The sequence below is a fragment of the Mixophyes fleayi genome, chromosome 12 (assembly GCF_038048845.1).
Source record: "Mixophyes fleayi isolate aMixFle1 chromosome 12, aMixFle1.hap1, whole genome shotgun sequence".
NCBI classification, from domain to species: Eukaryota; Metazoa; Chordata; class Amphibia; order Anura; family Limnodynastidae; genus Mixophyes; species Mixophyes fleayi.
Window position 1 is genome coordinate 18,470,365 of NC_134413.1, and position 144,179 is coordinate 18,614,543.

Here is a 144,179-nt window from a genome sequence, read left to right on the forward strand (position 1 = left end):
CATCCGCTGCCATCTACGCTGCCTCCTGGCCTGCCGCTACGGTTTTGTATTACAAACTTACACTACATCTGGAGTTAAGTCCTGGGGGCATCGGAGTACTGGTGAGCGTATAAAGCTCTATGGGAAAGGCGGCTGCTAAAGGTGAAGACCTCCGCCAACTAGTTCTGTGAGTTTGTGAAAAGACCGTCAGCGTAACAATCGTGTGGGCATATATCTAGTCCTATTCCTGGTTTTATGCATCTAGCCAGCATAGAACAACAAATGCACTGATCTGCCCAGATCTTCCTAAAAGGAAAAAGGAAAGAAATGCTTAGGTTGGCCATCAATTCCCTACGGTGCCCTTGCACATATATTGGGCCAAATGGCACAAGTATAGCGGGAGGTGAAGTTTGGTTTTGATGGAATTATTTTATTAGATGGTCCATTCCTCTAGTTTTCCGACAAACTGGAGTTAAATTGCAGCATGTACAGGCCCAATACACCCAGCCGACTCAAACATCTGATTGGGATAAACCTGATGTCAATCAGCCAATCACTGCACTCTTCCAGAGTGTGAGGTCACCAGCCCCAAGTGTCCAATTTGGACACTTAATTTTAAATTATCCCCCTGTAGAGGTTCTGAGCAAGGTCAGGGGGCCGTGTCTGCCACCTTGCGCCTGCTCTCTATTTTCAGTCCTTTCCAGGCCTGACAACATCTGATAGGGAAGTGGAACAGCAATATATTGCTCTGGTTACTATGTATCAACACATTTCCAACAATTATAATAGCAGACAACACAGATAAGGTTGCTCCAGGTTGAATAAAATATAATATGTCAGGTTTAAGCACAGGATTTGAGAAGTTAAAGGATGACTCCACTTGAAAGGTAATATCTTGCTTTAGGTACTGCTAACTAAGATATAAGATACATAGTTTCAAGAACTTAGGTGTGGAATTACCCCAATCCAGGGGGTCCCTCTGAAACTTCCAGTGGTCCGGGAATGCACTCTTCTACTATGTTAGGACTATTTTAAATACAGAGTCAAGAATACAAGGACCTGTGCAGTGTTAGAAACTGTAGTAAAAGTAAAGCTTACCTTCGTGTTTTAAAAAATCTCCCCCTCCTCCTCAGCACTTGGCTATGACTCATACCCAGTCTCTGATATTAGCTAAAGCCCTCAGTCCCCATAGTTATTTACATCAGTCCCTGCCCCATTGAAGCTTACAGTCTAAATTCCCTAACAAATACAAACAGACATAGAGGGAGACTAGGGTCAATTTAATAACAGCCAATTAACCTACCAGTATGTTTTTGGAATGTGGGAGGAAACCGGAGCACCCGGAGGAAACCCACGCAAACACGGGGAGAACATACAAACTTCACACAGATAAGACCATGGTCAGGAATGAAACCCATGACCCCAGTGCTGTGAGGCAGAAGTGCTAACCACTGAGCCACCGTGCTGCTCATACTATAGCAGAATGCCAATCAGTTCTCAAACTGGGGACAGGGAACATAGTCTATACATAGCCAGAAGGCGGCGAGTTCTGAATGAATATAGGTGACAAGTACAAATAAAGTTGTAATCCTAGGTAAGGTGTCCAAGGGTAAGGTCCATAAATTAGTAAACATGCTACAGTCAGGATCCCGAAAATCAGGGCAGGAGCACAAAATCATTGCAGCACCACTATCTAAACAGATACCATATGCGGTGCCAGACAAGGGGTCTATTGTGTACATAAAAGAGGGCCTACAATACCTTTAGATGAACTAAGAGCACCAACATTTTGAGGGCACCTATAACACTGAATTAGAGATATCATATTACTAGCGCCTGATTCATTAAAGAAACAAAGCGTTTTGTTTTGAATTTTAAATGGTCAGAAAATGCAAGCTGGTACTCCCTATATGTAAAATATACATTTAGGATCTTATTAATGTCTACTGTACATAAAATAAATTTTACAGTTGCTCCTGATTACAAACACATGTTCTAGCATGTATATGTGTCCGTCATCACTATCACTCGGCTCTTACACCTGACCTGGAAAGGTTGGCAAGTATGGGGTAGAGGCCCCTAGTACACGCTCATGCTCCCAGATTAGAGCCTTGTAAAATTATCTTAAGACTGTCTGCAGACATTTACAGATATCTTATTACTTATTTTACACCTACTGGCTGAAAAATAGTGGGTATATATGGTCCATGTCCGCTGTTTATAAAATATTATCTTTAACATGGACACTGAGCACAAATACCTCAAAAGGTATCCTGTATCCTGGAGAATTATTTCATTTCTAATCTCTGTTCACTTGATTTAATCTCTAGAAAAACAACCCTACAACAAACTAGGCATCGTCATCATTCAACAGGAAGAGATAATGCAATTGTAATATTCATAGTGGCCTGCAGGTGGTGCCAAAATAAAAGCAAACTAATGACAATGAATAAATTGAATGAATGGAAAATTCATGTCTAATACATGAATATAATATATTTAATTGTGTAATACATAATACAATACAATAGTAATATTAATATATACATATTAATATATGGTTGCTTCAGAAAGTTCTTTTACTCCACAATAGATTAAATGTCGGGCAGTTAGCTGTCATTATAAATAAACATAAAAGAATAATAATAATAATAATAATAATAATAATAATAATAAAATACATAGACCAATATTGTAATGCAAGGACATTTTGGAAACAGTGCTCTTTATGAGCCTGATTCATTACGGGATGCATACCGAGTGCAATGTGCGTTTGATTTAAAACGTTCGTAAATCGGGTATACGTGCGCCCAAACATGCATCTGGTGACAAATACGGGTGTAGGTCTGTTCTGCTCTACTAGTCAGACACATACAATATATATGTGGAATATAATCTCACAAAAGAACGCACAGAATATTTAAAATAACTATTCAATTAATGTTCTATGTTAATAAGATAGTCATTAATGAAGTATTTATTACAGTTGCTTCTGATTCAAACACATGTTATAGCATGCATACACAGCCATCATCAGGGGTGGGCTGGGCCGGGGGGCAGAGGGGCATCGGTCCCCCGGGCCGCTAAGTCTGACCAGTGTTGGGGCTCCCCCCCCCCCACCGACGTGGATACACTTTTTCTTTAAAAAAAATCGTGCATATTAACTGCGGCCGCATCACAAAACAAGCGATGCGGCCGCATGACAAAACAAGCGATGCGGCCGCGTTAGCGCACAGGCGGCCGCATCACATCACAGGCGTGTCATGTGAAGCGGCCACCTGTGCGCCCCCGGGCTGAGATTTGCCAGCACGCGCCTGGCCGTCATCACTAGTAATCGGCACTTACACCCGACCTGTAGCTGGAGCAAGAAACACGGCTGGCTTTACCCATCTCAAAGTACTTTTGAGACGCCCAGAGCTTGAATCGGATGCTGCTGCGTGCTCTCGACATTGGCACGAACCGTACTTTACAGTGACTACGGGCAAAAGTCCCTTCTGTGCCCCGTTCCCTCCCAGAAATCGTAGGCTGTTGTAAGAGTCCTTTGCATTTGAAAGTCAGTTCGACGTTGCTGTGTTCTGTGGCGTATGGTCCAGTTCTGTGTCGTATGGTCCAGTTCTGTGGCGTATGCTCCAGTTCTGTGGAGTACAGTCCAGTTTGTGGCGTACGGTCCAGTTCTGTGGCTTACGGTCCAGTTCTGCGAATTATGGTCCAGTTCTGCGGCGTATGGTCCAGTTCTGTGGCGTATGGTCCAGTTCTGTGGCGTATAGTCCAGTTCTGTGGAGTATGGTCCAGTTCTGTGGAGTATGGTCCAGTTCTGTGGCGTACGGTCCAGTTCTGTGTCTGCACAGAGTGATTTTACAAATTGTATGCACAAAATCGTTGTTTACATCCCTTAATGAATCCAGCCCTATTTCTCTAAATTACTTATGTAAAATTTGAACTACTGTTGATCCTACTAACTTAAAGTTGTTTATTAGTGATGAATGGTGGGTAGATATCCCATTATATCTTAGATTCCTGACCCTGTTGCAACCAGGGCAATATCCTTATTGGAATAACCCATTTATTGGAATGTTTAAATCATATCCTGTAGATCTTTTTCAAAGTCAACATCAGAGCTTGTGATGTGATAAAGTCTAAGGAGATGGGGGTAAAGGTAGAGCCTTTGTAAGGGCTGGTGGGTAAGGGCTAACGTAAAGGAGAGAAGCATTAAAGTCAGGTTCTAAACAGAGATGTAGTGATCAGTTATTTATTTATTTTTTGCAGATGTTTTTATTATTTCTCTCTTATTTTTTATCTTTAACTTTTCATTTTGAGTTTCGTTCTTATTTTTATTCCTTGTTTAAATTTTTATCTCAATTATTATTTAATTATTTTCTTTTCAGAATTTATTCATTAATTATCATTTTTATTATTATTTTGCCTCACATCCTTTCTACTGCCATCCTATTATATACACTGCTGCATATTCTTTATGCTTCTTATAAATTAACTACTGTATGCTTAACCCATATCTATACTATCTCGCCTCCTTTACCCTCTGGTTCGGTTCATCTACCACACCCTCCTGAACAATGAGAACAAGTAGATCTCAAATCACGCAACTCTGCACACAAAGTATTTTTCTAGCTCTACTAGGTGAAGGATTATTGTGTTTGTAACGCACTCAATAACTACAATTAGCAAATCGTATAGGAGATCCCAGTAGTACAGTAATCAATGTGATGCCCCGTCTGCCACCGATGTATCTTCCCTGGGTCTAGAAAGTCCACACCAGCTCCATCCAGCATCTGAGACCACCCAGGAGAGGGTGAACACAGACACACAGCTCTCAGCATGTCATGTGATGGCAGAGGGGGAGAAGCAGGAAGTCACTGTGCAGACAGAGCTCAGGGGGGTGTTCCAAAGCTTCATGTGACTGTGGTTGCCATGGTAGTCCAGAATCATAAATCAATTACAGCAGCCTGAAGACAAGAAACAAGGAAAAATGTAAATACAAATATTCTTCTTATAGCCTGTCACTGTGGTGATGTGTTTTTTATTTCATGGGATTGCTGCTTTAAGTGCTTTTATTTATTATGTTTTTTTACTAGCCTGCTCTGCTGCTGCCTCTAGCAGTATTATAATGTCCTCACTGGGTGTGGGCAGACCTGTAATGACAGTCTCACCTATTCCTCTGGAGTCTCAATTGTTTTGAAGTAGAAGTGATTCAGAATGATTTTTGCACAAAGTATTGTGCGCTGTAATTATCTCACCAAACAAGAGCTGGGCAGTCATGCATTAAGGACTAGTTTTATTTTGCATTACACATTTGCTTTTTTTGCTTTCACTTTTGCTACTGACCTATTTAACATCACAAGAAAAAAACACTGAAAAAATATTTTCATTCTGTGTTTTAAAGGACTTTTTGGTAGGACTTTTAGTGACCTAGATCATCTATTTTGAAATGGTTGGTTTGATAACATTCTCTAACAGAGTGTATCTAACTGGTACCTTCAGCCATAGTTGCCTATCCTAGTGGACTATTGCATTAGGAGAAGACTTCCAAAACACCAGGATGAATTTTCCTGCAATAGAGCTTACTTGCTTGTAAAGTGAAGGGGGTTGTGCTGTGTCTTCTGCATGTGAGTCTTGGCTAAACCCTACGGGGGAAACTTCACTGCCAATGAGATGCAATAACTAACTACCCACAGCTCCATTTAAACAGAAGCCACAAACGATAGCAGGGTAACGGTTACTTAGCTAAGCAAAGAAAGTGGGTTCTGATTTAATAGAAAATGAATACTGCATTTTTGAGGCACAATATTGGAACACTAGACATCGATTTCTATAGGGTACTATGTCCAGTAAAAACAAATATATATCTGTTCAAACTAACATTGATGCCAGGAGGGGAGGGGAGCAGATGAGAAGTATTGGGGGGGGGGATGCCTGTGTAGTGGGAGGAGCCATCAACCTGTTGTGGACAGTCCCGCCCCCCTTGGTGGCTATGGAAGGGACCCCAAGAAGTTTCAGTGTTGGGGCCCGAAATTCCTCTGGCGGCCCTGATTGGCAGAAGCACAGATACCCAGCAGTTGCTATCAAGGTTCAAGGTTTCCCATGATGTTGCGCACTTTTCTCCATTCATCTGTTGTATTGTGGATTATTGTATTCACATGATCATTTTCTTCTCTTATAGCTCCTGACTTTTTGCAACTTTTCCTGTTTGCTTCTATAAATGGAGCTGAAATGTGAATTTTCCGATGTGGATGTTTCCCCATCTCAAATGTTCCAGCAAGCAAATTGTTAAAAGTTTTATAGCGCAGCCAACATATTGTTGTCACGCTGTAATAATTAAAAAAAATATATATAGATACTTGTTATGCATAGTTCTATATCAAAACAATCTCCCATAACGGTAATGTAAAAAATATTACCAAATGTCCGCTACAAATTTTACAAAGACATACTCAACCAATTCTGTCTGCCCTTTTATAACTTCCATATTCACTTTTCATTGTACATTTCTTAGGTTTGTTGTCCATATACAAATAACGGAGGTAACAAATCCATTTTTTCATCCCTCAGAATATACCAGTTACCTATTATACATTGTTTTACCCCTTCTGATTCTACCCCATATCCAAGAAATAAAATAATATGATTCTCCACCTGATCTTTCTTGATTTAAAATGAAAATAGCTGTTTGTCTCAAGCTTTTTATTCAGAATTGCTAACCTTTGTCATTACCAATGTGTCCTTTCTATAACCTCTTTACTTTCCTCGGATTATCTCTACCTCTAGTAACTTGTGTATACTCTGCACTTAGGAATCATGAAAGATGTTGTATGCACTACAAGCACCGTGTCCTCCACCTACACTATAAAGAGATAATAATTAGCCATTTGTTACCATCAAAGCGCCGGGTAGATTCACTTATATCGGGATGACCTAGATTTGGGTGTCCGGAGGGGTGTGGAACATGACCTCAGGAGCCGGCGGTGGTGGATGAATAGAGGAGCAGAATGATGAAGAATAATTGTGTCAATTACTAGCATAATAGGATAATTATCATAAGATACAATTATTATAGTAAGTATTTATAGACTAGATGGTAGGTGAGAGAGGGATATAGATAGAGTATATTGTAGAGAAGGAAATAGTAAGGTGGAAAGTAGAACATCATTTTGATGATGATGCATGAGTAAGAGATGATTATTATTTATTAATATTATAATTACCGTTTATTTATATAGCGCCACTAATTCCGCAGCGCTGTACAGAGAACTCGCTCACATCAGTCCCTGCCCCATTGGGGCTTACAGTCTAAATTCCCTTCCATACACACACACACACAGACAGACACACAGACTAGGGTCAATTTTGTTAGCAGCCAATTAACCTAATAGTATGTTTTTGGAGTGTGGGAGGAAACCGGAGCACCCGGAGGAAACCCGCGCAAACACGGGTAGAACATACAAACTCCTCACAGATAAGGCCATGGTCGGGAATTGAACTCATGACCCCAGTGCTGTGAGGCAGAGGTGCTAACCACTGAGCCACCGTGCTGCCCGTGGTGGCTAAGTGGTTAGTGGATGATCTAGATGAGAAATAGTGGAGTAGTGTGTGTATACTTGTGTGCGATGTAGTATTCCCACATTATAGAAAATCTTTATTGGTGCAAATAGTCGCTTTATACAATCAGATACCAGAGAAGGGATGAAGGAAAGTAGAGCCCTGTGTGCAGACACTTTGTATCCGTCTCTCTCTGTCGTTCCCTTGTGAAAAACAGGATGAAGGGAGGACAAAAATAAAAACATGTGTGCACATGGCCACCCATGAGAGATCATTACACTGTTATGCATGACATCACTTCCCACATGACTGATTAATGATAGGCTTCCAGGTCAGCCACCATAGCTTCAAACAGTAAGGGAGCGTGTGCCAAGCAACATAGGATTTACATTGATGGCCTCCTAAGTGTGGAACTGGCTCCTATGTGGGTGGCAGGGAGAGAGTTAAACCCACACAATTCTCTTGTAGTAAGCATCAAGTTAAAGAACCTCCACCTATGTAACACTAGGAACTGTGTTTAGACTAGAGGTGATCATCAGTTCCTTATTCCATCTATTGTGATATGCATTTATTAATTATTTACTGTATTAATACTACAACTTTTAAACCTATGGAATAAAAAATGACTGTGTAATTCAACCTTTAAACAGATATGTACATTTTATAGAAAACATCAAAGCATACTCTATATGTGTGCTCTTGACAGTTGATCAACCTTTGAACATGCTATAAGCATGTGTGCATCTACATGTGCACTTCATACATGGACAGAGACCCTCTCCCTGTGTTGTGAGCTCCCAGCATCTTCCAGGGAATTGTGCAAATATGTAATAAGATAAAAATAATATGATGTTATGGTCATGAGTTATGCTGTTCCCTGGTCCGTGTTCTACGTAGGACTGAAAACCTCCATCAATCTTTCACCAGGGGTCCCCTAACCAATACTTTATACTCTTTAAAGATGAGGCAGGTGCTTTATACCCCACTCCCAAACATTTTTGTTTTTTCTGAGATGGTCCCAATCCTCCTTCTCTTTGTAGCTATAGCTCTTTACTTCTTAATTTTTCTTTGGGTGTTTTTTTTGGCTTCTCCGACCTCTTGACTCTTCTCCCTACCACTGCCTGTCCCCCCTGTCTACTCCTTGCCCCACTGTTGGCCTTGGTATCCTCATAACTCCTCATTCCATTGCTTGGATGGAAACACCTGTCCAATGATCCTCATGACTCGTCATCCCACCACCATTAAACATGGTAGCCATGCTCTCAATGTCTCCTTGACTCCTCACCCCACCAGCACTAGCCTTGGCACACCTGAACCCATGACTCCTCATCCCACCAGCACTAGCCTTGGCACACCTGTACCCATGACTCCATACCCGACCACTTTACTTCATACCCCTTACACTCTCCTCTCCTGCACACCCCATCCTACCACTATGCTCGACACCTGGATGTCTTTATGATTGCTCACCCCATCACTGGCCTGGACACTCCTACCCTCTACATTGTTCTTCCAAATGTTTGCCTGGACACCCTGTCACACTCTCCTCATTCATCTCCTTTTTATGTCCCCCTCTCTTAGTGTGTCTGTCCTCATTTCTAATATGGTTTCCACTAACTCGTACTGTGGTAGTTCTGTCCCTTATTATCACTTCTAGAATTGTGCCAAAGGCAAATGCAAATCACTTTTATCCAATTTGGTGAATCAAAGCACAGGAGCCGATAGGTAACTAGATGTGGGCAGCAGAGGCAACGGAAGAGAGGAGTGAAACTTCCAAAACTGTTCTGTGAAATGTTTGCCCCACTCTGTATTTGGCCATGATATTTGTTTCCACACAGGAGATTAAATTGATTTTCCCTAGTCCAATCCAGGAAAAATGAGTGACAGATCATCATCTATTTATATAGCACCACTAATTCTGCAGCGCTGTACAGAGAACTCATTCACATCAGTCCCTGCTCCAATGGAGCTAACAGACAAAGACCAAGAGAGACTAAGGTCAATTTGATAGCAGCCAATTAACCTACTAGTATGTTTTTGGAGTGTGGGAGGAAACCGAAGCACTCGGAGGAAACCCACGCAAACACGGGGAGAACATACAAACTCCACACAGATAAGGCCATGGTCGGGAATCAAACTCATGACCCCAGTGCTGTGAAGCAGAAGTGCTAACCACTTAGCCACTGGCACAACATACGCAGCTCTGGTTTACGGAGTAATTTGGAGAACATGGATGAGAAAAGTGAATGGAATTTGATACCAAATGTATATATGTATCTGTGTACCACAGTGATCTATTTTAGAACTTTTTTGAACTTACCACTGGTCTTGGACTCGGACATTTTTTAGGACATTGGTATTGCTCAATTCTTTTTATTGACTTTTTAATTTATTCTATTTACTGTTACATTTGGTTTTAGAATATGCATTATATAGAAGCATTATATGAAGGTGACTACGTACTGTATATGTTAGCGGTTGTGCGCTCTTTTTTCAAGAATATACGTATTTATAGAGGGATCTATATTGGGCAGCACCCTCATACATATATTGCATTGACTTACAAAGATATTAGTCTCCCAGTGTGTATTTAATTGATGCAGTGATTATTTTTCTGTTTATTACAAGAGGCGCTGCCAAAATTATGCAATTTGCTGTGCCAAGCTCCACCTGTACTTGTAATTTAACTTCTCCTTAAGGATCTCCTGCTGGTAACACTGAAAATGACAAAATTGTCAGAACACGTTTAGGTCTCACACACTGAAGAGGTAAATGTATCAAGCTGCGAGCTTATGGTGGGTTTGAAAAGTGGAGATGTTGCCTATAGCAACCAATCAGATTCTAGCTGTCATTTTGTACAATGTACTACATAGTAACATAGTAACATAGTTGATGAGGTTGAAAAAAAGACACCAGTCCATCAAGTTCAACCTATTTTGGATACTAAATAAATGATAACTAGAATCAGATTGGTTGCTATAGGCAACATCTCCACTTTTGATACATTTACCCCCAAATGAGCATGTTTATGGCTAGAATATGAGAAATAATAGTGGTATAATCCCTTTTACTAGTACAGTTGTGATTTAATTTCCTCGTGACACATGGAATTTTTCACGAGGGCACAAATAGGGAAGTATTCTGCAGTCATAATGCTGTATGTGCGAAGTTCTAGACTCATGCAGCTGTGTGATTTACTAGAGAGACTCTGTGTTGCTGGAAATATTTGCTGACTTCATATTTTAAAATGCCTGTGTAAGACTTGTTACCATGAATGCTGCAATTACCTGCTAGTCACACAGGAACATGATGTCAGTAACAGAGGCATTAATTAAGAATCCCACCATTATAACGTGAGAATACATCTGCTGCTTATGCAACCAATATTGGCACAGCTGTTAATTTATGAATCAGAGAATTCTCCCCTAAATGAAAGTGCACTTGTCACCAATAAGCAGCTGTTTTGTTCACCGATATAATATTAATGAGATTGCAACAGTGTAACACCCCCAGCGGCCTTTGAGTGAGTGTCGTTTGATGTGGGAGAGGCGGGATCCAGATCTCAGTGTGTGGAGGAAGAACGTAGTTTGGATCAGGGAGTAAGACATGCTCTGAGCTCCATGGGAGAATTACGTTTGTATATTTTGTGCTTAAGCTTAAGGGATCCATTTATTTATCTGTTTTTACAGCAAAATGCACCAAAAACAGGTCAGCACGGTGGCTAAGTGGTTAGCACTTCTGTCTCACATCGCTGGGGTCATGAATTAAATTCCCGACCATGGCCTTATCTGTGTGGAGTTTGTATGTTCTACCCGTGTTTGCATGGGTTTTCTCCGGGTGTTCCGGTTTCCTCCCACGCTCCAAAAAAAACATACTAGTTGGTTAATTGGCTGCTATCAAAAATGACCCTAGTCTCTCTCTGTCTGTGTGTGTGTGTGTGTGTGTGTGTGTTAGGGAATTTAGACTGTAAGCTCCAATGGGGCAGGGACTGATGTGAGTGAGTTCTCTGTACAGCGCTGCGGAATCAGTGGCGCTATATAAATAAATGGTGATAATGATGATGAAAAACAGACGTATTTTAAAGTAAAGTTGAAATTTATTAAGAGGGCATCACAGCAAATATCAAAGATTTCCAGAACTTGTGCACGATGACTAAATTGAAGCCTATGGATAGAGCATTGCGGTAGATGGATCTTCGGATCTCTCCCCTTCGGTCACAATCGCCAAGGTGCCCACTTTGCGACAGTCACCGCAGAGGACGTAGGAGACAGGTCTACGCAGGAACAGCAGTTTATCGTGAGTCCTGTTCCTGGTGAAAATTTTTAACAAACAATCACGATATTTCAATCCTTATCTTTGCCTTAAGGATTGAAATTAATCATGGCTAAAATGTGGTGGGTAATAAATATTCCTTCATTAGAGAGGGTACGAGTGATAGGAACAAGTAAACGCTCAATCCCGAGATAGTGAATGAAAGATAAATGAAACCAAGAGATGAAGGCAGAGCAGGTGGCGACTATGAACTAAGGATAGCGCAGAGTAAACTGAGAGAGAGTCAGATGCCAAGAGTGTGTGGGCATGAAGTAAGGAATCCATGCCACCTTAATCAGCCAATCAACCAGGTGCGTTCTGCAAGTGGAGTTATGAGAACACTAAAAAGCTACAGAGGAGGAATATAAGAGATAAAGGGGCCTATTTATCAAAGGGAGAAAAGCTCTATCTCTGGTGAAAACAGTTTTTTTTCACCAGAGATAAAGTTTCACCCGGTCTATCAAGGGGATAACACCAGCAATAGCACTTCTATCGTTGCAGGTAAACCATTTAGACGATCAGATTCCCTGGCTTTCTCTAGCGATAGCCAATTTAACAAGGACCACAATCCTCCTTTTACTATCACCATCTCAGGATGGCGACATCAGCAGATAATGAATGGGAAAATTATTTAAATAAAGCATTGTTTCCAGTAGGAAGTATTTTAAAATATAAATTTTTCATACATTTTTATTATAATGCTAAGTGTATCTTAAAGACCAAGCCTGGGTGAACCGGCTAATTAGGTCACACATATGCCCTGAGACTGTCACAACGCAGCGGTAAGTGGGCATTTCCTGTCCTACATTTCCGGCCAGCTGAGTATCACTCTGCAGCTCTGGTGATATTTTAATTATAAATTGCAGCAATAACAGATTTTCTATCGCTGTGGTAAGCTAGGATAGAAACTAATTGTTATTGCTGCAGTTAAATAAATAGGAGCTAATGAGTGGCAGCCCCATCATAAGTTCATGTCAGCTCTTCAGCCAAGAGAACATGTTTTCTCCCAAAAAGCCTACTAATGTCTGGATTATTATTATTATAATTACTATTAGCCTTTTTTTTTATAGGATTCCACAAGACGTCTGCAGGGCTGTACAGATTACAAACAATAAGACCGTACAAGGTATAATGGTACAGTACAATAAATGAGTAACACTATGGGGTATATTTACTAAACTGCGGGTTTGAAAAAGTGGAGATGTTGCCTATAGCAACCAATCAGATTCTAGTTATCATTTATTTAGTACATTCTACAAAATGACAGCTAGAATCTGATTGGTTGCTATAGGCAACATCTCCACTTGTTCAAAGTTTAGTAAATATACCATTATAACGCTTCAAGCTCTCAGCACAGCTAGTAGTATCCAGCTACAGAAAGACTGGAACGGGAAGGGGTTGCAGGGTATATTCGGCACAAGCTCTGAACCTGTGCTGAAAAGTATGCATGCAGCAAACTAGGACAACATTTGACCCAGACACACCCCACTGTAAAGCACTGCATATTCTCAGACTTTACAATCTCCAATACACCTAAAAAACAAATACATCCCTTGTACAATATCCCAGTCTACAGCAAACAGTGGAGCAGATTAGGACAGGATGGAAAAGAGAATAGTATGTCTGCAGTCTGCTTTCTATCCTAATTCATGTGTTCATTGGGAGCAATGACTCATTACAGAAAATTATTGTTTAATTACTATTTACCTAAATAAGTAGTAATTCTGCATTTGTACTTTAGTTAGAATGAGTGTCTGTTTTCCCTAGAAATAAGGAAGCATAAACTATATACAGCAAATCATTTCTACCTACCCAGATACACGTTGTACCTTATTAAACAGGTAAATTGCTGTCTATATCTTTCACACATGATATTTCTCCAAAGATTCTACAACAGGAGCATCTATAGTCTTAATGAATGTACTTCCAAATACTAGCTATGAAAGGCAATCAAAGCTCTGAACGAATACAAAATTCAAGTTCTTTTGCAAAGTTTAAATGTCCGGATGCCCCCACAGTGCAAGCAGTTCCCCTTAAAATGTCCCCTTTTCCCCGCTTTATATTGTTTCAATAATCTTGCTCTAGAAAATGAAATCTTGTTTCTGCTCCCCAGAATAAAGAGCACCACTACTTAACTCGGAACCTTCATTAACTCCAACTCTTCCCCTTTGACTATGAAAACTTCCGCTCTTCCGCGAATTCACCTATCACAAACCAGTGTGCCCAGCAAAATCTATTTTTTTTATTTTTAAAAGGAGATTAACGAAAAAGATCAATTATATAAAAGTTTTGTAGCTTGTTTCCAACTGTACGGAGAACAAAACAGAAGACAATGCACCAGAGGTAAAGCCCATGGGCGTTAGGTTGTAAAATAAAATAAGAAAGGCAATTTTCTGCATAACTAAACTGATAAGGCGCAGCTAGCAAGAGAGAATAGCAAACATACTTCACAGAAAAGATGATCGTTATACAGTGATTCATTCTTTCCTCTCACCCAAATCAATCAGTAGAAATAGCCACCTATTAAATACCGGCCACCTGTGTTAAAAAAGTGTTTCTCAAACCCAGTCCTTAGTAGCCCTAACTCTGCAGGTTCTCCAGGTGTCAGGGGAAATAATTAGGACCACCTGTGGATCTGTTACAATGTGTCAGTCAGTAATGATTACACCTGTGCTAAAGCAAGGAGATATGGAAAACATGCAATGTTAGGGATCCTGAGGAGCAGGTTGAAGAAACACTGTGTTAAAGCAGATCAATGATCCCTATGAAAAAAAGAAAAAATATTATACTGTGGCCAAAATATGTAAAGTCTTGTGTAGCGTCAACGCACTCACATCTATGTACAAAATAATTTTATATTATATTATATTATTATTGTACTATGTATACACGGGAGAGGATCACCAACATGAGCAATACCAGTTAATATGAGCAGCTCACCAGCCTGGGCATGCAGATTAGAAATGATTTCTCTCCATTATTTAAATGATAATTATATCCTGCTCAGTTACCAGTGCAGATTACATGCATACATCACTCAGTGAATATATGTGTCTGTAGATGTACAAGCAGTGACAGGTCCTTATTACATATACACCACAACACTTGGTAACACATGCTGGAGATGTTTCCTCCAAACCCCAAATGTTGTCTTCCATCAACACCAAACCACAGATAATAACAAGCAGAAAGGGAACCTTTCTGTGACCTCTAGGCTAAGGAGAAGGCAACAAAAAAACATTAGTGCTAAGAAGTCAACTTCAAAGGCTAATGCAGTAAAAGTCAATGTTGTTCTCTTTCCATCTCTGTACTCCAAGAGTGTCTCCTACTGCGACCCACCCTGTAACGACTTCCCTGTTTTTCTAGTCAACAACTAACCTGATTTTAACTGGGAGGAGTGGGCGTTGGTGACCTTCCCTCTTTCCATCTGGAGAGTTAAATTTAGTAGATTTTATTTTAATAACGTATATATCTATATATATAAATGTCTAGTGGCGTGTGTTAGTCTGTCTGTGTGTGTGTGTGTGTGTGTGGAAAAAATAAAACCAAGCTGCAGCGCCACCTGCTGGGCGGAGTTATACACTGACCTACTAAATTCTTAGTGTGTGTGGAAAAAAAAATTCAGAAAGGGCTGAAATTTGGTATACTAAGATGTTTTTAATTTGTTAATTTAATTTGTTAATTGTTAAAAGTGTTTATAAAGATTTAAAAAAATATATATATATTTCTTGAAGGAGAAGTGACAGTTGGGAGTGGTTGGTGGTTGCCGGGGGTGACAGTGGGGGAGTGGTTGGTGGTTGCCGGGGGTGACAGTGGGGAGTGGTTGGTGGTTGAGGCCTGGGCTATGGCCCAAATGCATGACAAGAACCTTTTTAACACCTTAAGTAGCTTGATTTGACTAGAATGCATGAGTATCATGCACGGGTTAACTTGTGTATATATATATATATATATATATATATATATATATATATATATATATACACACATACACGTTGTAACGTATCATTTCTGGTGAGCATTGATCACACACAAATTGGTGTAGATCCAGCCCTTTGGTGCATAAGTTGAATGGGCAGATCACTTTCGGCACACATTGGGGCCTGTTACCATGGTAGATGACCGTACACACAGGCCAATAGCAGCCAATAAAAATCTTCTAACTACATTTATTAATATTCAGAATGATTGACATGACTCACTTATTAACAGAGTATAAGACCCCCGTTCCACACAAAGTAAGAGGCAGGGGCAAGGGTAACGTCTGAGTGGGTGGTGGTGTCCAAAGTGGGCGAGTGGCGTAATGCATCCAAGGGCACTTCAGTAAGCCCAGACCACAGTTCCATCACTTTTCTCTACTCCTTGTTAAGGAAGATCTTGGGTCATACTTACTAAACTGCAGGTTTTAAAAAGTGAAGATGTTGCCTATAGCAACCAATCAGATTCTAGCTGTCATTTTGTAGAATGTACGAAATAAACGACAACTAGAATCTGTTTGGTTGCTATAGGCAACATCTCCACTTTTTTCAAACCCGCAGTTTAGTAAATCTTGCCCCTTGTCTCTTTAAAACCTGTCATTGTGTCAGAGATCTGAGAGTCTGATGGCGTAACAAGTATAAAACTGAATATATAGTCCTTCTTATTCTGATCTAATGTGATTAGAGTTGGGCACATTATTTGAAAGGCTATAATTTCTCTTTAAATAGAAACCGTGCACTAGTTGTAACTATAGCAACATTGTCATTCTTACATAATATGAACAGGCAGCCACTGTTTTAACATCTCTTTCTGAATTCCCAATTCTCTGTATATCTGGCCCAGTAATGCACAATGGAAGTCTGTTCTTCCAGACAGAAAAGGTAGTGTCTTATAGCAAGCTTCTATATTATCCGTATCCAGGAGTAGAGTTTTATTGTGTCAGTGCAATGTATAGCTCAGTATTACCATACGACAAGGACGTCTAACTGGTATCGAGCAATTTCCTTTGTGATCTATTTACTGGCTATCATCTGGAGTAGAAGCTGGATGGATTCTAATTGTGGCCCATTACTGCTAAACAGTCCTAAGTCGGGAAAAGATTATTAAAATGCACTATTACAACACAAGCTGAATCCACCTTCGAACTGTAAAAGGTGTGTCCACCAGGAGACAACTTTGTCTTACTTGTTTGTAGCTTCCCCAACTTTAACTATGTTAATATTTTTTTTATCTATACTTTTTAGGCTTATATATATGTCATGAGGTGGGGTTGCTTATATCTGCTGCCATTGGATATGACACAGTCCTGCTGTGTTCTCTACCTTGGATACAATTGTAGTCGGAGAGCAGCTATATGTTGTATACCGGGGGGGAATGTAAGCAAGTCTGCATGCTCATATAAAAACACTGGATAAAAAGCACAGACAGATATGAGAATAATAAAGCAGAGTGTTTAGTAAATGTTGCAAGATATACAAGTCAATAAAGTAATATCGCACAAAGGTTGAAAATGAAACTTCATTATGGAGAAAAAAAACATAAACACAATTTCATTTAAAGTCTGTGTGTATAAAATATATTTTTGTTAATGATTAACAGAGGTAAATTATGTACTGATTCACTTAAATTGTGATGCAAGTTTGTAAATCGCAATGTAGGTCACAATTTAATTCTGATTGCAACTGGTCCCACTGGCCAGCAGGTAAATCTGTAGAACGAGGTCTGTGAGAGAGGTTTTTACCTATAGCCATAGAGAGCGATATTGTCACAGTTACTCGGATGCCCATAGGACTTAAGCTCAGCGTGCTAGATTTATCTCTTTGCAGTAACACAGCTGACCGCATGAACGGCTGAAGAAGTTTCCCGGCTGCTAGCCATGGGCAAGCGGGGCTGGGGGGCAGGGGCCATCTGCCCCCGGGCCGGTCCCATAGTGGGCTATCTTGGGCTGGGTCACTGGGCCACCTGCATTTCTTTTTCTTTAAAATAGGCTGCTGAGTGGAGTCTTGCCCCCCAGGCTAAAATTTGCCAGCCCTCCCCTGCTGCTAGCCAATCAGCTGGGACATGCAGAGTGGAAGCCAGAGGAACAGTGTAGCAGCCACCTAGTAACAGCCGAAACGGAAGATTCAGAGTGAGCCATCGCAATTACCGCAGCACTTTTTAATACTGATTTGCCGGCCTGCATAGGGGAATCATAATTTGCCTCAACAAGTATCTATAATTCAAGTGTTTTTGCTGAGTGGAAATGGCTGAGTGCCTTCCATAAAGCAAGGAGCGCCGCTAAAATACTCTGCAAATAACACTCCGCAAAAAATACTTCGAATAAAAAAAAGAAATGTTTTTGTATGGATTCGCAAAATGAGGCACAGTCCATATTTAGCAAGGAACGGCCAGCTCCTCAGGCGGTAATAAGTCCACTATCTTTTACTGCAAACCCATGCATTTTGGCAGATCGAGGCACATGATTTATAGCTTTGCAACAAAAATTTGTATTTGCATTTTAATACTTTATGGCAGAGGTGCTGAAATTCTGTCCCCAAGAGCTACCAACAGTTCATGTTTTCAGTATTTCTTTAATCATGCACTGGGAAGTTCATCTATTTTCCTGGGTCAGTAATTATCCCATCTGTTTCTACAGAAAGAAATACTGAAAACATGTCCTGTTGGTAGCTCTTAAGGAACGTAATCTAGTCTTTACATGTTGCTGAATATTATGTGGAACATTAGTCTGAATTATATATACTGTATTTTTTATCCTCAATATTTTCCAAATCATATAACTGTCTGGATATATACATTTTGAAGCTATATTTAGTCTGTTCTTTAGGACACATGTTTTCCTCTGGATCAGGGCCCCATGTTCTGCCCCAATGGTAGTGGTAAGGACCGCTATGGCTAAAACTACACCCTTGGTCAACAGACTAGTCCCATCAAACTAGATTTTTTTGGGGTTGTTTAATATACTTTCACTTTCCCTAGTGGGAACTTCTGGTGACAGTTTGCTGAATTTCACCATTACATCTGCTGTGATACAGGTTTCCTCTGTCGTTTTCTTGTTGTAAGAATGCAAGTCAGTTTTTTTTGGCATTGTGCAAGGCTTGATTCCCTTTCACAAGAGGCAAAACAAAAACTTGACCATTTCCAGTAATTTAACAAACTTATCAGTTGATATCACAATGAATAACCTGTGTGTTTACACCTAGATAGCAAATCCCTCTAAAGACAAGTTCAGAAAACAATTGTTTTGTGAGGGTCCATTTGTTGTAGGGTAAATTGTGTAAGTACAGAAAAGGGGAGAGGACACATAGTTGGCAAACTTTCCAGTTTGGCCTCCCGAAGTCTCGTGGGGGGAGGTGGGCAGGGCTCAGTGAATCGCATCATTTTGGCCCCGCCCCGTGATGTAATGATGCAAATGCATCATTTTACCACGGAGTCCGGGCCAAAATAATGAGATTCCCGGAGAATCGCATCATTGGGGCTCAAAATCTGACAATTAGCAATGGAACAATGGAGCTCTCCTCTTTGTATGTTACCTATATAACACAGTACAATGTGACTGCAGATTTCGAAGACCAAGCCTGCCAGACCTATTATTTCTATTTCAGCAATGACAATTTGCAATGGAGCAATGGAGCTCTCCTGAATGTCACTGGAGACTTTGAAGAACACTGCTACCCCTCCTGTTTCTATTCTACCTATGACGCTGCCCAACTGCACCAGAGACTGCCAAGACCTGTGCTACCCCTTCTGTGTCCCTCTGTGAAATGGCGCTGGATCGCCGTGGAGGGAGGTACTTATAGAATCCAAAGCTCCCGAGATCTGAGATTCGACGACATAACAATGACGTTTTGCCTTGTTTTTAATTCCGAGGGCTCGTGAAAGTACTGAGCCGGCTCGGTTTGGGTGTATTCGGGTCTCGGGGAACTGAGCCTGAGCATTTCTAGATTCTAGTTTGATGGAGTACAGAGGAAAGTGGCTTAATGAAGCTCAAATCTTATGGTTTGCACTTGTTTCTGATAAAGAGAAATCCAATCCACTAACTTAGTCGCCATGATTCTGACTACGAGGACGCCATGTGTTCCAAGCAAAATATAGAGCAAAAGTTTGACATTTTAGTTTGAAATTAGTAAAGAAATTATATATTTAAGGTAACAACCAACAAAAAAAAAATTACTAAATCAAATCTGTTATCTATTGAAATGTCCATACTTTCTAGACCATATTGTCTTGCTACACTAAAATACTTAATTTATTTAATGAGGCAGTGCAATAATATATTAATTGCCATTGTTTGTACAGATTGTTGATTTTGGATTCCAAGTAGGTTTTTGCTTTTGATTTTTAACTTGCCCTATTATATACTTTAGCAAGGTCGGAGAGATCCAGGGGGAGAGGCAGGAAGCTAGAAAGTGAGAGTTACTCATATTATAATTTCCTCACACAAGTGTACTTTATTAATAATCTTACTGTTAATACTGTTAATACTGTGAGAGAGAGAGGCAGAGAGATCAGCACAAGGGCATTAATCAGAGAAGCTTCACACAGCCGGAATAATGAAAACAAAGATTGTACTTTATTGGAGAAACTTTAAATGCACCAGAAATCCAGACAGTTCTTCAATGTTACACCCAGTCGGTTTTCACCTACACCAGTGAGCTTTGTCCGAGGACCCTACACCGGCCGGGTGATGTGTATTGGAGGGTCCTGCAGTAATTTCTACCTGGTCTCAATTATTTTTCTCGCTTCATTTTCAGATGGTTACTAGGAGTGTTTCCAGTTTAGATCCGAATCCACTCTTTATGTCTGCTGCCCTTTACCACGTATACCCCTGAGCCTCAGCGGTGGACAATGAGTAACTTCTGTTCACTTGGATGGCAGTATGCCAGCACTATACCAGATGCATCAAATCCCCAAAAATATGGTGCTCAAGAAGAATCAGAGGGGGTATCGAACACATTATATAGTCATTACAGAGACTTAATTTGAAGACGCTTTGTTATACAATGCCTATTCAAATAATGTTTGTCAGGGGCTTCACATGTCCCTTTGTCCCACAAACAGTGTATTCTCCCTGTTTACAAATGCCCCCCTGTACTGCTTTGGCATAGGAGTAGCTGAATCGGGAAGTGCAGTGTTTCTCAAACCCAGTCCTCAGGACCCCTAACAGTGCATGTTCTCCCGGTGATGAGGGAAATAATTACACCACTTGTGGATCTGTTACAATGTATCAGTCAGTAATTAATACACATGTGTTAAAGCTAGGAGATATGGAAAACATGCACTGTTAGGGGTCCTGGGGACTGGGTTTAAGAAACACTGCCCTATGCAACCCCTCTCTTTTTCCTCTCATACCACATAACTCCTCCACTGCACTCTGCACCACTCCATATATACATTAATCCACTCTTCTGCTACTTAGCTCCACATCCCATCTCCAATATCTTAGCTCAACTGCTTTCTTCATTACTTACTCACACTGCCACCTTCGCAATGCTCTGCTTTCTGCAACTGCCTCTCGCGCTGTCCTACACAAGCTGGAAGAACCCTCATGTCCACATATCGCTACGCTTGGTTCTCTTTCTTACCCACCTCCTTCTTCTGGTTGTTGGCGCCATCTACCCCAACCCTGGGCTCAAAGCAATCCCCACTCTTCGCTCATGCTCCTCCTTCAATCACAATGTTTCCTACCCATCAAGTACCTTCAACCCTTCCAAACTTGTTTTCTTTGCTCCCTCCCCTTTTCCAGCACACTCCGGAACGCTAGATCTGGCTGCACAAATTCCCATCCATTCATGATAATTTCCTCTCGGATTCCTTCAGTTTCATTGTCATTACTGAACTTGTGTCTCACCTCTGACACTGCATCTCTTTTCAATAGAGGTCTCTCCCCCACCAACAGTCCTCAACCCTCTCACTCTCCTTTTTCAAGGTCCATATCACCCGTCTCTTCTCTGTGCTCCACCTTCACATCTCAGTCACCCATTGCCTCCCAAACCCAGTTTCCTGAGTATTTGACTGCTTTGCAGCCTGGCTCCCTTAATTCCTATCCACTGACCTATCCTGCAACTGTTGGTGGGGAAATCGTGTGTGGATACTGTAAGGCAGAAGCATTATCAGCCACCAATAATAAAGCAGCCATTGAATATTGGTGTCTCGGTGCAGCTGCCGGTGCTGTAGAATGGTTGGAAGGAAGAGAAAAAGTGGAAGATGGACACATGAAAGATGAATCACTGTAGATGTGTCAAGTCAGTCAGCTGCTGGTAACCATGAGTGTCCTTCACCATTCATCTCAACTGAGCCATCTTCTTCTTCTGGAAAAGTTTTTTGTGGTCATGTTGCCTGGATACTTCTGTGGTGCTACCTTGGAGTAGCTGTGTGTTCTATATTTTTCTTTGGCATGTTTGGTACCAAGATCACTGCTGGACTCAGAGCCAAAACACTTGTTTTTTGGCAGCAGCTAATACCTCCACTACCTCCTCTATGCAGATGACACAGAAATCTACCTCTCCTACTCCAACTCTCTTCCCCATCTCCACTTTGATGTCCCAATGCTACTTAAAGCTCAACATGTCCAAAACTGAGCTCATCATCTTCTTTCCTGCCAGTGTCATTGACCCTCATCTTTTCTCCCTCATGACTGACAACATCACGCTCACCCCAGTCCTCAAACCTGCTGCCTTGGTGTCATCCTTAGTTCTACACTCATTTTCACTCCCCACATCCAGTCCTTTGCACTGCTTTGTTGGCTTCTCCTTCAGAGCAGTGAAAGAATATGCCCTTTTCTCACTCAGGACGTAACCAAAACCTTTATAATTTATCCCATTATCTCCCAACTTGACTAACGCAACCTCCTATTTGGCCTTCCCCTCGATCCGTCTATCCCTGTTATAATTCATCCTAAATTCTGTGGCAAGACTGATCTTCCTCTCTAGACATTCCACATTCACTGCCCCACTCGGCTCCCCAAAACCTCCACAATCCGATTCAAGCTACTCATCCTACCCTTCAGGCAGAGCTGTCTTAACAGCATTATAGGCCCCCGGGCAAAGCAGTGCAGTGGGGCCCTATCTAAAACCAAAATAAAGCTACTATTGCGTCATAGTCTTTAAACTTCATTACGCTCTGTTCAATTTCTTTCATTATTTACGTTTAGTAGGTAGCCGGGGAAGGCAACTGACATGGACTGTTAGTACGTGTATGTTGTTTTCATCGTCAAGATATGTATTCACAACAGCAAGATCACATGTACAGATAACAGCTGATACTGAGGTGATTAGTCCACTTAAACGTTCTAATAAAGAAGGTTTGAAGGTGCTGAATAAATCTCCTGGAATAATATACTGAAAAGTTGGCAAGCCTATGGGGCCCCTCTGCTTGTGGGGCCCCGGGCAACTGCCCAGCGTGCCCATGTGTTAAGACAGCTCTGCCTTCAGGGTGGAGTACGTTTTTCCGAAGACAATAATGGCTACAATAGTTAGACCGACGTAAAAATAGCAATTACTGTAAGGGCAACATTGAGGAAATATAGACTTCATCATCATCACCATTTATTTATATAGCGCCACTGATTCCGCAGCGCTGTACAGAGAACTCATTCACATCAGTCCCTGCCCCAATGGAGCTTACAGTCTAAATTCCCTAACATACACACAGGCAGAGAGAGACTAGGGTAAGTTTTGATAGCAGCCAATTAACCTACTAGTATGTTTTTGGAGTGTGGGAGGAAACCGAAGCACCCGGAGGAAACCCACGCAAACACGGGGAGAACATGCAAACTCCACACAGATAAGACTTACCATAATTTAGATAGACAGTATGTCAGACACGCATTATAAAAGGCTCCTACAATTGCGACTGGACAAAATGCGTGGAGTGGTATTATCGTCACTTACAATGGCCAGAGTTAGATTGGCGGCTTTAAGACGGCAATGCCACGACCTGCCACGTGTATAATGTATATATTCCCCTAGATTGTAAGGGCTCACAAGCAGCGCTTTCTCTACCCTATGTCTCATGTCTGAACCTTCTCCTTGTATGTCCTTGTTTTGTATCTATGTATCATTTTCTTTTGTATGATTTTATTATACCAACTGTCTGGTGCTGCAGAGTTCATGGACTCTTTATAAATAAATGATGATGAAATTACTAGCAGCATTGCCGGTCTACCTCTGGGACATTTGATTACAAAAACATATCTAAAAAAAATCTTGAGTTACATTTTTAAACATATTTACTGTGTGGTTTTCTCCCAAGTAGCTCAATAGAAAAACTGCAGCTGAAAAAATCTAAAGTCTGAATGTGCTGTTGTTCCTGATTTCTTTATTTGTACTGTAAGTCACTATGTTCACTACACTGAAAAATACAAAAATGTTTACAAACATACAAGCACTATATTATTATTATTGTTATTATTATTGGTATTATCACCATTAATATCACTTCTCTTTACATAGCATAATCATTTTATGTAAAACAGTACAAGTTATGCTTTGTAACAGATCTATACAAATGCAAAAGGTACCATAGATGGGAAGGTCGAGTGCAATGTCCTTTTTGTCTCTCGGTTAATTTCCAGAGTTGTTTTTTGTTTTTTACTGTGTTTTTCCCCAATTATTGCAGAGTGTGAAAATAAGAAATAGAATAATAAAAAAAAACGTGTCTTATTCTAGATGAGCAAGCATCAAATACACAAATACAGGCATGCACATTAATGCAGCTGTCTGTGAGGGGAGAAGTTTGTTTTGGGTAACAACTAGCTGTGGAATTTGTAATATCTCACCCTGCTTCTATCCACAGCTTATATCAGGCCAATCCCAAGAGGAAAAGGGGGGACGAACCAAGAGGGGAACAGTCAGGGGGGCTGGTTTGGGCGGAACTCTTCAGTCTGCTGACATAGCAGTGTGTGATTCACTCTCACACCCACAGTGCAATACATTCCTCAGGCTCTCTGCATTACAGTCTGCACCGGAACACTCTCCTATCACTTGTTGATCTGAAGGCTGGATAGACTGAAAGGCATTTCTCCCAATACAATAGGACTTTCTTCTTTTGGATTACTTCACTAACAAGAGCTCACATTGAAGATAATGTTGGACATTATTGGGAAGGATTCATAAATTGTTACCAACAATTATGGAGAAGACAGACAGTGAATCAGTGGTAAGCAGGTTTGATTGAGCAATGTAATGCAACAGTTAAAAATATATGTAGCTCGACTTCTGAAATATTTTTGTACATAACGTTCTGGGAGACAAAAGAATGTTTAATTCACCGTGATCATTTATTGCATGGCATTGTTTTGCAAAGTAGAAAGGTAGGTACATAGAACTGCTATGTGCTGAACGAAATGGGAAAAAAGTGTAGTTAGATTTCAGTAAAATGTGAGTTTAGAAGGAGAAAATAGACTCAAGTTTAAAGGCCGATAAGGCATAATACTTGTGGTTGGCTTAATGGAAATGGTGCATGTACTACTCAGGAATGATAAGAATGGCAGATTTAGGCTGGCAAGCTCTTATTAATTTAAAACACATGTTTTATAAAACGGATACATCTCTGGGCATCAATTAGACTCAGCTCAGAACTTTACAGTTGTGATGAAGTTTGAAGCAGTTCAAAAACTTTTAGGTAATATTTATTTGTTGGTAAAAACTTGATTTTTTTTAAGTCGAAATATTGTGCAATTTCTTGTTTAGCTAAATAAATCAGTGCCTAGTCCTTATCTTCTCCCAAACTGCTAAGAACAGGGTCCTATCCTGTATCCATCTTCCAAGGGACAATAAACCCAATTTTAACCAATGAAGAGGAATGTAATTTCAGATATTTTATTTTTTTATTTTTTTATTTTTTCTTTGATCAGCTCTACCTTTAAAAATTGTTTTTCCAAAGATCAGTTTTACATACCATTTTTTCCAGTTAAATTGGTTTATAAATACAGATTTATAGAACATAAATAGGATGAAAGAATAGTGTAGGATCTACAACTATTGTACATATCTGCCCAAAATTGAACATCATTATCAGCTATTTATATAGCGCTACTAATTCCACAGCGCTGTACAGAGAACTCACTCACATCAGTCCCTGCCCCATTGGGGCTTACAGTCTAAATTGCCTAACATATACAGACAGACAGACAGAGACTAGGGTCAATTTTGATAGCAGCCAATTAACCTACTAGTATGTTTTTGGAATGTGGGAGGAAACCAGAACACCTGGAGGAAACCCACACAAACACAGGGAGAACATACAGACTCCACACAGATAAGGCCATGGCCGGGAATCGAACTCATGACCCCAGTGCTGTGAGGCAGAAGTGGTAACCACTGAGCCACTATGCTGCCGTGCTGGATTTCACATGTGTGTCGATAAGATAACAATTTGATAAGCATTGTGGCCCTGATTCATTAACGCATGAACATATTTTTTTTTTATTTTTTTTTTAAACGCACATACTTCAGGCATACGCACGTCCGTATTCAAGTACAAGCGGATCTGAAGAAACTTCACTGGTTGAATATGGGTCTAGGTACGCTCTGCATATACGGCACTTGCCGTATTGAGTTAGACACAACACACTACGCACAATATGTTCAATCTAAGGACCCATCAGAAAAGAAATGTATTCAATTATCGTCATCTGTTAATAATAGTCATTTATGAAAACTTTTTTCTGCCATAAAAAACATTTCTGTTATAAATATCTAATTAATTTTTACAGTTGCTCTTGATTGCAAACACATGTCCTAGCATGCATACGTGTCCGTCATCACTATCACTCAGCACTTACACCGGATCTGTAGCTGGGTGCAAGTGATACTACAGAAAACCACATAGTTTAGAGATGTCCAAAGCTTGAATCGGATGCTGCTGTGGGCGCTCAAGCTCGGCACGCCCTCACTGCAAATTGACTACGTGCTTACGCTCTTTCCCCTCCCTGTCCGTCCGCAAAATCGTAAGAGTCCTTTGCGCTGGAAGATGAATTGCATACACTTACTTATCTGGCGTATAGGCTGTTTCTGGTTATGTGCACAGCAAATTAACACAAAATATGGCACATATCTGAATTTACTTTCTATTTAAGTGTGTGTGTGTGTGTGTGTTTGTGTGTGTGTGTGTGTGTGTGTGTGTGCAAATATGTGGTATTATACTGTATAATGCCTGACAAACAGACCTACAGAGTCTTGATAACTTGCAGTTTAAAACTAGTTAGCAAAATAAATAAAAGGAATCAATTTAATTACTTCATGTTATATAGCTGTAAGCTATTTATTAGAGGAGTGAGTATTATTCACATGGTCTTATGTTATAAAATAACAAGCTGCAAAACCAACACATGATAATAACTTTTTACTTACAGAATTGTGAGAGATGCAAATAGTTCCTTATACGCATGTCAGGATTTGCATTTTCGGACACTCTTGTCCGTTTCTGTTGTGCCCCCCATCCCTCCCCAATTATCACAAAAATCCATGACCCTCCAATATCCATCATCATCTGTTCTTACCTAATGCTCCGTGTTCCAATATATCATACTAGAACCATAAGTTCATATGCAGTCTTAAGCGGGGTACACACTACAGAAAATTTCTTCCAATGAGATAGCTGCAACGATTTTACCAACAATTGAAAGTCCCGATGAGCATGCCGATTCATGTGTACAGACTATACACATTTTACAAGATTTACCTTCAGATCTGTGCTCCTCATCTGTCATAACCATCAGCTGAAAAGATCATGACTGTAAACTCTATGGAGATCTGCCCACACTGCAGGTCCTGAGTGCATACACACTGCAGAATTTGCCCGAGATCATATAAAATCAACTGAAACAATACGATGTGTTTTGGTAAGATAAAAGATGATTGTGGGAGTGCACACTAAGGCAAGGTACACACTGAAGAAATTTCAACCAACTTTTTAAGCCGAGCGATTTTACATGCGATCGATGGTCCGATCGCTCGGTCCATGGACTGCATACACACTAGCCTTGTTTAGGACGATAAAGGGAAGAGCGGACGTTCCTTTAGCGACTTTTTACAGCCATGTTGTCGTGAGCAATGACTGTAATTTCATACTCACTGTTGTGGATCGGTCGGAAGTTTATACACACTACACAGCGGAAACGAGATTGGAACGAAAATATTAAACGGTACGACCAACCAAATGAGGCGACAATCCTCCATTTGGGCAGACTTTCGACCATCGTGTCACTGCACACACTGACCCGACTTTTGAACGAGCAGTCGTATGTCGGCTGATTTAGCCGATTATTGGATGAAAACTGTGTAGTGTGTACTTAGCTTAAGGCCAGGTACACACTGAAGAATTTTCCAACCGACGTGTTATCTCAAAAAATTGTACCTATGACTGAAAGTCTGATCAGTCTGATGATTCATACACACTGACACAATCTACCTTCAGGTCTGTGCTCTTCATCTGGTCCTTCCTCTGGTCATCTAGTCTTCAGAGAATGACAGCACAATATTCATTAATTCTTTATTATCACACTGATTAAAACCGGCCTTGTTATAGCTATCCACATGTCCTAACGAATTTCTTTAGCTTCTGTGACTCTGAAACGAAACATTCTGTCTCAGAACGAACAAATGAATTATTCCTTCTACAGCACTCTCTACATTTATTCACTGGAACATTCATCGCTAGCATCGGCTGAAAAGAGCCCGACTCTGGAAACTCTATGGAGATCGTGAACATGAGTGCATACACACTGCATGATCGGTCCGTGATTGGTCAGAAAATATTAAACGGTACGACCAACCAAATGAGCCAACAATGGACACTTTGGAGCGACTTTCGACCATCGTGTCACTATATACACTAGCCCGACTTCCGACCGACCGTCGGATGTTGGCTGATTTGCCCAATTATTGGCCGAAAACGCTCCAGTGTGTACCAAGCTTAATGCAATATCGGACCTAACAGTCGTTTAACATGTGATTGGCACGATAATCGTGTGAAAAACCTGCAGTGTGTACCCAGCTTTACAAGGTCTTCTGAAGTAAATTTGACGTCTTTATTGCAATCACATCAGATGTGAAAACTTCTCAAGCAGAGAGAAGTGTGTCCTTGTACAGACAAGTACAAGCTTTTATGCCTTTTAACATCTGTTATGCAGTGTAATGATATTTACTCTTATTTAAAGTTTCCTAATAAGGTAAAAAATAAGTCTCTAATTAACATTGGCTACCTTGAGATAAAAATCAACATACATCAACATTCTTTAAATAATATGTGGAGGCATTGCAAATCTCATTTCACATTAATTTGCTTGACCTTTCTCATTGACCTTCCTTAAGCCTAAAGGTAAACATGTTTTTCCAGTTTTCACTAAGAATCTGTTCAGACAATGTCACCTTTTGACCTCTTCCAACTGAATTCTGAAGAGAACAGAATTGGACACGCTCATTTACCTTTCTAAAATATAAGTATATTGTATTGCTTAATTGATACACTATTAACCATAAACAATCAATATTGTGTCAGTTAGGTTGGCTTCCACATCACTAGCTTCTGCGATCACCGTGAATAATAAGGCAATTGTAGCATTCTGGCATAGTCTGTTAGACCAATTATATGATGAACTTACAGGAAGAGATCTTCCAAGCAGCTAAAAAAATTGGACAAGTGTTGTTGAACTAAAAATCCTGCAGAAGAAAATATGGTTTATGTTTGTACTGGGCTCCCCATGGGGACTTTGTTTTATTTTGTACTTGTTCTCAATAACTGGGTATATTCTCTAGTTTTGGTGGTACAGAATAGCTCTCAAAAAATCTATGGATTCCTTAAAAGTAACTTTTTCAGTCTTTTTTTTTTATTCTCCAGAAAATCCTGGTTTGTTTCTGTTTTGTGTGGATACCAAAGAAGCAGGGAATTTAATAAGTGTTAGGACTCAGGACTAGGTCTTCATTCTGAATTAGGCATGCAGTACCTCTGTGCTACCAGAGGTGCCACTGTTGTATCTGGACAGTTTCTCCTTGCCTGCAAAGGGTTAAGCCATTATTATCCGAGCTGGATCGTGTTCACCTGTTTCTAGCCTTTATTAGACTGCCTTTTCCTACAGACTGATGCCAGTTTGTCTTTGCTGCTGCTGGTATCTCTGTGAAACTCCTGTTTGGATCCTAATTTCTCCCAGGCTTATGAATCCTGCTTTGTTCCATTGTTCTGCACCGTTTCTAGTGACCCAGACCCCGGCTATGTTTGACCTCGCTCCTGCATACTCTCTGGTATATTGTGGATCTTCCAGCTTCTGACCCCTGGATTGCCCGACCCTCATTTTGCCAGATTCTCCCGTGGATCATCCAGTCTTTTATTCCTCCTGATTAAACCTGGTAACCTGAATATTAACTTCATCATTTGTGCCTGGTAATCCAGTGTCTCCTGCTTCATCTGTAATACCTGGATGTCCGTCTTTCCTGCTTTAGCTTCTCAGCTAACCTGGTTACTCTGACACCTGTATCTGCATTTTCACCATTGACTGCACCAATTTATGGCTTTTATAATTCTTGTATATAATAACACTGTTTTCAAGCACAACTATTATCCATGGCCTTCATGCTGGGAATTTAACAAAAAGACTTATTGCTCTTGCCACTGGAATTTAATTTGGCTTTATGAGCCTAATGGTGCAAGCCTTATTATAAATGTATTAATTTCTTGTTGGTCTGTGCCTTTTTAATTTGAAATAGCTGCAATGCATTCATAGTATGTCTAATTTTTGTCCCTAAAGCTTAGTAGCCCCTTTCTATTAGGTTTTCCTTGGATTCAGGAACATATTTGGAGTTCTGGACAGAATTTGGTTCATGGTTTTTCTTGAGTTAATAAATTAATTCCAGTGAAGCCTTTACGACATTTACAGCTCTGAAAACCATCAGATCCTTCCTCCACGTTAGTCCTAATGATATGATGTTTTCAGTAAGAAAAAATCTGAAACTCTACCACCTCATTGACCAATCGATTGCCCTATTGACCTTATTCCTGTATCCTAATCACCTTGTGGTAGGGTATATCTTCTCTCTCTCTCTCTCTAACACAATGGAAAACAAGGAATGTTCCTTTAAACCCTACACTTATTATTACAGCCTCAATAGAATCATCATAAAATATCATTATCCTCTCTCACATATATCTGAGTTATTTGGTATAATTAAAGGAGCTTCCATCTTCACCAAGCTGGATCTTCATGGTGCTTATAATCTCATGATATATAGGAAGGAGATGAATGGAAAACGGCATCCGTACACATTGATTCTTTCTTAGCTCAAGTAGTTTTTCAAAACTTCATAAACAACATTGGCTGAGATCTTCTTAAAAAGAATATATTTATCTTTCTTGAATACATTTTTATTTTTGTACTGAAACAGACTCTCTTATCGTCTGTATGTAAAATCAGTCCTTTTAATGTTTATGCCTAAGGTGTTTATGTCAAGTTGTAAAAATGTGTAATTCATACTTGCCAACTCTCCCTGAATGTCACGGAGACTCCCTGAATTAGGGGTGATCTCCCTCACTCCCTGAAGAGTCTGGCATTCTCCCTGATGCTGAGCCAGTACAAGACGTGGTTGGCTTCACCATCTGTGGCATGATGACACAGATCAGAAATTGTGTCCTATGTCCATGTATTGATGCCTATGGAGGTGGCCATTTTCATGGAGACCAAGATTTAATCAAAGACTGACAGGTAAGACAACAGGACTTCAGTAATGGAGACAGAAATGTAAAAGACACTTCAGTCTCTAGAGATTCATTAGCTGCTTTTCTTTAACGCATAGTTGCCTACTCTCCAGGAATGTCCGGGAGACTCCCGCATTTCTGGGAGACCTCCTGTGAGAGCATGGCAACCTCCCAGTTCTCGCCCCCGCAATAGATAAGGTTTCTTCAAATTACTATTGCGAGTATTTGTCCATTGCCAGAATTTATCCCTTGTAGCATCATAGCCAAACACAGGGGTTGTCCTCGAAAATTGGCCAGAAAACTTCATTACTGATCTTACCAAACCATATTTACTTATAGGTGATTGGATGACGGGGTGGGTACAGTACTTTTTAAAAAACAAAATTCTGGCAAGCTTAATCCTTAAAATATTTTATCTCACTCTGAGATTGGCAATAAATTTAGCCCTTTAAATTGTTCCAGCTACTGGAAAGTGCAGTCTTTACTGTATCCATCTACTCCAGTGCTCCTAACATTTTTGGCAGCCCCCCTCTGTTTCACAACATATGTTCTCGTATCCCCTTGAAAATAGGTTCAGATTTTTTTTATATCAGGAAAACATAAATTTATTGCAAAATACTTTTGCATACATGTTTATTCTAACTAAAATGTAAACATACACTCAATTCTCAATGACTGTTTTGCTGTTTCTTATTATTGATAATAATAATATCCTCCTCACTCGCATGTAGGCGGTTTCAGGCCTTTGTTTTTAGTTCAGAAGTGATGACAATCCCATCTCACATATGTAGGTGTTGGGAAATGGTATTGGTATCTCCAACGCCACCTTTGTCAGTTGAGGAAATGATAATAACTGAGCTCAGTAGAATTGTTCCAAGTCTGTGTATACAAACTATTTGAATGCATTCATTAAAAATTATTTTCTTAAAAATGTAGCATGACTAACTGGCTCACCCAGAAATGTTGTCTGGCATCCCCAGGCTTGTACGCACCCCTGGTTAAGAACCACTGGTTTACATTGACCAAAAAAATCTGCAATGTCTTCGGATATTAACCCATGACGTACACTTCGGTCATTGTTCTTCTTCATATTCAATTCCATTCTAGATTACAAATCTGACTCCTGGAACACTTGAGTAGATGATTTCTCTTTTATTCCTTTGATTCTTGTGTTCTTGTATCCAGAGACCATTATTAATTTCCGCTTATAGTTTAGCCTTTACTTCAACGTCTGTCATCAACACCCATCTGGGAAAAACGTTCATCTCTCAAAAACTTAGGTACAAAGTAGATTCCTTGGCCTCTTCCTCCACAGCCATCGGTCACTCTGAAATTAAAAAGACATTATTATCCATAGGAATTTCTGGTTGCCTGAATTAAGGACTGCTATGGGAGATTTTGTTCATGCTTGTCTCATTTGCGCAGAAAAAAATAAATCATCCATCTATCGACTACAGGACAATTGGTTCTGTCGGTGCCATCGATACCTTTAATGCACGATTCAGTGGACTTCCGTACATACTTATCACCCTCTAAAGGACATTAATTCTGTCACCTGGCTTGTAGAGCCGCAGTGCTCTCAATGGTGGATCTTGTTTTATTAAAGATATTTTTCATCTGCGCAGCACACGCTTGTTGAAACTGTTTCTGATCGTCCAATTTGTCTCAAAATTACGGAAGGTATTCTGACATAAAGGGCTAGATTTACTAAGCTGCGGGTTTGAAAAAGTGGGGATGTTGCCTATAGCAACCAATCAGATTCTAGCTTTCATTTTGTAGAAGGTACTAAATAAATGAAAGCTAGAATCTGATTGGTTGCTATAGGCAACATCTCCACTTTTTCAAACCCGCAGTTTGGTAAATCTAGCCCAAAGTGTTTCTCTTCAGCTTATCTTCTTCAATTCATTGGACAACCAAAAGGGTGAACAGTATCTCCGAAACTATATATCTAGTCATCATTACTAATAAAATGATTATTATTAAGGGTCACTGTATAGTATTATTATTATTAAAATAATAATACTTTATAGTAATAATAAAGGCATGTGCAATGCTCAGATGTGGCTACTGTTCTGCTATTCCGAGACCTTGGCGGGGCTCCGTGATGTTGGCACGGCATTGCCCCACCTCCTCACATCCAGGCATCGTAGCTGCCACACCCTTAAGATGTTTTTTTTAAAAAAACTGCTGGCTTTAAAGACAACAATGATTACAGACCAGGGGCCTGGGCTGGATGGTTCTCATTGTGTGTTTATAACCAGCCGTTAAATCTGTCATGTTCCACCGCAATGTTCCCTCTAATTATTAAAGAAAAATGTTTTGTAGATGTTTTCTTAACCAACACTGAAATATGTGCCCACTCCTTACAGAGAACATAGTTACACACGGATGAGCAAAAAGTTTGCAAGATTCAGATAGTTTAAATTGGGTGACCGTCAACATTTTTTCCCCATATGAGTCAGTTTTCCACTTGGCAGATTGAAAGACTGGGAGGAAAAAAAGATTTCTTAAAGGGACAGCATACTGGTAAAATCACTTATTACAAAAGCAATATGTATGTTGTAAGTATTATACCATTATCATGGCGATTTTAACAACTGTACTCTTATCAATATTTAATTTTATCTTTGCAATGTATTTAATACAAAATAGAGATAAATATGCAGAATCTAAGTTCAGTATAATTTACACCTAATTATATGATTTACTAAGGATTTTAGAAAGAAAAAGTGAAGACTAATTTTAGTTCTAAATTGAATATATTTCGACTTTAAAAGGAAGTTTTTTTAATAAAATGTAAACTATTCAATAGGAAGTGTGACAACGGGAGTGGTTTCCCACAGGCCAGTGAGAGAAAAGTTATGTATTCAGCTGACAGTCTGCAGGGCAAGTCTGCAAATAGGGTTACACATTTGTACAGCAGTACACTTAGTTTGAAGATATACAAATGGAGTACATATGTGTGACAAAATAATAGCATAGAGTGTGATTTAACTTACATATTTTTAAGTGGTTTAGAGGTATCTTTTTCCACAGCTAACAGCAGCTGACAGTCTGCGGTGAGACTAATCAAGCAGAGCACCTGAAGAGAACTCCTCTATAAAGACCAGGTGGGAGTGTCATCTGTTCATCAAGCTAGAGCTATGGGAGGAGTGTAAAGTATTTAAGCCTGAGTTGTTCATTATGCAGGGAGACCAATGCTGAACAAGTTGTCTCTGGAGTTTGTCTCTGTTTAATTTGGCATCAGGGCTAAAAGAAAGCGTGTGGAATTTTGTGTTATGAGTTACTTTGTCAGCTTGACAATACAGGTACAAGCAAGAAGTTGTCACGTGTGCATCACCAGAAGGGTGCTCGTGTCACCGAAACTATAGTTCTACAAACATTCACATACTTTATACAACATTTAAAGGGTCATTGAATAACCACATAAAGGGTAGACTTAAAGCACATATCAGTATGTGCAAGTGTGTCAGCTTGTCCACCTTGTACATACATAGGTTCCGACCCACCGCTTCCCTGCTGTTCATAGGAATCTTACTTACGGATTTACTGCTGGCGAGTGCCAGGAGCAGTTCAGGGCTTAATATAAAGCTATAGCAGGTTTACTGTAAATTAGTGGTACTCAAGCCTGTCCTCAATAGCCCCCAATAGTACATGCTTTCCAGCTCTCCTATTGGAAAAAAAGTAAGTAAAATATTAACAAAACTTTTAAAGTTAACTTCAATGTGTACAAGGCCTGAAGAGGATCCTATAGATTGTAATTTTGGGAGCAGGGCCCTTTTACCTCTCTATCTATCTGTAATAACCAGTGTTGCTATCACACGACGGACCCGCAGACCAACTGTCTGGGGACTGCCCATCTTAATTCCAGGTCTGCGCATGCGCATGCGCAGACCAGATCTTTTCTCACCTCCTCCTCCCAGCTATTGGAAGCCCAGTCATGGGTGCAGGATATTTAAGGCAGCTGTTCTGTTTCAACATTATGGTGCCTGTTCTTTGAGTCAGATTTCCTGACTGAATTTACTTTTTCGTGGGCCAGAATGACACGATTCCCCACGAATCGCATCATTGAGTCTCAGAGTTGGCAGGATGTGGGAGAATTGCTTGTTCTCCTGGGAGTCCGGAAGACCTACCCGGAATTCGGGAGAGCTGTAAGTGTGGATTTCCATTGTCTTGGAAAACTGAGACATGTAAAACCTATAATAACAAGATGGAGGAATTCAGCTTTTTGCCTTTATTGTAGCTTTTCTTCAAGTGCAAATGTTTCTACCAATCTTTATGAAAGTCAACAGAAACAAACACTATTTACTTTGTATATTCAATGTAAATGTAACAATCATGAAAAGCAGGTCTTACTGCACAACACACAATTACCATAACTGGCAATCATGTAACGTCTATTCAGAGGCATATGACAGGAAGTAGGCGTAGGCACACAGGGACTCTGCAGCTGCTGTGTAACATGTTGTCAGGGCATTGTGGGACTTGTGGTTCCACCCCAGCTGCAGAATCACAGGTTACCCACATTTAATTGTTTTTTCCCCCAGACAATGGGCACAATTATAGCTTTTGTGTGTAAAGCAACTTGCTTTGTAGAATCGTTTTTGATTTAAGCCTTTTATTTTACTTGAAATAATATTTTTTTCTTCTGTAATTATGAGCATACACTGGGATCAGAGTGTCCTGTACCTACGGGGCAGTACTGATGTCGTATTAAGCTCCATGGGCTGCGTTCTAGAGTTTTCATTTTTGTTTTTAAATAAATGACAATCATGACCTCATCACTCAGGGCCTGATCAACCAATGCAGCCTAGGGTGCAGGATCTTCACACTTTTTCTTCTGTTAATTATTATTTTTGTTTGGGCTGGACGCATCAGGGCAGCCTTAGACTAAAGAGGGAAGCCCTGCAATCACCAGGGAGAGGCATTAAATGGCTGGTGACACATAGTAGCATATTTAAATTAAATAAGTGTTTCATTAATTTGCTTCTGAATACGAACGGGAACATTGGTGGGTGGGGCTATGGGTGTATTAGCCTAGAGCTGGCGGAACCCTTAATCAGGCTCTGCCATCACTGCATTGTGTAGGCTGGTAGTGGGGCACTATTACCAGTAGCAACCTCACCTATGCAATCATGGGGTCAGACAGGTCGCTCCTGTGGCTGCCCGTTGGTGCAGTTACAGTCACAATGAATTGGTGCAGTGGTGCAGGCCAGCCATGCAACATAACAGTGCTATGTGATGGCATGCAGCAGCTGGCACAAGAGGCATCCAAGCATTGCTGGGTAAATGCATCTCTGTTGGCTCCAGGTCATACTTGCCAACTCTCCCGGAATGTCCGGGAGACTCCTGCATTTTGCGAGAGTCTCACGGACTCCCGGGAGAGTGTGGCAATCTCCCGAATTCTGCCCACTTCCTAGTGAAGTGGGCAGAATTAGGTCCCAAACGCCTCGATTCCCGGTGAATCACGGCATTTGGCCCCGCCTCCCGCTGTCAAATGGTTGCGTCATTACATCACAGGGCAGCTCCGCGCATTTTGGAGCCCCGCCCACCTCCCCTGGCCGGCTCCCGAAAACCAACTTTCTAAAGTTGGTAAGTATGCTCCAGGTAGATGACACGTAGGGATGTTCTATGTCACCAACTGTTAGAAGTGAGAATTTAACTGCTTCTAATTGTTTTAATCATTACTGTTTAATGCAGTCTTTGGTGTATGATCACTATGTTCTGTTTGAGTGGATTTTGAGCACATACTATTTGACACAGTGCACTCACCATTCTAAATAAACCTGCTAGAACTGCACAATGACAAAAGTCACTTTTTTTTAAACTACTAGAATATCTACTGGATCTGTCCTCCATCATTTTCTAGCAGCTCCATCCCCCCCATATACCCCTGATAATAAGGGGTATGAGAACGTATATTTTTCACATTATAAAACACACAAATCTGACAATAGGAAACAGGAAGACACGCAGTTGAATAATTAATTGTCCTTTTGTAATCTGCTGTAGAAAACATACGATTTGGGAAACTACAGGTTAATTTTTCTGCACAATAAAATTTTGCTGGTTAAAGTTGACTGGGAGGGGCTCATATGCACTTAGCAGTAGTCAGGATACACAAACACTGAGAATAGTCTCATAAGGGATGGCCCACAGATAACTTCCTATTTAAATGTTATTGTCATCCGCTGAATTTCCTCCTGCAGGCAATAACAGCCTGCACACTAAGGGCCTGAGTCATTAAGGAAAGTAAGGGAAAAGAAGGAGTAAATGTTCTCCAGGACAAACCATATTACAATGCAAGGGGTGCAAATTAGTTTATTATTTTGCACATAAGTTAAATACTGGCTGTTTTTTCATAAAGCACACAAATACTTGATAGCTTTATTTTTACACTGACATTTAAAGTTGATCTAGGTCTAGGACATGCCCTACCCCAACTATAAATCTGTACCCACATTTTAAATTTACTTCACCATCCAATGCAACATGGTTTTGCCCAGGTGCAAAGTTACTCCTTTTTTTATGCTTTGTTCTCCTTAATGACTCAGGCCCTAAGTGTATTAGGATATAATGACCGGGTACACAGAAAACATCTGACACAAGTGGAATACAAATGACACACAAACACTAGTCATTTTGCTACTTAAAGTGGTTCTTCCGTTACATGAAAAATCTACCCCACTTCCACCCCTAAATGATATCCATTGTATGTGACTCGCCTGCCTGCTTCCAGCCTACATAGTGGTGGATTTGGGTAGTTAATAGAAACGTATTTGCATGTAGATCAGCTGACTGTCTAATGCTGGCTACACAAGATGTGATCTCTCAGACATTTGGCCTGACAAAAAAAAAAATACTATTATGTCAATAATAATAAAATCTAAATCAATTGAATCATTGCTGATAGTCGTCAGATGAATACTACGTTTATGGTGGGACAAAGCAAAGGGCGCTAGTCATAGAGATCAGCCAGACGCTCAGCCCAAGCGGTAGAACCACCAGATGTGGCCACCACGTGTGGACAAATTGGACATTAATCCTGTCTCCAAGGTCGAACACCAAAACCAGCCCTTGTGTGTCCAGGTAAATACATTATAATGGGCTAAGTGTGAGATAACAGCATAATGCGGTATGTGGTGAGTGTGGCCAAGCGGATTGTGTCATTAGGTCCCGGCCTGCACTGCTCCAATGCCGCAATTCGCTAATTCAGCCGGGAGTGGGGCTAGGATGACGCGATTCGATGTGAATCGCGCCATTACACCACGCCCCTGCCCACTTTACAAGAGAAGCGGGCAGATGCGGGATGTATCAAGACAGAAGTGGAAGTTTCTCAATCAATTTATATGTTCACAGCAGGTGCATGAAAGGGTGGGGTTATCCAGAAAGGAAAACAATAGAGAAAAATCCCCCAGCAACTCTGCTATGAACTAATAAAGTAGTAGTAAGCCACCTGCCTCGTCAAGGCGCTTCTGCTAATAGGGTGGTCCTAATGCTAAACAATGAGAATCCCTATTTTTGGGTCATATATGTTTTTAAATTGAGAGCTAACTTACTAAGAGGTACCCCAAAAAGCTTCCAAAGACAATGCAGCACCAGCACTCCCCATTAGCTACTGATACCAGCATACCTCTCAAACAAACAACACAGAAGTGGAAGTTGCTCAATAAATTTATAGGTTCAGAGCAGGTGCTTGTAAGGGTGGGGTTATCCTGAAAGGAACAAACACAGAGAAACATCCCCAGCACACTGCTATAGCCAGTTAAGGACCTGCTAGTTCTACGTGTATATGAAAATGCAGAATTCTCAGTTGCACACATTTGCAAGATAAGATGCGGAATGTAACACTGCTCTCTCAGGAGTCTGGGAGAACTCCTACAATTTCGGGGGTCTCCCGGATATTCCGAGAAAGCAGGCAACTATGCATAAAGCACATTAGATTAGAGATCACTACTAGACATCTGTATAGTAACAGAATTACTGATCCATCAGATTTGTTTCCATGAGGTCTGTAATCACGTGCTCTCTTGAGTTCAGTGACACTGAGGCATCTCCAAAGTAATAAAAGTTTATTATATCAAGTTGGTAGAGGAGACATTTATATAAACAACATATGAACAAAGTTATATACAAAGTCCCTTCTGAGGGTCCTGTTTGATTCTTATACCCACACCTCCCCTCGCAGGCTGGGTACACACTACATACATTTTAACAACATCTGTTACACTATGTAATGATATTTACTCTTATTTACAGTTTCCTAATATGGTAATGAATTTTCTAAAAAACATTGAATACCTTGAGATAAAGAAACAACAGACATCAGCATTGTTATAAGTGGTGGCATCGTAAATCTCACTTCATTTTATTTAGCATGACCTTTCTCATTGTCCTTTAAACCTAAAGGTAAATACATTTGTCCTTCTGCCACTTAATCTAGGTACACACTACAGAAATTTTCCACCAACTTTTTATGCCGAGCGATTTTACATGCGATTGATGGTCCGATCGCTCGGTCCATGGACTGCATACACACTGGCCTTGTTTAGGACGATAAAGGGAAGAGCAGACGTCCCTTTAGCGACTTTTTACAGCCATGTTGTCGTGAGCAATGACTGTAATTTCGTACTCACTGTTGTGGATCGGTCGGAAGTTTATACACACTGCACAGCGGAAACGAGATTGGAACGAAAATATTAAACTGTACGACCAACCAAATGAGGCGACAATCCTCCATTTGGGCAGACTTTCGACCATCGTGTCACTGCACACACTGACCCGACTTTTGAACGAGCGGTCGTATGTCGGCTGATTTAGACGATTTGTCATAACTCTCGCCTGAAAAGATCATGACTCTGTAAACTCTATGGATATCCTGATTGTGAATGAATACACACTGCAGGATTGGAACAAGATTTATAGTTCTGATGAACAATCAAATGAAACGACGATCGGTACTTTGGAACTACTATCGTTCATCATTTTAGTATACACACTAATGCGATATTGGCCCGAACAGTCGTTTATCACGTGATTGACCCAATAGTCGGTTGAAAAACCTGTAGTGTGTACCCAACCTTAGACAGTACAACACTTAATACTAATTAACGAAGAAAAGGGGGAAGTTTATAGCCAAAATAGTGACGTCAGCATGTATTGCAGGGGTCACAAGAATATTCAATGATTTGAGTGTGCTATTATCTCTACAGTTGTGAACGCTCGTTAAAAGTTATCGCTTAGCCTTTTGTGCTAGTTACAGCTAGGTCTACAAACATTACATTCAACAGATCCCATTAACATTCTTTTCCCTCCTGAGTCCTTATTTAATATACAAACTATCCAATCTAACAATACAACTTAAAGGTTTTCGGGTTATAAAGTAGAACCAATTCTGTTCCACATGTATGTATAACCATCAACAACAGTGGTGTAGCCTGGAAAATGTAGTTCTGTGCCAATCTCTAATAGCAACTCACAAATATAGAGATGTGTGTGCATACGTTTCCCTGTCATCTTGTGGTTCTACAGAAACGTTATCTGGTCACACCATGAGTTTTTACTGTTTATGTTCTATCCATTTAAAAGGAAAGATTACATTGTCACAAGTCCTATTAATTGCAAACAAACAATGGTCTAATTTTAACAGCATAATAGTTGTAAAAAAAAAAAAAACAACTGAAAATTTTATGGGTGCCCACAGGGCCTCCCCTATCGCGAAACAATATACAAACGCAATAAAGTTATTGTCCAGGTTGGAGTCAAACCCATGGTCCTAGTGCGGTGAGCAAAAGCTGGCTGAACACTGAGAGATTATGTTGGGAATTTAGGGGGTGTATTTATGACCCATCGCATATCCGTCATGTTAATTATCATTTCTTATCGCAATGATAAGGAATTAAGTAATGTGGCAGTTGAGGAAAACTGAGGATCCGATCGGAGTCTGTCCTGGTGAATAATCTATATTACAAGCAGTGGCGGACCTACCATTGGTGCCGCAGGTGCAGTGCACCGGGGCCTGTGAAGATAATGGGGCCCGCTGCATGGCAGATGCAGAGGGTCGGGGCCCCGAGTTCCCTCCACCCCGCATCGGGGCCCACAGCGCACGAGCTACGCCTCTTAGTACAAGGTTTTATGCCCCTGCACAATTTGCGATAGGGAGGAGCACAAAGCCTTCTGGGAAGGGATCCAAAGATTCCTCTACTGCAAAACTCTCCATAGGATAGAATGGCTAACTCTGTCAGGGTCAAGCTCCAAATTAAATAGGGCATTTTCGCAGACACCTATGGGGACTGCATTTGTGAGTGTAGAGACTATGGGGTATATTTACTAAACTGCGGGTTTGAAAAGTGGAGATGTTGTCTATAGCAACCAATCAGATTCTAGTTATCATGTATTTAGCACACTCTACAAAATGACAGCTATAATCTCATTGGTTGCTATAGGCAACATCTCCACTTTTTCAAACCCGCAGTTTAGTAAATCTAGCCCTATGACTGCAGCAGCTATAGCTGACATCTGCTAATAATAAATAGTATCTTTACTTTAAAATGCGATAATCCCGCAGTCTTCAGGAGATGTACTGTGATAAAAACCTCTTCAGAGGTTCATAACTAGGCCCATTAGTTTGCTATGACAAAATTGCCAGACAGTGCGCCATAATGTGAGCCCAAAACAACTGGTAAAGAATGGACTTTAATTGAGAATCCCAGAAAATCCAGGCGGGCGAAGACCAAAGTGTATATGGGGGACCATTCGAGCCAAACAGAGAACATATCATTACTCAAATATTGTCAAGTGGATAGCATCAGGCAGCATCTGATTGGACAGATGCTGTGGCCAATCATGTGTCACCTGGATTTAGATATTCAGTTGACAACTTTTAAATAGCAGTATGTGCGCTCTATGGTTCGTGCAGTCCTCCTAAGCTTGGGTCTGTGGAAATCAATGGGGATATAGATGTAATGGTGATGTACCTGGTGAGGTTCCCTCACCTATCTACCACATGTGTGGGAAGTCATGTCTAAGAGCTGTGCACCTCCATCCGTGCGTGCAAAGGAAATGTCGTACAGTTGGTGAAAAATAGTTCACTGACTCGAGCAGTATTTGTCTGAGATTGCTGACAAGCTCTCTGTAATGTTGTACTGGCACAGACAGAAGAAATCTAATTAAAGCAGAGCAGCAGATGCAAGATGTAATTTAATGTACTGTTCAAGATTGGGCTTGTTTTATGAGCATGTGGGATGTACTAGTACTAAATGATATAAAAAACAAAATCGCAGGTATTAAAAAAATATATATATATGTTGAAAGTTTCCATTTGCCCAAGAGTTCTTTTTAAATAAAATATATATCAAGAAAATCTTAAATATATGTAAACCAAGAGAAAACTGGGCGAGTGTCACTGAGATGCCAACAGTAGGAAGTACTACAGTATCAATGTGGTAGTTGTTATCTGGAATAGACTTCCAACAGAGGTTGTAGACATTGTATTATAAATCATTATTCATAACACTGGGACAGATATTACTGCATTGTCACCTGTTGGTTTGATTGACAGGTATTGTGAGACTGCAAAATAACATCCAACAGTTGCCTATTTTTAGGATGTAAAGTCTGTGGAGCTCTTCAGTCTGGGTATGTGGAAGCTGTAATTATGGGCATGGCGTGTGTAGATCTGGGAGTGGTTTGTGCCTGGTCAGTCTTGGCCCAATTGTAGTTTATTTTGCCTCTAGATACATAAATTCTACAACTAGATCATACATTCCAGTCTTATCAGAATGTTAATACAGGACACACCCAACATAAATATTTCATTACCGCAGAATATCAGACCAGGTATAAAGTCCCAACTCCCCGCACATCAAAGCAATTCATTTCAGACACAATATTGGGGCTAAAGCACATTTGAACTAATACTATTTTATTTATTTGCTAGGACTTCCTACTAGTAATCTACCATGATATAAAAAAGCAGTGGCAGGCAGCCTGTGGACCTCTAGCTGCTGTGGAACTACAGGTCTCAGCATGTCCTGCCTAACATCATAATCTTCTTGCTCATGGTAGCAGACTTTTGAGAATACTGTTCAGAATAGCAGGACATTGGCAATATTATTTACTTGTAGCTGGAATAGTCCAAATGATATCTGCAACATTTGTCAGTGTTCAGTATACGGACATATCTGTAGCTACCAGCGGGTGTTATAATGGGCCCTTATAACATGTTTGATACAAGGGCAACAGAGGAACGGTTACTTGGATAGCACATCATGAAACAAATATGGCCATATCCTAGGTAATGGTATATTTATGGCACAACATATCGGATATATATATATATTATTTTTTTTAACTTAAATTCAACTTTAACCTTGCATAATATATTTTAAAAAATTATCTAATTACATCTTAGTCTTGATAATAATGAATATAACATTGCATTAAAGTGCACAGTTCCTGTACAATGACAATAGACCATGACATTCACAGAATGCACCTCCCTTGTTATTCAGGGCTCTTTAAATAAATGCTGCTTTTAGTTACATCCTCTAGTCCTGTGGTATTGATTTGTCCAGGACACCTGGGTGGCTGTGAATGAATGCAGATTGCAGGATATTCAGGTTGTCTTCCTTCCTTTCTTAATCTACAGCACTATTAGATTTTCTGTACGGGGCTGGCGCTATGTGATAGAAACTAGTAAGGTGAGTTGTATGTAACTTTTTTCCCCCAAAGACATTTTGCACACAAATCTGTTGTTGTCAACTGTTTTTGAAAATGATTTGAACATCTGATGTTCTAATTTTTACCCTAGGGATGGTTTACGGCAGATCCTGTTCCTCCTGTGTAAACAAACTCTGAGGACAAAGTTTTCATTAAGCTAAATGTAATTTCATGTTAGACCCATCTACCTGAAGGATGTGGCTAGGGCCAGGGTTTCCCAAACCCACTCCTCAGGGCTCCCCAACAGTGCAGGTTTTCCAGATCACATGTGACATAATTAGGACCACCTGTGGATCTGTTACAATGTGTCAGTTAGTAATGAATACACCTGTGCTCCAGCAAGGAGATATGGAAAACCTGCACTGTTAGGGAGCCCTGAGGACTGGGTTTGGGAAAACCTGGGCTAGGCAATGAGTCTGTTAATTAGAGAGAGGCTGAATTGAATCGTTGTCCAGGAGATTTTCATTTCTTAATCACATGTTAATCCCTGATGTTTGCATTACACATTCTGCTATTCTGTTTATTCCGGTGGAGAGATGGAAAATCAGGGTTGGATAAAACTCAGACTATGCACACAGTGCTTTTATTATTGATTTTTTTTTTATTTTTGTTTTGGAGAGGGGTAGGCTGTATATGAGTGTGAAAAACATTTTCTGACTGACAATGTCACAGAACTTTACTGACAACTAGCACTTACTTACTGACACATTATTATGCTACATTACAATGTGCCCAGAACGGAAAGTAGAAACAGTATCTACAAAAATGGGACTTAAGGATTTTAGGTAAAGGATTCATAACATAACACAATCTCAAAGCCATTGCAAAGTCATTCTTGTATTACAGTGTCAGGAAGAGGTCTGATTTTCACTGACATCTACTTTTTTCTAATTGGCAAAGAGAAATGTATTTTTTCTAGTCAGCAAATTTACTGATAACTGACAGTACTAAGTAGACATTCTGCTGAATATATCCTACTGTAAAATGGAAATGACTCTGAAAAAATTTTATTTGTTCCGCTCTCAGGTACTTTCATGTCTGCCACACCCTTACTTCAAAAGTAATTGTTTGGTAAAGCTGAACACTTCTGCCGTTTTTATAATGATTTGGACACTAAGGGCTAGATATACTAAACTGCGGGTTTGAAAAAGTGGAGATGTTGCCTATAGCAACCAATCAGATTCTAGCTGTCCTTTATTTAGTGCACTCTACAAAATGATAGCTAGAATCTGATTGGTTGCTATAGGCAACATCTCCACTTTTTCAAACCCGCAGTTTAGTAAATATACCCCTTACAGCGTTACAGTGGGGGTGGATCGAGGAGGAGGGGGACAGGCAGAGAGTGGCAACGGGGATCCAGCAGGAGGGTACATGCAGAGATTGTCAGCGGGGATCCAGGAGGAGAGGGACAGGCAGCGAGAATCCAGCAGGTGGGGGACAGGCAGAGTGGCAGCAGGGATCCAGGAGGAGGGGGACAGAGGCACAGTGGCAGCAGGGGGGGCGCGATTGCAGGGAGAGTGTGCTGCCCGGCTGCTCTGATCACAATCAGAGCAGCCGGCCCTTACACTCTCCCTGCCTTTTTTGACAGCTACTGTAATATTTTTTTTTTCAAATTTTGGGGCCAAAATTACGGTGCGTCTTATACATGGGAGCGCCTTATACATGGTGAAATACAGTATATTATAATTATTATTATGCTCTATATAGCGTCAACATATTATACAGCGGTTTAAAATGAATGTTCATTCATGAAACAAACTTATCTAATGGAGGTTACTTTCACTTGTTCTATTTTATTCTTAAACAAATAATGTTACTTTAAAGGGGAAATCCATATTCAGTGAATGCTATTGTCTGTGCATATTTGGTTATTTTAGTTTTTATGGCGAAGACAGATCTGCGGACTAGATACATTTGTATCCAACTTTCAGACTTGAGGTTCCATTTTTGTTGCATCCAAAGGCAAATTAAAAACTAAATCTGCATGTACCGTAGATTTCTCCGGAGGTGGAGTGCCCCTTTAACTGTACAGATCAGTGAGTGGAGATTTCCTGATTTGGAAAGGATCCAGTTACTAAGTTTTATGATCACTCTGTAGAATCGCTGTAAGAAAGTCTGATTGTTTTATTGCAGTCACTCAGATAGTTGTGTATAATGTTATATTTAATAACACAGATTAATTGCTAATACATATTCCATTGCCAAATAATAAAATCAAAGGTTGGAACATGACAAAGGTCTCCGCCTAAGCTGGTAAAACGTGTCTGTGCCACCTGATATTTATTGCATTCCTTCACTGGAAATGTAATTGTCAAGTTCTTGTGAACACACTATTATGAATTTGTATTTAAAAGGGCAGCTACCTGAGCATGTAGTAATTATAATCATTACAGTTGTCTGCAGTGAAAAAAAACAGATGTTGATTGCTATTGGTGGTCGTTTTGGGCCCATTCATGCAGTGATGTGTTGTCTGTTCTGTTTAAAGTGAATATACAAATCTGTGAGTGGATGGGCAGCTTTACTCATTATCCTGCATTCAAATATGTTGTCTGCTGATTGTCACAATACTTGACCACACTCTCGAATTCTGGGTAGACCTCCCAGACTCCTGGGAGAGCAGGTCGTCATCATCATCAACATTTATTTATATAGCGCCAGCAGATTCCGTATCTCTCGCATCCCGCCGGAAGGGGTTTCGATGTTGTGATCCACCACAAATCACGTTATTTTGGCACACCCCTCCACAGCGAAATGACGTGATTGCAGCACTGCATGCCGATGGGGCCAAAATAACATGATTTGTGACCCCTCACCCCCCTCTGCTCTTCCAATTTACCTCTCCTCCAGATTACCCGAAAGGTAGAAATATAAAGTTTGCAAGTTTGATCATCACCCAGCGATTAATCTCCAGCCTCAATACTTCTTGCACATAAATTCCCCCTTCTTCCACTCCACCCATCGTTTGGAGAGGGGGGGAGGTTATGTTAAAAGAAAAATTAGAGAGGAGATTTGAGATTTCCTTTAAGTAGCCCAGCTGAGCAGTAAACACAAGTCCAGGTTTTGCAGTCTGTACTTTTTTTTTTCGGCCAGTTCCATCCTGCAGAGCTGACTCAGTGATGACATCAAGTGACTAATATCTAACAAACCCTCTGTGCGGAAACTAATCAGACTTTCCTTCCTCTCTCCGACTTCAAGATCTAAATGTAATGTTTGACAATGACAACGCATGTTTTTGGTCAAATGGTGCAAATATAATATATAAATATATAATACAACTGTGGTCAAAACATAACTTACTAACCACCATTTAATTTGAAAACCATTTTCATCTTACAGGCATGTTGATGTCTTGTATAATCATACCTATGTTTGGGTGGGGGTGTGACTGGTGGTCTCGGGAGCAGAACAGTAGCTGTCAAGAGAAACTCCTATGTCTACCTCCTTAGAATTTATTTTTAACAACCGTAACCATTTTTACTCACTAATAAAGCATTATTCAACTGCCTAGAAAGCATGTCACAGTATCAAAACATTAAGTGTAATCTAAATATTTTTTTTCCTCTAATTACATATTAAATATTTTGCAAGGTGCAATGATATTTCATTGCACACAATATACAGAAGCTGTATTTGGATTAAAGTCCTTTAAGTCTTTAGTAGTTGTGATTTCTATCTCAGGGCTTGGTGCCAAGTTTATTTTAAGTGCTCTGTGCAACAGCTGGATGATTTGTCTGTTTCGAAACAGACGTATATCTGTCTGCTGCAACAAATGGCATGGAAGTAGACGATTTGTTACAGGACAATGTACTTACTGTGCACTTGTTTGTGTTCAGATCGGAATCAACTGGAAATAGCAGGTCTTATACATAATGCTTCAGCAGGTTAGAGATAAAGTCTTTGTCGTGCTTCCCGACACAGGTTTCCCACGGTTGGGTAAAGAAACTGAGTGCAAGTAATTGAAAAGGTATCATGGAACATGAATCTGCCACATAAGGGAATCTGTTATTTATAAGCGGTGCGTCTTTTTGTGCACATTTTTGTATCCCATATATAGTGAGCAGGACCAGGCCAAGGGGTCGAAAGAAGAGGCAGCTACGTTTAGTCCAACAAGACTTGGGGGTACAAGGCCAGCACTAACTTCAAGCATACTTAATTATTTTTTAAACATCCACTCCGGTATCTCCCAGAGGTCCAAGGGGCAAGTGCAGGGCCTGTGACAACTCAAATTTTGTAATCAGCTTCCCCTCCCCCTAATATCACGATTCATGTCATCGAGAAGTGGGGGTCCTGGCCATGATGATATGAAACGCAGTGAATTACGGCTCCACCTCACGCATTTCGCAACAAGATTGGGCAGGATCCAAAAGGGTGGTCTCCTCTCTCGGGAGCCCAGGAGAGCTCCCCAAATACAATAAGTTTTTTCTTTTATCCTGTGGGATGTCGGCATGAGAACTTTGTTTTCCGTGTGAGAGAATTCCCTGCAGTTCCATGGCATGTTAGATTCATTGTAGAAAACCTAAGAGCACAGCATAGGTTTACAATTTCAGGCCAACAAGCTTGGGATGTAGGAAACATGTAATTATGACAGGTGATTGTGTACCCAAGAGGTAGATTTTCTAAAACGTCTAAAAAGGAAAAGTGCTGGTATTGCCCATTTCAGCCAGATTCAAGTTATCATTTTCTAGAATGTAGAGATAAATGATAGCTAGAATCTGATTGGTTGCTATGAGTAACACCTCCACTTTTCTTTTTTTTTAGAAATATTAGTCATTCTACAGACTAGGACAGTGTTGGCTAACCTGTGACACTCCAGGTGTTGTGAAACTACAAGTCCCAGCATACCCTTCTAGCAGTAAGCTGCTATATTTTGGCAAAGCATGCTGGGACTTGTAGTTTTGCAAACACCTGTCATGTCACAGGTTAGCCAAACTGGACTAGAGTGATGTTTCCAACACCTTATCTTGAGACTGTTTTTTCAAAGCAGTTTTCTTTCGCATCTCACTAAATCGTGACCATGGAAGACTGTTGTGGAAAGCGCAGGTGCTGTACAGTCATTTTGCAGGCTGAGCCCATGAAGCTTATTCGTTCACTGAGGCACTTCATGGCCAACATTCATGAACTGTTGTTCCCCAATGGATTGAGAGGCTGCGTTCTCCTCAATACTGGTTCAACCCACAAAATGGCTGCTTCCATTGTGTGTAGGTGACAGGTGGACTTTAATCAGTACACAACTATTTGAAGTAGCTTATTTCTCATTTTATATTTATAAAATGAGAAATAAACTATAAAAAATATTCCTTATAAGTAATGTGTTATTTCGTTTGACAGTTTACTACATGTATATTTGATATTTAGAAATTTTATACACAGGGGGCAGCCATTTTACTTGCAGATAAACTATTTCAAAGAGAGAATAGTAAATAGATTAGTGCCGTACTTCTTATAAGCATTTTGTATACCTACCAGCTCACCCAATTGGAAAATTGGGACAAATTAGGACATTTCCCCTTTCGGATTAAACCTTTGCCGAGTCCATTGCTATAGAACCCACATAAATTTTTCAGTCTGCCAACTAGAGTGCATTGTTATTTGTTACTCTTTCCAATTTCAACAAATAATAATAAATAGCTCCATCTTTGAAGCAAATAAAAACAATATTTTCCTTAGTCTAAATAACAGAACTTTATATATATAAATATTTTTGTTTTTGGGTTTTTTTTTTAGGAAAAAACAAGAAAAATGTCAAGCAAAGAAGGAGCCCATAAAAAATGGGTCACTCTGAAGGAGAAACTAGGACCTCAAGATTCGGACCAGAGTGAGGCCAATTTAGAGAATGCGGATCCCGAGCTTTGCATCCGCCTCTTACAAATCCCGTCCGTGGTGAACTATTCGGGCCTCAAGAAGAGGCTGGAGAGCAGTGATGACAATTGGATGGTACAGTTCTTGGAGCTCAGTGGCTTGGATCTTCTATTAGAGGCCTTGGACAGGCTGTCCGGTCGAGGAGTATCCAGGATCTCCGATGCTCTCCTCCAGCTCACCTGCATCAACTGTGTCCGGACATTAATGAATTCCCATAAGGGTATTGAGTACATTGTTAACAATGAAGGTTACGTCAGAAAACTTTCTCAAGGTGAGTAATTAATTAACTAAGGTAATGAGGATATGATGCCCATGAAAATTATGATTTTGCCGTTGTGATAGTCCTAATGCTGTATCTGACACTTCCCCCAGGATACCATGTGCAGAGTCAGTGTATTAGGTGAGGACGTTGACTCCTAAAAGGAAAAGTAGAGGTGTTGCCCATAGCAACCAATCAGATTCTAGCTATCATTTATTTAGTACATTCTAGAAAATGATAGCAACAATCTGATTGGTTGCTTTGGGCAACACCTCCATTACATATAGCCCTATTCCTACAGCACATAATAACACAAGTAGACTGGTCATTGCCTTCCACAAGATCAGCACATGTGTAGTAACCGTGAACAATCTGATTGGCTACAGGTTGTTTAGTCCCCACCCACTTCGCCATGGGGTACACAGATGAACAGTTGGTACAGATATTAAAAAAGGTTGCTTGTCCTTCGTAATCTAGTACCTTATACAGCTTAAAAAAGCTGCAAAGCACAAATTGATGCTACATAAATGTATATATCACTAAGTATACAAAATAAAGAATGAAGTCCTTATTTCACATAGTATATGAAATTCTATAATTAATCTATTTTTATGACATAAAGAAATCAGGAACTATTGGACTTAACAGAAGTGATATGAACAGGGACCTCCACTCCATTTACAAGGTGTGTGATTATTGCATTTAATATATAAATATCTATTTGTATATTTTCCTTACAGCTCTGGACACATCCAACGTGATGGTGAAAAAGCAAGTGTTTGAATTAATTGCAGCCCTATGTATCTATTCCCCGGAGGGGCACGTATTGGCTTTAGATGCTCTCGAGCACTATAAGGTAAATAATTCAGTAGATGGATTATCAGTCAAACCTCCAAACACATGTGATCTCCCACTAGCTCTTCATTAATTAGGAAATATATGCATCCTTTGTATGACAGTTCATTAGTGTCACTCATTCAAGTAGCTGTCTGTAAAATAAATATGTATTTAAAGGGGAGATATAAAGTATATGTTGCTTCTAATTAAAGTAATAACAAATATTTTTATACCATAGCCTGTGCATATGATATAAAATTCTCAGAAATTTGTGATAAGACAGGTCCTGGCACATCTAAACCATGCCCAGAGGTTAGAACCACACCCAGATGCACCCACATTGCAACGTTTTGGGCAATATCACACCATGTTTAATTGCCAAAAATCAGAAACGTTTGTTTTGATGACCTGAGATAGGGCAAGAGATCCACTGTGTAGATACAGTTGTGTATCCCATATACAGACCTGGGCTCATCTGTAGTTCTATCCAAGGGCATCAGAAAGAAACTAATCACTGATGTGGAAGATATTAAAAAAAAGTTGGAATTTCCCTTAAAGTATAGTATAGAATAGTGTTGGCTAACCTGTGACACTCCAGGTGTTGTGAAACTACAAGTCCCAGCATGTTTTGCCAATATATAGCAGCTTATTGCTGGAAGGGTATGCTGGGACTTGTAGTTTCACAACACCTGGAGTGTCACAGGTTAGCCAACACTGGTATAGAAACTCCTACAGAATACTTACCTGCTCCCCCCGAATGACCATGAGACTCCTTAATTTCGGAGAGTCATCCCGGACTCCTGGCAGAGTAGGCTGCTTTAAAGGATCCCACTGAAATGGATGGGGCCTCAATGATGCGATTCAATCTTGTAGTTACACAACAGCAGACAAGCTGTTATGTTGCAAATTGAGGAGGTTCAAAAAGTGGGCAAGTAGGTCTTACAGACAAATATATTAATTTTATGAACTCTATCATATAATGGTAATCTATAGATCAATTTCAATTGTCCTGCAAGACACTTCACCTATATCTGCCCTTTAGATATGTTGGTTCATGAATAACCTATACATTGGCTTAAATATTTTTCAGTTTCTTTTCTATGTATTTCTGTCACAACATGTCACTAAATATGAAATGTTTATTTTCAGCCACACAGATTTTGTTTTTGCTTTATAGAAGCACATGGTTGTACACAAAGGAGCATGGAAATAGCAGGAACACATGAATAAATGAATTAGCAAATAGGATGTTATTGCATATTATGCTCGGTAAATTGGGACCTGGGATTACTCAACACATTCAAATTAAATGTAACATGTGTTTTGCATCATAAATCCTAGCTTTGTGCACTGCATTGGGAAACATTGTATTGTACAGAGGAGCTCAATGCTGCAGAGATCATTGTTTCCCCCCCCCCCGACCCAAGAAAAAAACAACCCGAGAGAGAGCTGCTGCGCATGCGCAGCAGCTCCATTTCGTCAGCTCTGTCCTATACAGCAGCCGCAGCGCTGTCTAAGAAGCGTCCGTGGCGGTGCTGTATACACTACAGCAGGCTGCTGTATAGGACAGTGGCCACTTAGTTAGCGCAGGGGGGATTTTCTAGAGACTCAGAAACCCCCCCTGCGTGTGCCACTGCGCCACTGATTCCACAGCGCTGCACAGAGGACTCGCTCACATGAGTCCCTGCCCCATTGGAGCTTACAGTCTAAATTCCCTAACATACACACAGACAGAGAGAGAGACTAGGGTCAATTTGATAGCAGCCAAATAACCTACCAGTATGTTTTTGGAGTGTGGGAGGAAACCAGAGCAACCGGTGCTGTGAGGCAGAAGCGCTAACCACTAAGCCACCGTGCTGCCCATAAATCCTCCTTTTGTAAAGGTGCTAATTTGGCTATCTATTTATAACATTCTATTGCATATTGTATTCTGCTGGATATATCCTTTTTCGATGTGTATATTTTTATTTGTGGTATGTAACCTAGCAGAAGCGGTACTAGTGAGCTGTGGGCCCCGATACAGGGAGGAGGGAACTGGGACCCACAGCTCACTAGTTCCCTGTGCAGTGGCCCCATTATCTCCATGGGGCCCCGTAACACCACCCCTGCTGCAGCAGTGCTAGTTCCGCTACTGTAACCGAGTATGAATGTAGTAACCACCTGCATTAGATAATGGTATTACCATCTGTGTCCTTCTTTTGACAATGATTGGACAATGACCAAACCATTTCCTGTGTTGTGACTCCTATTGGCTGTAGTATTTAGTAGCCGATGTGCCGTATTTTTAGGTTAATGATCAACCACTTGTAAACTTTTTACTGTTTTGTAAGTCCAATAAAATACCTTTTTTTTACATTTGTGCTATATTGAGAACTAGAATTTTAATGTCAGTTATTTTTAAAAGATAATTGAACCCTTAAGGAATTTTTATGTGTTTTTTTTGTTTCTTTTGTGCCAAATAGACCCTATAACAAGCTTTTGCAGACTCTGGTAATCTATTGATATATGGTTATGTTATTGCAGTTTCAACATCCAATTCTCCAAACTTCAAATCCCTAAACGCACGTGTATGCCAAGTGACTGTTACACTCTTATGCATTAGACGGGTTTTTAATTAGTCTGCCAAAAGCATTTGCTGTTTTTAATTAATTAGGGAATGTCACAAGTTCCACTATCAATGTAAATGAGATACATGTTCCTGTTTTAAGGTAATCTTTTGACTTAACGTGTAGCGAGTACAAAGTGGTGCTTGTTTAAAAATTAAATTTTTCAGAAGATAATAAAAAAGATTATTTTTATCTAGAAAAATAATAAATTCATAATTATAAAGAATAAACTTTTAATAATAATTTGTTTATACATTATAAAAATACATTATTTTGGATCTGTCATTCTCGCTAGCAAATAGTATTGGTGACTTTAGAAACCTAATAAGATTTTCCAGGCCTTACCAGAGCCGTAACTTAAAATTTTAGCGCCCGGGGCGAGAAGAAAAACTACCACTCCCATCTAGCCTTCAATTTTTAACCAAATTAACCTAAAATATTTATAAACTGTGCCCCCCTTCAGCATGGCACCCTCAGCGGTCGCCCCTCTCGCACCTAGTTATAGCCCTTGGCCTTACCTATATCAAAGATTATTACATTCACGGGTAAGTGCATACTTGCCTACTTTTGAAGGCATCTGTCCGGGAGGGGGTCCGTCGAGAGGGGGCATGGCCAAGCGTGTTGCGCCGTTAGGCCCCACCCCTGTCAATCATAGATCATTTTGGCCAATCGCAGCAGGGGGCGGGGCCACTATGGCGCGTTTAGCCTTGCACCCACCCTCTTCAACAACGGAGATGGCTGGATCCGGGATGTTTGCCTGCTTTCTCGGGAGTCCGGGAGAACTCCCAAAAATTCAGGAGTCTCCTGGACATTCCGGGACAGTAGGCAACTATGGGTAAGTGTATAAATAATTTTAGAACTGGTTAAGGTCAAGGCCTAAATCATACATGCCTGCTCTCCCAAAATGTCAGAGAGACGCCTGAATTCCGGGTAGGTCTCCCGGGAGGGCAGACCATTCTCCTGCATCATGCTCACTTCATAGTGATGCAGGCTTTGATGACGCGATTAGCATAATTTTGGCCCCACCCCCACATCACAATGATGCGAATGACACAATGCATCATTTCACCGCACAGGGCAGGGACAAAACAACGCGATCTAGGGCACTCCAGTCCTCATTTTCTCCCCTCCAGAATCTCCCGGAGGGGAGAAATCTAAAATTGGCATGTATTGCCTAAAGATATTAAAGGCCTGGAGCACTATTTCAGTGGGTTATATAGTATACTTGCCTACTTTTGGCTAGCTCCCTTTGGGAGATCACTGAAGAAAAATGTAGGTGTAGGGCTGAAGGGGGCGGGGCTTCGCGAATCGCGTCATTTTGGCCCATCCCCAGTGACGTAATGCCTGTAAAGCAGGCATTACGTCACTGGGGGCGGGTCCAAAATGATGCGATTCGCTAATCCCAGTCCCCTCCGCCTACACACAACTCCAATGCCAGCTCTGATGCCAGCTCTCCCGGGATTCCGGGAGACCTAAACGGAATTCGGGAGTCTCCCGGACATTCCGGGAGAGTTGGCATGTATGTTATATAGATATGTTTTTCCTTTATTATTATTTTCAAATAAACTGTTTGTAGTAGTGGACAGATGTTCTTTTTTTTTTAGGTGGGAGATTTTGGAGGGGGTTCAGTGACTAAGCTGTAAATACATTGAGGACCACTGCTCTAAGCTGGCAGGAAATTAGCTAACCGTGTAATGCTGTTTTCTTAGAATAATGAGTGATTTAATCTGTGTGATGTTTGGTGCCCTCTGCAACATCTTTCCATAAAACTATAATGGAAACCGTGTAACATTATACTAGTGGTTTATAGAAGATTTCTCTTCCACTTACAGACAGTGAAGAACCAGCAGTATCGATTTAGTGTCATAATGAACGAGCTCTCAACGACGGATAATGTTCCGTACATGGTCACGCTACTCAGCGTCATCAACGCCATCATTTTTGGAACGGAGGAGCTGAGGCTTCGAGCACAGCTGAGAAACGAATTTATAGGTAAAAATTTACATTCAAAAGAGGTCTACGTTTACTAAACTGTCATTTCTGAAACAGAAAGCATGATTTAACCTAGTGAGTTCACAGCTCCGTTTTTACACTGGTAACAATTTATTATTGGTTGATTGGATGCTGTGATATTTCAGAGTGAATGCCTCCAACATTCCATGTTACCGGGGGAAATGTAATTACTTAGATGCACGCTCGCACACTGCAGTCACTGCTGCAGACCAATCGTGCATTTGCTTTCATTAATCTACCATTATTTATTTTCTTTATATAGCGTTGATCATATTACGCTGCGCAGTACAGAGACTATATAGTCCTTCATGTCCATCCCAATGGAGACTAGTGTCTAAGTTCTCATGCATACACACACATGTCCGTTTTTCCAGAAGCCAGTTAACCCATGACCCCAGCGCAGTGAGGCTGCGTTTCTAAAACAGGAGCACGGCCGCAAGGCAAGTACCAGCAGTAGTGGGTATAGTAACACTAGAAACAATGGTTGCTAGATTCAGACCCATTAATATCGGTTTTACTAGCATCAAAACCTCTAATAAAATACTTGTTATAAAAGACAGTGGGTATGAGCGCTTAACGTCGTGTTATACCAAGGGGTATGAATTAGGATGGTGCCTTGGTTGGACCATAGGCACATACTCCAATATTCTCCCTTCCACACAGTACAAAATTCTCTGCTCATGAACTTCTATTGTAGTTACCCGTCCTGAAATGGTTAATTGATGAGAAGGGCATCTAAAGAAACAAAAACAAATAAATTAATTAAATTAATTGAGCGTGTTCCATCAATAGTAAGTTAAGTGGGAAGTTCTAGAGCAGAGTATCTCCTACTAGGCTGAATGGTCATGTTAGACCAGTGACGGCTAACCTGTGACACTCCAGGTGTTGTGAAACTACAAGTCCCAGCATGCTTTGCCAATATATAGCAGCTTATGGCTGGAAAGGTATGCTGGGACTTGTAGTTTCAAACACCTGGAGTGTCACAGGTTAGCCAACACTGTGTTAGACGGTCTTCATGTAGGTCATTTGAACAGTTGTCCATAGGCATTATAAAGGGAGAAAAGTCCAGATAATATAATTAGTCGTGTTCCCAGATTGTTGACAGTCCAGCTTACATTCCCACATTTTTTCTCTTCTTCCTGAAAGTCCCCTTTAAATTGTCCACCTTGAGTTCTGCTGTGTTGTGGTCTGGCTCACAGAAATTAGGCCACAGGGGTGTCTGTTTGACTTTTTTTTTATGGGGAATCCTTCTATTTTTCTCTATATTGTGTCCACTACTCTGGGATTTTCTTCATGGATTAAGATAACACTGGAAGAGTTAAATCAACTTGTGCCTGGCATTTGCTACTCCCCATAAATTAATTTGAAAGCAAAAAGTCTCCCCCTAGTGGAGAGCCCGAGCTAAACACTGAAATGCTTTCCAGGTAATCAGATCACTCTCTCATCACCTGTTCTACCAACACCAGCTCAGGGCTCCATGTGACCGCCTGCATTACACCAGCAGCTTGGGACTGCAAAATACAAACACATTTGCTCAGTTCTGCTTTAAAAGTTCATGGCATGTTAATCAAAAACATGAAATAAATAAAAAATCTGCCATCTAAGAACTATTAGAATAACTAAACCCCAAAAGATACCTTAACCAGCCCAGCAGGACAATGGGTTTCCATCCAAGTTTAAAAGAACCATCCTATCTGTAATCTGTAACAAGGCCTCAGGTGACCTGTTGGTTTGTGGTGATGGTGGGAAAGGCAAATCCTAATGTGTGTGTGTTTTAGCAGTAACTTGAATATATAAAGGGTAAAGTCTGCTTTATCATTGAAATGGCTGGAGACCTCTGTCATTTACACGTCATGAATACTTTCTTTATATAACTGATGGCTTACCAATGAATTCTGGTCAAAGTAAGTGATCTTTACATGTTTTGCAGAAATGTAAGTTTATAGATTTATTTTTATTTTACTATAAATTGTTTTTCTCTGTCTTTTTTTTTTTTTTTTTTTTTTTTTTTTTGGAATTTTGAGTGTTTGTTTTTTGTGTGTTCAGACATTGCAAGGCTGTGTTCACACCTATGACTGATTATTTTTAAATCTGAGCACATTTCTGTTTTTCATATTGCATAATTCTATGAGGGGGTGTCTCTTTAAACATCAGAACAGATGTGTTTATAGAATGTATTACAAACATAACAGTTAGCTTGTTATAAAGTCACAAAAGGGGCTGTTTATCTGCAAGTGAAATATTTTTCATTGGGCCTATGATGTCTGAAGAGCTCAATGCATTACTATGTCTACAGGTTTTACTATAATATATATATATATATATATATATATATATATATATATATATATTAACCACAAAGCTTCAATTTAAAGGGCAATTAACTCTGAGTAGCAAGTTAATTCAATATATTTAGACATCAGAGGGTAAATGTGTCAAGCTGTGAGTTTTTCGTTGCCTAATGCAACCACACAGAATCTAGTTTTCCTTTTTGTACTGTATACAAAATGAAAGCTAGAATCTGATTGGTTGCTATAGGCAACGTCTCCTTTTCAAACCTGCCAAAAACTCACAGCTTGATACATTTACCCCCAGGAGTTAATATGTGTATGCACAGATGTGTAGCTCAGTAAAAACTTTTATTTTGTACCTGCCAACCTATCTACTTTCAACAGTGTTTAGGTAGCTGAGTTCTGCTTTTTCCACTTATTTTTTAATTGGAATGGCCTGGGCTGTGTTAGCAAACTGATGTAAAAATACAACCCAGGTCACTGCAGATAGCCAGTGTGTAAGGTACTTACACCTGTTCCAATTTAATCATGCAATTAGATTTTTTTTCTTTGAATTGTGCAGAAATCTTTGTGTGTGTGAAAGATATGCAATCAAAACTGAACAATCTGCTTGATAAGAATTCATATTGGATGAGCTGACAAAATTATTTCTGGACACAGCACTCTAAATCTTTTAGTCTACTGTGTGTGGGGAAATTGCAAGGCAATTGATGCAATCAAAATTGTAATTGGTTGCAAAAGATTGCCATGTAAGTGTAGCTTTAGATAAATTCAATTATTATACTATTATCACAATGTGAAAGAGTCAAATTGAGAAGTTGTGGTGTTTTTAGAAGCAGTAGTCAATCGAAGGCTCCCTCTTGTTTCACGGCTAATGCGTTGATTTGCTAAATTTACTACAGCTTTGTGAATCTGAGATCAATGGGTTTTTTTAATAATAAATCCACTTCTAACCTCATTTGCTTTGGAAGCATTCAAACCTTTAGTGCATCACCTGCTAAACCTCTATGTCAAACAATGTTCCCTCTGAAATTCTAATGGAATTTCTATTAAATGTATTATTTGTATTAATAGCAGCTCTATTAAGTCAAATGCATTTGTACTTTATTTTTAGAGGCCCTTTAACTGGTATCTTAATGATATCACTGTCCAGGGGTCTGTGATTGCCTTTGTTTCCTTTGTTAGAATATCAGTACAGATCTGCTGCTTCCGGTGGCTCCTAAGCTTGGTGTCATTGTTTCAAACTTGGTTATTGCTGCAAGTTATAGTGCTTTCTTTAATAAGCTGCATTGTTTAATGTAACTTGTGTCCTGAAGCTCATTGAGGTGTGTAAAGGAATATGGTTGTAAAACAAGCCATCAGATTAGTGTAAATATAACTCTCCTGTTACTGGTTATATAGGGGGGAATTCAATTGACCGAGAGTTTTTTTTGTTTTTTCTAACACTGCGTTAATTCATTTTAACATGCATTTTTTATTTATTTATTTTTTTTATAATTTTCGAGCGGGTTAACTTTACCCGCCATTAAATTACATTTTTTAACACCGTTTTTTTTTTCATCAAACGGTCCTATCGCGCTCAACTAGAAGGTCTATTGAAAGTATAGGGTGTGCGATAGGCAGCCGCGTTAAAAGCCATTCAATTGTTTTTTTAACGCAGCGCTTTAAACAGGCAAATATGCTGTTTTATCTTGCACGTCTTTTAAATCATGTAATAATGAGAAAAGAAAGAAAAAGATAAACTATGTTTATCAGTAATGCCTAACATGAAAAAGTTGATTTAATTAAAACATTTTTTTTTAAAAAAAAAAAAAAAACATAATTTTTTTTAAAAAAAATCACTAATTATGTTTATGTATGGTTTTTGTACTAATATGTATGTACTAATGTGTTTTGACATGGTATAGGTGATTCTATAGTAAAAACATTGTGAAGTAAAAAACACCACCCACACACACACAAAAAAATATTTATTGTGAATGATGGAGGAATGCCAGAGATACTAATCCTGCAAGTTACGGAAAGAAAATAGTAGGAGCATATCTAGAATCCATGGGAATATTGTTGAAAGAAGCTAAGCTAGTGTCCCCAAAACCCTATCCTGCTGTGTATTCTAGTGCAGGGCTGGGACAACCTGCGGCTCTCCAGGTGTTGTGAAACTACCAGTAACTGGCAGGGCATGATGGAACTTGTAGTTTCACAACAGCTGCAGAGACGCAGTTTGACCAGTCCTGTTCTAGTGTATTATCTGAGTATAGAGTCAGTGCTGCCGGTGGAATTGTTTAAAAAAAAAAAAAAAAAAAGTTCTGTACCATGATAGGGGTAACACTACATCGATTTGGAAAAAAGAACCATTATCTATAAAATTAATCAGTCATTTATAATGCCCAAAACTTCAGAGGTGCAGTGCATAATCCTCTTTGATGTCTCAATTTGCGCTGGTTTGCCTAGTCTTAGGTGGCAGTATTTGCCCCGGCTTATGGGAAGAAGCTGAGTGTATTAAGGGCATTCCTTTTTCCTCTTGAGACTATTAAATAGAAATGGTTTTAGAGAAGCGTTCCTTGCACTGTGGCAGTTTTCTCATGTTGCGTTCCATGCGGAATATGATGAGAAAAATTGTCAAGAAATATTGTAGGCAATGGGATCATACGAAATAAGTTAGAGATAGTAGGGAAAGGTTAGAGAATTTTATGGTCCGTGCACCCACAACGATAACAGTAATATATTAAGTTTACTAATGATAAAATAACCATAAAATAAGAAAAGGTAATCTATTTGTTTTTCTTACAGGTCTTCAGCTGCTGGATGTCTTAACAAAATTAAGGTACAAATAAAAAAAAAAATATTCAACATTTTTAGTGGTTATTTTCCTGCTAGAGTATAATCCGGTGACCATGAAAATAAGACGATAAAGTTCACATATTTTGTGTAATGAAAGACCTTCAGGATTGTGTCGCTACTGTGAGCCTTGTAAAGGTCTAACATAAACATGTTCTTTTTCTGTCTATTTTTATTATTGTCTATATTAGGTAATGATTCATTAGACTGTTTTTTAAATAGTGTCGTATTTTACTATGTAAGCAAATAATTGTCCCATGGACATCCATTACTTTACGGTATAGTTAGAATTAAAATATGAGTTTGTTTATGTTAAAGATCCACTAGTACCACACACAAATATATATGTGCACATTTTAGGAAGATATTTCAAGGAAGATATTTGAAATAATGGTGCAAAGCAGATTGCTCACTTGCCTTATTTTTATTTCTTTATCAGAGATGAGGAGGATGAGGACTTGTTAGTACAAGCGTATGTCTTTGAGGAAGCCAAGTCAGAGGATGATGAAGAAATTCTTAAAATATACGGAGGGATTGATATGAACAATCACAAAGAGGTTTTCACGACGCTCTTTAATAAAGTAAGTGTGTTTCTCTGCAGAGTCGGAAACCTTTTACAAGTGGACCTACAGCCCACTCAGGAACTTATGGACCACTAAATTCAAAATATTTTTTTCCACACCCCCTGTAATAAACGACAACCCTTGACTCTTGGTGATCAGTCTCTATCCCCATCCCAGTCTTTGGGTGGTAAGACAAACATGCAAACTCATCCATCTGTATTGGTTTTTAAATCACAAGGGGGCAACAGGGACGACAAACAACACTTTCTCGATGGAGTATATCGACTCCCTAACATTATCAATGTCCTATGCTGGTATAAAGCAGCATGACTCAATCTGAGAAAACCTGTACCACAATGGATGCTGTCCTTACCTTTACTATCTTGTTTAAAATGTGTGGGAGTTTTAACCTGATCAACCAAGCATACCCAGAAGATGGACTCCCACAATGTGGAAACACCGTTTCCCCAGCAGGGCTTCCAAATGAAGCCCTGCACAATACAGATAGAATAGGCTTTGTAGCTCATAGAACCTTTAAGATACTAGTGTTGTCGAATGTTACTTAATATTAATGAGCTGTACTAGATGACTTTCTGAATCTCTCCCTGAAAATTATTGGATCTCTGTAATGGCCATCATCTGATGAATTAAGAAATTTGCTGAATTGTTTGGTTCATCACTCCTCAGTAAAAGGTCTGTATATATCTATGTATTTTGCAGGTAAGCTCTTCACCATTATCGGCCCAGCTGCTCTCCATTTTGCAGGGACTTTTGCACTTTGACATTTCACATTCTTCCAGTCCCTTACTCTGGGAGGCCTTGGATTTCCTGGTGAATAGAGCTGTGTTGCTTGCAGATGACTGTACGTAATATTTATAACACATCCGCACCTTCTCCCTCCTGTAAAATAACTTTCAAGCAATTTTGTGCTGTTTTATTTTGAATGAACAGTGTATAGTGCTATCCTGCCTATGTTAATTTTATTGATTGAGTAGATTAATGGTACTATGCCAAGATCATATTTAAAAGAGGTTTATATTGTAGTATTTTCAGTATAATTTTGATTAGTTATGTCCTTTTTAAAACCTATGTTAATCATGTAGTCTGCTCATCGCATTTTCCTACTAGTTATCTTTGTGGTATTAAACTGGCTATTGTCTTGCTAATCTTTTTTCAATTTTATTTTTCCGGTTAGGCAAAGGTAATACCCTTGAGGAGGTCATGGAAAGACTCTTAACATCCAAGAAGCACCCAGGCAAACAGAAGAACAAAGATGGCAATGTGGAGAAAGTACATAAAAGTATACAAACCGACAAGTCCAAGGATGACACTTGTAAAGAAGACACGAGTAGCAAATCACCAGGTCTTCAGACAGTTGAAACTTTAAAAAACTTTCCGGAGCCACCAGTTGAAAAGACTTCCCCACCTGGTGCTGGTTTACAGTCTACCCCATCACCTCCTCCACCTCCTCCTCTCCCATCTACTGGGATGTCTCTTTCATCTCCTCTACTCCCTGGCATGGAAGGATTCCCTTCTCCTCCAACTCCACTCCCAGGTGCAATGGTTTCACCGCCACCACCTCCCCCACTCCCAGGGATGGGTGGTTTTCCACCACCACCCCCTCCACTCGCAGGTGTAGTGGTATCACCGCCGCCGCCTCCTCCACCCCCTCTTCCAGGGATGGGTGGCTTTCCGCCTCCTCCACCCCCTCTTCCAGGGATGGGTGGCTTCCCGCCTCCTCCACCCCCTCTTCCAGGGATGGGTGGCTTCCCGCCTCCTCCACCCCCTCTTCCAGGGATGGGTGGCTTCCCGCCTCCTCCACCCCCTCTTCCAGGGATGGGTGGCTTTCCGCCTCCTCCACCCCCTCTTCCAGGGATGGGTGGCTTCCCGCCACCTCCACCCCCTCTTCCTGGGATGAGGAGCTGTCCTCCTCCACCTCCACTTCCTGGCATGGGAGGAATGCCACCACCACCACCTTTTCCTGGTGCGAGACCACCCCCAGTAGGCTTTAATGAAGAAATTATAGTTGCACGTGTGGATCATTCTTTGGGTTCCTGGAGACAACCTTGCCTCAAAGTCAACAGGCCATCATTAAAAATGAAGAAACTGAACTGGCAGAAACTGCCTCCTAATGTTGCTAAAGGTATGTCACTTCAATGTTTAAATATACATTAGGCTTCGATGATTGTCAAACTGAGATGCCAAACTGTTCCTTTACCAAACATGCACCAAGAAAACCATTATATATAAAGTTCAAAACCAGAAATATATAGGAAAGTAATGGCTGTTCCTTGGTCATCATGTCATAAATGCAGACATAATCATAAACGGCCTCCCCCTAAAGTTACTATGAGGAGCACTGCTTAACAATTTAGAGGAATGCCAGCCACAGTGTGGGGAAAGATGCTGGTAACACCTGGCAAAACAAAAAATGGTGTATTCTGTTTTGTGGTGTAGTTGGAGCAAGGCTGGGAACACTTAATACCAAATTCCACCGGAGAAACATTTTAAATTTCTCAATCAGATGCTGAAAGAAGCGAATACTTTTCAGAACAGTTTGGCAAAATTGCTCAAAATTTATTTTTCTGCGAACAGCAATTATTTCCTTTGTACGTCTGTTATCATAAATAGCTATATAAGGGTGCTGGGTGTGACAGGAGAAGCTGAGCCACAATTTGTTCTCTGTTTTTAGATGGACAGTCTATGTGGGCGTCTACAACCCCCGCCGAGGAAATTGTGGAACCTAACTACTCCAGCATTGAGCAGCTCTTTTGCCTTCCACAAGCTGTAGATAAAGCTAAAGGTGCCACGACAGTAAAGAAGCCGCCTAAAGAGGTACCACTGCAACGAGAACCAGAACCACTGATACTGTATCACCTAGAGCTCTCATTATTTTTCTATTTACTTTTTTATACAGATTACATTTTTAGATGCCAAGAAAAACCTCAACTTGAACATATTTTTGAAGCAGTTCAGATGGTAAGTCGCTCACTCATTGACGTGCATATGAGGATACTCCTATGTATCATAAATCAAATTTGCTAACTATGACACAAATTGGGCATAAAGCCACCACCTCTTTGCTGGCTGCTAACAGTGACGGAACTATCATTGATGTGGGGTGTGCTGCCGCTACAGTGCTTGGAGGTGAGGGGGTCTGGAAATTTTGGAGGTGGTGGAATGAAAAATGTAATGGGAATATAAGTGAATGGAATCTGATAGATTTACAATGAAGCCAGTAGGAGAAGTGGCGGTACGGCATGCCACCGTATACACCCCCACTTCCACCACTGCTTCTGAGTGTGAGGGCGTGCATGTCTGACAACATTGCATCATCATCATCAACATTTATATAGCGCCAGCAGATTCTGTAGCGCTTTACAATTGGGAACAAACAGTAATAAAACAATACTAGGTAATACATACGTAGAGGTAAGAAGACCCTGCTTGCAAGCTTACAATTTAAAATACATGTTCATTGTTAGATACTAATAAAACACGTTTTTCAGTTCCTTTATATATTAGTGTAAGTTGGGGTCACTGACCTCCATGGTGATGTGGGGGACTTCAGAAGCAGCTGAAAATTGCAAAATATGCTCACATTTAACTTGAGTATCTTAATTTAGCTTGATTTAGGAGTGACAGACCACTTACAGTAACTTTTAGGAGTAGGAACTACAACAACTTTTTTTTACTTTTTTTTTTTTTCTTAATCCATACTAAATAATTGTTCCAGCTAATATCATCAGGTCATTTTCTTCTGCAATGTCGCTTGATTCAAATCTAGTAAAAATCTGCCTGTGTGGTCTCTCCACAAAGCCATCCAGCATTTGCCATGTAGAGCACTGTTTAATTTCCTATAACCTTATATGTACCAGAAGCAATGGATTTGGCAAGATAAGTGTTTACACATTGCATATCAATGTTGCATTGTTCTGAGCAGCACGTTGGCTAGCTGTTTCCAGCAGTGTATGTGTACGTTTACTGTTTTCACTACAAGGAAGACACAAACAAGTTGCGTCATTTCTGAATGTGACCTTTTTTTTTTTTCAGTCCCAATGAAGAAATAATTGGCCTGATAGAAAAAGGAGATCGCTCGAAGTTTGACATTGAGATACTGAAACAGTTCCTCAAGCTGCTTCCTGAAAAACACGAGGTAATCGCTTATAATAATTAGAAGAAAAATCTTCATTTAAGGGTTAAACCAACATTCCCTCTTTTGGGTGCTGCAAGTTCTGTGTAGGGTTAAGTGTCCTCTACTGGGTCAGCAGTAGACTTGGTGACCGGCAATCGGGCAGGATGTTCGTCATGTTTTTTGAGAAAATGTTCTGACATCAGTAAAAAAAAAAAAAAAGGGATTTTTGCACTTCCTGTTCAATCCTTATCTCTGTGTTGATCTGTCGGATGCTGCTATAATTTTTTTCTGTTTCAGTGCCCAAAGCAGGGAATTATTATCCAATAGGCCTACTAGGTGCAGTCTAGGGCGCAAGGCTTTTGGGGGGCACACAATTTTTGGGGTGCAAAATAGTGACAGGGAGAGAGAGAAACTGAAATAATTAAAAAGATATAAAATAGTTGTTCTCAAAAGTAAACATGAAGAAAAAAATGTGGTAAAGTTTTAATCTTTACGTATTCCCATGGTAAAGATGACGACAATGATTCATCCTCTGATGGGAGTTTGAGGATAAGTGAGACAAGGATGACGACAGGCGCAGACATGACAGCCCCTTCCCCCTTCACATCTTCACCCTCCGTACCGCTCATTCATGTGTCTGTTCTGCAATACAGTTCGGATTTTACTGACGACAAAATGAGTGACAATGATTGCCATGACCCTTTTAAAAAGTGAAGCGGAGTTTCGAAAACATGGGAACATAAAGAGTGGTGGGGGGGGGAGGGCGGTAAAGGAAGCTGGATAGTAAATTAAGGTCAAGTTAATTCTTGCCTACAGCATATTAGCCCGGCGTTGAAGGTGAAAGGGCACTACGTGAGTTTTAGCCTAGGGCGGCCTGAACACTTAATCAGGCCCTAGCCCAAGGAGTTGGGCTTATTAAGGGAGGGCTGTAGAAAGTTGTGGTTAAACCAAGCCCCAACCACAGTCACAATGAACACTGGTCGCCAGTTTACTATGAAGGTGAGACAACAAAGTCTTTTATAAGTAACTCTGTACCAATCACCCAGCGCAGCAGTTGTAGGTGGAAGGAAGCCGGAGGGTACACAGATGGAACACAAAACACACATCCACAGAAAGAATATAATAGATGGTATAACAGCCCTCCAAGCAGCTTTGGTATCCCAGAGAAGAGAAATTTGGGGCTAGATTTACTAAGCTGCAGGTTTGAAAAACGGGGGATGTTGCCTATAGCAACCAATCATATTCTAGCTTTCATTCATTTAGTACGTTCCACAAAATGACAGCTAGAATCTGATTGGTTGCTATAGGCAACTTCCCCCCTTTTTCAAACCCGCAGCTTAGTAAATCTAACCCTAGGGCTCCTAAGCCGTATGGTCCCAGGTACCAGCCTGTCTTCTTCGTGCAGTTCCTCTACTGACTGACCAGACTAGACCATTTCAAGGGGAGTATTCTGTTCTCTGCAACAGGCTCCCCCCACCCCCAGTGGACTGTGCTCCATGTGGCACTATATAGCTAACTGGACACCCCTCTGAGTTAGTTTTTGGGATTTTTTTGGTGGAAAACTCTGTGGCTCCCACAGAAGAAAACTAAAGAGAAAATTGCACTAATAAGTTCTGGTTACCGGCCCTCCATTAATAAGCCCAGCTCCCTGGACACTTAAGCAGAACAAATGGTAGCAGTGTCCCCCATATACAGGGTGATTCAAAAGTCGCAGTACACCCTTTTATTTCAAAAACTCTACAGGAAATTGGGAAACCTGAATACTCCAGTAAGGTATGGGTGACGTGGTCTATCTTTTACGGTATGTACCAAACATGGGCGCTATCTTGAAATCGGCCAATCGGCCCAATTCCTGTAGAGTTTTTGAATTAAAAGGGTGTACTGCGACTTTTGAATCACCCTGTAGAATGGCTGAGAAATAATGTTGATAAAATTCTTTTAATATACTTCCTGTTTTATGTCTGTTTTGGTATACTTGCACACCACATTATGCCTAATGGGACTTTTTATTATTTTTTACTATGGTGCAAAACTAAATATATGATAGTTTTGGTGGGCTGGATGTTGCCTACCACAGCTTTTTTGTGCTCTCCAGCAACCATGACATACTCTCTAGACCACTGTTTCTCAACTCCCAACAGTGCAGGTTTTCCAGATCACAAGTGAAATAATTTACCACCTGTGGATCTTTCAAAATGTCAGTCAGTAATGAATACACCTGTGCTCCAGCAAAGAGATATGGAAAACCTGCACTGTTAGGGGTGCATGAGGACTGGAGTTGGGAATGACTGTTCTAGACCCTGTTGGATGATGGCACCGTGTCCTAAGAGACATGCAGCCACATTCATGGAGATACATGGACAGTACTTGTAGTGTGGAAGCCAAATACAAACAGATTACATGGTTTGTTATCAATATCCCCATATACATCCCACAATCCATAGAGCTGTCATGTGTGAATATGTAACACGTGTGTCTCTCTGCTTTTTAGGTGGAAAATCTTAAATCTTTCCAAGAAGATAAATCCAAATTATCAAACGCTGACCAGTTTTATCTGTTGCTGCTAGGTATTGCCAAGTGAGTGGCATGAGTATTATATATTCATCTTTTATCTGACGGTTTTCTCGTTCTATAGACACTTTTCACACTCTGAGCTGTCCAGTGTACTTGACAATACAGTTCCCACTCTGTCGTTCCTTACAATTTGGCCACATACACAGTGGGACAAACTGCAGGGAGCCCATCCAATGACAGTGGTCCATACCGATCGCATTGAAATGACGATTGGTCGCAACTTCGGAGTAAGCCAATGGCGTGCAGCCAGAGAGCAGTATCTGTCAGGGAAATCGGCCTGTTGTGGCCAGGGTAATAGCTGGTGTTAAAGGAATTGGCCCAGTGTAGTTGAGTTTAGCCAATAATAACAATATACGTCTCAGAACAGGGCATGACTTGCCAATAATGCCATGGCTGGGCTAATGGCAGGACATTGGTGGTCAGTAATGCTCCTATTGTTAGGAGATTATGAAAACTGGTGCAGAGAGGAAAAAGATGGTGTTTCCCACATAAACCCATCAGGTCCTGTTATATTTGCTAGTGCCGTGTAAATGTAAGCAAACCTCTGGTTGTTGTGGTCAACACCACCTTTTTTTATTTGAACCAGACTTCAGAAATGTCATATTCATTTTTTTATTTTTTATTTTTTTTATTTGTAACAGCAGATAAAAACAATACAGGTCAATGAATATAATTAATTACCAAGGGTATGAGTTACAAAGAAACAGAAAAAAATAAAATAACATAGAAAAATACAACTTTCACAGCGTGGTATATACCAAGCAGTTGCTAGGAATTAAAAGAAATGTCATATTCTTTATTATTGATTTTATATATCTGGATTGTTACTTGCCAGCATAAAAAAACAAAAAAGACAAAGTACACTTATTTATTTGTATAAATAGGGTGTGAAGTTCAGTGATGCTGTCTGGGACTAGCACAAAATAAGCAACTAAGAGGGGAAACGATTTAAATCCCGACCAGCTTGCGTTGATGCGTCATGATTGGAACCTCCATGTAATATATCAGTTTCATTCAGATAACATTTTCAATTTCATTCAACGTCTACAATTGTGTTTGCAGCTATCAGCTTCGGGTTGAATGTATGCTGGCTTGCGAAGAAACTAGTCTCATGGTGGAAATGCTAAAGCCAAAGGCAGACGTTGTCAGCACAGCGTGTGATGGTAATGTTGGATGTTTTTTTGTTGATTTTTTTTTTGGGGGGGGGGGAGGGTATTTATTTATTAAGTTTAAATCAGCATGCAAATTATTATTATAGTAATGTTGTAGAGATGCTACATCCAATGTTTGTTTTTGTTTTTTTTATTTCCTAGACATCCTTTCCAGCCAGAGGCTTCCTCAGTTCTGTCAACTTATCCTGAAAGTCGGGAACTTTTTGAACTATGTAGGTATCTGAAAGATTAAGGGGTATATTTACTAAACTGAGGGTTTGAAAAAGTGGAGATGTTGCCTATAGCAACCAATCAGATTCTAGCTGTCATTTTGTAGAATGCACTAAATAAATGAAAGGTAGAATCTGATTGGTTGCTATAGGCAACATCTCCACTTTTTCAAACCCGCAGTTTAGTATATCTAGCCCTAAATGTGTTGCTAGTAGATTTTTTTTTTTTTTTTTGTTGCCAGTGGCCAAATTATAATGCCGATTGATAGAATGTGTTTAGTTGTACTTAGCAATACATAATAATAAACGTCTCGGACATAATGCCTTCAGTTTATAGAAGCGGTGCAAAATATTGATTGTGTTTTTAATACTAATGATATTTCAATATACATCCCTATAAAATTAAGTGTGTGTATATATATATATATATATATATATATATATATATATATATATATATATATATATATATATATGGCACCACTGAGGCATACATATGATGTGATGTCCATCTGTCTTGGTTTGAGGTGCTGGTCTCAGGGTAAATACACATAGGTGCTTGCTCTGTGCCACATTTAGACTGAACGTCAGGATGAACCTAGCGGAAAGCGTTTATTTGTGAGCCCTCAATTTACATCTGACAACCAAAGGAGTTAAACTGAATTAAATTTACTTGATAAGTAATGGATCATGTTTCCGACTTATTCGATTTCTTTTTTCATCTGTCCTTTAGGGAAGTCACACTGGAAATGCCAATGGCTTCAAGATAGGCACTTTACTGAAACTGACCGAGACTAGAGCCAATCAAACGCGTATAACTCTACTGCACCACATTCTAGAGGTAACCATGTCATCTTCTCTACATCATTCTTATAACGTTCTATGTATCATGTGCTTCTCATATCGGAGAATGTACACTGGTAGAACTATTCAATCAAAACGGAACACTGTAAGACTGTTGCCAGACCGTTATTTATTTTCTTCTACTCCAGGAAATTGAAGTAAATCATACAGATCTTCTTGAGCTTCCAAATGACCTTGAAAAAGTGGCAGCAGCTGCTGGGTAAGATGTGAATTTATTTCTGTAGGATTAGATGGGCCACGTCTGCAGAGAGGAACATGTGTGGTATTGCAAGGTGATCGTTTGTGGGATAATGTCATTTCTAATTTACACTATAAGGATATTTATTTATATACAGGACTTTTAATCAAAATATATAGTAGCATCATTTGTGAGGTGTTTTGTTTAAGAGTTAATATTTAGATAAATAGATGTAAATATTCAAGTATTGTTTAATAATAGTATAGGGACTTTAATCCATCTACATATTAATTTTTTTGTTGAAACAAAAAAAGTTTCCTTTGCTAAATTTGGCTATAGCAGCATGAGGCAGAGCTCGTTACCTGTTAGATCTTACTAGTACAGTCCTGGGGTTTCAGTGTTTAAACCGTCATGACTTCACATGAAATTGGCGTAATGTGGGTGGAATGTTGGCAGGTATTATTAAAAAAAATATAATTGGACTGTGCAAGTAACATAAGTTTAAATACCATCTAAACGGATGCAGAACATGTGGTCTTGGCAGTTTAAGCAAACATCTCTAATACTCTGTTCACACTGCCTCAAAAACCTGGGTTATTGCCAGGGCAAGCCCAGACGTCGGATAACCCGGGAATTAGACCCATGTCTTTTGGAGGGTTATTCCCGGGTCCGACCCGGGTAGCACCCAGTCTGCATGGTGAGACAGGAGTTGAAAAACCCGGGTCTCACCAAAAACTATTGTAAAGTATAGTAAAACAAAAAACACTTCACAAGAGGAGCCAATCAAAGCTCCTCTTGTGATGTTGCCAGGGAGACCTGGGCAGATCTGTGTTTAGTGTGAAGACGATCTACCCGGGAATTTGCTGGGGTGTCCTACCTACACTGTCACCCAGCAGTATCCCGGGTTCATAAACTCGGGATATTGCTAGGGCGGCAGTGTGACAGTGGTATCACAGACACTTCTGATACTGACTACATCTGCTACTACTGTAATCAATGTGCATTTATTCCAAACGTGGCAATTTTTGGCTTGATGTCCACAAACCCAGGTTGTGCCTGTCTTATTTTTTCTGATAACCATGTGTGAAGATGCCATGTTTGTTTCCATGACTCCAGCTCACCAGACCGTATCTCCTTCTTTTTACAGTGTTAATGTAGAAAATATATATAGTGAAACAGCTGGCAATCAAAAACGATTAAAAGAATTGCTCAATAAAATTTCCACGTCAACAAATGATGTAAAGGAACAGTACGAAAAATGTGTTCAGGTGAGATTAATGATCATGGTATAAAATGTCCATGTCATAACATAGATAAGTGATTGGACTTGTAGAGGAGATGTTTTCTAGGACTTCAGCATTATGAGCTCTGGGTGATGAGAAGGGACCTTTTCTCAGTCCAGTGGGATGCTTCACCCACCAGATGACTGAAAATAGTGTACACCCTCACATTTTAATGATTAGGAATTTAATTGGAAACCACATGAACTAGGAGAGCTGTAATTGCCTTTTGACCGTCTGGGAGCTTGAGTGTTGCTTCTGGAGATCTAATGAGATATCTGAGTATATGATGATGAGTTCTCATGCTCAAAGGGCTTTTTCCCTTTGCTAGGAAGATTATAGTGTCCTCATCTCTAAAGTTTAGTTGTTTCATCAATAAAAGTTCTTGGAGGCTCCAGTGAAGGTGGTCTGGGGAGACCTTTCCAGCACAAACATATCTACCAAACAGAAATTAGCCACTCTTCCAGGCCTACCAAATGAATGTTGATTCTCTATAACCGCTTCTCCTGGTCTTCAGAAGACCTTAGTATTTGGGGAAACCTGTAGCTGTAGTTTGTGTACAAGAGGAGCCACCAGGTCATCCATACGCTAGCATGATGCAGAGGCATTCCTCCTATGGGGCAAGGGTAGAACCTCAACTCTGGTGGTAACCATCCTGACGTTGCAAAAGACAAAGGGGGTAAATGGATCAAGCTGAGAGTTTTCCGGCGAGTTTGAAAAGTGGAGATGTTGCCTATAGCAACCAATCGGATTCTAGCTATCATTTTGTAGAATGTACTAAATAAATGATAGCTGGAGTCTGATTGGTTCATGCCAGAAAACTCTCAGCTTGATACATTTACCCCAAGGTTCTCTCCTCTCTGGACTCAGACATGCCCCCTCTCCTCCACTATCGCTTCTGTCACCACTCGCTCACTGCAGCAGCAAGCTCGGTGGCTGACCAATTTGGAAATGGGAAGGGACGGGTAGAAGAAGCACTCTTGGCAGTGTACAATTGTCCCTGTACTGTAGGTGGGTAGTGACAAGTGACAAATGTTTGTTTCATCATAAGAAATCTATTTCCTGTGGCATTTGTAGGACTGCATTGACTCGCTGAAGGATATATTGCAACAACTGGATGATATTTCACAAAAGAAGAAGAAATTGGCAGATTATTTGTGTGAAGATCTAACGCGACTCTCGCTAGAAGAAACATTTGGGACCATGAAAACATTCAGGGATCTTTTCCTGAAAGCCAGGAAGGTTTGCCATTTTCACATTAATATAATCTATAAATAACGTTCTGTGTGTGTTGCCTGCAAAGCTAAATATTATGAAGTATTATTCTGTTCAGGCTATTGCATGACTTTTACTGAGTAAATATAACCTCTGGGCACACCTGATTTTCCTGGGACAGTCCCGATTTTCGGTGGCTGAAAGGTGCATGGTCCTTGTGAAGTGGGTGTGGTCTCACTGGAAATGGGTGTGGTTTGGGGGTGGATCTGGGACTTTTATTGCAGATTGGAAGTGTGATGCATAATTTCAAATGAGGGAAACACCCACAGATTATACTATATCTCCCACTCTCTATACTAACCGCTCCTTGGACCTACGAAAAAGTAGGGAAGAATAAGGCAAATACTTTGCCAACCAGCATTAAGAATAAAACATGTGGTGTCATCTAAGCTTGGACTAGCATTGTGGGTTTGTTACCCACAGGTCCGGATTTGTGGGGCGGCTGTTTGGGTTTAGGGTGAGGGGGAAGGGCGTGGTATTTTGTATCCCTATCACTACTTTGATTTTATTATTTTTTTTTTCATTTCTTCATAGGAATCATTATTTACATATTCAATTATTAGGGCTACATTGTATTCAATCTATTTTATACAGACGGGATGAGGTGGGATTGGGACCTTGGGTGGCTGTGTGTTTATGAGGGTGTGGGATTTGGGCAACAAACAAAGGTGGCCTGAGGGAGAGAAATAAATTGCTTTGGAGAGTCTGTATTTCTTGTGCGATCAGGGCCGGATTAAGGGAATGGAGGCCCCTGGGCTGATCCGAGCCGCCCCCCTGGTGAGCTGAGCCGCCCCCAAGGCACTTGCCTCCTTCTCCTGGCATTGCAGTCCTTCCCCGGCGTGCTGTACGCTCTTTGCTGAGGAGATCTCGTGAGAGTGAGACTCACAAGATCCCCTCAGTAAGGAGACTACAGTGCGCCGGGGAAGGACTACAGTGAAAGTGCTCAGCAGCATTGATCGGGCGCCCCCGCCCCCGACCGATCAATAATGCTGTTGAGCACTTTCAAGGGCCCCCTGGATGCCCGAAGCTCCTGGGCTGTAGCCCAGTTAGCCCTTGGGTTAATCCGACCCTGTGTGTGATACAAGAAAACATGAACGTGTTTTGTTTTTGTTTTTTTGTTTTGTTTTTTTCCCCAATACTCTTATTGCCCTGTGACCTCTGCCCTGTGACCTCTTGTACTCCCTAAACAAATATGGTGATTTTGCAAAGCATTATGTGTTTTATGGTAGAAAATGTATTGCGTTAACAGTGAATCCTTTTCACTGGATTTCTGTTACTTCTTCCCGTCTACCACAACACAGTTCTTACAGTTGTTTCTGCTTAGGAAAATAAAGACAGAAAAGAACAGGCAGTTAAGGCTGAAAAAAGAAAAAAGCAACTTGAAGAGGATGAAGCAAAGAGACAGAAAGGTGAAAATGGAAAAATCAGTAAGTCTCCGTAATGAAACTGCTGTTCTGTAACGTTTTCTCCGTATCGTAAAGACTATGGCCATTATATTGTCCTATACAAAGCGCCATCTTTCAATTAATAACATGTTGCTCTTTAATGCAGTTTTGCTTAAATAACGTATTTGCACGAAGACTCGTCTCAGTCCAAAGGCTGAAGTGCCACCATACTTGAATATGTAGTTTCACAAAACTTCACTCATGTTGGCATGGTTACCATGGAATTCTAAGGGCTATTTTAGGGTGTACCCACTTGGTGTCGTTGAGGCTTGAATTGATGTAGATCATCTGGAATTCATGGAATTCCTTTTTGGGAGGGCTGACCATTGGGGCACACGCTTGTCTTCAGCAGCTGAAAAGTAGCAGCCGATCCTTGGCCAATTAGCTAACTTGAATGTGAGACCATTCAGAGACCGTCTGATGCCACCATGAGACATTCTGCAAAGTGAACCACAGTGGAAAGCTGCTGAACACAGATTTATGAAAGTCTGCACAATTGTCCAGGAATCTCTGCTACAAAATGCAGTCGCCACCATAAGAGCCACATTCATCCATTCAAGACTTGCCAGCATCAATTTGTGTCTGTGCACATCTTGACGAGCTTTGGTGCCCATACTAACGCGAGTAAAGTATATGTGGGGCAGCACGGTGGCTTAGTGGTTAGCAACTCTGCCTCACAGCACTGGGGTCATGAGTTCAATTCCCAATCATGGCCTTATCTGTGTGGAGTTTGTATGTTCTCCCCGTGTTTGCGTGGGTTTCCTCCCACACTCCAAAATCATACTTGTAGGTTAATAGGCTGCTAGAAGGTTAAGGGACTGTTGTCGGCATTCTTTCATACTCCTAGTAGATCAGTCTGTGGAATACCCACTCCATTTAGGTGAATCAGCAAACAAGTCTGTTGTACGCATGTTTCATGATTTGGTTCTATTGTTATCTCCCACATTCTCCTTTATTTAACACGTAGTTAGAGACCAACTGAACGATCAGTGCACAGGTGCTTGATCACGCCATTTGTCTAACCTATGTTCCATATTTACCAAACTATTAACATCTTTATTACAGTATATATTTTAGTATATATGTGTTCATTGTTGTTAATCTACTATGCACAGTTGCGATCTTAATATGGTATTATCTAGTGCTCACTATTAAGGTGTTACATTGTATCGTTTCCCAAAAGGCGGACAGCCGAAAGTCACCATCTTCCGATCTTACCCTCGACTGAGCTAAAAAGAAAAGCCTTACAATGTTTTTTTTATTATAGTTCGTAAAGGGGCACCGAAGGTGGAAGAAGGTTGCGTCATTGATGCATTACTGGCGGATATCAAGAAAGGTTTCCAGTTACGCAAGACTGCGAAGAGCAAGGTGGAAGTTGATGGGGCTCAAAGGACCTCAACAAGTGATATAAATGGTAAAGTTTCTTCAGATTATGTTAGGAGATCAGCTTGGCTCTGAGAAAAAAAAAAACAGACTAGTGGCTTGACCCAAACCTTTTCTGGACTGTTCGCTTTCAAACTTGCACGTGAGTCTTGTTACTAATTATTTTCCAAAGTTTGCTTAGAAAAAAGACTTGTGGCTTTACCCCAAACTTTTTCCGGACTGTGCTTTATAACCTGCATGTGCATTATGTTTGTTTTTTGCTGTTTTATATATGCTAACACTGTAAATAATGCAATGTGCATGAATTTGGCACTGCATGAGATCAGAGACTATTTTTTTTTGGGTTCGTTGTTTTTTTTTTATTGAAAAGGATAATTATCAGATGCAAAGCACTTATGTTTACAAAACGAAAAGTATATTTTCTGTTGTCAAATTGCAGTAACACAAAAAAGCTTTGCTGGCAGTATATTCATATTTAATATAGAATTCTATGTATTATATATGGAATTCCCTATTGATTTGATAACCATATAGGCATCTGATCAGTGAAGTTACTGAATAGACTCTTTATATACTTAGGGATTCATATAGGGGACAAAATATCAATTTTTCTGAGTCCTCTTACGTGACATTGAGCTAGTGATAACTAATGGTTGTAGAGAATAAATAGTTGGTATAAAAAAGAAAGTGTTTCTGTAGGAAGAAGCATGAAACATACAGTGTGCTTACTAATTTAATCCAAATATAAAACTGTACAGAAAAATACTGCAATATGTGCATGATAGAGAAAATTAAATATAACTATTATTTTGTCATGGATGGGTAATCTTCCTTAGTGTAGCTGTCTTAAGTGCAAAAATAGTGACCTATTTACTTTAAAAATGCTCCATTATTAGAAAACAACAATGCAAGTCAAGCACATTATTCCTAGAATTGTTTTTTTCATGGTTTAATGTTTAATTTATTGGAAACAAAAATAGATCTCCCATGCAACTTAAGAAATAAAATTATTTTTGCTATTTGGTCAATCCTGTTTGTTTTTTTTAAGTTGCTGTAACAAGTTAGAATGCATTTATCTGATGTTGATGAGATGCTCTGCATATATATAAAAAAAAAATCTCGTTTTATGAAAAATTATTTTCTGCTCCTAAAATATCTTCTGTAAACTCTTTGCATGCCAAACGCAAATTAGAGGCTAATCCGCTGGTGTCCCGCTTCTCAGCTTATTGCATGTTTGTGTTGATTTTTATGCAAGTCTACTAAAAGTATTGTCTGGTCCTGTCTTATAAAGGCAAGCCTGTACATTCGAAGGGTGAAGACTCAAAAACGTTGGTCAATACAAATGACCCATCCACTTCTAACACTGAAGGTAGCACCAAATCTTCTCCCGCTGTTGACGCAACTACAGACAAAAGTGACCTACCTCATGGTAAACCAGCAGATAGTGTGGGTCTGTCTTTACCTACGTGTCACACCAACGAAAGTGCAAAAGGTTGTGATGGAAACATTGGTGTAAACCGGATTCTCACAATGCCTGTTGTCCAGAGTTCTGATGCCTGTGACTCAAACACTAGCAGTGTAGATAAAGAATCTCCTCCCGATAGGGTGCCGTGCAAGGAGCTCTCTAGTGGGTCTGACACCCCAAAGGGTGTTGGTCATACAACCTGTAAAGATGATACACGGTTGCTTTCTCAAGACTTTACTCTAACTGATGCTTTGGAGCAGCTAAATCACACCTGTGAATTAGGTAAACCTCAATGTCAACCAGACGAAGTAGACTTCAGCCACACACAAGTTTCAAAAAGCAAAAATACTCAAGTTGTAGAAAAGAATACATGTGTGAAAGAGCTTCTACAAGATCAGGAAAATGGAGCAGCGGAATCTGTAGGGAATCTAGTGCAAGGAAAATCATTGGTTGATGAGGCTCAGGATAAAAGTCAAACTTCTCTAGTGGTTCAGGCTGATGAGAATATTGATGAATCTCGATCAGCCCAGACGAATGGGACCACTGCTGACGTTTCCCCACCAGCCCAGACGAATGGGACCACTGCTGACGTTTCCCCACCAGCCCAGACGAATGGGACCACTGCTGACGTTTCCCCACCAGCCCAGACGAATGGGACCACTGCTGACGTTTCCCCGCCAGCCCAGACGCATGGGACCACTGCTGACGTTTCCCCGCCAGCCCAGACGCATGGGACCACTGCTGACGTTTCCCCGCCAGCCCAGACGCATGGGACCACTGCTGACGTTTCCCCACCAGTTGAGGTGGAGAGCGCTGACGTTTCCCCACCATTCCAGAACAATGGAAACACCGATTCCCCTCCGGCTCAAAACAATGGATCAGTTGAAGATTCCAACCTTTCTCGCAGCAATGAGTCGGCTGAAGCTGCTCCACAAACCGACGAAAATGTGTTGGGTAATGACTCCATAACCAAACATTCAGAAACGGAAACCCCAAAGGTCAAAAGAGGCTCTTCAAAAAGCAAAAAGAAAAAAAAGAACTCCAAAAGTGAAGGTAACTTTTTTTTTTTTAAAAACCTATATTTTTTTCATAATTTGAGTCACATTTTTATTTGTGTTATGTTGGCACTACGATGCCCAGATTTAAATATCTTATTCCCATAAGCCAGGTCTGACCTCCCACCTCCACCCATATTGCTGCAATAACAAAAAGTATTATTGAACATGTGCTATATAATACCGTTAGAACATTCTTATGATTATTGTAACTTTATTGGAGGGCTGTGGATAAGATTACGCTCTAACTTGGCATGTGTATAAACACACCGGACATAAAATAATCCATTCATTTCCTGCTTGGGCTATGAAGTCTAAACATAGAACAGTTGTGAAGAGTCTTAATAATATTTTGCAAAAGGTATTGAGTTCTTGGATCGTTTTTATAGGACGATTTAAAAAACAAATAAACAAAAGCTACAGTCTAAAATATTTAAAATAAAGCTCTCACTTTTCAACCACACTGTTTTATGTAGTTGCCCAAGTCCTTAGACCTTGTATAGGTATCGCCAGGAATTTAAATGGCCATCCCGTTCAGGATAATAGACTATTTAGTGTAAATTATACAGATATTTGTGCAAGTCACCAATGAAAAGAAAATATTATTCCTAATGATACGTAACGGCCCTTATTGAATACTGGTGTGATGACATCGGTGCTCAACAGTTTATAGAGCTATAACGTACCGGACTTCTATTAGCACCTTGTGTGTTATAGTTGTTATCAAGCAGGTTTTGATTATATTTGTTTTATTTTTATTGTTTTCACTTTTTTTTTTTTATTATTTAGTGCGTAAAGGCTTCTATTCATTTTATTTTATTATTTTTTTTCCCCCAAAATCCATTTTTTATAATTGGGTTGATGTTTTTCTATCAGCCACTACTTTGAGCAATATGTAAAAAATGTTTAGCAAATAATTATTTTGGGTATGTTGATTACTGTTATGTTATTGGGTAAAACCTCCCTGTAATTTTTTTTTAGGAGGAGGCACAAAGGAATCTCCCATAGACTTCACATGAGTCAAAATTGTTTGTTTGTGTGTGTGTGTAGTACCTTTACTAGTCAGGGAGAGGAAGAGCAAAGGCTGTGATAGACACAACTTGCACACCAATGATTGCTGATCCGTAACCCTTTAAAATCATGATAACCCTACTCCTATGAGCTCATCTAATGGAAATATTCACAGTATAATAATTTGGCTGTTATAGCCCTTCACCTATTTTCCTCTGAAGATGTTAACATCTAACCTAATCCACAGAGCCCTCCTGTCAATCTTATTCATTGTCTAACTCTCCTTACAATGCAGGAGCTTAAAAGTTGCAAGGGTGGGTATATCATTTAGGGCTGGGTATTACATCTTGTGAGCATGACCATGTCCCAGAGTCCCGAAAATAAGATTTAGAAGAGAAACGGGAGGGCCCTATTATGTCTGAGGGGGAAAAAGTAAAACAAAAAAAGCTTTCCTCCGGCTCAGTTATGCAACTAAAAGGTTGAGGTTAGATTGCCTTTTAAAGAGTATTAGTAAATTATACCATTCTCTATGGTTTATATGCTACAATAGAAATGTTTGTTAATAGATTTCCTTTAAATTCTGCCACTTTTGTTTTCTAAGGACCGACTATAAGAATCATTGTAATTTCTGAACATTTTCCCTTTTTACAATTTCTGGGACTTGCAGCAACTCTGTAATACTAAGACAGTTCCCCTAAAGCCTAAATGCAATAACTTACTGTATAGCAACATTACGTTTTCTCTCTTCACCAAACAGAAACTGGAGTTGACTCTGGCACTCATAAAACAATGAGCTGTGTGGTACAGTGAGGTAGGTAAATATGGCAGGATTTGTGTCCGCTAACGTCACACATGTCCACAAAAAACCGCACACCCTCTGCTAGAAAGCGAATTGCTAGACTAATCATATTCTCAAGTGTTTCAACTACTTAATGTATGTCCCTTCATTTCAACTAAATTCATGTCTTGCAAATTAATTTAAACTGTCTTTCTTCAAATAAAGCGATTAAATCAGAAGTTGAACTACCAATGGGTGTGGTTGATTTTAATGTGTCTCGCCTCTAGCTCGTACCAACTGGCCCTGTTATATACAGACAGTAGAAGCGGCCTGAACCAATGAGATGGCAGCCAATCGAGTCACTAGAAATTAGTGACATCACTGAGACCATGAGACACTAGTCACTCATGAAGTGGTAGACTTCATTATCGTGAATATTGGTTCCGATAACCAATGGTCTTTCTCTGCTCTGTATAAGTGATAGGTGACCTTTAAGAGCTGGCTTTAATTTATTTGGTGTTTCTTTTATATAACTTTTTTTTTTGGATCACGGATTGGGAAAACCATTTCTGTCACCATCGTGATTGTCATAAAAGTAATCTCTCTCTCTACAAAATTGTTAAGGATCACAAATGCCATTAGGCAGAATCATATTTGAAAAGAAATCAAGCTGATTTATTGCTGAAATTGCACCCATTCTTAATTTTGGTATAAAGATTCTAATTTAATTTTGTACTATATCCGAAAATCGATACTTGTTTAAATATCTTGCCCAAAAGCACCTTAATATCTGATCGCCCCATTGGTTAGTTCCGCTACCCTCTTACCATGATCAACAAATCTAATCTTTTAAGATGTTCAATGTTATGTTTTTATGTTACTTAGAACAGAACCTTTGCTTTTTTTTTTTTTTTTTTAATTTTGCAATTTCTAGTTTTTTCATTGACTGTCTTTAAGTCCCGTCAGCCTATCGGCTCTATTTATTAATATATTTTCTGTTGCCGCTTATCACAGTGAGGGAAAAATCTGTTCTCACTGTAATTTATTGTAACTGTCTGGGAGCAGTATGGCTTTGTATCGCTTTACCGTGCCAGTCTCTGAGCATATATGCTCAGAGACTGAGCATATAGCCGGATAGCTTGGTCATGAGTGACCAAGCTATCCGGCTCATGAATGCCTAGTTCCATTTCATGAAGAAAAAAATATATTAAAATATTTTCCTTTGAAAAAAAAAAAAAATGCTTTCTTTAAATAGCATTTTTTTTCAATAATTATCTTCTATCAACCTCCTGAGATTTGCATGGGGAAGCTTTCGCTGGAGAATGCCAACAAATATCTTACCACAACTGTAGCCTTTGATAGATGGAGAGAACACCTGTTTTTGCTGGAGATAGGGTTTTACTATGTTTAATAGACCCCTAAGTCACATCAGCCTTTACATTGGTAGGGCACACTGCCATTATTTATTTATTGAGGAATTGGGTACAGTAGATTCCATCTATATAGCAGAAAATTGTATCCTATGCATTAGTGTAATTTTGGTATGTGCAGTAAGGGTCCACCAAGTGCCCAGTAGTGGTCTTGCAGCCCAAACAATTTCAAGAACTATTGAACTTACAGCACGCAAGGCGAAATCTTAACTTAGGAATGGCACAATGTGGTAAAATTGTAATGCACCAGTTGTCCATTTAACACTTGCTACATCTGTAAGTACATTTTTAAAACAAAAAGCACAGCCGAAAAAGTAAAATTAGGGAAACGATGAGCACTCACTACAACTTAGCTATTATTTAATAAGAACATAAGCTTAATTTTTTTCAAATCAGCTGCTCTATAGAGAATGAAGCATTGCTCTGCCTCCCCCCACACCTGTAGATCACTTTGATTTATGTCAACATGCACAGCTAGAAAGAGCTTTGTAACAAAAGTCCCAGGTGCAGCAGGGTATAGGGCTATACTTATTGGTCAGTGGATTACAAACTTGCATTAGGCATTTTAAATTCCACGTTTTCATCAATACCCTATCATTTAAAGAAAGTCCTATACCATACCTCTCAAATGGGAAAATTAGGTCAGGATCACATCATGATCCCTAGAAAAACAGATAACCCTCATCCACCCATATCTGTAAATTGTGGGTTTCTGAGGAATCTGATCTCCAACAAGGTAGACCCAATGTTCTGGGATGACCACAGCAAAGTCTCCAACTTCTCTAGAGGTTGACCCAGACACACAGTGGGTCCCAAGAGAAAGAACCCCATCCACTTAACAGGTGCATAGGGGAGGGTAAATTTGTATTTTCAAAGGATATTCCCAAACGTGGAAATGTAATTTTAAGCCATGTACAATTATACTGAAAGTTACCTACTAAACACTTAGGACATGACTGGCTACATGCAGCAGTTTCTGCTGGTTCTGAAACACCTGTAACCAACTTTAAATGGCCGTAGTGGGGGCTGTGAGCGGGGGTGGGGGGCAGCAAATCGCAAGCCACCATATCTTTGCTGAGCCTGTAAGAGGAACTGATCAAGGAGGGCAAGTTATTCCCCACCAAGGCCGTGTCGGACATTCATTAGTCATGCAGTTCAGCAGGTCATTCAGTCGTTCTAATTACTTTCTTTTTATTTCACTGTAGGTTTGAAAACAAGAAAGATGCACAAGCCTTGAAGTCCTTTGAGAACACGGATCTAATTTTCTTCTTTTGACTTTCTCAACTATAATTTGATCACTTCGTTTCACGAGTTTCCAGATTTCTTTTTTCACGTCCCTACTGTTTTGCAATCTCTTTATATGTCAAACTACCGTTTAAACTCCAGATTCCTTGAAAGGGGGTTATCCATTTCTGAACAATCCCTTCCCAATCAATTCTGCCTTGTTACCTTATTCGGAGAGTTGGCTTATTGGAATTTGTGCTCGTCTTCCCTGCAGGAAAACAAACCCACCGCCAGCCGTCCGTAGAGCTTCAGTAGAGTTCCTGGTAAGCGTTATGGACGGATTGAGTTCTACAGCGCTAAAAGCTGTTTCTCCGATTCAGGGGATTGGTGGGGCCCCGGGAGTGACCCACTATTTTCTGTATCTCTGGAACAGGACTGCTTAAGAAGGTGTAGTCTAAAGTGAACAACCCCTATAAAGTGGAACTAAACGCAAACGGATGTTCACTTGAAGCGTTCATCGTGTGTTCCCAAGGCCTATTAAAAGCGCTTTGACGTCGATGATGTAAAGCAAATAATGGAGGAGAATGGACTGGTAATCACGCTTTGCTTTGCGTCAACACAGTTGCCTGCAGAGTTTAGAAGAGTTAATATTTAGTAACATACAATGGTGTTATATAGCTATGATCATTTAAGTACATAATATTGCAGGGGTTGTTAATGAGCGCATTTCTAACGCACTATGACATAGTGTTTTGTCTATACATTAACTTGGGCTTGTATACATGGTTTTGAAAAATTCTAAAGAGTCTATTTATCAATCGGGAGTCTTTGCAGGATTTAGGGCTTCTGCCTACTTATCAAAACCCCTCTCCTGACTGTGGCCGGCGGTAACCTTAATCGGGGGCTTCCTTACTGCTTTCCCATGGTAAGCATGTGGGAACCTATGTATCATGGACAGCTGCTGTCCTCTAATTGCTAATACTATCTCGGGACGGCATTAGCCAGGGCAGCAATGGAAAAAATGCTTTACTATTAAAATTAAGCAATGTTTTTTTTATTTTAATACTTTTTAAACCCCCCCCCCCCCTCCCTCCCAAATTTGGAAATGGCCTGGCAAGCTGACATATTTTTGGTAAATTGCTTGATCAGAGGTGTTCTATCTCTGTCAGAGACATTTTTTAAATGAGAGCAATCTTAATAAATAGATCTCTATGTGCCAAGACGCCCGGCAGTCTAAACTTGGTGACCAAGTGCAAAAATTTGGAAAGTAACCATCCCATCCCTGAAAATGCTGGTGTTTTCTAAGGAAAATGGCAACTGAACAATATTGTTTTCAATGTACTGGCATCAATTTAGGCAACTTTGCATACAAGAAATGATTGGTTAGAAGTTTTAGGAAAACCAGCGCTGTTGCACCACTGCCTGTTGTATAAAAAAAGCAAGGAAATAACCTTAAACTGTAATTATTTTATTTCTTTATATTATTTAAGTAAACAAAGGCTTCAATATTAAAGTCTTGGGGGGGGGGAACCCTAAAAACACACACTTGATATTATGTTCTATATAATATTCGCTTGTAAAATCCGGGCTGGACTAAAAACTAGTCAATAAGCCACATGCCGATGATATACATGTAGCACAAGCCATGGTACCTCCATCCTCTTCATCACTACGTCCTGACATTTACACCTGTATGATATACATGTAGCACAAGCCATGGTACCTCCATCCTCTTCATCACTACATCCTAACATTTACACCTGTATGATATACATGTAGCACAAGCCATCCTCCATCCTCTTCATCACTACATCCTGACATTTACATCTGTATGATATGCAAAACTGATGTATACCACTTTGTGCTGTATACACACAAGATGTTACTTGTATGGTCTCCGCTACGTTCAGCCACATGGGGAGAGCAGATTATTGGACTAGGGATCGGAGGTACACGCAATGGTTATATTAACCTCTGGTTGGATTAAGACTGCTATGTGCAGCGTTTTTTGCAGTCATTGTCCTTGCAGAATACACTTTGGGTAACTCTCCATCAATGTCCCCTATTACAAATGATGAGTGTAGCACATTTCGTTAGGGTGTTCCTCCAGGGAAATCTACAGCTGGATACTGTACAATAGAAGTGCACTCAGTTCGTACTATGCCAAATAGAAGTGGTTTCCAAGTTCCTATAGCGGCTCTATTTCCCTAAGTCCTACACACGTCTGGGGGTAAATGTATCAAGCTGAGAGTTTTCCAGCGGGTTTGAAAAACCAATCAGATTCTAGCTATCATTTATTTAGTACATTCTACAAAATGACAGCTAGAATCTGATTGGTTGCTATAGGCAACATCTCCACTTTTCAAACCCGCCGTAAAACTCTCGGCTTGATACATTTACCCCCTGGGGTCTACACACTGAGCTCTTCAGTTACACAAAGGAACATGGGACGAGCCGCTGGGCGGGCACGGCCGCTGCTTTTCTTGTGTCTATCGCGGCTGCTTGACTATAGCGAGAATCCGCCACGGCACGTCTCTAGTGTACAGCCTGTATTGTAGCCAATAAATGGACGGGCGGTGTCTCTGCACCTTAATCCGGCTATGCGTTAGAATGTGCCAAGGCTAGAGAGACCATGGGCTTGTAAAAACCTCAGTGTGTACACAACTTTATAGCTATATCTGTTTTGACAGTAGAAGTCGTCGTAACTCCACCCATTGTGGGTGTGGTCAGAGATGTTTTTGTCCTGGGTTTAGTGGCAACAACAAGTTAAATCTGTCCTGTGTGTTACATTCCTTTCCACGAAATATCCCAACATAGGACCAGCATTCATCAATCCCCATCAAATACTGTTCAGAAGCTGTGTCTGATGTGTCCATTCAAAACGGGAGCAAGGGGGGTTTAAAGGATCTATAAGACAAGTGTGATAAGTGCTCTTTGGGCTGGGTCACCTGCATCTTTTTTTTCCCTTTAAAATTTTCCTAATAGGCTACTGAGCCGAGTCTCTGCCCCCTCCAGTAGCGGATCCAGGGGGGGGCTTGCTGCCGACAGCTGCACACTGTGCAGGTCCGTTCAGCAGTGACAGTGTGCTGCCCGGCTGCTCTGATTGTGTAAACACAATCAGAGCAGCGGGACAGCACACTGTCACTGCTGAACGGACCTGCATATACTGTGCAGCCGCCGGCAGCCTTAGAACACAGAAAGGGGGCGGGGCCTAAATCGCCCCCCCCTAAAATCGCCCCGGGTAGGGCAAATGTCTGGGTCCGCCCCTGGCCCCCTCCAGGATAAAATTTGCCAGCTAGTCCCTGTCTTTAGGACATTTTAGTAAGAGGAGACTGGAGTTTTAACTCAATTAATTCACTTTATGATACAGCTTGTTTTTTTCCTTTACCATAGTATTTTATAAGCCTAGCAGGTACTCACGACCAGGGGTGCCAAGAGGGAAGGGGGTGGGTACAAAGTACTTGGGCCTTCCCTGGGGGTCTGACAATAGTGTTTATGTTGGGGGGTACACCCTGTCTGAGCCGGATTGTGGGTGTAGAGAGTAACTGCGCTATCCAATAGATTCCTATTGGTCTGCGTGGCCTCATTTGCCTTAGGCTGTGCATGCACTGAGAATTATTGCTGAACAAACATATTTATGCACATGGCAAAGTAACTGCTTACAATGCACTATGATCTGTTACGGCTACTTAGCAACATATATCAAACATTATTTTACCATAGTTTATTTTTCCTTTTAAATAAAAATTAAAGTTACTTAAGTGGCACCTTATATTAGAAGTACTGTATTACTTTGTTTGTTAAAGTATTAGTAAGCCTCAAGTCCTCTGGTTGATATAAAAGTAACACAACTCCAGTTCTAAGAGTTGTAGTTCAGCATGGCAGGAACCGTTCCTCCGAGATAAATGTCATTACTGAGATACACACCCCAGGGTGATCCATACTTGTTTTCTCCAAGCATCAGAGCCTGGAGAATTTTGAATGGTATGTAAGAAAAAAGTCAAGTTTGAATGCAGCAAATTGAGGCATGAGATATGGTATCATGTAGGAGTGAGAGTATCATGGAAGGAGGGATGCCACCATTCTACTAGCTGGAGAGAGGGACGATAATTTAAAATAAGAGCCAGGAGTTCTCTTTTACTAACACAGAGGAAATAGCACACATGTACTCTATCCACAGCATCATATATGAATTAACTTTAATCAAGTTCAACGTTGGCTGATAGCAGCTTATTTCCTATTGGTTGCTCAGTTTATTAGATTCTGTACTATTAGCAAAATATATGTAATTATTTTGCATTAAACATGTAATATATTGCCTCTTCTGTATATATGAATATTTTGGAAACAAAATTTAAATTCCTCTGAAATCAGTTTTTTAAATTGCCTTCTTAATAAATTATTTTATTTGCATAAACACTGTTGTCCGTTTACTTCGACAGCACTGCATGCAATTCTGTGGTTACCAGATGTAAAAAAATGCTTGGCACTGTGCGGGTCTGTGGTACCATATTTTCCCTGTTGGTTAGATCTAACATTCACTGCTCTGTGATGCCACAAAAATGTGAACAAGAATGTAGGTTAGCTGAAAAATTTGAATACCTATGTACAGTCGGGGGGGAAGTTACTACCATGGTGAAAAAGAGTTTCCATAGGGGTAGATACTATCATGTATCTAGCACATTCTAGAAAATGAGAGCTAGAATCTGATTGGTTGTTATGGGCAATACCCCCCCCCCCTTCTTAGAAGGTTTAAAAGATCTACCCTAGTGATGGGCAACAGATGCGGCCCTCCACTTAGCACGGCGGCTTAGTGGATAGCACTTCTGCCTCACAATGCTGGGGTCATGAGTTCAATTCCCAACCAGATGAGGAGTTTGTATGTTCTCCCCGTGTTTGCGTGGGTTTCCTCCGGGTGCTCCGCTTTCCTCCCACACTCCAAAAACATACTGGTAGGTTAATTGGCTGCTATCAAATTGACCCTAGTCTCTCTCTCTGTCTGTGTGTATGTTAGGGAATTTAGACTGTAAGTTCCAATGGGGCAGGGACTGATGTGAATGAGTTATCTGTACAGCGCTGCGGAATCAGTGGCACTATATAGATTGATGATAATGATGAGTCTCCCTAGAGGCCCTCACTACTAACATGTAAATATAACACCTCCTTGATGTGGTAAGTGTTCTATGGTTACTTTAAGGTAAGTATCTTTCTTTATCCAGTGAAACAATCGGTGCCTCCATCCTGGGATCGACTCGGGAAGTTCTCCCGTCAGAATCTATGAATGGAGAAACTACAATGGTTCTATTAAATGTTATCCTTCAGTAAGTAATCTGTTATCAAGCTGTAAAACCTCTTCAGACATTATTTATGCTAAATAACTTCTAATACAATGAAGTTATACTATACACAATTAAACAATGTTTGACCAAATCATAAATACAACAGCAATACATATTAAATAAAACCTTTATCCTATAATGCTTATATCAAAACGGGTTATCTTGGCATGAACGGGAGATCTTGACAGTTAATTGTCCCAGACTATATTACATGCTGTAATACAAAGTATTGTTATCACTGTATAGTTCAAACTGCCCCATTACAGTGTATCTGCAGATATAATATATAACTCACAGTTAGATGATGGCCGTATGTTGGTGCACATAGAAATAATCGCTGTTATAACACATAATTAGTTTAGTGACCTCCTGATTTAACGGACAGGTCGGTATTTAGCTTCAATCTGTAGTATGAGCAGGGCCGGATTAACCATAGGGCTAACTGGGCAACAGCCCAGGGGCCTATGGCATCCAGGGGGCCCCTGAAAGTGCTCAGCAGCAGTATTGATCGGTCGGGGGCGGGGGGGGGGCCCTCACGGGGGAATGGAGGCCCCCTTAGCCCAGGGGCCTCCATTCCCTTAATCCGGCACTGAATATGAGTCGTCATTGACAATAATAATATCCTCTTCATAGTAGTCTTCACTGATACCGGTTCAACTGTAGTTAACAGTAATCAAAGTTACTGATAGGTCTTATACTCCTTTCTCTCTGCTGTCGGTATAGCAGACAAATTCTATCTCCTTCAGTTAATTTTAATGCAGATATCATGTCTACAAGGGTATAATATTATCTTATTCACTCTAACAGTAATATCCTAGCAGTAATTGTCTATATTGGGTATGAATATGGTCTATGGGGATGGAACTCAAGTAGCAAATAGTCTTTGCTGATATGATCAGAACTAGAATGTGACCAGTATACAATTCACAGTTTTAATGTCACAATCAGTCCAACAGTAATCCAATTATATTGTCACATTGCAGAAGGTATTAACCCCGTTCACAATCCCTTAGATTGTACGTTCCTTTGAGCAGGGTCATCTCTCCTCCTGTCTTCACCACTTTTAACTCTGCTCTCCAGCTACCTTGCCCTCCTCCTCCCCGTTCCCTCTTGCTCCCTCCTCTCCACTCTGGGGGTTTCCCTGCCTTCCGTGCCCTCTTGGGCTCCGCCGTATGCGGGACCTTCCCCTCTCCCCTCCCCCGCCCCTCTAGCTGTGCTTTGAGCTCACGGAGCTACTGTGCGTTTTGTTTACTGTATCGTGCTGTCTCACCTTTGTATTGTAACTTTGTTTGTCCCTGTACGGCGCTACGGATACCTAGTGGCGCCCTATAAATAAAAATTAATAATAATAATAAATTATTTGCTGCATGTTTTAAAGACCAGCGCATATTACAGAGATTTCTGCCCAATCTGATATCCTAATAAATGTTGTCACTCTGATATTAAAGTTCATTGTTTTTACCGGTGACTTGTCAGCCTTTTCTCCAATGACAGAGCAATCCACGTAATATCGTTATATATCTCCAGTGTTCCCCCGTATCTCATTCAGTCCACGCCTGGCTGTTCCTCAGCTACAATTGCTGCTCCTCAGCTACAACTGCCCTACAGTTCCAGCTGTGCCCTCTCACACATAGCTCAGGAATGAGATTCTGCTCTGTTATTTAACTGCACAGACATTTACTTAGTAGTGTATGATGCTGTCGTTGTTCCCAGGCAGGTAGCGTGGGTTGTTGCACTCTAGTTGTGTAACGTATACAGCTGTTGATTGGAAGAAACAATCCAATCAGCTGTTGCATACACTGCACACCCCTCTCCTAGCTCCATAAATTAAGACAAGCTCAAGTCCTCAACACTTAACAGTGCTCTTCTATCCGTTGTTGGTGCAGAGGCTCAATATAGAGAAGAGTAGAGGTCCAAGGGAAAGATACCTCCCTCCCCCCAGCAGGTTACATGGGGGCTACATAAATATAGGGGGATATCCAAATGTGAACAACTTTGTTTATACGTGGCCATTTTAATTGCAGTCTATAGAGGTACGACTGCGCCTACTCGTTGATACGAATCGGCATAGTTGAAATGGAAGGTGGTCTAAAGGTGCAAGGTTTTAAGGTGAAGGTTTGGGAGATATACTGTGCAGTGGGGAAGATCTGTACATAAAGAATACTTATCTACACATGGAACAGAAATCTGAACAGACAACATATAACAACATATTGTACAGATAATGTATATTACAGCTGGGTACAGTGTTGCATCTTAGCATATTATGGGAGGAATTCAGTTGTCTGCTATGTACAGTAGAGCGCCTCTGGTACAGTTGCTGGGGCACTCCGCGGTGACAACATTGTGGAATTTTCATCGCACCCCAGAGAGGTCCGCAGGAACATCCACATTGTTGGGGTACCGTGGTACCCGAAAGTTGCTTGCAGTAGAATATTGCACTGATGTTCTGCACCACATCGTAGACAATTGAATTCCCTCCCTGTGTGTTATACTAGATCAGTGTTAGCTAACCTGTGACACTCCAGGTGTTGGGAAACTACAAGTCCCAGCATATCCTTCCAGCAATAAGTTGTTATATATTGGCAAAGCATGCTGGGACTTGTAGTTTCACAACACCTGGAGTGTCACAGGTAAGCCATCACTGTACTATATAGTTGGTATAAAGTACATGTTTACACTTGCAATACTCCTATTCAATAAATATTACCATATAATTTCTACAAACAAGAAAAGATAATTATAGTTGTGTTCAGTATATAGAATAATTTGGATTAATACTCTGAAATTGGTCAACTTTGAAAAATAGGGGCATTTCCAGTGGCAAAATTCCCAAGGATAAGTAGTTAAAACATCCTGTGACATCATCAAGCTACCAGCGTTCAGTACATGGACTCTAAATGATCACATGAGATCAATGTCAAATGAAACTTTGCCTACACCAGCAGCTAATTTACATAATGCCTAAGGCACAGAAAGGGACTCGCAGTTATAGCTAAATGTTCTCAAGAACAGTATGTGTGTTAATAACTGTACATTGCAATTAGGTTTTTATTCATACTGTTTGAAAAAAACATCTTATATCAAGACTACAGCCTGACTTTAAAGCCTTTAAATAAAAATTAAAGCTGAGTGACGTTGTAAAATCTTGCGCAAATTGCATTCTGTGATGTATTTGTAAATTCCGAATTGAATTTACAGTCTATATAAAAAGAGCTGGGACCACAACAGTTTCAATTCATTCTGCCATGCGGTGTTGATGGGGTATGATAAGAGTGGAATAAAAATGACGGGGAAATTTAAAAGGGCCAAATTTCACCAGGTAAACCTGCAAAATACCACAGTGAAAATTGTAACCAGGGCCTAATTCATTAAGGATCTTAAATGAAGAGGATTCTTATTTCAGTCTCCTGGACAAAACCATGTTACATTGCAAGGGGTGCAAATTAGTATTCTGTTTTGCACATAAGTTAAATACTGACTGTTTCTTCATGTAGCACACAAATGCTTGATAGCTTATTTGTACACTTAAAATTTAAAGTTGATATTTGTGTGCTACATGAAAAAACAGTCAGTATTTAACTTATGTCCAAAACAGAAAACTAATTCTGGTTACAATGAAGTGATTTTGAGTGGTTGAAATGAAAGACATGAGAACAAATCAGTGATGGCTAATCTGTGACACTCCAGGTGTTGTGAAACTACAATCCCCAGCATGCTTTACCAGTAGATAACTAGCTGTTAGCTGGCAAAGCATGCTGGGGCTTGTAGTTTCACAACACCTGAAGTGTCACAGGTTAGCCATCACTGGAACAGATGATCTTTGGATGGTATGTGCAAGCTGAGAGAATATGGGGCAATATATGAGGTAAAAGACATGAGATGGAGCGAGGACGAGCATACCTTGACTGTCGGCCTAAACCCAAAGTAATATTTTACCACAATAAATCCCTATACAGAAAAAGGCAGAGATAAATCATCATCATCATCATTTATTTATTTATATAGCGCCAGCAAATTCTGTAGCGCTTTGCAACTAATCTAGGACCTGATGCATATCATGAACTTATCTATTTATTTACTTCAACACTTTTAATTGTGAGTACATTTCAGGAGCTGTCATCTCCCAATAATGTGGGATTTACCTCAGTCCATGAGGTTTTGTCTAGATCTAGTAATGCTCCTGATATTAGGGTCCTGAGATATCTCCTTAAGGGGCACATTTACCAACAACTGCATAAAATGAAAAATAGTTTTCAATCCTTATCGCATTGATAAGGACTGAACTATTTCTCATATATATGACAAAAAACTTTAGCAGGGACAGCAGTCCGGATAACCTGCTGTTCCTGCGAAGTTAAAAACTTTACTTTTCACTGCCTCTTCGTTCCCGAAGCTGCTTTGCGGTCCACAGCAGCCTTGTGCGCATGATCCGTCTGAAAACTCAGGGCATGCGCACAAGAGTCCCTGCGCTTCGCTGCTGCAGAGAGCGGTGTGTGACGGTGCACATGCGCTGGAGAGCTCTGCTCTTCGGAGCAGAGCTTAACAGTGCTGAAAAATAGCAGAACCGGTAATGAACGGCAGCCTGTGCTGGCGTACATTACCGTATATGTAAAAGCATTTTCATTCATTGTTAAATTGCGGTACATAGCAGTCCCCATAGACATCTATGTGGACTGTTCTGTATTACGAAAAAAAGTGCAAAGCAACAGATATCTATGATATCTGCTGTGATGCACTGATGATAGATTAGGCAAATACTTCAATTGGCATCTATTCTGAATTAACATGAAAATCAGGTTTAATAAATAGGCCCCTAATTGTGATACCTGCTGTATTTAGTCCTCCAAACTGAATCTAATCTTTGCCCTGATGCAATTCAACAAAAAAAAAATTTGTTTTTCCCAGGTCAGTCTCCCTATGCCTTTCTCCCTCTAATCCTATAAAACTTACCATCCAACCAATCTTCTGCTCTTCTCCTATGAGCCTACAAACTTACCATTAGTCCCCCATTATCACAACTTACCTTGCTGCCTATTACCACAAAAATCTTTCCAATGATTGCTATAGACCTGGACACTCTTCTTACCATATTCACAAACTGTGGTTCAAAAACGTAGTAAAGATTATTTTTATACAAATAAAAATGAACTTAAATCCAGCATTTAACCTTTCATTTGTTATGTGGTAATGCAAGAGTTTTGTTTTTCTATTATATTGAATGCATCCTCTGCGTCCTCTTAAGGTGCAGTAATAGGAAATTGTGGATTCCTTTTCACAGTCAGTTCCACTACATTCACTGGTCTAGTGTATACTAAGTTTATATTAGTATGCTCAGTACTATAATATTTCAGCTCTTTGCTGTATTACTATATTTGCAATAGTTTCATATTTATTTGACTCAATGGGAAATATGTGACTCACATTTTACTGACGATCATTAAATTTACTGACTTGTCCTAAGCACCTGCTGTTCCTCCTTGTCTTCAGTACTCAGCGCTCCCCCCCCCTCCTCCTTGGCAGAGTGAGCCCCTCTCTCCCTGTCTGTCTCATGCCCTCCCCTCTCCCTCATGCCCTCCCCTTCTCCCCCCTCAGCTCCCCCCCGTCACTGCCCAGTCTTGTGACAGTCAAGTAGGGCACAGCAGCTACCCCGAATAGCACAGCACCCACTCTGCCCGGACCATGTCTGGCACCCGGTCCTCCAACGACCGCAGCACCCCCGGGGGGCACAAGAGACCCCGGCATGATATAGGCAACAAGGTCAGCGTTGTCCTTGGGGCGCAATGGGGGGACGAAGGCAAAGGCAAAGTGGTGGATCTGTTGGCTACAGACGCTGATATCATCTGCAGATGCCAGGTAGGTCTTTTGGAAGGGGGGGGGGGGGGGGCACAGACTGACCCCAATGTCCTCATTTGCTGCTGTGTTCCTAAATGTCATCCCACCACTGTCAGTGCGCAGAGCAAACTTATACCCTTTACTTATTTATGTTCCATCATCTAATTTTATTTTTCATATATTTGATATTGCAAATAATATATTGCAGGTTTGATAAGTTTGGTTTTGTTTTTTTGTAATGCCGGACCTCTCTCTGTTCCAAACTGGGTTACTTCTCCGGCAGACAATGTTATGGTTATGTAAGCTCTCTCTCTCTGCGTTGCTAATTTGTTCTATGATTCTTCCTGTCCTGGAGCCATAATTAATAATTAATTCTAGTACAGTGATTTTTCAGCCCACGTGCTCCGTTCTTGTGAGTGCACAATACTAAGTAAAACAATTAGAGGGGACTGAAGGCAAATAGAAAGTAGACTGAATTATTTTTTAATTTACTATAGATATAATTGATATGTAACATTTTAAATAGACGTATGGGTGGATGTCAGATCTGATTAACATAATGGAATGTTTGAAAATGTATAGTATTTATAGGGGAACATAACATACGATATTGCCTGTGTAAATAGGTCTTAAGGAATTAAAAAATAAGATTGCGTCCTCTCCTTTAACATAGTGTCCTGTAACCAGTCCTACAAAAATAAAATGACAAAGTTTTCTCTGTGTTATCGATTTGGAATCATTTTGTGGTGGGATCCAAAGTGGTACATTAAGTGATCAAATTGGGGGTGTATACGGTGGTATGTCACACCCCCACTTCTATTACTGCCTTCATGGTAACACTATCACATTCCAGTCACTTACATTCCCACTACAAGTGTCATACCGCCACTTCTAAATTTCCACTTTGACCACTGGCATACATTTAAAAAAGTTGTCAGGCAGATTTACTTTGCCGAATCAAAATGACAGTAATGGGTGACAATTCCCTACGTGCCTGAGTCATTAAGGAAAGTAAGGCAAAAAAGGAGTAAATGTTCTCCGGGACAAACCATATTACAATGCAAGGGGTGCAAATTGGTTTATTATTTTGTACATAAGTTATATACAGGCTGTTTTTTCATCTAGCCCACAAATACCTGATAGCTTTATTTTTACACTGAAATTTAAAGTAGATCTAGGGCATGCCCTACCCCAACTATAAATCTGTCGCCACATTTTAAATTTACCTCCCCCTCCAATGCAGCATGGTTTTGCCCAGGTGTAAAGTTACTCCTTTTTTATGCTTTGCTCTCCGTAATGACTCAGGCCCTACATGTATACAAATTGTTGTGACAGCTTGAAGGACAAGCAAAATTTTTGTGTCACAATTGTTAGTTACCTCCCCTGGCCCCTTCCCTTCGCCACTATCTTGTGTGAGCAAATGGTTATCTACGATCTCCACCACATGGATGTCCCACTGCAAATTCAGCATAGAAGCGAAGTTGTCATCTGTTCTCCTCCCAGAGTCACCATCTTCCCCGAAATGTCCTTCACTGTCAGCAACACCACAATTTCCTCAGCTGTACAAGCCTGATGCGCTGGTGTCATCCAGAGCCATAACTTAAAATTTTAGCGCCTGGGGCAAGAAGGAAAACTGCCCCCCAGCCCTCAATTTTAACTAAATGAAGCTAAAACATTCATACCCCCCCCCCCTTCAGCGGTGCACCTTAGCAATATTGGTAACTGTGCCCTTTTCTTACCCAAGATGCAACTGAAACTCTGCCCCATACTCTCATTAGCTCCCGCCTCTTATCTGGCATAAGCTCACCCATCTATTCCACGCTTTTAGCCATCCTAAATGCCGTGTTATCCTACCATCCTAAATGCCGTGTTATCCTACCATCCTAAATGCCGTCCTATCCTACCAATAAGCCCCGCCTCTATTCTGTTAACCACACCCACTTATTCAGAGGGTGCAGGAAGTGAGGATTGTCGGGGGGGGGTTCTCCCCGCCGACCGGCTCTTCATCTGTCATAGCCCACTAGTGTGGGCGCCACTAGTACGATCAGGGCAGCGAGGGAAATGTAAAGGCACGGGAGAAGAGGAGACAGCGGCAGGATTAGAGTGACGAAAAGAAGAAAAGAGGGGGTAGGGGGCAAAGGTAAACTGGAGGAAGACGACATGAGGATAGAGGGATCTGCTCACGGGAGCTTACAATCTAAGGGAGAAGAAGAGACTGACGGGAAACACAGAGAGGGAAGATATGGTGAGGGGACAAGGACTGTAAGTGAAGAGATGAACGTGAGAGAGAAGGAGCGGAGGAAAAGGGAGAGGGAGGTAGAGTATGGTGAGGGGAGAAGGATAGTGAGGAGGGTTAGAGGAGGGCAGGGTTAGATGGAAGAAGGATTGGCTAATCTGTACAGCGGGATTTTGAGGGAGAGCTTGATGGTATGGGGGAGATTTGCCGTACCCCGCCCCCACCTACCCCCTGCATCTCCCAGAGGCAAACTTGTGTGTGTGCGCGTGTGTGTGTGCGCGTGTGTGTGTGCGCATGTGTGTGTGCGCGCATGCGCAATCAGTTCTTTCCACCATATAAGCCTTTAAACTGAATAGAGCATGATATATTTATATGCTGGAAAACAATAGAAATTAACCATCATTGTGCAACTGAGCAGCTCAGAATTACAGCTGAATTCTAGCTTCTAAAAAATAAAAATCAACTCCAATTTTATTTTATTTTTAGTTGCACTTGTCGATTGCTAATGTATCTCTTTTGTGCAAATCTACATTCATTTTGCATTGTACATATTTATAGAATGTTTATATTTTGCAATTGCTAAAAAAAATATATATATATAACAATTTTAACATTTATAAAATAGCCCAATTGAAAAACACAGAGGGCAAAATTAATATATTCATTAGTATGAATAAAGGTTTCATTATTTTAGTCTGCTTCTAATTTCTACCTGTCTAGACTGCCTGGCCGAGTCTCTGGGAACTCAGAAGTGGCCAGATGCCATTTTTCTGTTTGTGTATGTTTGTAGAGTATCTAAGGATAATTCCTGTGTGTTTGTGTGCAGACATCATTTTCCAAGTGTGGAAGTCACAGGAAGCTCAGGTCTGCCAAATGTTTCCTGCGTCTTCACTCAAAATCTACTGTTGTCACATTCTGACACCTTTACAGCCGAACTCCACCCAGGCTGAATGCATAGCAGTGGGTAGCACTGTGGTGAGCATTGCTGGCTCACAGCGATATTTAATTATTGACTATCTGCATAGTACAATTCTCTCGTGTTCCATATATTAAATTTTCACTATTTTTATTCTTTGTTCTTTATAAGTTAATATTCATTGAGTAGTTATGGTTATAGCATATTTTTTTGCCATACTTGCCAACTTTTCCTCGTTGGCTTCAGGGAGATCCCGGGGGAGGTGGGTGTGTGCGGGGGCGGGGCATGATGAATCGCATAATTTTGGCCAATTGCAGCAGGGGGCGGGGCTAAGATGGTGCAATATTTGCATCATTAAGCCCCCAGCGCCACTTATCTATTGCAGGGGTGAGAATCGGGAGCATGCCGTGCTCTCCCGGGAGGTCTCCCGTACATTTCGGGAGAGTAGGCAACTATGCGTTAAAGAAAAGCAGCTAATGAATCTCTAGAGACTGAAGTGTCTTTTACATTTCTGTCTCCATTACTGAAGTCATGCTGTCTTACCTGTCAGTCTTTGATTAAATCTCGGTCTCCATGAAAATGGCCACCTCCATAGGCATCAATACATGGACATAGGACACAATTTCTGAACTGTGTCATCATGCCACAGATGGTGAAGCCAACCACGTCTTGTACTGGCTCAGCATCAGGGAGAATGCCAGACTCTTCAGGGAGTGAGGGAGATCACCCCTATTTCAGGGAGTCTCCCTGACATTCAGGGAGAGTAGACAAGTATTTTTTTTTGCATTGTAAACAAATCACAAAGTAGCAACATTTAAGTTGACAGTAACGCCATTCATCTGCTCAACAACAGGATGTCTTTGGAAAATGTTTTACAATTTTGGGAACTAGTCATAATGACGGACATATATTTAATCTCCAGCACTGTCTGCTGTACGGTACATGCAACATATTTATAATTGTATTATGATGTACTTTTTTCACCTCCTCTGAGAGCATATCCTGTCAGTAATAGGGGGTGTTGTTTTGGTGGCGGTACTCAGTGTCTGCGCTTGTAAAATGTTTGATGAAAATGAGACATTTCTGAGAAATTTTCGAGCCCCTATAAAAAGTCAAAAAATGATCGTTCTTATTGACTTTGGCTCGGGCTGGTGTCAGGTACCTTTATTTGTTCCCCAGTTTTAATAAATAGCCTGTGATGGAAACTGACAGCCAAGAGAATTTTTAAAGTAACCTCAGTGCACTGAATATTTAGCAAAGCCTCTGATTGGACAAGACACAGCAGCCAACCAATCAGTGGCATTGACACCATTCTGACCACTAAATTTTCCTTCAAACATGTCTCCGCTGTCAATTTGAGAAGAGTATCTGTTACTGTGCCGGTAGGGTTTAGTATTTTGCAAACTGTGGGGGTCTCGGGCATGGAACCCCGCTGTGGTACTGGTTAGAGGGGGATTAATGTAAACATGTCATTGTTAGTGTTTTCAGTCAAAATACTTCTAGACATAAGAAATATATCTGGGGACTTTCTTGTTACGAGTATTCTATTACGAATATGCCAGCGGTGTAGGACTTGTACACATACTGTATGTATAAATGTGATCCTTATACTTGTGCTGGGCCATGCATATTTCAAAGTAGGGATTCTTGGGGGACGACGACTAACATTCATGTTCCCCCAAACTCATTTGGAAATAAGAAAATAATATAATTTTCTTCCTTAACACCAAAAAAAAAAAAAAAAAAGATTCAATTCATAGTGTTTCAAACTTGTTCTCACAGTTCTTCCCTTACATGATAATGTATAGAAATGGAGGGATAGACGCTAGGAGAAATCATCAATGAAAAACACAATAGATCAAATGGTGAAAGGTTCTGAATCCTAAAATATATGCACTTACAATTGTGCTAAATCGAGCAGACTTGGCAGTCCCCTCACCTCTTTGAATAACTTGTCCCCCTGTCAAAATGCAGAATAGCTTGAAGGAATCACCAGGCCCAGCAATAGATCAACTGGGAAAACACTTTATTACAGATAAAAATACACATCTATTAGAGATGAGCGGGCTCGGATATCTGAAATCCGAGCCCACCCGAACGTTGCCGATCCGAGACAGATCCGGGTATTCCCGCCAATGGCAAAACTGAAACCGAGGCTCTGAGTCATAATCCCGCTGTCGGATCTCGCGATACTCGGATCCTATAAATTCCCCGCTAGCCGCCGCCATCTTCACTCAGGCATTGATCAGGGTAGAGGGAGGGTGTGTTAGGTGGTCCTCTGTCCTGGTAGATCTCGTGCTGTGCTGGGGAAATACCAATGCCCTTAGAAGGACACAGCCCAGCCCCACCCAGCCCAGCCCAGCACAGCACAGCACGAAAATTTTTAAAAAAGTTATAAAAAAAAAGAAATTAAAAAAAAAATATCCAAAAACAATCCTGCAGTATAAGTCCATTGGTACTGCAATATTACAAAGTTCACTGATTCTGCAGAATAGACTGGGAATTAGTGGAAATGATTGTTATTGAATGTTATTGATGTTAATAATAGCGTAGGAGTGAAAATAAACCCAAAAACTTGTTTTTAACACTTTTTATGTTTTTTTTCAAAATAAATCCGAATCCAAAACCTTAAATCCGAACCAAAACCTTTCGTCAGGTGTTTTGCGAAACAAATCCGAACCCAAAACCTCAAGCAAATCCGAATCCAAAACACAAAACACGAGACACCAAAAGTGGCCGGTGTACATCCCTAACATCTATGCACTTACAGTTTCTGCAGATATAGATCATACGCTTGAGGGAGAAGTGTTGAGCTTCAAAACTCGTCGCAGTGTGCAAACTTGGATGCAGGTTTCCTGGTTCTGAACTGCAAAACCAAAAAGGCTCACATTCATGATCGTACCGCGAACAAGATCTAGACCCAAGAATCTGCCAAATTTTGGTGGTGTTCAAGTTATATGAGCCTCTCCAGCTACATCCCACTTTGTAACAGTGGCCTGAAGCAACCAGTGGATTTCTAGCTGTTGCGAAATGTCAGGTCCCAGCATGCCCTTAGCACTTGCTGGAATTTGTAGTTCCACAACAGCTGACGAGCCACAGGTTACCTACCTCCTTTATCAGTGACGTCCCTAGTTTCCAATGACATTATAAAAACGGCTGCCTCCATTATGTAAAGGAAATGTGTTTCCTTTAACTGACTTATTCAAGGTCACCTTGACATTAACTTTCTTTGATTAGATACCATTGTAATTCGAACATAATTTTTTTTAATCCTTCAGTGTTTATTTGCGGGAGACTTAACCGTGACTCAGAGCTTGCAATTAAACTCCACTTGAAAGGTTCACGTGGTCTAAAAATACACAGAGCTGAGTCCTCAAGACATGGTAATTAAAGAAGAGCTTGTGGTCTGTGTCCCTAAAATCTCACCAGCGTAGGACAACAGGTGGTAGACATGACAAGACTTATGTCACTCCCGGCTGCACATCCTTTGTATAACGTGCGTTATGGAAGGTCATATTCATTTGTTTTCATGATGAACATAGAAATTCCAAGTCAGTCATTGACATTTACAGAAACGTGCTAATGGGCTGCACAACAATTTAGTTACAGTAATGCCTCATAGTAACAATGCAGTGTGTCTGCAAATTTTAAAGGTAATGAGACACATTTGAATCACAATTACTAACCATTTAAATGTTTCACCTTTTTGCTACTAAATTCCTGTATCGGAGTTTCACATATGACTTAAATAACTTATTGCAGTAACGATAACTTAGTCCAAGTAGAACCACTCTATATTTTGTGTTTCCCACGTGCATTGGGCTTTTTATGCATATTAATGAGCTTCCGCTTTCAAATGCATCTGCGTGGTCCGGAAGGTGTCCAGGGACCGGTTACAAGAAAATCTGTAGAGTTAAATGCACACTGTAATTCACATATAAATCAGTTGTAACCTTAAAGCTCATATATATATATATATATATATGACTGTAGACTGTTGTGGGCAGCACTGTGGCTTAGTGGTTAGCACTTCTGCCTTACAGCACTGGGGTCATGAGTTTGATTCCCGACCATGGTCTTGTTTGTGTGGAGTTTGTATGTTCTCCCTGAGTTTGCGTAGGTTTCCTCCCACACTCCAAAAACATTCTGGTAGGTTAACTGGCTGCTCTTAAATTGCCCTTAGTCTCTCTCTGTCTGTGTGTGTGTATGTTAGGGGATTTAGATTGTGAGCTCCAATGGGGCAGGGATTGATGTGAGTGAGTTCTCTGTACAGCGCTGCGGAATTAGTGGCGCTATGTAAATAAATAGATGATGATGATAGCAGTACGCCCCTTATTCCAATGTTTACTGTCAGCTCAAAACATTGCCAGAATAAACCCTTTTTTTATCCAACATGCTGCCAAAACTCTTATCTATTCACTCATCATCTACCGTGTTGACTATTGCAACCTCCTGCTATCTGACATTCCCATCACCCATGTATCCCTTATTCAATCCATCCTAAATGCTGCTGCAAAACTGATCTTCCTCTCTCACCGCTCCACATCTGCTGCACCACATTGCAGATCTCTACACTGGCTCCCTGTGTCCTCCAGAATCAAATTCAAATTACTCACCCCTACCTACAAAGCCCTCAACAACACCACTTCTTCATATAGCTCAAATCTCGTATTAAGATACTTCCTCCTGCCCTCTTAGGCTGGGTACACACTACAGTGTTTTCAGCCAATTATCGAGCCAGTCACACAATAAACGACCGTTCGGCCCAATATCACATTAGTGGGTAAGCTGCAACAATGAACGATTATCATATTATATCATTTGATTTTTAAACCAGACTAAAAATGTTGTTTAATGGTGGGACGATATCGTTCCAGTTCTGCACTTTGTAAGCACTCATGACCGGCAGTGTCCATAGATCTGTATGTAGTGTTGAGTCACGATCTTTCAGCAGATGGTTATGACAGATGAAGAACACAGATCTGACGGTAAATTGTGTAAACTGTGTTTAGTGTGTACACATGAATCGGCTGCTGATCGGGACTTTTTTTTTTTGTTTTAATCGTCGGTAAAATCGCTTAGGGTATCGCATCGGGAGCATTTTGTATAGTGTGTACCCAGCCTCAGATCTACCTCTGACCTGCGTCTTCTCTCGTCTCTGGTAACCACCTCTCACTCCCGTCTACAGGACTTCTCCCGCGCTGCTCCCCACTTACGGAATTTCCTACCTCGCTCAATCAAACTTTCCCACAGCCTTCAAATCTTTGGACACTTTCTGAAAACCCATCTTTTATTAGCGCTTACCTTATCCCTGATAATACTACTCACACTAATGCACCCTCACAACTGTCCAAATCTCCACTCTGAGCTACTCTTGTTCCTCTTGTTTCAGCTGTGCCCTCTCCCACTTAGAATGTAAGCTCTCTAATGAGCAGGGTCCTCCATACTCTTTGTTTTCATGTCTGCGTTTATTTTGTCTACCTTGTATGTCCCTTGAAAACTCTATATACTCCGCTGAATCAGAAACTCCTCAAAATATTTTATCCCTTGAAGTCTATTAGAATATCTTGTCCCATAAAATGTAATGCATTGTTGCTTGCACCAAACATTAATGTGATTATTCTATTTACTGCATGTGTCACCTCACATCCATTCAGTGCTCCCTGTTATAATCCATGCCTATGTTATATTCTATGCCTATGTGTGTGAATATAAGAATACTATAACTATAAATGCATTTTTCCAGTTTGTTAATGACTTGGCTTATTGGGTGAGATTATTAGATGTAGTTAGGGTAAAAGGGACAATCATGTGAATTGGATAATGTTTAGATCCACTAACTGTGGTGCCTGGGAATCTCACTTTAATTATTCTTTTAACAATAGTAACTTCTGTGTGATTTGTACCTGTAACTTCAATATATTTTCTTTACAAGTACATGGGTAGAGAGCAGAATAATAAATGCATGGATGCAATTAGCAGAACAAATCGCATGACATAGAGAAACAATTCAGCAGACTGGACGCATGCAAGGCATTGGGTAGAGGACCCTACCCATGTGAGCTTACATTCTAGAGGGAGGGGCTAGTGAGAAACAATAGGAACTAAAGGGACATTAAGTTTAGCAGTGCAGGTGGGAAGCAGAGGAGGTGGAGGCTACACAGTGGAACTGGAAGGAGGGTGGGTTGAAGTGGTGATAGAGTAGGTTGTCCTAGGTGAGGATATTGGACTAGGAGATCGGGGAAGAGGGGAACAAGGGAGGAGAGGTAGGGGGCGGAGAGGAGGATGTTTCAGTTAGCCTAGTGTGGGTAGAACAACATGGTAACACAGATGAACAGATTGGACATACTGAGAATTTAAATGACAGACAAGGTTTACAAGTGGTTCATTAAATCAGAAGCGATTCGATCACCAATGGTAGCTGACCAGTATGGAATGTCCAAAGCAGGTGTTTGAGGTGGAAAGTCACAGGTCTCACTGGATTGTTGGATTTTGTCCTCCTGTAACAGTGATGTCAGGTAGAGTGTTCTCCTCCTTTTTATCTCCCTTTGAACTCCGGTATAACTCTGAATTATGCTATATTAATCCTAATACGCTTGTAACTAAAGCACTAGCTTGCAGCCAGCATATACTGATTATGTATGGCTAAGGAACCCATGACTTTAGTCAGCCCCCAATAAGCTCCCATAACAAAGGCCAGCAATAAAAGTCTTAAACAAACAAGCAGGGAAATAACAGCAGACCATGTATTAACAAAAAGCACTTTCTTAAATTCAAGTTCTGACACTGCTGCAAGCAGGGGATGATAATTACCTGTTGATGAAAGAAAGAATGAAGAGATTAGTCACATCTCATACCCTCTGTGTCTGTCGTAGTAATAACTAATACGAACCCAGGTATAACTGCATGTGTGAAAATAAATCAGCAGTGGGGGCATTTTCGGTATTTTGTAAATTAGTTAAAAAAAAAGTGCCAAAATGAGTCTCATCTAATGCCGAACAAATGGCGTGTGTGGCAATTTTATACATGGGTTTTATATCAGGGATGGTGGTATCTGAGGGGAACAAAAATGAACAATATTTATGGGTGGGCCTGGACGATCCGGTCCTCGCTGTGTGCGGAATAGGCACATGAATCCGCTTAGTTATCCACCCAAATGCAATATAACAAGTAAAGTGGGCAGAATCAGCCCCCAAACGCCGCGATTCCCGATGATTCGCGGCGTTTGGCCCTGCCCCCCGCTGTCAAATGACGCGTTTTGCGTCATGATGTCACGGGGGTGGGTCCAAAATGATGAGCATTTTGGAGGCCCGCCCCCATCACGCCCACCTCCCATGACAGGCTCCCGGAAACCAACTATTTAAAGTTGGTAAGTATGCTATTTTCATTACTACTATTCCTATGTTCACTGATTACAAAGGTTTAAGCGTCTGCTGATAATCTCATAAAGCTAGAAACAAACACACAAAATACACTTATGTCTACATGTACGTCATATTTGTACTACTATGTAAAGTGCTACAGAATCTATGGCACCCTACAAATAAACAATAATAATAATAATCTACTTCCACCTCCCCGTGTTTGCACCCATCCTGGTAAAATCCTGGGATGCGCTTTCATTTGGAGGTTTATCATATTCTCTGGAAAATGTGCATGGTGGAAACTGTAGAAACATCACTACAAAGCCCAACCTACTTCCATCGTATCATTGTTATCATTTATTTCTATAGCACCACCTTATTCCGCAGCGCTGTACAGAGAACATGTAGTCTTTGACGCCAGTCCCTGCCCCATTGGAGCTTACAGTCTAAATTCCCTAAAACACACTAGGGCACCAGAAATGCTCTTTCGCTCAAGAGTAGAACTGAAACATACAAAGTGAATCGCAACGACAAGGTTGTGTTTCAACTACGTCGGACCAGCTGGAACATTCATGTTCTTTGGCGGGGAGGAAAAGACTGTACGTTCACCTGTAAAACCGGAAACTTCCCCCAACGCTGCTTTGTATGTTCAAGTCATTTAAATAATCTCGTCCCACAAAATCTTGTGTTTCTACTTCAGCACCAAACTAGGCGGCTTGTGTGAGTCATGCAGAGGGTGATCAGGAACAGGGGGTAGTTAGTTTGGAAGGTTGTGTAGTTTTGGATTGCTTAAATGCTGCCCATGGCCCTACCTGGTCTTAAATCAGTACTTAAAACCACTTTATGCTATATAATGTTAGCAACTAAAGTACATCTAAAACCCTCAACACTACGCTATCACTTATATAAGTGATTGTATTAACGTGACCCGCTAGCCAGAGCCTGGGGGGGCTGCTAGAAGCAGCCGTCTTTCCTGAAGCTCCTCTGTTCCTTTTACAGCCCCAGGGGGAGGGAGGATGGAGTGGAAGGACCAATCACAATCCACGATCTCCCCTCAGCTGACATTTAAAGTTGGGGTACTATTACAGAAGCGGCAGAGCCTTGAGAAAACAACTACATGTAGCAGCCCCCAAGGCTCCCTCTAGTGGAGAATCGCAGTAGTACAATCTTTATTTATGGGTGGCTCATACAATATTGAATTGGTGACAGTTCATCAGTCAAACTTTATCTGCACTTTGCATTGTCATTTATCCAATGTATGAGCAGAAGATTTTTATAGTGATTGTTATGTCACAAATATAAATAAGCAACACAGTAACACTCACTTTCATGCACGGACATTTGTGAGTTCTTAAACCGTGACTGTCTGGTCCAGTGCTTCTGTTACACGGTTCATGGCAGGAAGGTGGACAGCGCTCTCCCGTGCAGAGTCAGCAGATTTCTGTGTCTGGAGGGGAAGCAGCTACGGGGAGCTGAGCACTTGAGGAATGTGCATCCTATGGCATTGTTGTCGGTCAGGGGATTACACTGGTCCCTTTCAGACCCTGGAAGCTGGCTAGATATTTCATCTTGGCACCATGAAGAAACATAAATATGTAATGGACTACATACACTAGGAGTGGAAATTAATGAAGAAACAAAATGAGTCATTGCTTGAAGTTTAGTTATGCTGCTCTGACAGGTTGCAAAGAGGGTCAGCACGAGATTGAAACCATCCGCTCCGTGGGTATGTACGGCATGCAGTAGCAGCAAGAACACTTAAGGGTATATTTACTAAACTGCGGGTTTGAGAAAGTGGAGATGTTGCCTATAACAACCAATCAGATTCTAGCTGTCATTTTGTAGAATGTACTGAATAAATGAAAGCTAGAATCTGATTGGTTGCTATAGGCAACATCTCCACTTTTTCAAACCCGCAGTTTAGTAAATCTAGCCCTTAGAGTAAGATGATACATAGTGGCGCTATATAAATAAATGGTGATGATGATGATGATGATGATACAAGAGCTATAGGGGCATTTTATTAATGCACCACATTGTATTAATGTGGGATCTTACAACTACTAACCAACACAGAGCCGCTTTCCCATGCTGTGACCAATCAAGTGACCCCACTCTGTACTGGTTAGCGGAGCGTGTTGTCGTCATTTCATATGGTTTCTCATTTGTTCGGGGCAGCATGTTGGCTCAGTGGTTACCACTTCTGTATTACAGCACTGGGGTCATGAGTTCAATTCCCGACCATCGCCTTATCTGTGTGGAGTTTGTATGTTCTCCCAGTGTTTGCGTGGGTTTTGTCCGGGTGCTCTGGTTTCCTCCCACACCCCAAAAAAAACATACTGGTAGGTTAATTTTCTGCTATCAAATTTACCCCAGTGTGTCTGTGTATGTTAGGGAATATAGACTGTAAGCTCCAACGGGGCAGGGAATGATGTGAGTGAGTTCTCTGTACAGCGCTGCGGAATTAGTGGCGCTATATAAATAAATGGTGATGATGATGATGATGATTTGTTTTCAAAAGGATTACCAAGCAGGAAGAAAGCAGAGGACCCCCCAAGGAGACATAAAGTGGTGAACGAGGGTGTGTTGGGGAGTTTTTATTTTTTACTGTATTTGTTTTACAGGTGCACTACAGGTCTCAGGAGTGCTTGTACAATTACAAGCACAGCCATATCCTTACACTGTAGGCATGCCAGGGATTGCTGGGATCTATGGTACACCAGCAAAAAATACTAATTTAACTATTGCAAGTTTATTATCCCACACACACACGTACACACATACACACACACGCATACACACACACATACACACACACACACATACACACACACACACATACACACACACATACATACACATACACACACACATACATACATACATACATACATACATACATATATACATACACATACACACACACGCATACACATACACACACACACATACACACACACATACACACATACACATACACACACACATACACACACACGCATACACATACACACACATACACACACACACACACATACACATGCACACACACATACATACACATACACACACACACACACACACACACATATACACACACACACATACACACACACACACACACATACACACACACACATACACACACACATACACATGCACACACACATACATACACATACACACACACACACATATACACACACACACATACACACACACACACATACACACATACACACACACACATACACATACACAAATACACACCACGTCGGGGGTGTTTGGGAAGAGCCTTAGTGCCTGCAGTATGGGCTGTTTTCTTAGGCCGGGGCGCCCCAGACATTACTTGCTCTACAGCCCCACAAACCTTAGTCCGACCCTGCTCTAACTTCCCTTGCCCCCATCCATGAATATGTAGATCTCTCTGGCACCATGTAATTAAACAGTGTATGTAACCGTTAGGCGTTCCATAGGTCTACATACATGATATGTTCATATTTGACACGTGTGTGTGTTATTTTAATGTGTTTTGTTTGCAAAGCAGTATTCCAATAGAGGAACTCTCCAGTGGAATATAGATATAGATATTAGTAACATATTTAATTCTTGTAGCGGTTTCTAATTGAATGTGTAGATGTATAGTTTGACATAGAGCTGCAGCCTTGTCTTCCCCTCAGATAGTGAATATGGAATTTCATGCCAAGCTGGACAAATGTGACGGCTATTTAAAGCTGCAGCCGGCTGTGGGTATCCTAGGGGTCGGGCCAGCACCTTGCAACATAAAAATACAGTAGGAGAAGGTCAGGTTTAACATTACACCAACCATTATAGAATGGAAAGTGATATGCTGCTTTGCATTCTGGGTAACAATATCTGCTGAATAATAACACAATTATTAAACAATAAAGAGTTATAATGAGTTGTCTTTAACATTTTGCAATTTCTCAAATGAATGGTGCACAGTTGTGGTTTCACAGTAATCATTTCTGTAACCATTTCACAAAGATAATGACAATCCAATGTTTCTTTTTGGTGTTGTTGTTTTTATTATTGGCCTTTTGTATAGTGGCTATTCCTATTGCAGTCCTCCTAAGGACTCACATAGTTAAAGGGAACGTTGTAAATTGTGGATGAGCCTACAGGAGTTCAGGTAAAACTCCCAACATTCGAATTGTTGGATAGTCGTGTATACTTACCAACTCTTCTGGAATGTTTGGGGTACGGGGTAAATATTAGGCAACTTTAAGCACCCCGACGTCCTCGGCACCTGCCAAAAATATTTAAAGTAGGCAAGTATGTTGTTGTGTCAGGTGGAATGGGTCATACATGTGTATAATGCAGCCATGAGGGGGCAGCACTGTGGCTAAGTGGTTAGCACTTCTGCCTCACAGCACTGGGGTCATGAGTTCAATTCCCGACCATGGCCTTATCTGTGTGGAGTTTTTATGTTCTCCCCGTGTTTGCGTGGGTTTCCTCCAGGTGCTCCGGTTTCCGCCCACACGTCAAAAAAACATACTAGTAGGTTAATTGGCTGCTATCAAAATTGACCCTAGTCTCTCTCTCTCTCTCTGTCTGTCTGTCTGTGTGTGTTAGGGAATTTAGACTGTAAGCTCCAATGGGGCAGGGACTGATGTGAATGAGATCTCTGTACAGCGCTGCTGAATCAGTGGCGCTATATAAATAAATGGTGGCAGGCATTAAAATAAAAGTATAATGACCATAAAAAGGAGAGTGGTCTTAAAAAAGGGGCCATGACCTTGCAAACTGAGGCCACTCTGTACCAGATTTATCTTTTTGTGGGGCTCATTTGCATGTCAGGGTCCCGAGGTTAAATCACTGCATCAACCAAACAGGTGCTAGAAAAAACAGGAAGAAAGTGTAAAGGATGGGAAGGATTTATAGGCAAAAATCAGGAACTTTACAGTTATAATAAAGATCGTTTAGAAACATTATGCATTTAACAAAACCAACAATATATTTCAATGAACATTTCATGACTGTTCACCCTCAACTGTGATTGCATTGAATAATTTATTATTTGATGTAATCATTTATTTAGTGTAGTTATATATATATATATATATATATATATATATAGGGCAGCCAGTGGCTAAGTGGTTAGCACTTCTGCCTCACTGCACTGAGGTCATGAGTTCAGTTCCCAACCGTGGCCTTATCTGTGTGAAGTTTGTATGTTTTCCCCATGTTTGCGTGGGTTTCCTCCGGGTGCTCCAGTTTCCTCCCACACTCCAAAAACATACTGGTAGGTTAATTGGCTTCTATCAAATTGACCCTAGTCTGTGTCTGTGTATGTATGTTTGTTAGGGAATTTAGACTGTAAGCTCCAATGTGGCAGGGGCTGATGTGAGTAAGTTCTCTGTACAGCACTGCGGAATTAGTGGTGCTATATAAATAAATGGTGATAATGATATAGCAGTTTATCTCAGCTACTTCAACAGGCTCTGTGTAAAATCACTCAGATAAAAGAAGGAAAGTGTGATGCTGTACTTTTATTGTCAAGGACCTTTATAATGCTGAGCTGAGTAATGAATGATGTTGAACCCTGTGGTTAATGTATACAAAAATAAGATTTAAAAGCACACAGACTTCACACAAAATGCATTTTATATGAACAAAAGACACTGACTCCCCGCACGTTGCACGCCTCTGGACTGGTGGTAGTCAGTCTACAATAACATAATCGCAGGACACAGTGTGATAGTTACTGCAGTTTAGACCTTATTTTAGGATAGTGAGATATGAGAGGTGTTTACAGAAGTGAGGCCAGCGGAATAATGCAGCATCATCAACACTTCATCAGTAGTTACCACAGCAGGCTCAAAGACGAAGCTCTTTACAAGTTCATTTTGATATACGAGTCATTCGGCTACGACAGGTTGTAATAGGCACTAAAAGATTACTAAACCTAACTATATAAATATATACAGGACCAGGTTTGCAGCAGCGATGCCTGCTCTTCATTCAAAGAGTTCAGTTTGATTGCCTGATGGAGTTTGCTAAAGGCAAAGTGATTATCTGCTGCAGGGAGTAAAGTAAATGGTCATCGGGTTTTAAATCGTTTACCGGTCATTATGGGGCTGGATTGTATACTGGTCATTATGGGGCTGCATTGTATACTGGTCATTATGGGGCTGAATTGTATACTGGTCATTATGGGGCTGGATTGTATACTGGTCATTATGGGGCTGCATTGTATACCGGTCATTATGGGGCTGCATTGTATACCGGTCATTATGGGGCTGGATTGTATACTGGTCATTATGGGGCTGCATTGTATACCGGTCATTATGGGGCTGGATTGTATACTGGTCAGTTGGGGCAGAATTGTTTTTTATTGTAGCTCTTTGAAATTACAGTTCATGCATTTCATTGGCTGTGGAAATCCACATTGGCAAACCACATCCATCCTGACAAGTCTCTCAAAAGTGAATGGACCTGATTCATTAAGGATCTTAAGTTAAGAAACTTCTTATTTCAGTCTCCTGGACAAAACCATGTTACAATGCAAGGGGTGCAAATTAGTATTCTGTTTTGCACATAAGTTAAATACTGACAATTTTTTCATGTAAATACTTGATAGCTTATTTGTACACTGAAATTTAAAGTTGATATTTGTGTGCTACATGAAAAAACAGTCAGTATTTAACTTATGTGCAAAACGGAATACTAATTTGCACCCCTTGCATTGTAACATGGTTTTGTCCAGGAGACTGAAATAAGAAGTTTCTTAAGTTAAGATCCTTAATGAATCAGGCCCAATGTCTTGACAATTGTCAATGACATGACAAGCTTCAGTAAAGCTCTGTGGGGAAAAATCAATTTATCAGGAGATCCCACAGCCTTGCGCGATGACACCCTGCAGTGATGTTCAGGTGGAAATCTCCACTCATTTTTGCCCAAAAATGAGTGGATATTTCTCTGCCGTAATAACCAGTAATATACATAGCCATACATTGTGCGAGGCTCCTAGGGGACCTCACACAGGAATTGAATTTTCCCCGGAGCATCAGAAAGATCTTTTATATGTGTATAACCACGTGGTTCTAGCAATGCATTACGTAGCAGATAAAACTTGATTGAATCTTTTTAGCTTTTGGCCTCCATAACCAGGGGAGTGACTTAATATTGGCAGCACCTAGTTGTGGCATCAATCAAGGAAACAAATTCAGAACCAGGGTACTCTAGACCTGTGAGCCCGACTTCTATTGTGGGTAATCAATTTGAAAGGATTCTGAGGAACGCGGTTTTGAACTACGTTTTATAAAATAACTTGATAAGTGTCAGCGTGGATTCATGAAGGGCTGGTCAAGCCTAACAAACATCATTAGTTTTTATGAGGGGATGATGTGAGGATAAATTGGCAACTGTCACACTGAGGCTATTGTTTTGCCGTCCTGTGGATCAACGTAATTAGAGTTTATTGAAAGTTGTATTAAACAGTCCTTTGTTGGTTGGTTGAGCCCTCCTTAACTCAAATTTTTATAACTTACCTCCCAATACTGCCAAACCTAACATAATATTGAGGATGGAAAGAAGACAGAACTGCCAAGTTTTAACCCCATCTTTGCTCTTTAATCTTGTATATGTATTGTGTAAGGGTAAGGAAAATGCATTCCCTCAGCCTCTTCAATGGTGACCTTTTAAGTCTGGGATTCAATTAATGATTTGTCAATTCCTGACAATATTGGTTTTGGCATCTTAGAGAGGAATTTCCAATCAACCAACATTTCATTTCTGGCTCCCTAACTATGAGATGCCCCTTTAGATAGGTTTCCCGGGAGCCTGATTATCTTATATCCACGAAGGACATTCCAAAAAATATCCGTCCCTGATTGCTCCACTTGTTTACAGACACCAATGCACAGTGAAGTAACCCATAGCAACCAGTCAGATTCTAAGCAGTAAATTTACTAAAACTTCTAAAGCAGTGGTCAGGGAACAGGGGTAAATTACCCCAAATGGGGTAAAAAGGAAATTCCCGGGGATACTGCTGCCTATTCACATGCTGTCAGTTGGATTGTAGACCCCTTTAAATGTGAAATTGCTGTTGTACCAGAAGAGCCTCAAGGGTTGGCAGAGGCACTTCTTGAGCTTCGATGCAATAATTAAGCACGTATTGCATTGGAAAACAAAGCAGATCTGTCCTATTTTTGGATGTCAACAGCTGCAAAGGCATTCAAAATTGCACATAAGGAGGCAGTCAAAAAGTTGCTGCCTTTTGCAACAATCTACCTTTGCGAACATAAAAACAAAGCAGAGAAACCGATTGGACGCTGAAGACTGCATCCAAATTGCTCTGACATCAAAATGCCCCAATATTGATGCTCTCGTATAAAAAAATGAAGCAACATCATTTCTCCAAAACCTGAAGTTTTGAAGTTGAAGCTTTCAAAGACATTTTGAATAGATTCAATAATATTTTTAATTCCAATAATTAATAATATATGATTTCCTTCTTTTGAAATCAATGGGGTAACGGTGGCGTATCTAATAATATTTTGGGGTAAAAGGTAAAAAAGTTCCCTGACCCCTGTTCTAAAGCAAACTTATGAAAAGGAAAAGTGAAGGTGTTGCCCATAGCAACCAATCAGATTATTGCTATCATTTACTAGATAAATGAGAGCTAGAATCTGATTGGTTGCTATGGGCAACACCTTTACTTTTCCTTTTTAGTATATCTACCTATCCCAAATTATTCTAGTAGTGTTTCGCCAATGTCTTATGGATTGCTAAGGGTTACAGCGTTTCCTATGCACCAGTTTCCATACATACTCTATGTATCTTTGTCTGTTGTTGAATTACAGCTTCCAGCAACATGTATTGCTATCCAGTCACAGACAGAGGTTGTGTAATGGCTAAAGAATTGCTACTCCAAAAATACAACGACAAGTGTTTTATCACGCTGAGAGAGATCGCTGTTGTATTCATTTCTACATCTCTTGTTTGGCGTCCAAATGACAATTATAGTGGAATAATCCGTATAAGTACAGTATTAGTAACAGATGATTTTTTCCAAAATCTTTTTATAGGGAGGAAATAATGCGGGACATACCGTGGTGGTAGAAGGAAAGGAATATGATTTCCATCTTTTTCCAAGTGGCATTATTAATCCTAAAGCAATTTCCTTTATTGGTAAGTGTATTTTAATACTAATAACTAATAATAAAATGATTTATTTTGAGAACAATATAGAATTGTATAGTTTTTCACTCCCACATTGAAGCAATGCCTTGTTTAAATAATAATAATAATAATAATAATAATAATAATAATAATAATTGTTTGGCAGCAACATGCTGCTCTCTGCAATGTGATGTGTTAATCTGCCCACTGGGTGGCACTGTTCTATGTCTAAATCTTTTCATCCAAACTAATAGTTTGGCGATTTAGACTCGTGTATAAAAAAGTTCAGGATAATGCAATGCCCTTATGCCCTTATGTTTTATTGACAGATATTTGGAAATACAAAACAAGTGAATATTTCTGTGGATCTGATAGCTGTGATTGAACTACAAATCTCATCATTATCTGCTAACTATATTTCTTCATTATGAATTCTCCATTATGCATAAAAAAAAATCACTTCAATGTTATTTGCAAATTTTCTCCAAGTACCAATCCAAATGCACTTGATTCAGCTCATGAAACGTCTGTCTCGGTAAGCAACAGGTGCACTTTACATATGCTGGTCCATTAAAACAGACGACCAAGGCACTTGACCTGTTATGTGTGCACAGTCTGCGATGAGCAGTCTGATACACTAGAGGGGCCGCATGAGCACCCCTCTAACCTTAGCGATGTGCTTGTACGTGTCATCGTGGCCCCACCTCCTGTTTTATTGGTCAATAATAGCTATGACTGTTTAGGGGGTGGGGCTAATGACATGATTCTCTGAGCCCCACCCACACACACACACACCTGCCTCCCAAACCTCCCGTGAAACAAGTTGCCTATGTTGGTAAGTATGTATTATACCATACTTGCCAACTCTCGGAAACAAGTTTCCGGGAGAGGGGGCGTGACTGGAGGGCGGGAGGGGGCGGGACAAGGCCAAACGTGTCATTTTGGTCCCACCCCCCGCGAAAACGTAATTTACGTCACGGGGGCGGGACCAAAATGACGTGATTGGCCTCATCCCGCCCCCTCCCGCCCTCCAAAATGGCGTCAATCACCGAGAATCGCGTCATTTGACGCGATTCTCGGTGAAATCCAGGATGCGGGAGAAATGCCAAAGAGGGAGACTGAACCGAATTTTGTGAGTCTCCCAGACATTCCGGGAGAGTTGGCAAATATGTATTATACAAGTATTACAAGCTATAACTAACACATCTGACAATAAAGCAGGAAGCAGTTGGAGGTCCGCTTGTTGGCTATCACTGCAGTATTCAGTACCAGTTCTCATTCTGTATGTTGCAATTACTTCTGGCTGTAATTCTAGTTTTAGGGTCTAATGCTTAAATGGAAGATTTGGGAGCCATACTTTTATTTTCACCAGGCTGATTGCAATTGACTCCAGCCATTATGTCTGTATATTTGCATACAGTAGCTGCCTTTAGTATACACAAATGCCGATGTTATTTTTTAAACAAAATCCTATTGTTTGCTTTTATGAACCCTTATTATCCCCTATTGCCCCATCTTGTCTAAAACCTACTGTAAGGCTGGGTACACACTGCAGTGTTTTTAGACAGTTATCGGTCCAATCACCCGATAAACGACAGTTCAGCCAGATATCGCATTAGTGTGTATACACGATGAATGAGAGTCGGTCCAAAAGTTCCGATCGTCGATTTATTTGATTGCTCGTACCAACCACCTTCCGATCCTGCAGTGTGTATGAATCAGGGGCACGGGGGGTACTTCTTTCTGGGCATATAAATAAAGATAATTTAAGATGTCTCTACCTCTGCATATGACACGTATGTGTTGCTGTATACAAGTGTATAAATCATGTATTTTTATCACATGAATATGAGCTTGTTGGTGTTTTTTGCTGGTGATGTTCAGCTCTTTATTTAAATTTCTTCGGCATATTGCTGCAGGGAGCCCATACGTTGTTTCAGTGCGTAAGGAATCACAATCTTTTGAGCCGACGTTATGCCTGTCAAAAATTGCTAGCTGGACGGTTGGTCTTGCAAAAATCGTTTCAAATGTGTACAGTGTGTACGCATGAATCGACCGACCGATCGGACCTTCTGTCCTAGGTACAATCATTGTCGATAACACCAGGGGCACACGCAAGATTGTCAAGATTGTCCCCCCCCTGACCATAAAAAAAATCCCCCCAAAAAAAACACGGGAGAGAGCTGCGCATGCGCAGCAGCTCTGTTTCGGCAGCACTGTACTATACAGCAGCCGCGGTGCTGTCAAAGAAGCGTCTGCGGACGCTTCTTTGACAGCGCCGTGGCTGCTGTATAGTACAGTGCCGCTATGGTGGGCACTTAGTTAGCGGAGGGGGGGGGGGTTTCTGGAGACCCAGAAATCCCCCCCCCCCGGCGCGTGCGCCACTGAACACATTGGTCGGAAAATTCTGCAGTGTGTACCTAGACTCAGTGTGATACAATATCCTGTGGATCTTCTCAGATATATAAACAAGTCTTTTGTTATAGTGACACCAAGTGGTTCAATGCCAAACAACATTTTTTTTTATTTATTTTTTTTTAACAAAAAATGGGTACAGAAAACTTAATTTTACTTAAACTGGCCTGACTAAGTTTACTGTCATTAAGGGGGGAATTTTACTAAAATTGTATCTTATTGACGGTTTTAAAACTGGCACACGTCATCAGCAGTGTTCACCTCCAAACTCCAGGATTAAATAAAACTGTGCCCACCCCATAGTGTAATAGATATAGAAATGTGAACCCTTAGGGGTAAATTTATTAAGTTGTGAGTTTCTGGCTGATTTGGAAAGTGGAGATGTTGCCTATAGCAACCAATCAGATCCTAGCTATCATTCTTTAAACTGTACTAAATAAATAACTAGAATCTGATTGGTTGCTATGGGCAACATCTCCACTTTTCAAACCTGTGAGAAACTCGCAGCTTGATAAATTTACCCCTTAGTTTTGCCAATAAATATCTGTGCCCCCTTAGTCTTATAAATAAAGATCTGTTCCCTCTTAGTATAAGAAATAAATAAATAGTTTGTCCATATTATTATTTAGAATATTATTGTGCACATAATTTATTTCTGTAGTGCAGTGGCTTTAATAAAACCTTCTTCTGTTTTGAATCCATATGGAATTGAAATTAAAGTTGTAACTATTTTCATTCAACATGCCATGCTGGGGATTGTAGTGCACCAAGGTCAGCGTTGACAATTCTGCGTGCGATGTGATTGCAGGCACCCAGCCAACAGCCAAGTGTCCCTGCAAAAATTATTTTCCAATGTTGGCAACTATAGATTGTTGCCCTCAGCCAATGATTGGTATAATTATTATAACACAGACCATAAGGACAGTCACTTCCACTTAGTGCTGAGTCTTACCTGTGTCATGCAAACAGATATCACAGCTGTCCCATTGAATTGATGCCATTTATAAATGGAACATTCATCCTCATTGTTTCCAGCAAGGCTTTACTTGCACGATGGCTGGCAACAGATCCATTGATTTGTGTCATGGGCTCCTATACCGTAAAAGAGTCACAAATAACCTTTGTACTAGGTACAATATATGAACAGTATTATAGCTCTTAACATACCTTCTTTGTATTACATTTGGAGAGTTTACCACTGGAAAAGTCATAGGAAGCCTTTTAAGTGTCAATAATGGTCATTTATCAACATGCAATATGTGCATGAACATGGTGGCATCTTGGGGTGTGCAAATGTATGTATCTTGTTATGGTCGGAGCTGGGCAGGTCAGGACATACCTTGCTGCAGATGTATTAGGCATACAACTAATATTTAATACAGTACAACTTCATTCCTGTAACAAACATTGATGCTTTGAAAAAACCTACTGCATCGCTTTACAGAGATTTCGCAAAGCTTCACGTTCAATTGTTACTTACTTTACTCTTTTCTACCACCAGGTGACGCTATTGATCCCATCTAACTGCGCATGCGTGACTGTTGTTATCTGTTGATGAAACTAGACTTCTCAGCATGCAATGTGTATTCAGAAAAATATTAAGGAAAGCAACCTCTGTGTTTTAGTGGGACTGCACTTTTGTGTCCTACTGTACCAAAAGTAGTAGTAAAGGGTGCATGCTGTACTCCCCTCTTCCCTCTTATCTCATGTTGTACAGTGGGACCCCTTACAGACGCCAACTTTTTACACCGATGCTGCATAAGGCCCTTTATAGACATTTAACCTTTTCACACACTGTTCTGCAGCACTTTTCGTGTCCCATAGTGTGGGCGCCCCTTCTCCCACAACAGTGTAAGCTCTATAGTCTACAATGTTTCTACCTTTGCACTGCGCTACCTGAAATGTTGGTGTTTTAAAATTGAAGAATGTATTGGAATGACTGGAGTCAGTAATAACTGTATAAGGAGTATGGGCCTGGAGACACAAAATGCCTGGCGGGATACAGGCCTTCAAGCTGAGAGTTTTCCGGCGGGTTTGAAAAACCAATCAGATTCTAGCTATCATTTATTTAGTACATTTTACAAAATGATAGCTAGAATCTGATTGGCTGCTATAGGCAACATCTCCACTTTTCAAACCCGCCAGAAAACTCTCATCTTGATACATTTACCCCCAGGTTTCTTCCCATGGGTAGGGGGAACTGCAGCAGTGGTGAAGTTGGGGTCCTCAACGCTTCGCTATATGACCAAGTAACTCCTTTTATTAAAGATTTATATGGTTTGGTTTTCTAGCAGTTTATCTTTATTTGTACGTACTATGTATTGTCTTAGCAATATTTTGCATAAGCCATTTATTCATCCTGGACATCTTTTTAAACTTTCAGGAGCTGACTATGTGCAGCCATTCAATTTCACGCTACTGCCCTCCGGGCCCCGTTCTATCATCTCATTGTTACAGTAAGATGCAGACTTTTATGCTCAATCAAGCAATCCAGAACGGAAGCCTGTACATTGTAGTTAATTCATCTATAAAGCACTCAATAACAAAAAAAAAATAAATACTGAATACTCCAGAAGAGCAGTTAAAAAAAAAAAAGTGAAATAATAAATTGGTTGTACGGTAGAGTTTATACGCACAACTCGCTCCTAGAGCTTCGGTGAGCATCATATTTTATTTTATTTTATTATCCTTTTATCTGAACACACTGGCTGTTTACTTAATGGGATTTTATGGCAAAAAGCACCAACTTTATCTAGCGCTAGTAAGAAATCTATATAAAATTGCTCTTTTAAAATTCCCCAACTGATCGTATATTCTTGTTTAGCGATGATAAATGTGGCCACACTATATTTCCCCAGTGGCGTATTAATATTGTTCTTTTTCTCCAACAGGACAGGAGCTGCTTCGTGTACTTTGTAATCTATAACCCTTGGGAATTAATGTGCAGTTTTATCCAAAGTAAATGCATCGCTCGCCTGTTTTAAGTTGCGGCTGAAACACATATATTCCGGGGGTTCTGCGGCCGCTTATAACTCATGAAGCAGAGTTTAATGCTGTTATACGGCGGCACCGATGCACTTCCTAGAGATACAGATGATTAAGTTTTGACAAAGTGAAGGATTTTAGCTCCATTTGCTAACGCTACCGGTATGTCCCTACAGGTAACGGGGTAGTGATACATCTGCCAGGACTGTTTGAGGAGGCTGAAAAAAACGAGAAGAAAGGTAAATTGATTCCTCGCTTCTGTATTAAAACATTTTGACGTATTTCAGGTCATGTAGCACATTAAGGCTGTGATGGAGACATAAGCACGTATAGGTCCTAATGCAGAGTTGAATGTACATTCGTTTTGCTCACAGAAAAAAAATACAGAGTTCCTGGTATCAAAAATTCATCATCAGCATCATCATCATCATTTATTTATATAGCGCCATTAATTCCGCAGCGCTGTACAGAGAATATTTGTCACTCACATCAGTCCTTGCCCCATTGGACCATCTAGGTGTAGAGACTAGTGAGATGCATCTGAGTCTGTATAGGGACATTATTCAGGGGCTTGCGCTAACAGTGGAGGTAACTTTGGATGCGTACAGGATGTGCGCGGCTAATTGCTTCTTTCTTTTGTTCACGTTCATTTGCTCCATAACGTATAAGAAAAACTGGACTGTTTATCAAGCCCTAACTCCATCAAAAACGGCAGATGGCGTTAGCGGCTATTACCTATTGCTAAAGCTCCGGCAGAAATGAGTTTTTCAGTCTGCGCATGCGCAGACTTACGGACGCGGGTGCGCCGTAGATTCTTGAAAACCTGGAAGTGTTTTGTTTTTTTTTCTGTCCCGTCAACCTAATAATGTTAAATAGCCCTGAAAGCTCAGAGCTCAGAGCTGCGAAAGGCATCATTAAATATTGTGTAACAATCCTGATACCTAATTAATAAGCCCCTTACAAAACATAACCAGGTCCTGTCTTTTGGGCACATAAAGAAAGTTGTTGGGGAAATAAAATAACAGGACGGCAACCCAACTGGGTTCTGAATATAATAGTCACATGTTCATTTTTAGTTTTTTATGGTTTATTTAAAGTCTTGCATACGTCACTTATACTCAAATGTTATCCTGATCAGTTTATCTTTCTGTTTCTCAGGTCTAAAAGACTGGGAGAACAGATTAATCATATCTGACCGAGCACATATTGGTAAGTGCATACAATGATCATATACAGAAACCGATGCTTTTCTACAGTCACATAATGTTGTTCCGTAATGCTATTTTTTAAAGAAACAGCAATCTTTGGGGGCCCAGGACACTACAGACAAGGGGCCCCTATGGCTAAAATTAAGAGCATACTGCCATCATTCAGGGAGAGAAAGGGTTACTTACTAACCCAATTTTGAGTCACATGGTTCTGAATATATATCACTATTAGGCCCCTTAATGATGTCAAATATTAAAGTGCCCCCTCGATATTAATAATAATGCCCCCTTGAAGATTGTAATTAAAATGGAAATCCAGAAAGTATAGACCGATTCCGGTGAGGTTATTGCACCTTTAGCATTTGGAGGAGCAAGTATTACATATATTACCAGGTACCCGAGGAATTTTATTGCACCTGTGCAGTAATTTCACGCTGGGAGTCTACTGCCGTCAGGAGATAGGGATTTTCTGCGCAGTGGTATATATGCTAAAAAATTCTTCTGTACATTTGCAAATTAAACTAACCTGTATCAACAAATATACGTTTTAGGAATGTACAATATTCTGCAAGCGTCTCAGTGTTTCCTCTGTGTTCCTCCTCCGTGTAGTTTGTGATTTTCACCAGGCAGTTGACGGCCTCCAAGAAGTCCAGCGACAAGCGCAAGATGGGAAAAAGTAATTATATTACAACACCTTCGTGCTGTTAGTAATTTTCTTATAGTTTGAGAGTTAAGTAAAGTTACCAATTATATAATTATATTTGTTCCATTGGATGGAAATTGTCCAATCTGTTTCATCTTATTTTCAGTTTACACTTCTGTAAATGTTGTTGATATAGTGATGGGTTAGCAACCTTTTGTGTTAGCAATTTCCAGAAATGCCCCCCAGTAGTTTTTTACTCATCAAGATGAGCTCTATAATCCTTTTGCTATTTACATATTGAGTAATGCGCCATTATAATGTCCCTTTAATACACTGTGGAAATAATGCTGTTCGCCAAAATACGACGCCTGAAATTGTCCTACAAAACACTCTATTCTGTCTGAAATATGTCCAGCAGGTGTCAATGCCCCTCCTCTTCATATTCAGTGGGTGCCAATGCCCCTCCTCTTCACATTCTGTGGGTGTCAATGCCCCTTCTCTTCATATTCAGTGGGTGTCAATGCCCCTCCTCTTCACATTCAGTGGCTGTCAATGCCCCTCCTCTTTACATTCAGCAGGTGTCATTACCCCTCCTCTCTACATTCAGCCGGTGATAATGCCCCTCCTCTATACATTCAGCCGGTGATAATGCCCCTCCTCTATACATTCAGCCAGTGATAATGCCCCTCCACTCTAAATTCAGTGGGTGTCAATGCCCCTCCTCTATACATTCAGCCGGTGACAATGCCCCTCCTCTTCACATTTAGCCGGTGACAATGCCCATCTTTACATTAATTTTCAATGGAAAGATGATGGGCTGAGGGAGTAGACACCCACTAGGCTTACAATGGAGAGAGAAGTATAGTGTGGGACTGTTACAGCTATCTGGGACCTTGGGGGGATACGACTAATGGTACCTCCACATTAATTACAAAATGTGTGTTTTTTAATTAGTTCATTCACTTTACCCAGAACTACATCTTTAGTTTTGGTTGGAGTTCTACTTTACAACAAAAACTGTCAAAATTCTTGTATCCAATATATATATATGTGTTTATGATGCAATAATGTCATCTTTTACTGAGCTTTATTAGTCAATTAGTGAATGTTTGTCACTGTACCCAAGTGGAAGCTTGTGTGGTTTATTAATTTTTAGAGCTACACCACATATAAAGCAACAAACCCACCTGGATTATTTTTCTTTAAATAGTTAGTTTAGTACCTTTTAAGCGTACATCTCATAGTCATCTTACTTAGTTGCTCTTCTACAAATCATCATGACCTAATTATTACCGATCTGATCATTACTATCTTACCGACCTGCACACATCCTTTTACCTCTTGCATTCTTATCATATAAACCTGACATTTTTCTTAATTTCATAGATAAGAATATCAGAATCTATTAAAATATATCACCCCTTTAAAGGATCATCATATCAAATTAACAGTGTACTGTGAAAACCTCAATCTAGAAATCTGTGTAATGTAATGTCTACTTTACATCCAGGCCTGGCTCCCAGAGGCTTAGTTAGGTTTTTTAATATGTGTATAATAAATATCCAAGTACATAAAATTAGCCTAAATAAAAACAATTATTTGCAAAGATAGTAGAGTGCTGCCCCAACTCTGTCAAACTAGGCTCGGACCTACTCAAAAATCCATGCCTGACCTAGAAATAAGTAGTGTCCTTTTAGGCTAATCTCTAAATGATACTCACTTAGAGATAAGATTTAATATTGGCACTTATGTTAAGAGTTTCTGGAGAGGAGGTCCAAGTGCAGGGGGCATGACAATATGATTTTTTTATATCTGCCTCTACCCCGCAAAATGCGATTAACAACAGTGGGGTCTTGATAATGAGATTCACATAGAATCGCATCATGAAGGCCCTGTCCACTTTTGAAGGATCGAAGGATGATCTACTTTTTGATGGAACGATGGCCTACTTTCGAAGGATAGCCTACTGTCAAAGAATGACCTACTGTCAAAGAATGGCCTACTGTTGAAGGATGGCCTACTTTTCGAAGGATGGCCTACTTTTCGAAGGATGGCCTACTGTCAAAGAATGGCCTACTGTTAAAGGATGGCCTACTGTTGAAGGATGGCCTACTTTTCGAACGATTGCCTACTCTCCCTGGTCCAAGAGATCTCCTCAAGATCCAGGAGTCTCTCTGACATTCTGGAAGGGTAGGCAAGTATGGTATAATGGTATAGTAGGCAGGCAGCAGTAACTGAACTGCCCCCAGATGCCTATCCTTGAGGTAGTAGGACTAAGTTCTCAATTGCACCAGCTCTACGTATAACTTACATTTCTAGGTCTAAAAGATGGTGAAGATATGTAAGTAAAACTGTATTGCACATGTGATTTTTGACTGGGAAATGCAGCTATTACAAACTCCATGTCTTATTTCCTTAGCATAGGAACTACGAAGAAAGGAATCGGCCCAACCTACTCTTCGAAAGCCTCACGCACGGGTCTTCGTGTTTGTGACCTGCTTGCAGATTTTGATGAGTTTTCATCCAGGTCTAATACTTTATCTTGTTTTTTTATCATTTTATGTGGTATAATTGTAAATAGATCTATGTTAGCAAAGTCCTGTTTATGTTATATATTTATTTACTAAAGCTATAATTCTCCAGCAGTGCTAGTGCTCTTTGAATACATAAAATGTGGCAGCCATTTTGTGGGCTCAACCAATATGTATGGAAATACAGGCTTTAAATTTACTGGCAACTAGTGACGTCGCTGAGGGAAAATTCCCTGGCTGCAGTTTTGTCAATGCCCCTCCCCTGAGGAGCCCTTAATACCCAGGCTGTTGTGTTGTCAGTGCCCCTCCCCTGAGGAACCATTAATTCCCAGGCTGCTGTGTTGTCAATGCCCCTCCCCTGAGGAACCATTAATACCCAGGCTGCCGTGTTGTCAGTGCCGCTCTCCTGAGGAACCTTTAATTCCCAGACTGTCGTGTTGTCAATGCCCCTCTCCTGAGGAACCATTCATTCACATGGAAATCTGTTTGGTTTATATTCTGGCCGATGTCTTGTAAAAATCAATTTCATTTGATGTTTTGCAGGTTCAAAATCCTGGCACATCAACATCAGTCAATGTTTCCAAATCTGGAAGTGGACATAGAAGGGCAGCTGAAAAAACTGAAGGTAAACTTTACATCATAGAACAAAACTATATATAACAATCAATAATATAATAATAAGTGGTCGAAGTGGAAATTTAGACGAGGTGGTATAAAAAATGTAATGGGATTGTAAGTGAATGGAATGTGATAGGTTTACAATGACGGCAGTAGAAGTGGCGGTATGGCGTACCACCGTAGACACCCCCACTTCCACCGCTGTTTAACAGGTACAGAGCGTAACTATCTGTAATCCTTGCCAGAAATGTTGCATTACAGTAACTTTTGAATAATTGATATTTTGATTTGAATATATCTATAACTTAAACTCATGCACACATATATCCCGGACATCCACTATCCTCCTTTACTGTTACAGATGTATGCTGAAAAAATACGTCCCATGGTGCGAGATGGGGTGTATTTCATGTACGAAGCGCTTCACGGCTCTGTGAAAAAGATATTGGTTGAAGGAGCGAATGCTGCTTTACTTGACATTGACTTTGGTTAGTATAACAAACTTACATAATTTACTATATATATATATATATATATATATATATATATATATATATATATATTACACTTTATTTTTTCTCTAATATTTCTTTATTGAGGAAAGAAAGGACTTGGACAGCCTGAGATTACAACAAGCACCAAGAGAAATCCTCTATTTTGAGTCAGTGTAACAACGCAAATAACAGGATTATAGTATTGATAGAGGAAAGTGAGGGAAGGGATGTGGGGCAAGATGGGATAAAGGTACAAGGCTAGTTGGATATAGTGTTGAGAACTTCATCTTCGGAGATCAAAGTGAAAGACGTCCAAGTATGAAGGAGTTTGAGGATGCATCGATGTGTGAATTGGGGATCGGTGTGGCAGACTTGCCCGAGAGGGCTATATTAAATATTTGTATTCGTTACTTTGTGTCTAGGTGTATCTAGGAGAAGTTTGTTTACTTTATACCCATTTTATGCCTAATAAAAAAGAGAGACATTACATATAAGGCCAGTGGGCGTGGCCAGCATGTTTTGGGGCGTGGCTATAATTTTAGACAGTGCTTGGCTGCTCTCCAATTCTTCCTATCCCCATCCTATACACGGGCAATGCTGCGTGAGCTACTGTTAGGGGCACACAGCTCTCCCTTTTCCAGCAGAGCCGTGTGAAGCGGGACATACCTCCCAACTGTCCCTACAGTCAGGACAAAGTCCTGACTGAGTGTGTCAGAACAGATGACAGACTGTCGTGCTCTCTCCTACCTGTTCTTGCTACTTTCAATACTTGTTGGGGAGAGATGAAACGATCTGCACACAAGCTGCAAAGTGGCTGGTCCCGGAGAAGGGTCCAGCCACCTCAAGCATACAGTACCCCAGGCTGGGAGAGTGGGGGGGAGGGGTTCCAGACACTAGGAAACTCCCCCTCGGTTTGCCTATGAAGGTGTTGTATCCACCCAGTGTAGCAATACGATGGTCCTTGGGATCACCAGCTTTTCCTGTAAAGAGCTCTAGATCGAATGGTTTGAGAACAGGAAAATTAGGGAATTTTTCCTAACTAGGGGGACTGTTACCGCTCTAGAGATCTTCCTGCTAGAGTGTATAAGGTACATCACCTGACCATTCCTAATCGCCTCTGCTGACAGTTTCCTGATACACCCCAATCCTGCAGTTCTTCAGAGAGGCAGTTTGATCCAAAGTGAACATAAACTATTTATACGCGATTAAAAATGTACATTCAACTTCTGGGAAGGCATTAAACCCTTCTGTTCATATTATGTCATTATTTTTTTTTTTATGTTCATTGAATTTTTATCTGACTTTAGATACATTTACCTTAATTATGAGAATTTTGTGAAATGATGTCTGCTACGTACGTTGTCACTATAGAGCCAGGGATTTTAAGCCGCTGGGGAAGGGAAATAAAAAACATATTTATCTTGATCTTTCTACTATGGGGTCATTGGCGTATGAAAAAGAGAACGAGTCTAATAAGGTTGTAAATTGAGATAATAAATTATATCACAATGATTAAACACTCGCCATGTGAATATGCAACTTATCTATTTAATGACTGCAAAGCTGTTCCACAGTAATTAGCTTGTGGGTTGGACATGTTAATAAGTATCTTGATTGCAATTATGCTATTCTTTCATTAATTCATTTTAGCTATTCAAAAGACTTGACTTCACTGCGGTAATAGCTGACTAAACAGTATTAAACACAATGAATTAACTGATCTAATGAACTGTTCATGGGCAGCAAATGTTCCCAAATTATGAATACAAAGAAACCCCTTTATCTCATTAATTCTTTACATGCCAAGAAGCAGCTTATAGTCACTCGTTAGTACAAAATAATTAACCTAGACAGTATTGGGTCTGTAGCGCCAAGCCCTACTCTCAGATAGGTCCATCTGATCTTGTTCATGGACTAAGTTATTGATTCAGAAGCAGCTTCAACAAAAGACAAAAAGGGGACATATTTGGTAAGACACCTAAAACCAAGCTAGGCAACCTGCGTTGTGGAACTACAACTACCAGCATGCTAAGACTGGAACTTTCACAACAACTTGGGTGACACAGTTTGCCTACTCATGACCTAGAATATCTATCCACTTCCAGGTCTATATTTCCAAAAATAAGTAAAGTTTTGACTATATATATATATATATATTATAATTCATAATGCATTGTTTTTTATAGTCAGCCTTGCTTGAAGAATAATCATCTGTGTCACGAAAAGGAATAATGTATCAACTTCCATTGTCCAGTCGAACTTGTTAGTTTTCGCTGCCCTTGGATACAATACTAGCACTGCTTTGCTGTGTTGTATCTGTTGTCATATCCAAGGGCAGTGAAAATAAACAGGTCTACCTGGACAATATAATTGTCTGAAGATAGAGATCCCCTATCACCATTAATATTTATATACAATGCTGATTGTTTAATGCTATTACATTGTGTGTGCATCTATATCTGCAGGCACCTATCCCTTCGTGACATCATCAAACTGCACTGTGGGCGGTGTCTGTACCGGACTCGGCGTCCCGCCGCTGAACATAGGAGATGTTTACGGTGTGGTTAAGGCGTATACCACTAGAGTGGGTATAGGAGCCTTTCCATCAGAGCAGATAAATGTGAGTACACTGACAGTGTCATACATAGCCCAAAGTCCAAGAAAAACTATTTAAACCATAGATGACTTACTGTATTGCTGTTCTAGTTATTTATAATACTGTATATTGAGCATTTCTGAAAGTGCTAATATCGGCCTGGCCAACCGGTGGCTCTCCAGGTGTTGTGAAACTACAAATCCCAGCATACATTGCTAGCTATCGGCTGCCTATATGCTGGCAAAGCATGCTGGGGCTTGTAGTTTCACAACACCTAGAGAGCCACAGGTTGGCCAGGCCTGAGCTAGGAGAATATATAATTTTTAATGTACTAGTAAATCAGATAATAAGCATTTTTTCACTTTCAGAAAAGACGCTTACTGATTATACCAGCTATATCCTCACCCTTAGATTATACCAGCAGTAATATGTGATCATATCCCAATATGTTATTATATTAGCCGTACACATGTAATCCTGCCCCTCTTGTCCCAAGTGGAAACCAAAACCTGCATGTTTTTATTTGGCACAAATAAAGTCAAAAACACAAAACTTTAGGTGTGGTTTATGCCCCCCTGGGATTTGCCAATTGTCCTGTTTACTACCCCAAATAATGACTCAGCAGAAAATGCTTATTGCTGGCGCCAAATATATGAATTATTACTAATCATCATGAGCATTTATTTATATAGCGCTACTAATTCCACAGCGCTGTACAGAGAATTCGCTCACATCAGTGACTGCCCTATTGGGGTTTACAGTCTAAATTCCCTAACACACACAGACTAGGGTCAATTTGTTAGCAGCCAATTAACCTATTAGTATGTTTTTGGAGTGTGGGAGGAAACCGGAGCACCCAGAGGAAACCCACGCAAACACGGGGAGAACATGCTAACTCCTCACAGATAAGGCCATGGTCGGGAATTGAACTCATGACCCCAGTGCTGTAAGGCAGAAGTGCTAACCACTTAGCCACCGTGCTGCCAATAATTTGCGCTGCTGAGGACTCCAGATCAAATTTTTTAGATATATTTTATTATATTTTGGCATAATAGGATTCTTGCATAAAATGTCATGCTATTAATTCACTTTCAGGAAATCGGCAATCTTCTCCAGACTCGTGGTCATGAATGGGGAGTAACGACAGGCCGTAAGAGGAGATGCGGCTGGTTAGACCTGGTCATTTTAAGATATGCCCATATGATCAATGGTTTCACAGCGTAAGTCTATTACTTTTCAGTAACATGATAAAGAAACACACAGAACCTGGCAAAATACAGTAACATTAAATGAATTAAACAGAAGCAGATTACAAAAAATGTGTTCCGTTTTATTGGGATCACATTTTTTTTATTTTTTAGAAACAACTATTTTCTGCTTACATGTTCTCCTTTCTGTGTTGATCCAAGTTATCTGAGTTTACATTTTCCTGCTAACTTCTATGTTATAGGCAATACACAAGGTAAAACTGTGGTCATCAGCATTCATAATAATTTAATTCAGCAGGTGTGCAGAGGAAATCCCTTTGGCCACTGCAAAAATAAACCACTTCCACCTAATGTTAAAAAGAAAACATTCATATTGTGAGTGTTTACGTACAGTGATAGAAATACACAAAAAATTATTTTGATAACAATTCTCTTCGAACATTTTTACAAGAATGAAAATATATTTTAGATATGTTTGGTACTTGGGAACCAACAGCTTTGGTGTATTAAGCTATTTTAATGTCTTTTTCAGCTTGGCACTTACTAAACTGGACATTTTAGACGTACTGGATGAGATTAAAGTTGGAGTAGCGTACAGACTCAATGGGAAGAGAATCCCATACTTTCCAGGTTTGTAAATTTCAATTCTCTTGATGTGTGGACTTACATGTTAAATACAATTGTATTACTGAGCTACTGAAATAAGTACTCAAATAAGTAGCTTTGCAAATAGTCATAGATTGTAAGCTTGCGAGCAGGGCCTTCTCACCTCTTTGTCTGTTTTACCCAGTTTGTTTATTAGTTTATTATGTTTGTCCCCAATTGTAAAGCGCTACGGAATATGTTGGCGCTATATAAATAAATGATGATGATGATGATGATGATGTCAGTGACACAGATAATGTATTTCACCTTTGTTCATATACTTTCGTTGAGCAATACTTGCATCTTCTCTCCTTTATTCCCATCTTCCTTCTCCAAATGTATCGAGACATTACACTACATAAAATCCACACAGTAAAATGGAATGCAAAAAAAAGGAGTAAGTTTACTCCTGGGCAAACCATGTTATAATGTAAGGGGGGCAAATTAGTTTATTATTTTGCACATAAGGAAGATACTGGCTGCTTTTTCATGTAGTACACAAATACTTGATAGCTTTAGTTTTACAATGAAATTTAATGTTGAGCTAGGACATGCCCTACCCCAGCTATAAATCAGTCCCCACATTTTAAATTTACCTCCCCCGCCAATGCAACATGGTTTTGCCAAGGTGCAAATTTCCTCCTTTTTTATGCTTTGCTCTCCTTAATGACTCAGGCCCAGATTCTACAGCGACTAATGGGAATCTATATGGGAATGTGTAATTTTATATAGGGCAGCACGTTGGCTAAGTGGTTAGCACTTCTGCCTCACAGCACTGGGGTCATGAGTTCAATTCCCGACCAAGGCCTTATCTGTGTGGAGTTTGTATGTTCTCCCCGTGTTTGTGTGGGTTTCCTCTGGGTGCTCCGGTTTCCTCCCACAGGACATAACATAAAAAAATGGTTATAAATGGCTTCTCGGAATGTTACCCTTGTTTAATGCATGAGATTTCCATGTAAAAAGCTCATAGTGCAACCAGCAAAAGGATGGGAATACTACAGTATGGTGCTTGCAATCTTTACCTGTACATATTATTTTGTTTCATAGCGAATCAAGAGATTCTACAGAAGGTGGAAGTGGAGTATGAAGTTATGCCAGGCTGGAAGAGTGACACCACTGCTGCCAGGAAGTGGGAGGAGCTTCCTGCCAAAGCACAAAACTACATCCGATTTGTGGAGAACCACGTCGGAGTGCCAGGTGAGATTAAGTTGGTGGTGTTTCCAAGCCAGAAATTTCAAACCAAATACACCAGGCTGCATTGAAATGAGCCCAGATACATGTTACATGTCTGTGCAAATATACAGTATGGATGTATGGATCTGAATTCATTCCAGTGCCACCATGAACCATGGTTATTTTATGACTATCAAGTTCTAAGCAGCTTATTTGGTAATCATAACTATGGGGTCTATTTATGGAGAAAAGCCCTAAATCCTAGCCATCTCCCTATTTATAGGCTAATGCCGGTCAAAGTTATCACCATTGCCCGAGGTAGGTTATCCCCAGGTTGGCTCAGGCAAAGCTTATTTAACAAGGGCAGTGACGGCACAAGAAACTGCCCTCCTTTGGCTATCGCCATCTCAGGATGATGATAGCAGAGTCGGTACACAAGAAAAAAAAGCTTTATTAGTTAAATTAAGCATTATTTTAATATTAAAATAAGTGTAAAAAAAATCTATTTTTTTGTTTAATTTATTAGCTTTCATTAGTAGTATTATTATATGTTTTATTTTATTTTTTAACAAAGTCCAGTGCTCATGTGTGAATCGGCAGTGCAGAGTCTCCCTGGACTGGCTGATGAAGTGATAAGGACCCCAGGATAATGAATAGGCCCCTCTATTTCAAACTCTTACACCAAATGCCCTTGTCCTAGGTAGCTTATGGTGTCTGATGGCCGGGGAGGGCTGGGAAATTTTAGCCCAGGGGGGCAAGACTTGACTCAGCAGCCTATTTTAAAGGCAGAAAAAATGCAGATGGCCCATTGACCCTGCCCAAGGTAGTCCACTATGGGACCGACCCAGGGAACAGATGTCCTGCTGCCCCCCCCCAGCTCAGCCTGCCCCTGTCTGATGGGGTTATGTAGGACTGCCAGTAAGTCTTTTCGTGGGGGTTGTTCCCTGTTTAGACATCCCCCCTGCCCCTATGTGTAGCACTTTCATTGCAGGGCTCCTCCCCACCCTTCAGGACACTCACGGTTACTAAACAGACAGTAATGGACTGCAGTATCTGGCTGCTGGGAGAGAGAGAGAGTGGCAAATGCTCTGTAGAAGACTTAAAATGGCTGAGACTGGACGGACAAAGTGAATTTAGCACCTTAAAATTCACAGCTATTTAATCAGGTTTCGCTGCTCATCTCCGACAGCAGAATTAGTCTCAAGGACAGTGTTAGAGCTCAGTTACTTCCCTCCCCTCCTTCCAAGCACTGTGGACCTCAAATATGGTAAAGCATACTTGCCTACTCTCCCGGAATTTCTGGGAGGCTTCCGAATTTTGGGGAGTCCTCCCGGGAGAGTAGGCGAACCTCCCGAATCCTAAAAAAATGCCGAAATTCACGGCATTGAATATTGGGGGTCGGGGATTAATTGTGTCAGTAAGCCCCGCCCCCACTATTCAATGACGTAAAATGTCTGCATTTTATAACGGGGGCGGGGCTATGGTGATGCAAAGACGTCGCCACGCCCCCTCCTACCCCTGTCACGTGACCTGTCCTCCAGGATTTTCCAGAGGACGTAATCACAAAGTCGGCAAGTATGTGGTAATGCTGGGAATCCTAGGAGAAGGAACACTTCTACAGGGCAACATGTGGAGGTCCCTAAAGATGAATGTGTTTGTCCCAAAAAGGACAACCCCCGTTAATGGATCTAAATGTCTGAACTTTCAAATTGTAATATTTGTATAGTCATAGTTTGCTCTTAGGCAAAGTGCCCCCTTTTTGTACAAACAATTTGCAGATTATAATTTCCTGCTCTAGAATTCAGAACAGTACCCATTTTATATTATTCCTTGACACATATTAATTTAGTTTTATACTTGTCCCATGTCATACTTATAAAGCAAGAAGAGTCCACAGCCTATATTTATATTAACGTCTTACTCCCAGTTCTTTACATGGTTTTCTACCTTTAGATGATATACAGGCTTTGGTGTTGACTTGTACAAGCCCCCCTCTAACATTTAATACATTGCTTTTTGTTTCTAGCTCCCATCTGTGCCTTTCAGCCATGTTTTTATATGAGCAGGGATTGTTGTTTATGTTTGTAGCTCTGAGACAAGACACAATTGTATCTAATGCAGATAAGACAGCATGGATCTGTTGTAAGTCACCGGGGCAATTTAAAAAACTATACAGCTCTGCTTGATGATATAAATATAAAGTTGAATACCTTGGAATATAATAATAATAAAAATATAATGCAATGTAATTAGTAAAGAGATGGAGAAGGGCGCGGACAAAGAAATCAACTAAAGTCATATATTCTTAAATAAACTCCTTTCCTGCCCACGCAGGAGACCAATCAAACAGTTGATGTTAATGGTGCTAAAGTATTATACAAGTGTAGATATTGTTTCTAATATCATTATGCACTTTATTCTCACTGTCATATGAGATAACACCTGATTTGTTTTTCTCGGCAGTGAAATGGGTTGGCGTTGGAAAATCAAGAGAGTCTATGATTGAGTTGTTCTAGAGTTCAGTACTTTAGAGTTCTGCTCCCTGATTCCAGTACAAAACATGAACATTGTCAGTGACGGTAGTAAATAGTGTGCTCTCCAGCGTATTCTGGACCTGCCGTGAGAATGCTTTCCCACTTTGGTACAATATGTGACAGCCTCAGCTAATCTAAATAAAAGTGGTTTGCAATAAAGATGTTTTGTGTTTTCATTTGGGAAAAATGGTGTTGGATCAGCAAAGTACAAAATGAAATACATAATTTTATCTATACATTTTAATATTAAACACTTAGGGCTAGATTTACTAAGCTGCGGGTTTGAAAAAGTGGGGATGTGGCCTATAGCAACCAATCAGATTCTAGCTTTCATTTTGTAGAAGGTACTAAATAAATGAAAGCTAGAATCTGATTGGTTGCTATAGGCAACATCCCCACTTTTTCAAACCTGCAGCTTAGTAAATCTAGCCCTTAGATTACTAGTATAGTGTCCACATAGATCTAGTCAAACATTTAGGGCTAGATTTACTAAGCTGCGGGTTTGAAAAAGTGGGGATGTGGCCTATAGCAACCAATCAGATTCTAGCTTTCATTTATTTAGTACCTTCTACAAAATGACAACTAGAATCTGATTGGTTGCTATAGGCAACATCCCTACTTTTTCAAACCAGCAGCTTAGTAAAGCAGTCATTAGTAGCTGATCTTTCCATTCAAAGTAATAGCTGTGTCTGATATCTCCTACTTACCTGCAAGTTGCTATCTGTCATTCCACCTGCCCTGTAAACAAAGAAACAAATATCAAGATTCTGCCGGGAAAAAAAATTGGGACCATAAAAAATTTGCAGAACTGGAACAAACCTGAGTATCCATATTATATGCCTCATCATAAGATGTTCTCCAGCGGTAAATTTCGGGTTTTCCATATACATCTAAAGGGACCCCATATTTTGTGTGACAATCATTCTCAGGAACCCTGACCAGACTCTTCTGTGGGGCGTTGAAATGTACAGTCCTACCTGCAATACTTTACACAAGCGCAAAAACACAGCAATAATTTGTTACTGTCGCTTTGAACTATATAGGGGATGGCAGAAAATATAGGAAAATAAGAATAAATTGTTATCTATAGAAAAAGAATATAAAACATTGAAAAAGTATAGATAGATAGATAGATAGATATGAGATCAATGGATAGATAGATAGATAGATAGATATGAGATAGATAGATAGATAGATAGATATGGGATAGATAGATAGATAGATAGATAGATAGATAGATAGATAGATAGATAGATAGATAGTTATATAGATAGATATGAGATAGATAGCTAGATAGATATGAGATCAATAGATAGATAGATAGATATGAGATAGATAGATATATAGATAGATAGATATGAGATCAATAGATAGATAGATATGAGATCAATGGATGGATAATTAGATAAATAGATAGGTAAATAGATAGATAGATATGAGATCAATAGATAGATAGATATGAGATCAATGGATGGATAATTAGATAAATAGATAGATAGATAAATAGATAGATAGATATGAGATCAATGGATGGATAATTAGATAAATAGGTAGATAGATAGATATGAGATCAATAGATAGATGGATAGATATATATGAGCTCAATAGATAGATAGATATGAGATCAATGGATGGATAATTAGATAAATAGATAGATAGATAGATAGATAGATATGAGATCAATGGATGGATAGATAGATATGAGATCAATAGATAGATAGATAGATATGAGATCAATGGATGGATATTTAGATAAATAGATAGATAGATATAAGATCAATAGATAGATAGATTGATATGACATAGATAGATAGATAGATAGATATGAGATCAATAGATAGATATGAGATCAATGGATAGATAGATAGATCAATAAATAGATATAAGATCAATAGATGGATAGATAGATAGATAGATATGAGATCAATAGATAGATAGATAGATATGAGATCAATAGATAGATAGATATGGATATATATCTGTATATATAAGTATATCTAAAAGTGCAAATACAACATATATTAGAGACAGTAGTTTTACCTTTGCTCTGTTTTATGATCTTGTTTCCGTAATATGCCCCTTTCTACGTCCATCCTTGGCAAGTGAATAATAACACTGCTAATATCTACAAAATAATATGGCTGTGTCAGATCTATTTACTAATAAAAATAAAGAGTTAACATTGATACAACCTTGTTTACTGAACTGCCCTCACCCATAATAATGATGATTGTTTATTATTTTTGTCACAATTGCCAAGATTGTCTCAAGAGAAACAACATAAAGGTCAAAACAGCAAAAGAAAAATGATTATAAATACATGTGTGAGAGATTATGTCTTACTTGTGAGCTCGGGCTGGCTGGAAATAAGTCATCTCTATGTTGTATGAGTAGTTTGTTGTGTCTGTTACCTGGAAACAGTCCATACGATCTGCCAGGACTGGAACAAGGAGTTGCTGTGTTCTAGAATTGGATGGATAGGAATAAATGCTGTAATGCTTTCTAAGTTCTGCAGAAGGTGGCACCCAGACAAAACTAATTATAACATTTGGAATATCTTTTTTTTACATAAAATACAGAAGTAAAATATTTAGATGGAAAAAGTCATCCGTGACATTTGTTCATATATGAATTCATTGGGCTAGATTTACTAAACTGCGGGTTTGCAAAAGTGGAGATGTTGCCTATAGCAACAAATTAGATTCTAGGGCCTGATTCATTAAGGATCTTAACTTGAGAAACTTCTTATTTCAGTCTCCTGGACAAAACCATGTTACAATGCAAGGGGTGAAAATTAGTATTTTGTTTTGCACATAAGTTAAATACTGACTGTTTTTTTCATGTAGCACACAAATACTTGATAGCTTATTTGTACACTGAAATTTAGAGTTGATATTTGTGTGCTACATGAAAAACGAGTCAGTATTTAACTTATGTGAAAAACAGAATACTAATTTTCACCAATTGCATTGTAACATGGTTTTGTCCAGGAGACTGAAATAAGAAGTTCTCAAGTTAAGATCCTTAATGAATCAGGCCCCTAGTTATTATTTATTTAGTACATTCTACAAAATGACAGAATCTGATTGGTTGCTATAGGCATCTCCAATTTTTAGTCAATATACCCCATTGTCTCAGTTCACCATAAACCTTGATAATGGCTTTTTAGCAAGGGGTAACCATTGGTCATATAAATATGAATAATACAGATATTGAAAATGTGTGTCAAGGTGCTCCATATTCACATTACCTACTCATAATATGCTACTTTTTTATTTTCCTTGTGCAATTTGCAATAAGCAAACATTCCACCAGAAACATTCACATAGAAGAAAGCAGTTTATTCAGCATTAGTTACTTATACTAATTATATCTTGATTATTAGTAGGCATCACAGTCATTTTGTAACAGAGGACATGACAGGTAACAACTTTTTGGACTAGTTCCAGAGGTTTAGCACTTCTGGCTTAAATATTTGGCCATAATGAGCCCTGTATGATAGGAACTCCCGCATAAAACTGTACAACATAATTGCCAACTCTCCCTGAATGTTAGGGAGACTCCCTGAAATAGGGGTGATCTCCCTCACTCCCTGAAGAGTCTGGCATTCTCCCTGATGCTGAGCCAGTACAAGACGTGGTTGGCTTCGCCATCTGTGGCATGATGACATAGTTCAGAAATTGTGTCCTATGTCCATGTATTGATGCCTATAAAGGTGGCCATTTTCATGGAGACCAAGATTTTGACAGGTAAGACAACAGGACTTCAGTAATGGAGACAGAAATGTAAAAGACACTTCAGTCTCTAGAGATTCATTAGCTGCTTTTCTTTAACACATAGTTGCCCATTCTCCCGGAATGTCTGGGAGACCCCCACATTTCTAGGAGACCTCCTGGGAGAGCAGGGTAACCTCCCGGTTCTTGCCCCCGCAATAGATAAGTGGTGGTGGGCGGGGCTTAATGACACACATATTGCATCATCTTAGTCCTGCCCGATGCTGTAATTGGCCAAAATTATGACAATCGTTTAGGGGGCATTGCCAAAATGATGTGACTTATCAAGCCCCGCCCCCACACACCCACCTCCCCTGGGAGCTCCCTGAAGCCAAGAGGAAAAATTGGCAAGTATGTTGTACAATGCACAGAAACCATGTTTCCTTAATACATGTGGCAAATGAACTACACTTGTAGTATCTTAACATAGAAAATATTTAGTGTATCCCCTGTTAGAGAAGTTATTTAGTGAACATAGTTAACAGACTAAAAGCAGAATAGTGAATCATCAGGTTTAAGCAAATCATGTGACGTAGCTGCTGTTGTGGAACTACAATTACCAGCATGCTCTGCTTCCAGCTCCACAACAGTAGCAGTGTCACGTGACTCCCGCCCCCAGGCTGTACAGCCGTCTGTGGTAAACATAAACACACGCACATAATGACTTCTGGAACCGCCCCCATTTCACTAGCCAATCAAGTGCCGGGGGTCGGTCCTTACCGCGGTCTCTGATTGCAGGAGCGTCTGGCGTAGCGCCTGAGTGACATTAAAGGCGGGGAGGCGCATGCGTAGTGCGTTGTACGGATTTGCCGCCATTGCTCCTGCTGTCGGTGCACCAATGCCTAAACGCTCGTACCCGTTCGAGAGCCTGGCTCCGCCGCAGCTGAAGACGCACATCAGCCAGAAGGAGCTGAGCCAGGGCGTGTGCGGCGAACACCTCAAGCGGGAGATCTTTGGTGAGACCTGTAAGATGGGTGTTTATGTGCAGGGCTGTGCTAGGCCAGGAGCAGGCTTGGAGGGGCATGCTGGTACTTGTAGTTCCACATTCTATAGCTCAGCATCTGTTTTGGGTGCCTTGTCCATGTGTAGCTTAGCAATTGTAGGAGGTTTAATCTTAATAACATTTATATTGCTGCTAATGTTGCATTGATAATCGGCTCAATCAGCCGACATACGACTGCTCGTTCAAAACTCGGGTCACTGTGTGCAGTGACACGATGATCGAAAGTCTGCCCAAATGGACGATTGTCGCCTCATTTGGTTGGTCGTACCGTTTAATATTTTCGTTCCAATCTCGTTTCCGCTGTGTAGTGTGTATAAACTTCCGACCGATCCACAACAGTGAGTACGAAATTAGTCATTGCTCACGACAACATGGCTGTAAAAAGTGGCTAAAGGGACGTCCGCTCTTCCCTTTATCGTCCTAAACAAGGCAAGTGTGTATGCATTCCATGGACCGAGCGATCGGAACATTGATCGCATTTAAAATCGCTCGGCATAAAAAGTTGGTGGAAAATTCTGCAGTGTGTACCTTGCTTAAGGTTTGCAGGTTAATAATTAAGTATTGAATTGTCAGTTTGACCTGTTATGTTCCTGCTTTTCACACTTTTTTCAATTGCAAGAACTTATTTTAAGTTGTGCAGTGTTGACACTGGGCATCCCCTCAAGTTAGACTTTGGTTTGACAATTTTAAATTATTGTACAACTTCAGCTACAGTTACTGGACCTATCTGAGAAATGACTTCTTTGGTGAGAGCAGCTCTGAAACTACAGATCTCACATATTAACTGGCAAATCCTGGGAGTTGTAGTTCCAGGGTTGCAGATCATCTGTAGGGCAGAGACTGGTTTCTGTTTGTTCCCCAGGTTTGAAGCAGCAGTTTAAGTGGTTACAGTGGCACTCATGAAAGCTGATGTAATTGTCAAATCTCCTGCTACCTGTTTTCAAATATGCTGCTCCCTAACTCGTTACTCATGATTTGAGCAGGGGATTTGAAATGGCCTGACTTGTAAAGTGAGCTGTTGCCAACATAAAGAGACTGACATTTCTGGTAAATATTTTTTTTTTACAGTTGGTTATTCAGATATACTAGTATAAGCTCCCAACAGTTGTCAATACTTGCTGTACTGTGTGTGTATGTATGTATATATGTGTGTGTATGTATGTGTATGTATATATATATATCTATATCACTGCAAGTGCCCAGAACTGGAAATCACCTCTAATTCCAGCACTCCCTAAAATTAACAAGATCCAACAGGGCTACAAAATGGAAACCATAGGTTTTAATCAGTCTACAGGGGGCTTCCTCCCTGCTTGTTAAGTGGTTTATATGGTATGAGTACTTTACGGATCATAGTTCAATCTTTGATCCGTGAGTACTGTGGAATGGTTTTTGCGTTGGGTACTTGGGCTAGACCCACTGGTACACGTTCTATAACCAGATAGTCTCTCGTCTTGTCGTCGTCCCCCCCTCTATCCGTCTGTTTTTCTTGTCTGTTCTCTTTGCCGTCTTTGGCTTATGTACACTGGGTCATAAGATGTGTTTTTTGTTTGTACCAATATTTTTTTCTCATTTTTATTTACTTGTCTGATTGTTTATCTAAGCAGTGTGGATTGTTCAATATAACTGATCTGCTATATGTACTCTGCAACCACTGCTATGTTTGTAATATGCTTTTCTAAAAAAACAAAACAAAAAAAGCTTTTGAGTTAAAAGAAAAATAAAAATATTGCTGCAGTACTCCTACCCTGCTAGCAGCCAGTGAAGAAAATGTGTTAAGCTGGGTACACACTACAGGCTTTCAACCAATTATCATGCCAATCACATGATAAATAACTGTTCCGATATCTGTGTGTATGCTTCCAAAATCGTGTTTTTATCATACCACAGCACATTGTATTGTGTGGTTTAGTAAACTGGCTAAAAATCACTATCAACGATGGAATGTTGGGCAAATTCTGAAATGTGTGTGGACTTAGGACCAGGAGTGTACAAAGATCTCTGTATAGTGTGCAGAATCATGATCTTTTCATCAGATGGTTATGACAGATAAAGATCACAGATCTGAAGGTAAATCGTGCAGGTGTGTACACATGAATCTGTCTGTTCATCTGGACTTTGTCATTGTTAAAATTGTTGCAGAAATTGCATCTGTAATTTTCTTTAGTGTACCCAGCTTAAAACACCTATTCTCTTAAAAGGCTTATTGACTCTTTGGTGCTAATCTGTTTCTCTTTTTTTGTTTTTTTGTAGAGAAAACAAAAAAGCTCTTGTTCAGTGGTGCAAAAGCAATTATGGGAAGTCAGGCATTCCAAAACAAAAATAATTCAGAAGGAGAGAACCCTATACCTGAATTATTAACTGGACAAACCACTATTGGACAAGATGGAAAGCTGCACAGGGCCTCTCAAACATGTAAGGATCATTGGAAACCCTAAGTGTTGGACAGCATGGTGTGTGATTGCTGCTATGTTACACTCCTAATATGACATGTGCAGATCTGTGAACCTACAGGAACACCACTGCTTATGCCAATCAATATGTTCTGCATGTGATTGCACAAGAAGCCTCTAAGAATTGTACCTCTACAAGTGCATGTCTTACTGTACTTCATGCTTTCAAAATGATTAACACCAAAAAAGAATCTAAGACTTCAGGAATTTCATGATAAGTATTTCACTGAGTTGAGGATACTTCATGTAAGCCCAAAAGCTGCTTAATTCCACAGTGCCTTTCTACCAGGGAATTTATGTTGGGTGCAACACTTGCTCTGAACCACAACAACCACTGGGCTTTTATCTGTTTACTGCAGTTTTGAAATAAAGTCTGTTGTGGTTTAGAGCATATTTTGGACAGATGTAGTTAGGAGTCCCACTGTCTTGTAAGAGGTAGTTACCAAGTATGCACAACCGAGCTTTGGATTGAGTGACTTCAGGACAGGTCATTGAATGAAACCTGTCCACACTGACAATGTTTCTAGCAATATTTTACTGCAATGTGATGGGCTGTCCTAGTGGTCTATCGTGGCCATCAGAATATTCCACTTTAGTCTGAGATTCAAGCCTGCAGTGTATTGTCTGTTAGAGCAGCTAGACCCATATTCAACAGATGTATCTTTACATCTGCTCCTTGTTGAATGCGGACGTGTGAGCCCCATTTCCGTGTGTTACAAGAAAACAAAAAAAACGCACATTACATTGCTTCTTGTGTGCCTAAAGCTGGGTACACACTACAAAATTTTCCACTAACTTTTTATGCTGATCGATTTTACATGCGATCGATGTTCCGATCGCTCGGTCCATGGACTGCATACACACTAGCCTTGTTTAGGACGATAAAGGGAAGAGTGGACGTCCCTTTAGCGACTTTTTACAGCCATGTTGTCGTGAGCAATGACTGTAATTTCGTACTGACTGTTGTGGATCGGTGGGAAGTTTATACACACTGCACAGCGGAAACAAGATTGGAATGAAAATATTAAACGGTACGACCAACCAAATGAGGCGACAATCGTCCATTTGGGCAGACTTTCGACCATCGTGTCACTACACACACTGACCTGACTTTTGAATGAGCGGTCGTATGTCGGCTGATTGAGCCGGTTATTGGATGAAAACTGTGTAGTGTGTACCCAGCTTTACTCATTCAGGGCTTGATTCTTTATGCGGCCATTAAATACTCTACACCACCAAAGTAGAGGTGTAAAGTCATTAAGTCATTTAGGGTCTAACAGTTGAATAGTTCTATAGGATTGCAAAAGTGGAGCTGGCCCTTGTTTTTTTTTTTTTTGTTTTTTGACTGTTCAACTGTTGTGAGTGAGGGCTTGTTTAAAGCCACTGCAGTTTATTTCAGGACTGTACAGATGTCTTTTTCTTTAAGCAGCACTGCCTGCGGGAGGATCGAAGGCTTGCTCTTCATGTGTTCGATCGGTTGGCGACAAAGAAGCGTGCAAGCAGTGTGAGCGGTACACTTGCAGAAACTGCAGTAAATCTTGTAGTTGCTGTTCTGCTATATCTTGCTCCTACTGTACAGTAATTATGTGAGTATATCTGAAGATGGGACTCTTGTGCTACATTCTGTTATGTGGTGTTTTAAGCATCCTCCTTCCAGTACCTTCCCTGGCCATTTTCATGTTGCAGTAGTTCCTTCTTTTTGTACTAAGAACTACTGCTGGAGACAGTGTTAGGCTTTAGCTGTACAAAAGTAGAGGTGATCTGTTGCATAGGGTAAACATGACAGCCTTGCTCAGTTAGGAGCTAGCTATGGTCTTATACGTGTTTGGTTATGATGTTACACAAAGTCTCCAGCAGAGGTCCTCAGAACAAGTGGATCCCGGACTTTCTCAGTTTGAGGCACCTTTAGGTTCCCCATAATTTATTCAAGGCACCCCTAAGCTAAAAACAATGACCAAGTAGTTGCCCGTCTTGCTTACCACTGGCCCTGGCCACAGCACCCCTGTCAGATCATGGTGCCATATGGTTTGGGAACCACTGGCTTAGTAGGTAGTACTGTAACTTGCAGACTCCCAAGGTACCCCTCCCTGCATCACCAATGAACATTGTAAACTCCTTTAAAATGTACCTGTTGCCTATGTACGTTGGAGTCTTTGGGGGATGAGCAAATATTTAGGACCAATAGCATGAGCCAGTGATGGGCTGCTGCCTATCGTGTGAATTGAGAGGTGCCAATCTTGCTGCACAATCAGGTGGGTGTCTCCTCACATGGAGCAAATTTTGACTTGTATTTAATACACTAAAGAACATGTAAAATCTGGAAGTGAATATTTTACAGGTTGATGAACCGTAATATGAACTACCTCTGTTTTAATGATAACCCAGTTACTGCAGCATTTTCCATAACAAATTGCATGTTGCATTTTCGTTTAATGTCAAAGGTGTATGGCACAGTGTAATAGTCTTGTGTAAACACATCACTTATGACCATACAACAATAAGTTTCTCATTTCCATAGCAAGTTTGACTCGTGCACTTGATGACCTTCTGCAGTCATTCTGCCACCATATGTGACTTGGTTCATGTAACCAGTTGAACTTGTTTTGCATAAATAGCACTGACTGTTAAGTGACTTCTGACCAAGCAGTCTCATTACGTCTTACAGTCATTAACTTTCCCTGGAAGTTGTAATATCATGTATTTGGGTGCACTAAGGCTAGATCGAAACCAATAAACCATTTTATTTATATATGGTCTTTACACTACACAGGAGACACTGGTCTTGGTCTATTCCTAAAATGGTGTTTCCTTATTTCAGCGACAGTGATCTTGGAGAGCGAGTGTACTGCACGGCATGTTCTGTATATGAAGTGTAAACAAGGGATTTGATCCTGCAAACTGCATGTTGTCTGTCTTTTTTTTTATATTCCTTGCACAGCTGTAATTTTTATATCTGTTTTTTTTGTATGCATTTTATATCTAAAATTGAGAAATTAAATAAAGTTTATAATAAACAATGACCGCTAGGTGGCAGTATTGTCTTACTGAACTGTCCTTCACTGGGGGAGGGAACCTGGTTCTTGGTTATGAATGGGATTATAACTTTAATGTCTTAAATGCTGTGCGGTGGTTGGCCAAGCTACATGTATGGTGTTGAAGATGAACCAGTTAAAGCCAGTGCCCTTTTGATTGTATTAAATGTCAAAATGATCCACTAGCTTCCATGTTACATCCTCAGAAACCATATATAAGAATACCACAAAGCTTAGCAATGATTTTCAAACTTTTAGAACATCCAGTGTCAAAAGAGCGTGGGCAAGGGATGGCTAGCGTGTGTTGGTGTAAATATTCTGTGCAACACCTTAATGCAAATAGAGGTTTAAAATTGAAATACCAATGTGTGAACACTGCCCTTCATTTGGGGTGTTTATTTTGGGGTTTTTTTTTTTGTGTGTTCTGGACAGTCCTACAAATTGCCCTTCTGCAAAATGAAAATAAATGTCATCTAAACACTGTATTGCACCAATCACTTTACAAGGCGGTCCTATTATAAAAAATTAAATGACAATTGTGTATTACAAAGTTCCACCCCTAAAGTCGGAACACTACCCCACTAATAACATAGCACCACTCTAGTGGAGATTATTCATAAATGATGTACAAATGTGGAGCAACCAGTCAACCTGACTGATCTAATGACAGTAGGACCTGTGGATTGCAGTAACACCTACAATGTTGCTGGTTATAATACAGGAAAGCTTTTATTTTGGGGAGCAAATACCATGGCATTATCTGTGAGGAGTTTGTATGTTCTCCCCGTGTTAGTGTGGGTTTCCTCCGGCTGTTCAGGTTTCCTCCCACACGCCGAAAACATACTAGTAGGTTAATTAGCTGCTAACAAATCGACCCTTGTCTGTGTATCTGTGTGTGTGTTAGGGAATTTTTAGACACTAAGCCCCAATTGGGGCAGGGACTGATGTGAGTGAGTTGTCTGTACGCTGCTGATGAATTAGTGGCACTATATAAATGGTGATGATGAAATACACTTAATAGTATATATAATTCTTTTACAGAGTACTAAAGAGAAGCG

At 40.3% G+C, this 144,179-nt stretch overlaps 3 protein-coding genes and 1 long non-coding RNA gene across 6 annotated transcripts; 3 read left to right on the forward strand and 1 right to left on the reverse strand.

The window, feature by feature from the left end:
• The first annotated feature begins 24,720 nt into the window (after positions 1 to 24,720).
• On the forward strand, positions 24,721 to 84,495 carry INF2 (inverted formin 2). Of its 2 annotated transcripts, XM_075192488.1 has the most exons (23): positions 24,722 to 24,978; positions 49,954 to 50,359; positions 51,088 to 51,203; positions 55,623 to 55,782; positions 60,885 to 60,918; positions 61,372 to 61,513; positions 62,216 to 62,357; positions 62,691 to 63,638; positions 64,188 to 64,330; positions 64,413 to 64,474; positions 65,549 to 65,651; positions 68,122 to 68,207; positions 69,267 to 69,367; positions 69,518 to 69,588; positions 70,319 to 70,426; positions 70,578 to 70,648; positions 71,775 to 71,895; positions 72,985 to 73,149; positions 74,507 to 74,609; positions 75,895 to 76,041; positions 77,302 to 78,528; positions 80,299 to 80,352; positions 82,955 to 84,495. In XM_075192488.1, the coding sequence occupies exons 1-22, from the start codon at positions 24,952 to 24,954 to the stop codon at positions 80,349 to 80,351; spliced, it is 4,536 nt and encodes a 1,511-aa protein (XP_075048589.1). In that variant the 5' UTR covers positions 24,722 to 24,951; the 3' UTR covers position 80,352; positions 82,955 to 84,495. The 2 variants fall into 2 exon arrangements, with proteins under 2 accessions (XP_075048590.1, XP_075048589.1); XM_075192489.1 differs by lacking the exon at positions 80,299 to 80,352 and having other exon boundaries at positions 24,721 to 24,978.
• A 9,418-nt stretch (positions 84,496 to 93,913) lies between these two features.
• Positions 93,914 to 133,019, forward strand: ADSS1 (adenylosuccinate synthase 1). Its single transcript, XM_075192868.1, has 13 exons — positions 93,914 to 94,168; positions 113,717 to 113,819; positions 119,387 to 119,449; positions 120,369 to 120,419; positions 121,028 to 121,094; positions 123,481 to 123,588; positions 124,136 to 124,217; positions 124,572 to 124,698; positions 127,170 to 127,324; positions 128,396 to 128,520; positions 129,041 to 129,138; positions 130,201 to 130,350; positions 132,790 to 133,019. The coding sequence occupies exons 1-13, from the start codon at positions 93,995 to 93,997 to the stop codon at positions 132,840 to 132,842; spliced, it is 1,356 nt and encodes a 451-aa protein (XP_075048969.1). The 5' UTR covers positions 93,914 to 93,994; the 3' UTR covers positions 132,843 to 133,019.
• On the reverse strand, positions 128,606 to 135,686 carry LOC142108900 (uncharacterized). Its single transcript, XR_012680245.1, has 5 exons — positions 135,204 to 135,686; positions 134,901 to 134,985; positions 133,680 to 133,845; positions 133,568 to 133,598; positions 128,606 to 128,855 (listed from the first exon to the last, which is right to left on the reverse strand). It is a non-coding gene; the product is annotated as an uncharacterized LOC142108900 (long non-coding RNA).
• Positions 135,687 to 137,402: 1,716 nt separating this feature from the next.
• SIVA1 (SIVA1 apoptosis inducing factor) lies at positions 137,403 to 143,109 on the forward strand. 2 transcript variants are annotated; one of them, XM_075191747.1, is made up of 4 exons: positions 137,403 to 137,589; positions 139,890 to 140,051; positions 141,516 to 141,675; positions 142,908 to 143,109. In XM_075191747.1, exons 1-4 carry the CDS (start codon positions 137,418 to 137,420, stop codon positions 142,963 to 142,965), a joined length of 552 nt encoding a protein of 183 aa, XP_075047848.1. In that variant the 5' UTR covers positions 137,403 to 137,417; the 3' UTR covers positions 142,966 to 143,109. The 2 variants fall into 2 exon arrangements, with proteins under 2 accessions (XP_075047848.1, XP_075047849.1); XM_075191748.1 differs by having other exon boundaries at positions 137,404 to 137,589; positions 141,519 to 141,675.
• Positions 143,110 to 144,179: the final 1,070 nt, after the last annotated feature.

What these genes read in the sequence shown, in the direction of transcription:
- INF2 (XM_075192488.1), top strand. Translation starts at nt 24,952, where the DNA reads ATGGAGAAGACAGACAGTGAATCAGTG. An exon ending in CGTCAGAAAACTTTCTCAAG is followed by an intron (nt 50,360 to 51,087) that starts GTGAGTAATTAA and finishes TTTTCCTTACAG; the next exon opens with CTCTGGACACATCCAACGTG. An exon ending in AAAGAACTCCAAAAGTGAAG is followed by an intron (nt 78,529 to 80,298) that starts GTAACTTTTTTT and finishes TTCACCAAACAG; the next exon opens with AAACTGGAGTTGACTCTGGC.
- ADSS1 (XM_075192868.1), top strand. Translation starts at nt 93,995, where the DNA reads ATGTCTGGCACCCGGTCCTCCAACGACCGCAGCACCCCCGGGGGGCAC. An exon ending in TAAAGCAATTTCCTTTATTG is followed by an intron (nt 113,820 to 119,386) that starts GTAAGTGTATTT and finishes ATGTCCCTACAG; the next exon opens with GTAACGGGGTAGTGATACAT. An exon ending in TTTGATGAGTTTTCATCCAG is followed by an intron (nt 123,589 to 124,135) that starts GTCTAATACTTT and finishes GATGTTTTGCAG; the next exon opens with GTTCAAAATCCTGGCACATC.
- SIVA1 (XM_075191747.1), top strand. Translation starts at nt 137,418, where the DNA reads ATGCGTAGTGCGTTGTACGGATTTGCCGCCATTGCTCCTGCTGTCGGT. An exon ending in GCACAGGGCCTCTCAAACAT is followed by an intron (nt 140,052 to 141,515) that starts GTAAGGATCATT and finishes TTTTTCTTTAAG; the next exon opens with CAGCACTGCCTGCGGGAGGA. An exon ending in TCCTACTGTACAGTAATTAT is followed by an intron (nt 141,676 to 142,907) that starts GTGAGTATATCT and finishes TCCTTATTTCAG; the next exon opens with CGACAGTGATCTTGGAGAGC.